This window comes from Rhinolophus ferrumequinum, chromosome 20 (genome assembly GCF_004115265.2).
Source record: "Rhinolophus ferrumequinum isolate MPI-CBG mRhiFer1 chromosome 20, mRhiFer1_v1.p, whole genome shotgun sequence".
Lineage (NCBI taxonomy): Eukaryota > Metazoa > Chordata > Mammalia > Chiroptera > Rhinolophidae > Rhinolophus > Rhinolophus ferrumequinum.
In genome coordinates, this window is record NC_046303.1 from 8,867,486 (window position 1) to 9,011,664 (window position 144,179).

The window sequence follows — 144,179 nt, forward strand, 5'->3', positions numbered from 1 at the left end:
ACTCTATTTTAATTTCAATTTTGTAGGTAACATTCATTTTACTCTGACTGCAAAAGTATTGAATCTGTTCAAAGAGATGGGAAATACTGCTGCTGAGAATAGAGATGTATTGGGAGCAAATGCAATATACTTATCACATCAGACTCCCTTGCGATTTTATTTGTTTGCTTTAATGTTAGGTTTTTTCCATATCAAATGCCTTTCTTGGGCATTTCCAGCTCATGAAACAAGGTGAAAAAGCATAGCCTGTCTACGTGACGCCGCTGTTGGACTCGGTAATTGCCTTTCTCCGCTGCATCCCTGAGTTTACGTACGGAGAAGCACGGGCTGTGGTAAGCAGGCATCTCAAAGTCCTATGGCAGACACTGAAGGCTAATTTACAGCTTCTGGCATGTCATGCTGTTGTATCCACAGGTAGTTTGTTTTCAAACACAGGACTGATGTGCATTTCCTTAAAAAACCAACAAACAGTTATGAGTAATGTGTAAGTAGCCACAGAGCTTAGGATAGGGATTTAATATTTACTAGTTGGCCTGTTGCAAGTGCTCCTTTTAATACAGGGGACTGCTGCTTAAAGCAGGAACAACAAAAGTCGATGCTACTTTACATGATGCTACTCCATACTCTGGTAAATTACTGGTCTACTGAAGTAAATCAGACCTGAATTTTCTTTTCAATGAGAATGAAAGCATCATTTCAATACTATTTTGATATTTTTCCCAATCGGTGTGTGTCAGAGTAGGGTTGTATATTTTGTTAAATATGGTTTTACACCAGTATCTCCTGACTTAATAACTTTGTTTTGTAATTAAGCAATCTAAGAATAAAATTAAGTAGAGTGCTTAGAGAAAAGAAAAGACTAAGATATGAAAACATGGTATTGGAAAAATCACACCCGAAATTCCAAATTGGATACATTTTTTAAGTATTTGGTTTTATTTGAACAAGAAAGAAAAAGCACAAGTGAAATGGAGCTCAGTCTGATCAGAGTCACTCTAGCCATGAGATCCAGGGGTAGAAATTTATCTAAACTGGGTCTTTATGAGCTATTCTGGTTGTTGATTCTTACTTAACGTCTTGGGCATCTAAGATTGAAAACTCTGAAGTCTATTTTTACCAAACGTAATAGCAAGAACTAGGTAATTAGGGGGAAAGCCAATTGAATAATAAAGAGCATGAGTTATAGTATATTTGGAATAAAAACAGGGTTTGCCCTCCAGGTATATTACACCGTCAAAAAGCATGGCTGCTGAAAAGAGGCCATGCCAGACCTTTACCTAACTGGAAGGAATTAATTCAAAACTTAGTGGGGTCTGCAGATGTCATTTGTTTTCAAATCACATTGTAACATTTATCAACAATGTAACATTTATCAACAATTCTGAGTAAGCTCAATTATTTCTTTTACTTAGTAAATCCTCCTTTCCTCTCCCCACCTTTAGCCGTATAGAGATAAACATACCCAGTATAGAGATAAACATACCCAGCTTTCATTGCTGGTCCTTTTGAGTTTACAACCATGGCATGCTGTCTGGAAGGTTTCCCACCATTCCTAGTAGGTGGGCACAGAGTAGGGACAATTAAGAAGCTTCCTGATGACGAGTCATCCTCTAGCAAAACCCCTGTGTGGGGCTCTGATAGAGAAGTCACACTGTTCTCTGGGGTATTCCAAGATCTCCCCCACGCTTACCCAAGTCTCTGTCTTTGCGCTTCTTCAGCCACAACATCCCACCCACCCAAAAAAGAAAAAGGAAACCTCTAAAAGCCCAAGAAATAAGTATTCTCATAGAGTTTCCTCATCCCATATCGCCTATAACTTTTTCAGCAAGATGTTGGAATAGTTACCCCAACTCTGAATTTCACGTTAACTTTTCAGGCTGTCCTGCTTATATTTAAGCTGAATTATATTGGGGAAAATAAGCCTCAAATAAAGTGGATAAAGTGACTTTACCAGTCCATTAAATATGCAGTCAAGCTTAGCCATGACTCAAGAACTGAAGTTCAAAAATTCAGATATGTAATGTACAGGGTCACATATTGTAAGAAAAACAATATTTTTACTCAATCTATAAATTGATTATGTAAGCAAAACTGTTTTCATTATTAAACATGTATGGACTTGATAATTATTACAAGTTAAACAATTATCCCCTAAATCTAGACTGCATAGACAGAAATAAAGCATTAGACAGAAAAGATTTTCAGCTGGCCCCTATAGAGAGCCGCACTTGGGTGGAGGATGTATTTTATACGTTTTTATATTTCAGAATGCAAGGATTTTATGCAAACAAGCAAAGGGAAGGTTACAAACTCTTAAAACGTTAGGAAACCCAACATCCTTTCTTCACTGCTATTCATTCCATGCCAATTATAAAATATTCCAATACTTATATTTCTTCAGCATGCTTAAATATGCAAAAGTTCACTTATAAATGTTTGACAGGCAAATAATCCATAACGATTTTCCTGGCCGTTCTTTCTCTGTCCATCCCTTAAATAATTCCAATCCCCTCCCTTGATAATAAGAAAAGAAAAACATTTTGATGAAATAATACATCTGGACAAAAAATACACTTTGTTGTATTTTACTTCTGGTACATTAAAATACTGCATTTAGTTGTTGTTTTTTCCTTAGTTTCAGAAACCTTAAAGAAGGTCTTGGATTTCCTAGGGGAAAAAATTGGATTAGCCTCTTTAGTAGACTCTATCACAGTTCTATTGTTTGCTGTGTTCATTTGCTTAATGAATTGTGTGAGAACAGTCACTGTAATGAGGTGTGTGTGTTGGGGGCTGGGGGCAGGGCATGGGAAATGTTTTATGAGAAAAGAAGTTATAAACCTAATACTATGAAGTAACATCTAACGAAGTTCTTTTTAAGTGCAATATATTTATTTCTGCTAGAAATGTATTATCAACATTATGTAATATTTGAAGCATTACATGTTATTTGTAAACAGCTTAAAATTATATATTACCCAAAATTGTACAGAAGTACAAATGTGTGGATATTCATTTCTTTCATTAAATATGGTGTGGTTTTGATATATATATATATATATATATATATATATATATATATATACCCACACACACACATGCACACACACACACATTTACACCTTTCATTGTCTGACACACTTTGCTTTGTGACTTTTGGTACCTATTTCCTCACCTGAAAAGAATAAAAGAGGATCAGGTAAGATCAGGGGTCCCAACTGGCCACCTTCAGGCCAGACACTGGCCACTGGATTACGACAGAGAGTTCTGGTTTCGTCTTTAATTACATTTGAAAGCCTGTGGAGAAGACATTGCTCTCAAGTCTGCATTAGTCCCCATTTTCCTACTCCCAGTCGCCTTCACTCATTTACTCTACCTGATGAACCCTTAGAATGGTGGGACTTCTCTGGACTGATACTAAAGTCTCCATAAAGCTGAAAACTCCTACCTCTCATTCTACTCATGAGCTCTTGGATGTGCTGTAACGACATTACACAGAGCAGGCTGACACAAAATAAGATTAGCCAAATTCAAAGTCTTAATCCTTCTTCCACATGACAGTCCTTCAGAATATGTGACCTTATCATACCTTCTGCTTTCAGAAGTCTGCTTTATTACCCTTAATTTTTTGTGCATGCCAAACGCCAACCTTTTAAAAATCTTTTATTTGGAATGATTCTCAGCTTACAGAAAAATTGCAAGAATAGTATAAAGAAACCTTGTATGCCCTTTATCCAGATTCCCCAATTGTTAACTTTTTGACCCATTTGATTTATCATTTGCATTCACACTGAGTAGTACATGCACACACGTTATACACATTGTTTTTCTGCACCATTTGAGAGTTAGTTTCACATATCATGCCGTATTACCCCTAAGTGATTCAAAGTATATTTCCTGAAACCAAGAAGATTCTCTGAAATAGTCACAGCAGAGTTAGCAACCTCAGGAAATTTAACAATGGTACAATACTGTGATCTACCATCTGTACTCCAATTTTGTCAAATGATTCAAGTGATGTCCTTTGTAGCATATTTTTTCCATCAGTACAGATCCCATTTCGGATAACATACTGCATTTAGTCGTAATGTTTCTTTAGTCCCCTTTAATGTGATACAGTCCCTCAGCCTTTCTTTGTCTTTCATGGTAAAAGAATTCCTATTTTTCATTGCTTTATAATTACTATCCTTAGTAATCGTGATGAGCAAATCATCCCAGATTTGGTCATTGGGAGTTCCTTCAGCTGGCTCCTGTGTTCTTTTGAGATGCCCCGATTTATTTTTTAGCAGTTCTTCAATTTCTGGCATAACACATTGTTCCAGGCTCCTCTTGCATCTTTCCTACCCCAGCCCTGGAACCAGCCATTTCTACAAGGGGCCCAGATTCCTTTTAGTTGGGAAACTATTAGAAACCAAGATCTGGGTGTCAGATATGTTGATTGGGATATGTTTGCTTCTAGGCCCTTTCAGCGGACAGGAATACGTGTATACAAGCACATGTATTCAAATACGTGTGTGTGTGTAAAATGTATTAGAAACTATGAGTGTATGCTGATAGCTCCAGTTCTAATGCCCCCCTAGGGTCCTTTATTCCTTGCTTTGCCGAATTCCATGTCTGTATCTGTCTCCTTCCTCAGTGAGAATCCTCGCTCCCAACATCACATTATTTACTCATTTCTACCATACACCCCAACTAATTTCATATGGCTTTGCTCATACAACTACAATAAACACACCCTCTACAAAGAGTTAAGGATTTGTTTGCAGTTGTCCACCCCCCACCACCAACTAAAGGTACATCGTTAAAGGACATGTTTTGCAGTTAGCTCCTTTTTGTTCTGCATGGTTATGTTATTCATTTGCAATACAGCTGGGCTCGTTTGTTCAGTTTGCACAGACTTTTAAAGTTCTTTTTTCCATTTCATTCTTTTTTTTTTTTTAAATAGAACATGCTTGCAACAGCAACAACAACAAAATACTCATATAAATCAGCAATGAATAATTGGAACTTGAAATTAAAAATATAACACCATTTATATCAGCACCAAAAAAAAAAAAAGGAAAAGAAATACTCAGGTATAAATAAAATATGTACAAGATCTCAATGAGGAAAACTATAAAACTCTGATGAAAGAAATTAAAGAAGCTCTAAATAAATGGAGAGGTATTCCATTTTTGTGGAAAGGTAAATTCAACATTGTCAAGATGTCAGTTCTTCTCCACCTGACCTAGAGATTCAACACAATCGCAGTCAAAATCCCAATGAGTTTTGTGGCTATTGACAAACTGATTCTAAAGTTTATGTGGAAAAACAAAAGACCCAGCATAGCCAACCACGCTCAAGAAGAACAAAGTTGGAGGACTTACCATAAAGCTACAGTAATGCAGACAGTATGATATTGGTGAAAGAATAGACAAATACATCAACAAAACAGAATAGAGAGCCCAGAAAATAAACCCACATGAATATAGCCAACTGATCTCTGATGAAGAAGCCAAAGATCTATCTGAACAGACACCTCACCAAAGAAGATAAACAGATGGCAAATAAACATGATGCTCAACATCATATTGATTTGGGAAATGCAAATTAAAACAATGAGACACCACTCACCACACACCTATTGGAATGTGGAAGTAGATAATGGTGATGGTTGCACAAGTTTGTGAATATACTAAAGTCACTGAATCCTATACGTAAAAGAATACATGTTATGACATGTGAATTATATCTCCCTGGAGCTGTTATTTTAAAATGTGAAAGGAAACAAAACAATCCAGCGAATCTTTCATTTCCATTCTTTAGGGCCCAACTTGTCAACTTTGAGGACTTCCAGGGGAAGGGGAGTAAATGTTGTGCACTTGTGAGTTAAAAGGGAGGACTCTAGAATCTTCTTCCTGCCTCATTTTTTTTTTATCTGCAAAAAGAAGATAATACTACTGCCTATTTGATGGCATTGTGCGGCTTTATGCTCTCAAGTTATATTAGTTTATTTTTATATTCCCTTTTTCCCCCCAGGAAGAACTGTAGCTGGTTCTTTGGACTCCCTGGGAAAGAAAAAGACAATATAAATAATCCTTCTCCATCTTGAGCCTTGACATAGTGATTATTGTTACCTTTCATAAAAAGTACTTTATATCCATTATTTTAGTTAATCTTTGTAACAACTCTACGAGGTAGGAGCTATTATTATTCCCATGTGAAGTATGAGAAAACTGAGTCTTGAGAGAGTAAGTGACCTACAGCAAGTGAGAAAACCAGGATTCAAATCCTGTCTGTACTCATAACTAAGACACTGCACTAACCCTTCAAACACATATTTCTAAATTCTCAGAATTAAAAACACAAAAGTCTATTTTGCCTTTTCTGAACCCAGGTATGTGGCTTTAATTAAGAAACATAAAAACTACATAATTTAACAATTTTTCACCCAATGGATTATAAATTGTCACTGGTAAGTGTCTCAAGAAGAGTTTCAACAGACTGTAGACAAGAATTGTAAAGCTCCACATTTATCTTTTGGGGATGGGTCAATATCCACGTGGAAGCAGGACACGGCTGCCTAAGCAAAAGTCTGGTGGTCTTAATGTAAACACAGATTACTTATTTAGGAAATTCTTCCCCTCCCCCTTAGACTTTAGTTGCCATTGGGGCGGCTAGAGGATAAAAGTAATTAGAAAATAGGAAAAATGAAGCCCACTGCACTTAGAGGCTGCACAACAAGTGGAGTCAAGGGGGAACCAGAGAAGAGCGTCCAGGGACCCAGGGAAGCCAGGTTGGGGCTGTGACATAAAACAGAGCACACAGATGCCTTAACGTATCATTGCTGTTTTTGTTATGTTTTGCACTTAATCTGCCCATATGTGTTCTGTAATTCATCCTTTAATATATTCTAAGACATCTGCTTATTAGTATTGAATGTAGTAATTCTTGTTAGCTACTTTAATGGTAAATAAAAATAATCTCAATATGTTGGAGTTTGTACATGGAACTATCATCATTGGGTTCATGGAAAAGTGGATTTTGGGGATGTGGTATATGTATATGTATCACACATGTGGTTTTGTATATATTGGTGAAGTCATTTAAGAATGATTACTGAGTACCCTTCTGCTGCAGCAGCAGTTTTATATAATATACACATGCAAAGACATTTCTTTTAGTGGAGGTAACTTGCTGAAGAGGAATTTGAAAGGATCTTTTAAGATATAAAAACAGACCAATTAGAAAATAAATAGCTACCAAGAAGTACATATCTGTGGTTATCCTATTTTTTTGGAGACAAAAATAGCGATATGTGAATAAACAAAAAGCTTTTTTTTCATCTGTGTGAATTTATAGGAAGTCTTGCAACAGTATAACAAATGAATCCCATTTGGTTTGTCTTTTTAAAATTTCTTAATTGAAATGAAAAAAAATTACTAAAAAAAATTCACTCTCAGATGACTCTCAGATGATCTCTTAAAATATTCAACAAAATACAGCTTAAAATAAACAAATCTATTAAAATCAGAGAGTTGAAGGATGAACAAATTCACTGGGCAAACACTAATTAAAATTGCTCTAAAAGAATATTGGATATGTGGTTCAATTTTAGTTAACAAAATTATAAGACTGAAAATTTTGTTACCAACTTTGGGATTAACTAATGACGACAGACTAGAGATAAACACTTTGATGGCAATTCCAACATCACAACAGGGCAAAAATGACTTTAATGTGTAAGAAACTATGAAACAACACAAATCAAAACCTCTTTTTCATGCAGGAGAGTATAAGTTAAAGTGAAATTAGTATTTTAAATTATCAAATTATAGGTGGGAAATTTTAAATTTTCAAAATGATATTCACTGAACTACCTCTGTCTTTCCCTGTCCATATAAGCAAGCTAGACATAGATGTCACAGAGCTATCCACTAAAATTTATATCTATGTATTTGTCCAAAGTTAAAACATTTAAATTTGATTAAAAAGTTATCTGAATCAATTAAAAAAAGTCATTACTGTATTAAATGGAAAACCAAACATTGGCCATAATGAATATCTTAATCATTTTGATATATGAAATATGCAATGTAATTATTTTTATGTCGGGTTACATTTGGAATTTCCTTAAATTTCATATTTAGTAAACTGCTTTATTATAAGAACAGTGATTTTTTTCTTTTTAAAAAGTGAATTTTGAAACTATCTAAAATTTTATATTCTGATTTACAAGTCATTATTGCCATCTGCTGGTTATATAGTTTCATTGCATTTTTTGCAAAAATTACCAGTTGCTTTACTAAAAGACAAAAAGAGAAAACAGGTGAGTTTTAGATACAGATGACTGCATTCAAAATCTCTGAGAAATAATTTGCTAAATCATGAGTCATCTTCATTTCAAAGAGTATAAGATACTGTGAGAATATATATTATTTCTAATTTTAACTGATATAACTGATAGTACAATGAACATTCTTATAAATTATTTTTTAAATGGTAAAAATGACCAGATTTGTACTTTCAAGGGTTAGACCAAAGGTAAGAATATACTTTAATTCTGTTAGGACATTTAGTGATCCAAAAAGCAATGGGAAACTCCAGGAAACAAACAAAGAAATTGACCAAAAAGGGAAACAGGAAATAAGCAAAACAGATGGAAGGAAAAATCAAAAATCAGAAAATTCAGTTCAGAGATGCACAAGAAAATGTCACTGAAAATTTCATCTGGCCAAGTAGCAGCCACTCCTTATATCCCACGAAAATACCCACCCCTTGTGAAAAACAAAGACATAAAACTTATAAAATTACTTAAATGAATAAACTATTAACAAGGACTCTCAGATGATCTCTTAAAATATTCAACAAAATACAGCTTAAAATAAACAAATCTATTAAAATCAGAGAGTTGAAGGATGAACAAATTCACTGGGCAAACACTAATTTAAAAAAAAAAAGCACAGATGGCCATATTAATTTCAGGTAACTTAGGGTGTATAATTCAACTGACTTAAAATATCTGTGGGAAAGTACGAATTTCCCAAATTGAGCGCAGAAGTAGACAATGTAAGTAGACCAGTAATAACTGAGGATATCGAAAGATTGAAGAAAAAAACACTTCCAAAACTAGATGTTTTATTTAATATAGACAAAAGGTGAAAATCCACCTGATTCATTTTGAGTCTTTTTAGTTTGAGTAAAGGTAAAGTTGATGGAGTCTCATACTGCGGACCTCACTCAGAATGAAAAAGCAGATTGGGGCAGATTATTGAAGACACTGATGAGCGAGCCAAGGAGTTTACATTTTATTTATGGGCTAAGGGAGCCATGAACATTTTTGAGACCAAAATGAGCCTTAGATTAGACGGAGAAGAGCATAAGGAACTTCAATCCGAACCATCCTTAAACAGATGGGAGGTGAAGTGTCGGCGGTCTGGCCTGTGCGGAAGGACATGGAAAACGTCAAGTGGCCCCTGTCCATCTCCGCCAGCCGCTGTAGCATCCAGTGTGGTGACTGAAGGGTAAGAGCTCCCCTCGCGGATGGTGAAGGCGCGCGATCTGAACACAACGCCTCGAGGGCTGCGGATTCCGAACAAGCTTGTTGGGATACAGTTTCCGGGGGTTAGGTTCACGCCAGTTTGCCACGTGTTGCCCGTGGCCTCGGCGATTCCCTCAGCGTAGAAGACGGACACTGAGGGCCCGTGCAACGTGTTCGTAGGTGAGGAAAGATGTTCCTCACGTCCCATGCGCACCACAGGCGCTCACATCCTTCCCTCGCTCTCTATGGTTATTTCTTTCAACCGAGATCTCCTTCCCCTTTAATAAAATAACAACTTGGTAAAAATAACAACTCGAAGAAAGGAATTAAATCTCAGATAGTTCTCCAGACTTGGCCACCAGCAGGGTTGTAACTCGAAGCGGTGCGGGGGACAGAGCACTTGGGAGGATGCGCGTGGGGCGGTGCTCAGGGGCTGCGCGCCGGAGGATGCGCGTAAGGGGGTGCTGCGCGCGGGAGGATGCGCGCGGCGTGGTGCTCAGGGGCTGCGCGCGGGAGGATGCGCGTGGGGCGGGGCTCAGGGGCTGCGCGCCGGAGGATGCGCGTAAGGGAGTGCTGCGCGCGGGAGGATGCGCGCGGCGTGGTGCTCAGGGGCTGCGCGCGGGAGGATGCGCGCGGCGTGGTGCTCAGGGGCTGCGCGCGGGAGGATGCGCGTGGGGCGGGGCTCAGGGGCTGCGCGCCGGAGGATGCGCGCCGGAGGATGCGCGTGGGTTGGTGCTCAGGCGCTGCCAGCGCGCGGGAGGATGCGCGCGGGGCGGTGCTCAGGGGCTGCGCGCGGGAGGATGCGCGTCGGCGGTGCACGGGCGGCGCACGCGGAGCTGCGCACTTCGCGCCCCCCTCCGGGTTTCGCAGTCGCCTTGACGACCGGGGGCCCGCAACGGCGGTGGGGATGAGTCGTTGAGGGTGCGAGCCCTTGCGGACCTCGCCCAACTCGGCTGGGCCCGCGCCGGAGAGAGAGAGCCAGCTCCATCCGAACAGAGACTATGAGAAAATGGTCGGGCCAACGAGGAATAAGCTCAAAGAAGCGGCTTCACAGCCGTTGCACTCTTCCGGCTCCGTGCAGTGTAGGCGGCGGCGCCGAATTACTGGAGCCGGGGAGCCGGAGATGGAGGAGGAGCCGCAGGGGGAAGTGGAAAAGTCGGAGCTGCCTTTGCCCATAGGCCGCAGGAACCTGCCCGGGGGCGCCCGACCCTACTCGCCGCGGAGGACCCGAAACCTGAAGGCTCAGAAATGCATGCAAATGGAAATGGTCACAAAGGCCCTTTTTCTCCGCCGCTTCCAATTCCTCAGCTGTTACCTGGAGCAGCTCCTCAACAAGGTGCATGTACTGCGGAGACGTCAGTTCTCGGGCAGGGCAACCATCTGCATAGGTGAGCAGAGCAGGCCGGAGAGAGGAGTTCCCACGACCCTCCGAGCCTTGGGTTTAAGGTGGTTTGGGTGCGTCTTGAGGATCAAGTTAACAAGCAAGCCAAGCGGTATAATGACAAGGTCCAAGCTCTGGAAAATCGCTGACAAGATTTCCCAGCCCCTTAGTACTTGTTTTAAAACATTTTCCAGGATTTTCGGGCGTAGTGATCACCTGTATACAACCAACAAAATGTCATTTTCATCAGGGCGTCCCTTTATCACGGGTTGTGAAAATGATAGGTTAGCTCTTGAGTGGGAGACGTTCTGTTCCCCTGCACCTTAAGTAAAGCAAAATGAAGTGTTGATTTTTATCATTAGTTAGATTTTTTAATAGTGGAAATAGGGTCCAATGAGACAACGCTTTGCCTCCTGTTACTGCCCATTTACTTTCATCAATCCAGGTGGTCTTAACTAGCTTAACAGCACAGTAGGAATGGAGAAGAGAGGACGAGGTTAGAGTTGAGAGAAACATGTTGAGAGGCCTGGGTAGGTGGTGAGGTAGAAGAAGAGAGAATGGAGAGAGGAAGGGAGAAAGAACAGAAAGTTCAGGAATGCGGATTGTAGATTTGGGAATTACCCACATTGAAGTGCATAACTTTGGGAGAGATTCCCAAGAGAGAAACATGGGCAAAGTAAAGGTACTTGGGAAAACTTTAGTTTTAAGAGACCAGAGGAAAAGGAAAAGCCAGGTAAGCGTATAAAAACAGAGTGGTCAGAAAAATAGAAGAACTGGGAGAGTTGGTGTGATGGTAGATAACAGAGGAAGAAATCCAAGAATCTGGTCAAATGTTACAGAGAGGTTGAAAAAAATTAGCCATTGATGTTGATAACCAGAAGGTTGTTGGTGTTTTAAAAGAATCATAGGAACTTAGAAGAAAGGATTTCGCTAAGAATCTTGTCAGCAAATTGGTGGAGGCCAGAGAATATTTCGTAGTTTGAAACGCTGTTAAATCAAGGGAAGTGTTTCAGGGTCTTGAAGAAATCAAGGCTGAAGGGAAGGATCAGTGGGAGAGGGTAAGATTGAGGTTCCAAGAGAGAGAATGGAACCAAGTCTTGAAATATTTGTGAAGGGTGGAATTAAAGACACTAATTTGAGAAGCTAACTGTGGAAAAGGAGAGAGAGTTCCTCTTCTGGTAGGGAGGAGAAAAGCAAGGATTATGGAGAAACATTGGAGTAGATGTAAGAGAAGTTTGGATCCTTGTGTCAAATGATCTTTGTTTCATTCAAATACAAGGCTTGGTCACTTTCAGAGATGAGGTTGATGAACAAGGGATACAGGAGTCCAGGAGACATGCTTTTGATCATGAGTTTGGAAGGGGGTGTGATAAACACCTCCTGCATTTAGGATATTGGCATTATGGCATCTTCTCATTTTATCAGGTGTGGAATGTGGGTTAAGGGGTGGGAGTGAGAGACGAGATTATTTTGAGGATTTTTGGAAAGCTAGGTGGATTGAGCAGGACATCTGATCTTTTCCTTAAATATCACTTGTAAGAACTTTTGCCCGTATATACTCATATATAATTGTCTGGAGAGTAAGAAAGAGGATAAAAATATAGTTGAATAGGACAGTCTGTGTGTATCTTAAAGTTAATGAAGTCTTACCAGAGGGTCATCAGTTTCAAGTTGAGAGAGAATGTCTAGGTTTAATTTCAAAGTGGTTCAGAGTATATTATTTATCAGAGTTAAATATGTAGTGAATATATATATATATATTTTCTGTAAAGAACAAGCTAGTAAATACTTTGAGTTTCACAAGCCACCAACAGTCTCCATTGCCTATTCTTTTTCCTTATTTTCACAACCTTTAGTTTCCTTATTTTTACAACCTAAAAATGTAACAACCATCTTTAGCTAGCGGACAGTACAAAACAGACTGTGGTTTGCTGATCATGGTGTAAAACAAGTAAAACAAGAAGTACTGAAGAGCGGTAAGAATGAACCCAGAACGGTCAGGAATATGGAAGAAGACCTGGTGAAGGATGGCTGGGAGTCTTCCACATTGCAGTGTTTTGTTGTTATTATTATTATTCATTGATTTGCACTTATTTTGTTAGCCAAGTTGAGTAATTTTTTGAATTTTTAAGAGGTTAATGGTGTGTAAAATGACTTGCCAAGTATATTTGTGACAACCATAAGAAATACTGTTGTAAAATCTTGGAGGGGAGGCAGGACATTAGGAATAGCTAAGTAAATTCGCTCTGGACAGTAACAGAAATATTTGGAAAATTATCAGAATTAACTTTTTCAAGTCTTTGGAAATTAACCAAAAGGTTTACATCAATCTAAAGAGCATTTGTTCAAGAAAAGCTACTGAAACTCTGTAAGAACGGTTTGTGGGGTTTTTTTTTTTAATTAGTTTCAGGCGTACAAAACAATGTCATAGACATTTATACCCCTCACAAAGTGAGAACTCCCCTCCCCCAATCTACTACCCCTCTGACATCGTATGTAGCTGTTTCCATTCCATTGACTATTCCCTACGCTGTACTCCACATCCCGTGACTATATGTATTAAATTATAGTTGACATTCATTATTATTCATAATAAATGTGGTGCTTTTTTAACTTGGCCTCCTCGTATCCTCTCTCCTCAGCTCCACTGTATCTTTGAAAATAAGCAGAGTCCCAGCCACCAGAGGGGGACAGATAGTGTTTGTAGCTCCTGGAAAAGCCCATCCCCACAGCTGTTTGACTTGTGTCAGCTCCCTAATAAAGCCTTATTCTTAGGAGGGTGACACAGGGACTCCAGATGAGTCTACCAGGACAGTTGTCTGGGAGCTCTGAAGTTTCCATAAAGGTCTGAATTGCCCAAAGGGGATTTCAGGTGTGCTGCTGAGGAAGCAACGTCCTGCATTAGGGAAAGTGGTCTAGAGAGGCGCCTGTTGGCCCCTGTTCTGAAAGGATTGAGCTGATCATCGTGTATGTGTATGCGCTTCTTTTTAAATTTTTACGTAAAGAAATAGAGGATACCAGGTAATAAGAGAGAATAATCTCTGACAAATCACAAAAAAGGTCAAAGTCATCAGTAAGCTCATCACTTGTTTGCAAATTTCGTAAATGAGACAGTCTCCCAAGTCTCTTCCTTGGCCCCTCAAATCCCCCCTGCAGAGGTCAGCCCTATTCACGATTTATGTCCTTATGGACTTTTCCCTGTGCTTATATAGGATTAACTAGCCTTCTTGCTTGTGTGTGCGTTCTTGACATATAAAGGAATGCATTTGAAATCGTTGTTTTAAAGGTATATTTTAATCATTATGATAAAACAGATTTTAATGACTTCTTTTCATTTTTTTTTTTCTTTTTTTCCAGCTGTCTTTTTCGGACTTTTGCACTGGTAAGATTAGTTTCAGTTTGAAATAAATAAAAATATTTGAAGTAAAAATTGCCATCACTGATCACATGCCATAAAACCATAACTGCTTGTTATGTGTATAGAACATCTGTAAGTGTATCTGTGTCAGTTTACACATATACTGTGGATTACTTTTTTAAAAACCTCCTACGTGAAGCTGCATTTACAAAATGGATGCATTAGGGGAATAGTAACTTACGCATTAAAATATTTTTGCTCTACCAAAGGATTCACCACTGTTTCTTACATATCTAGCTTTTCTAGGGTACTTTGCATGTTTATTTCATCTAAAAATCTCCTTTATTTTACAGCAATGATGGTTTGTTAGTGGCAGAGGCTTAGAGATAAAGTTTTAGTAACACCTGTCCATTGGAAATTAGGTAGAAATGAAGGTAAAGACTCTGCAGTGGTAATAAGGAGTTAAGTGAGCATTTAATGCACTTGCACCCAATTTTACACAAGTGATCTATTTGTAGAAACTGAATGTAAGATAATACTATTTTTCCTCTTTCATTTCTACCTGAGCTCAGGGATTTCTGTTCTTGGGAAGAATGGGGTCTGTCCCCCGTCCTGTCGGGACAGTGCTTTTCTGGCTATATAGTCTGCAGGGAGATTTTGATGTTAGAACGAAGGCTGTAATGGTAAGAAATATTTCCTACAGCTGTTGGTACCCTGGCATATGTCTTACATGTCAATGAAGGTGAGTGGAGGACAGGGTTGATAGATGGAATTTTGCTTTATTTTCTACTTCATTGGAAAGCATCTGTTGCATGAATTGAGAAAAGCAGAAGTGCTCACTAGAACTAATTTTGCTTATCACGCTTGCTCCTGTTTTCACTGCCTACAGCTGTTTTCCTGAGTTGCACTAATAGAATATCTTCAAGTACAGTCCTCTGTTCTTTTGCACTTGAAAACTGATCCCTTATAAGGAATTTTAGTTATTTACAAATTGCTTTAATATAAAGTAGTTTTATTTAAAATTCTATTCCAAATGCTTTTCAATAATTACAGAGGCATTTCCCAAACTTCGTACATTAGAAACTTAACAACCAAACCAAAAGTTACCTCTGTTCTGATTTAGAGGCCTGGAATTAAGGAATTTCAGCTGTGTGCCACACTAGATTATAAATGACTAAAAATATACAAGTTAGTAGGCAAATTATAAAGTTTTCTCAGTATTAGAAAAATTTATTCTTTTCACTCTTTGTGGTTTTCATACTTTGTTTATAGCTTTGTTATTTTAGTACTAAGTTTTGAAACATGTTCTTATTATAATATGGTGCTTCATTTCTTTTTCTAGGATACATTTAGTAACACTTTTTGAAAATGATCGTCATTTTTCTCACCTCTCATCTTTGGAACGGGAGATGACTTTTCGCACTGAAATGGTTAGGTTCTTTTTTTTTAATGAATTAATTTGTAGTTTAATAATAGTAAGGCTATAAAGTAGAAATTTATCAGGAACTGAAATGAATTTTTGGTGAACTGCACTGTTTCTCAAGCTGTAACCTAGGCTTGTTACTCAAATAGAGAGTGTTTTAAGATTCTTTTCTTTTCCTCATCTTATTATCTCTCCTCCTTTCGTAATACAGACGTCTTTTTAAGATAATAACGATCAATTATAATAGCTGAAGAAGAGGAGAACAAGAACATTTAAGAAGTAATGTAGGGGTATCAAATGTTACCAGAAATCGCTTTCTCTTAGGTTAGAGTTGGAAGACTCCATATTTTACCTGGCTCTTTTAATTTTTTTTTTTTTTTTTAGATCATTTGACTTCAAGGTGATCTCTTTTAAGAGGCAACTTTTGATGTGATTTCTTTAATAAATTTTCTACTGTTTTGCTACCTAATCTATAAAATGAAGATAATGCCATCTGCCATACATGTTTTACATAGTTACTATGAGGATTAACTGGGATAACAAAGGCCAGAATTGCAGAATTTTGTCATTAAGCGAGAGCAGGACCACACATCTGATCCATCAGTGAGGGGTCAAGTGGAGAACTGAAGCTGGCTCTCATGACTCTGTAGCCACGGCCTTTTTGTTTTGTTTTATTTTTAATTGTGGCTAAATTAAATTCTAAGAGCTAAATTTATATTTAAAAATCTAAAAATAGCAAAACTTACCAGTTCAATTATTTTTAACTGTACAGTTCTGTGGCATCAAATGCATCAATGCACTCACATTATTGTGCAATCGTCCCCACACCCGTCTCCAGAACTTTTCTATTATCCCAAACCGAAATTGTACCCTTTAAATACAACGCCTCCCTTTCCCTTCCCCCAGCCCCTCGTAACATCTAGTCTACTTTCTGTCTCTGTAAATTTTCCTATTCTCAGCCACTTTTTTTTTTTAAATCTCACCTTTATAGCCCCCTTAAAGCTTTGAAGAATTGGATATGTTAGCATTTGCATGGCATTCAGATTTTTAATACTTTTTAGGTATTATTTCCAAAGAGAGGATATACAATATTATTAAATAGTGTAGCTGTGACAGAGTCTGGGCTGTGATGATGGATCACTGGACTCAGGTAGGAGTCTGTGTGCACTTCCTCATGAGACGGCCGGTCAGTTACCCTCTGGTGCTCAGTAATCTCATCTGCTAACTAGAAATAACGCCAGCCTCACAGGGGTTCATTGAAAAGGAAGGAAGATAATGAACGATGTGTATAGCACAACACCTGGCACAAAAACAGTAGCTGCCATTAATAAAATCTTATTTGTACATTTTGTATTTCTGTAAATATTGACTTACGCATATTAGATGTCCTGTCATTGTAGCATTGCCTTGTTGCCCTCAGAGCAGAAGGGATAAATCCTTATGCGAACTCACGTTTTACCAATCCAAACTATGAGGAGATGCTCTGTCAGATGTTGGCTAAATCACATCTTCAGCGTAGTCGCCACTACTGTTGCTTCATCTAGCAAAAAATAAAGCTGTTGTATGAGGCAGAGATGAGTGTAGAGCTGGAGATTATTTTTAATGTTTTTTGGAGAGAGTGTATTACAAACAATGTAGCCCTTTATTTGTTTTCAGTTTTTAGGAAGGAAAGCAGGAAATTGATGAGGGAAATCATAGGAAACAACATGCTTTTGTTAATCGTTGAATTTTAACTGATAGAACTTTTCCTAGCCTTGTAAAGCCATTGTTTCCTATGCTGGAGTAATACACCAAGCTAATCCCCTTTTCAGGACACAGCTCTTGTGTCATGATCAGCAGTCGTCAGCTGTCGTTCGGTAAGCATTGACTTTATGTAGAACTGTAGGATGGAGCTAGGAAGTAAGGTGAAAATACGAAGTTCCATCCTGTAATGATTGTGATTATTATATGTTGTTTCTTAAAAAGCTGGAAAAAATAGAAGTAATTTTCTCTATGCGGAGTTGTACCAGGACGTGAAGGCATCTCTGTTTAGGCCAGAATTCATACAGAGTGGGGGTAAAATTAGGCTCGGTAGAATTAAAAATATATTGTATCTATATTTTAAGGTGTGGTTAGAAAAGTTCCTTAAAACATTTAACTACCACTCCAACTGTTTTGCAAACCTACAGAAAATATGAAAGAATGGTACAGCGATAACCTGAAATGTATGCCTTTTGAGTCCAAGAATGCAGTAGTAGCAAGAAGAACTTAGGAAGTCTTATGATGCATCTTTTCCTTTTTCTCAGAAGAAATTATTCTAAAAGGCATTATAAAAATAAATGTTTTTGCATTTTACTTACATGACCATTTGTGCCTTTTTAAAGGGACTTTATTATTCCTACTTCAAGACCATTATCGAAGCACCTTCATTTTTGGAAGGACTGTGGATGATAATGAATGACAGGCTCACTGAGTATCCCCTTGTGATAAATACAGTGAAACGCTTCCATCTTTATCCAGAGGTGAGGAAAATTTCGGGTAAATATTTGTAGAGTGATTCTTTTTTATCAGATAAAAATAGTAAATAAACACCATGATGTTATAAAAAGGAGGGAACCTGTAAGGTTTATTGATTATACTAGTATGTGTCCTTATAGAGAAGCCAAGTATCATGTGTTCTTCCAAATTTAAAGCCCTCTGAAACTATGCTCACATAAACTCAAAAAATAGAACTGGGTACGGAAGTAATGACTGGTGTAATAGACAAGCCAAACAAGAAGACCCTAGAAGGGTTCTAAATGAACACCATGTGGGTGGGCGTACTGACCCCACGAAGGGACAGTGAAAGTGATGAGCGGAACGGTGACCTTGCAGTTACTTTAATAAAGCAAGCTTGGTTTAGTCACATAGCCAAAAATCAATGAATATCTTCCATTCCTTAGCCTAAGAAAGTACGTATTTTATGGTAGTCTGCAAATTCTAGAAATTGAAAAAAACAACAAAAAGATTGGTAAATTCAATTTGTGAACTCTTAGGATAGATGCTAATTTGACATCATGGTAGGCACTACTTTTGAGTTATCTCAGAATCCAGCAGATTATTGATCAAATTATTGATTTTTTTTTAGTCTTTCTTCATATTGTATAGCTTTAAAAAATATTTTGATTTTGAAACGTGTAAAATCCCAGAAACTTAAAGAATAACATGTACATGTGTGTGATCAACCACTTAGAATAAATAAATGCTACTCTTTTGACATTTTTGCTTGAGATATTTAAAATAATTAAAGCATTATAAATGCAGTTAAGGTCATCTTTGTTCTGCTTCCCAGTCCACTTTGTTCTCCTTTCCCATTCCCACAAGTATCATTATCATTAATTTTATGTGTATCCTTCTAATCCTTGTTTTCAAGGATTGTTGTATGTGTTCTTGTAAATCTATATAAATGCTCTCATATTGAATATATCACTTTACAACTTTTTCTAAACATTATATTTTTGAATTTTTTGTATGTATATATATTTTTTCTTTAATTCACACAATTGATTTTTTTTTGTTTATTGATCTTGTGTCCTGTAATCATGCTAAACTCACTTATTCTAATAGGTTTTATTTTATTGGACATAGACAATCATAAAGGTACTGAATGTATTTTATAAAATACCTAATTATTTTGGGTTTTGGGTGGGAGCTACTATAAATGATATTTAAAACTTTTTCTGATTTCTGATTGTTAACATATAGAAATACTGTTAATTTTTCTGTGTTGACCCTGAATCTGTGACAATATTATTTATTTCTTAAATGTTTGCAAGAATTCACTAGTGAAGCTACCATGACCTGCCGGGAGTTTTCTTTGTGGGATGGAGTTTATTTACAAATTCCATCTCATTATTAGATATAGGGCTATTCATACTTTCTATTTCTTTTTTTGTCAGTTTTTATAATTTGTATTTTTCAAAGAATGTTATCTAAAAGTTGAATTTATTGACATGAAATTGTTCATCTAATATTCTTTTGTCTGTAAAAATGCTTGTTTTTCGTATGTAACATTGGTAGTTTGTGTATTTTCATTATTTTTCTTTATTAGTGTGGATAAAATTTTAATTCACTTTATTGCTATTTACAAAAAACTAGATTTTGATTTCATTGATCTTTCTCTGTTGTTTTTCCATTCTCTATAACATTGATTACTTCCCTCATATTTATTATTTTTTTCTTCTTCATTCTTTGGGTGTACTTTATTTCTTGCTAGTTTTTCAAGGTAGGTGATTACCTCCTTGATTTAAAATTTTCTTTCTAGAAGAAGCATTTTATCCTATAAATTCTTCTCTAAGCACTGCTATATCTGTATCCCATAAATTTAGATATGCTTGCTTGGTTTTCATTTTCATTTTAAAGTTTTGATTAAGTTTATCAGTTTTTCTCCTTATGGATCATGCTTTTGGTGCCAAGTCTAAGAATTCTTTGAGTAGCCCTAGATACTGAAGGTTTCCTATGTGCTTTTTTCCTAAAAATTTTTAAGAGTTCTATGTACTACATGTAAATCTGTGATTTATTTCATTTTGAGTTAATTTTTTTGTATAATGTGAGACATGAGACTTAAGTCAAGGTTTTTGTTTTTCACCTGTGGATGTCCAGTTGTTTTGTACCTTTGTGAAAATAAGTTGGCCATATATCTATGAGTCAATTTCTGTGTTCTCTGCTGTCTTCCATTGATTTATGTGTCTATCCCTCTGCCAATACCATATAGTCTTGATTAGTGAATTTATATAATACGTCTTAGATTAGGTAGACTGATTCCTCCTACTTCATTCTTTTTCAAAATTGGTTCAGTGAATTACTTTGCATTTTAATGTATGTGTGTGTGTGTGTGTGTGTGTGTGTATTTAACAATAATCTGTTCCATATCTACAAAATTTCATTGAGATTTTGATAAGAATTTTATTAAACATGTAATTAAATTTGAGGAGAATTGACTTCTTTACTATAGAGTCTTCTAATTCATGAACATGGTATGTCTCCTTCCCATTTATCTAGATCTTCTTTGGTTCCTTTCATTAGCATTGTGTAGTTTTCAGTATACAAGTCTTGTACATATTTTGTTAGATACACATCTAAGTATTTTATGATTTTTGAATGATGATGAAGGGGATTGTATTTTCAATATTGATGTCTACATGTTCATTGCTAGTAGATAGAAATACAATTGATTTTGTATGTATCTTTTTATCCTGCACTCTTATTAGTTCTAGGAGGGTTTTTGTTTGTTTCGTAGATTTGTTGGAATTATCTACATATATAGTCGTGTCATATGGAAAAGGGGACAGTTTTATTTCTTTTCAATCTGTATGTTTTTATTTCCCTTATTTATTGCACTGGCTAGAACTTTCAGCACTGTTTATTAAGACTGGTGAATGTGGCTATCCACGCCTTGTTCTTAGACTTAGGGAGAGTGGATTCAGTCTTTAATGATGAAGAATAATGTTACCTGTAAGTTTTTTATACATGACCTTTATGAAGTTGAAGAAGTTCTTCTCTTATTCCTGCTTTTTTCCTGAAAGTTGTGATCACAATAGGTATGGAATTGTTTCTAATGCTTTTTCTGTACCAATTGATATGGTTATAAGATTTTTTCTTTTTTATCCTGTTAATATGATGGGTTGCATTGATTCCTTTTTAATCTTGAAATAGCCTTATTTCCCTGGAATAAACCCCACTTAGTCATGGCATATAATTATTTTTACATATCACTGAAATACTTTCTAATATTTTTTTAGGGCTTTTTATGTCTCTCTGTCTTCATAAGAGATACTAATTTGTAGTTTAATTTTTTGGTACTTTCTTTTTTTCTGGCTTTAGTATCGGTAATACTAGCTTCAGGTAATGAGTGGGGAAGTGTTCTTTCTCCTGTTTTTTTCTGGAAGAGATTTTATAGAATCGATTTTAACTCTTTTTTTAAGCATTTGGTAAAATTCTCCAATGAAAACATTTGGGTATGGTCATGGAGATTGCTGTTTGGAGGATTTTTACATTTGAATTTGATTTTCTTTATAATTTGTGTGTGTGTGTGTGTGTGTGTGTGTGTGTGTGTGTGTGACAGCGAGAGAGAGGGAGAGAGCATGCGCTATTCAGATCTGTTTTATGTTGGGTGAAATGTGATAGCTTTTGTTTTTCAAGGTCCATTTTATCTAAATTGTCAAATTTAAGTGTGTAGAATTATTCATAGTATTCCTTGATCCTTTTGACATATGAAAATTCTGTAGTTATATTTCCTTTTATTCTTGATACAGGTAATTTGTGTCATTTCTGTTTTCCTTCTCAGTTATGCTTTAGGATTGTCAATTTTATTTTCAAAGAACCAGCTCTTCCTTTTTCATTGGCTTTCTCTATTGCTTTTATGTTTTCAATGTCACTTATTTCTGCTCCTCATTATTTTGTTCCTTATTATTTTCCCTGCCTTGGGTTTATTTTGCTCTTTTTCTAGGTTCCTACTTGGGAGCTTAGATTATTGATATTTACCCTCTTTTCTAATATATTAATTTTACTGCTATACATTTCCCTCTCAGCACTGCCTTATCTCTGGCCCACAAATTTTAATGTTTTACTTCATTTTTTATATATTTTATTTTTTGAGCAGGTTTAACTTCAGGAAAATTGAGTGGAAGGTACAGAGATTTCCTATATTTCCCCTACCCCCATTCATGTACAGCCTCCCTCACTATTAGCGTCCCCCACCAGTGGTATACTTGTTATAATTGATGATATACATTGACTCATCATTATCACCCAAATTCCATAGTTTGGATTAGGGTTGTGACTTGGTGGTGTATTCTATGGGTTTGGACAAATGTGTGATGGCATATGACTGTCATTACAGTATCATACATAATAGTTTCCTTAAAAATACTCTGTGCTCTGCCTGTTTATCCCTCCCTCCCTCCTAACTCCTGGCAATCATTGGTCTCCTTACTATCTCTATAGTTGAACCTTTTCTATAATGTCATATAGCTGAAATAATATAGCATGTAGCCTTTTCAGATTGCCTTCTTTCACTTAGTAAGGTGCATTTAAGGTTCCTTTATTTCTTTTCATGGCTTGAGAGCTCATTTCTTTTTAGTGCTGAGTAATATTCCATTGTCTGGATGGACCACAGTTTGTTTATCCATCACCTACAGAAGGACATCTTGGTTGCTTCCAAGTTTTGGCGATTATGAAAAAGCTGCTATAAACATCCATGTACAGCTTTTTGTCTGGACATAAGTTTTCATTTCACTTGGATAAATACAAAGGAGCATGATAGCTTGACTGTATGGTAACAACATGTCCAGTTTTGTAAGAAATAGCCAAAGTGTCTACCAAAGTTGTTAAACCATTTTGCATTCCCACCAGATGAATAAGAGTTCCTGATGCTCCACATCCTGGCTATCATTTGGTGCTGTCAGTGTTCTGGATTTTGTCATTCTTTTAGGTATGTAGTGATATTTCATTGTTGTTTTAGTTTACATTTCCCAGATGACGTGATATGGGGCATCTTTCCATATGTTTATTTGCCATCTGTTTATCTTTGGTGAGGTGTCTCTTCAGGTCTTTGGCCCATTTTTTTAAATCTAGTTGTTTGCTTTCTTATTGCTGAGTTTGAAACGTTCCTTGTATGTTTTAGATACAGTCCATTATTAGGTATGTCTTTCACAAATATTTTATTCTAATCTATGGCTTGTATTTCATTCTCTTGACATTATCTTTTGCAAATCAGAAATTTTAATTTTAATGAAGTGCATCTTATCTATTGGGTTTTTGTTTGTTTGTTTTTATGAATTGTACCTGTGGTGTTGTATCTAAAAAGTCATTGTCAAATCCATAGTCACCCAGATTTTCTTCTCTTATATTTGAGGGGTTTTATAGTTTTGTAATTTATGTTTAAGTCTGTGATCCATTTTGAGTTAATTAGCGTGAGGGCTGTAAGATCTGAGTCTAGGTTTATTTTTTACATGTGTATGTTTAGTTATTCAAGCACCATTTGTTGAAAACACTACCTTTGCTCCATTTATTGCCTTTGTTCCCTTGTCCAATCAGGTGATTACATTTAAATGGGTCTATTTCTGGCCTCTCTGTTCTGTTCCATTGATTTTTTTTTTTTTGGTCTGTTCTTTCACTGATACCACACTGTTTTGATTACTGTAGCTTTATTGAAAGTCTTAAAGTTGGGTAGCATAAGTCCTCCAACTGTGTTCTCCTTTAGTACTGTGTTGCCTATTTTGAGTCTTTCACCTCTCTGTATAAACTTTAGAATCACTTTTCCCATATCCACATATATGTTGGTGGGACTTTGAATGGGACTGTGTTGTGTTAAGTCTGTAGATCAAATTGAACTGACATTTTGTAAATACTGAATCTTCCTATCTATGAACATAGGATATTTCTCCATTTATTTAGTTCTATAATTTCTTTCATCAGAATTTTGTACTTTTCCTTATATAGTTCTTGAACATATTTTTTTTAGATTTATACCTAAGTATTTCATTTTTGAGGGTGCTAATGTAAATGGTGTTGTGTTTTTACTTTCAAATTCCAGTTCTGTGATTTACTTTTTTTGCAATATCTTTGTCTAGTCTGGCATTAGGGTAATGTTGTCCTTAACAAATGAATTCATAAGTATTCGCTTTGCTGTATCTTCTAGAAGAGATTCTAGAGGATCATATACTTTCTTCCTTAAATATGTGGTAGAATTCACCAGTAATCCCATCTGGGCCTGGTACTTTCTGATTTGGAAAGTTAATTATTAATTAAATTTGTTTACTAGACATAGTCCTATTCAGATTGTCTGTTTCTTCACAGAAGCATAAAAATTATAAATTTTAGCAGAATGTCAGTTTTATAAAATTAAGTTATAAAATAATAAATCTGTTCTTTTGAGATATAGAAGATGTTTATGATCTTGTTTAGTGATATATGGTACATTGATATTATGTAATATATAATATAATATTGAATAACTTTAGTTATGTGCTTTTATATGCCTAAGGAGAGACTAGAAGTATGCTCACCAACATATTAAAGCAGTTAGCTCTAGGTAGTTTTTACTTTTATGTTGAACTCTTTAATTTTTAACTTTTTTTCTCAATGATCTTGCATTATTTTCCCAAATATATAAAATTGTTTTTTAAATCTCTCAGGTATCAGCATTTTGTTTATAATTTTTCTGTTGTTGTTCTTTTCCCTTATCTTTAAACTATTTTTTAAGTGGACTGCAGATTGGGAAGAACTGGTTACGTTAAATCTGCTTGGTCAGAGTTTTAATGGGCACAGGAACTATTTCCCATATGCAATTGGTTTTTTATTTTTTAGACTTTGAAGAAAATAAATTCAAGGACCTAAATGAAATATTTCTGTAACTTTTTATATTTTGTTATTAATTATCATCATGTTTTAATATATATTTTTCTACTTGACAGCTACTCTTATTTATATTACAGAGTTGATTATAAGAGTATATTACAGAGATGTTGATCACAACCAAATTATTATAGATGTTCATTACTCAGTAATACACCACTTTAGTTGATAATGTGTATATGTATAATTTTAAAATGAATGTTTCCGAAGTGAAATGATTTAAATACATTTGCCAAAGTTTATAATGTAAAAGGCAACAATCATGAAATGGTACTTTGAAAAATGATTATTATGAAGGTAATGTATTTTCCTCCACTATCTCTTTTTGTTTTTATCTCTTGTAGGTGATTATAGCCTTCTGGTATCGTACATTTATGGGAATAATGAATTTATTTGGGATAGAAACTAAGACCTGCTGGAATGTCACCAGAGTAGAACCTCTAAATGCAATTCAAAGCTGTGAAGGCATGTTTTCTTCCTAAAATGCTGCTGTGTTGTCACTAATGTTTATATAAACATCTCATAATATTATGACTTAAGAATTATTATAAACTAGTGATTCATTTTTTTAAAATGCTCTATGACTAATTCACCCAAAAGAGTATTTACTTTTAAAGTAATTTTCTGAGAAGGCTATGCACTTACTAATATGAGTATTAATTTAAAGTTTGAGTATTAATATACCCAATGTACCCACATTGTGGCTACTTAGTATATTTTATAAATAATCTTTAGAGACTTGTTCACAGTAACCTTCAGTTCTCAGAATATATACTAAATCCATATTTCCATATTTCCCTTACATTTTTACTGATTCGCTCAGGTGATCTTTATAATATCTAAAATAGCATTGGTAGAGGATATTTGAAACATAATTAGACTTTTTTGTGCAAAATAAAGGAATGGAGAAAATGCCTCATGAAATGAGAGACTGTAATGACTCAGTCAACTTAGAAGGCATAAGCTTTTCTGAGAGGTGAAAAAGAAGCCCCTCATATATGTACATATATGACATTTATTAAGTTGCCACTAAGTGATGGTTAGTGTTGGCCCTTAGGACCCCAAGATGAACCAGGTAGATGTAGGGCCTTACCCTCCTGGAGTTTACATTGAAGAAAGATCTTAGTGGTTGTAACTGTGATGGAGATTACAAATAAGAAAGTAAGTTTGCTTAAGTTAGGAGTAGAAGTGTTTCAAGAACAGGGACCAACATATTCAAAATTCCTGAGGCAGGAAAGAACTGAAAGAAGGCCGGAGCAGAGAGACAAAGGAAAAATGGTGTGAAAGGGTGTTGGGAATGTAAGCTGGGGTCAGACGTTCCTGGTTAAGGATTTTGTGCCTTATTCACTGAAGCATTTTAACAGATTTGCATTTTAAAACATTATGTTCGCAGTTATATGGGAAAGATAGTAGTAAAGGACAAAAGTGGATTCAGTGAGGCCAGGTGGGAGACTGTTGTGCTCTCAGCAAGTGACTGCAGGAAAGACGACTGGGAAATGCTCGGATTTGAGCGACATTTTGAAAGCAGAATTGATAAGATTCAGTAATTGGTTGATGGGACAGGGGAAGGAGGGTGAAGACATTAACACTGGTTTCTGTCTTAAGTAATCCAGTTTCTTTGAATGGTAAACATTTTAAAGTAGCACGTTTGAATTGCTACGTTAGTTTCAGATACTTGAGAGAGCTCAAAATGGAGATGTCAAGTGACTACCTGCATGTGTACATATAAGAATAAGGAGAAAGTTTTGGGCTGAATATAGACTTGGAGTCATCTGTGTGTAGATGATAATTGGAGCCATGGAAGTGGAAGAATTTCCTTGAGAATACACAGATTGAGAAAAGAAGGGGGCATATAACAGAGCCTAAGGTGATCCCACATTGAAAGAATGTTGTAAAGGAAAAGAAGTTACTAGGACAGACTGGAAAGAAATGGTCAGAGAAGTCAAAAGATCAGAAAGGCCAGCCTTCAGTTCTTGACTCCACCAATAACTTTTATAACTAAAGAACTAAATAATTTGGGGCGGGTTACTTTAATTTTCTATGTTCTGTTTTCTCAACCATTAAAGAAATATTTTGACACCAACTAATTGCATAGATTTGTTCTGAGAATTATGTGAGATGAAGATTGTAAAGCATCTAGTAGAATATGTGTTAATATTATATATAAATATATAGTCTTGGGATTTATTTAGTATTAAGGTTCTGGCTATACATAATAGTGGACAAATAACTAATTATCTCATGTAGACTAAATCTGATCCTTGAGTTCAAGAGCCATGTTTTACTCATCCTAGAGTCGGTAAAAGAGAAAAATAATGTAATGGAGTTTTTCTTGTAATTTATCAAGTGACTCTAAAGACAGTTCTAGATACTGAACAACAGCATCCTCAATAAAACGAAGCACCAACTAATTATTACAGCATAATAATACTTAACTGGGGGAAGTATAAATGTAACCACAATAAAGTATAAAGTTTGAATGTAACTAATAATATCTCATATAAGGGAAAAGTACTAATGTCACTACTTAGCAGAGTAGCAATCTGAAAAGCAAATGCTTTCGGCAAATTCATGAGCTCTTGATTGCAAAGCACTGAGATAATTCTGTCCAATTGCTTCATAGTCATTTATTCATTAAATACTGAATAATCTGTCTCTTTAAAGGATTGGGAGACCCTGCTTGCTTTTATGTTGGTGTGATTTTTATTTTAAATGGAATAATGATGGGATTGTTCTTCGTATATGGTTCATATCTGAGGTAAGACCATTAAAAGATCTTTCGGTGGGTTTATAAAGACTGGCTGACAATTGTTGATTGTATGAAAAGGATAATTAATGGGATTAATTGATTAACAGTAGGAAAGTTTGTGGATTTGTTTTATATATTTCAGAAGCTTATTTAATATCGTACAACTGGAAATTAGAGCTGTCACTAAAATAGTATCATTGAGGTCTTCTTTTACCCTTGTGGGGATATTTTTTTAGCTAATTAAGTTTCCCTAACAAAGGCTTTAATGAAAATACGTCTAGGTCATTGTTATAAAATTATTGTAACAGAGCGGGTGTTTGGTTGCCATTAGTAGCAGATCATTTCTAATTTTAGTCTCTGTACATGTGACATTAAAAAATCAGTGAAAGAAAATGAGTATTACTTGTGGCAGACACTTAATGCATATTTAATAGCCTATCTTTCTTGATAATAGAACTACAGTTTTGTTTGAGATAGCAGTGTAGCCAATCTCAGTCATAGGTTGAAGTTAGCTATGACGATCGTGTACCCTTGAATGATGCAGGGGGTAGAGGCGCCAAGCCCCCACCCAGTTGAAAATCCACATACAACTTTTGTCTCCCCCAAATCTGAGCTAAGAGCTTACTGTTAACGGGAAGGCTTACCAATAACATAAACAGTTGCTCAATACACATTTTATATGTTATATACATTATATGCTATATTCTTACAACAAAGTACACTAGAGAAAATAAAATGTTATTTAAAAAAATCATAGGAAGAGAAAACACATTTACAGTATTTATTGAAAAAAAAATCCACCTGTCAGTGGACCCGTGGAGTTCAAACCTGTGTGGTTCAGAGGAACGTACTCATTGTAGTTTCTTAATATAGTTGTATACTATGCAGCAATGGGAATGAATGAGCTACAGCTACACACATCAACATGGACGAATCTTACAATGTTTGAATGAATGAAGGCAGGCACAAAATAAAAAGAAACACTGAATATTTCCATTGTATGAATTGAAAAACCAGATAAAAGTAAATGATAGCATGATATACATATCAATGTGGCTACCTTATTAATCCCAGAAATCAAGGGGAGGCAAATGAGGACTCAGGGTGCGATCAGTTTTCTATTTCAGTGAGTATGCTGGTTACAAGGAAGTTGTTCACTTTATAATTGTTCCATAAACTGTCTAGAAATTTTTATGTACTTTTCTATCTGTATGTCATATAGGAAAAATACATTTAAGCTCATCAGAATATTTGGAGGGAAAAGGATTACTTTAAGATGATGCTGAGAGGCTTTTACAATGTTCTGTTTTGAAAGTAGTTCGTATTTCTTATGCTTTTTTTAAATATGGAACAATGTTACACAAGACTAAAACTTTTTAAAATTAATGCGTTTCATTGGTAGAGCAACCCGAGTGATCGTCTTCTCTAAATTGGTTACATAGTTTTGGAATGTCAAATACCATCTGTAAGCCTCTGTCTGTAAGAGGGATAATGTAGATGTAACAAATGTTGGCTGTAAAAGTTCCCTCAAACTGCGAGGACATTGGATACCGCATATGAGAAACAAAAGAAATAGGAATTTGTGGGGATATTTTGTATTTCTTACCCTAGCCAACCTCCCCCACTGGCATTAACTGGGAAAGTAGATACTCGGTTTCTATTCTTTTGGTTGTTAACAATAAAATGTTAAAGAACAGTTTGCTTCACACAGCCCGGTGGGTCTTACACTTATTACCATAATCGGGCACTCACTCCTGTCCTTCCACTGCACTCAAGTCATAATTTTTCGTTTTCATTGTACTATTCATGTCGTCAAATCTTACTTTAATTTATCCACATGTTCCTAGTTTCTATATGCAGTATTTATTTGTTCTTGCTTCTCACACATTCTTTCTCTCAATTTCTTACTTTTCCAAGTGCATGCTTTGAATTTCCTTCAGTGAAAATTTTATAGTAAATCACTTCCCTTTAGCTTTCATCTGCTTGCTTTTCTTTTGAACTCATTCCTTCCTTCTCCAATCATTCAATCAATATTGATTGTCTTCCAAATGTGAAGCTGTGGATACAAGTGATGAACAACATACAAAGAAAAGGCAACTTTAAGAAATGGTTCTTAACCTCTGATGACTATCCTTCTTCTGATTTTGTATTCCACTTTGTTGTTGCTTTGGGACTCAAGAGAAGAATATTTGCAGTAATTTAGACGTTCAAAGTTACTGCTAAATGAAACTGTTAGACTCTTGTCTTCGTCTCTTAGTCACTGAAAGCCAAGTTCAAAAGACACAAATTTACTTCCATTCCAAATATTCAAAGACAGCAGTATAGACTCTGAAGTGCAGGCCTATTTGTTAAATATTATCTTATGTTCGCATCTTACATATTTTATTTAGAAAATATTTTAAATATAATAAATTACAAAATTCAGATTACTCATATGTAAAGTATAAAGCATACTTTGTATGCTTGTATATTTCAGATTAAAACATCAACTACATGAGTACTTTTGTAATTTTTACTGTTGCTTTGTATGGTTTAGTACTATGACATTTTATATATGATTTTACATTCTAAGATAATTTTGTGACAAATTATTTTGTATGAATTATGATTGTGTATTTTTTCTTTTTACAGTGGAACTCAACTTGGAGGTCTAATTACAGTATTATGCTACTTTTTCAACCATGGAGAGGTTTGTTTTCTAGAAAATAATTTTTAAGAAATAGAAAGGGCTGTATAGGAACAAAGAAATATATTCATCAAAGCCATATATAGTTGCATATTACTTAGTAGTTCTCAGTATTTTAAAGAACCTTGTGTTATATGAGTAAGTTGATATTTTAATCATGTTGATCCACATTTTACATAATAATTAGAATTTATTACACGAATATCTTGCCTGATTTTCTGTGTATGTATCCACAGACATGTGTGTATTTGGTGGGAACAAGGAAATGCTGTCCTTGTTGAGTTCAGGCACTCATCAGTACATTATCTCACGTACTCCTACCAAACTTTTGTGGGAGGTGGTTTTTCTCCTCACAGTAGAAGATATGATAAGAAATTTAGAGAGGTTAAGTTACTTACCCAAAACGACATTCACTGCACGATGAAGCGGGGTTTCCCACTCTACAGCCACCTGGCTCTAAAGTCTCATTTCTTTCTGTTACATCACACTGCCTTTGCAGGAACACAAGATGCTGAATCAAAATAGAAATTAACTTACTAAAAAGAGCTCATAGAAACTTATGAGTATCTAGAATAGGATAAATACACCCAACAAAATACGAAGTTTGTAACATGTGCCAGACTCTGTGTTAGTGCTACGATTATGGCAGTGGAAAGGGACAGAATCTGACTGCTGGTTTTTGGAAGCAAAATATGTAATATGTTATGGCGCAGCTTATAGAGTGGAATCTTTATTCATTACTCTTGTGAAAGGTAGATAGCTTAATTTTTAAAAAAATCAGTTATTCAAAGGAATCATAAAAATTATGCATGAATATCTTAAATATATTAACTTAAAGCAAATACATTCTCATTCACCAATGTGTTAATGTAAAAACAAGACCTTTTCTTTGAGTATGACAGAAGACTGGCGTTATGAGTTGACTTTCTCATATATACCATAATTCATCTTACAAGATTTGTAAGTTTGGTTTCTTGGAAGAGGAGCAATAACTTTTAAGACGCTTACAAGGTTATAAGAGCTTGGATTCTGTCTAGAATTTTCGAGTTCTTGATATAAAACTTTTATAATATTCTCACCCATATTTCACCCATAGAAATAGTTTTAAAGGCTATACAACAATTTAATTAATATTTTTATTATACGCATCACATTAGTGATTCCCAAATACTTCTAATTGTTTTTAGAAATTTATAGTTAACTCTCAAAGGTATTATTTCACAAATTCAGAGACAATCTTAATTACTTGTGATGTCTGTACTCTTTAAACTTGTCTTGTGTAACCTCTCTAGGTGTTTGTGAATGCCCTAGGTGACATTTGTTTAGAGAATTTTCTGGGGCATGTGTATGTCTCAAAGCTGTGGGATACCAAGGTCATCACTGCAGAGCTGGAATGTGGATCTAGTTTTTGAGTTCCTATAGCTACCATCCTGTTTGTCCTTCGTATTTCTTCATGCGTGGCCTGATGTCTTTCACTTGTTTCTGCACTTGTTAGTTAACGGTGCTCTACCTGATGTCTAGGTACCCATTAAGAGAGCTACAGAATCTGAGAGGCTATGCCGGCATTCACAAGTGAACGAGCCTAGTATTAAAATTATTAAAACCAGCCCAGTAATGATTTTTAGATGAGTAATGTTTACTGCAGTGGACCATAGAGTAAAGTAAGCATTTTATTGATTTCAGGCTACCCGTGTGATGTGGACACCACCTCTCCGGGAAAGTTTTTCATATCCATTTCTTGTACTTCAGATGTTCGTTTTAACTATGATTCTCAGGTAATTTTTATTTATGAAACAAATCAAATTAGGTAAAAGTTAAGTTTTTGACACTGTACTTCAACCCATTTAGTTATAATTTCCAAATTTAGGTGCTATTTTTAGTTAGTTTTAAAATTAATTGAATATCCAGTTAAGAAACTAATTAAAATACTATGTAAAATTTTTCTTCCACTTAAGAGTCTAAACTACATGTTTTAGATAATTACATTGTTTTAATAAATCAGAATATAAGTGTTTATATGTAACAAAGATTCAAAGGTTTTTAGGAAACTATTACTTTTTTTTCCCTCAAAACCTTTGTACTCTTACTCATTGTTTACTCTGACTCATGTGGTTTTGATAGAGCATTAATGTGTATTCCATGAGAAAAATTTCCTACGCACAACTGAATTTGGGAAATGGTAGGTTAGGAGTATATATATTCATATATTTATGAATTTTTCTGGATTACTGAAGTTTCTAGAAGTTTGACCAGAGTTTCACCTTAACTGCTTTTCTTGGACATATATTTTTTTTTTTTTTTTGCTGTTGGAATTAATTTTATAAGTCTTTCAGAAATTGAAGAGGTCTGTGAAACAGCAACAACAAAGACAGAAATAGCAGAATACTGTAAATAATTTTATCATAGAAGTAATTTTCATAAATGTTAGTGCGCGCTCTCCCTGACTGAAATGCTGATCACTGTCTCCTCCCAGGGAGCCTCACGCTTCACTAACTAGTGCCTATCAGATTCTGCCTGTATTAAAACCACTTGTGTACATATCTTCTTCTTTCCTAAAACTGTAAATTTGTTAATCATGCACACATACACAAATGTCTACATAGACATTCAATGTGTTAAAATACCACTGGAAACAGGGAGATGCCATATTTATCTCTGTAACCACAGAGCACTTAGCATACCACCATGCAGATATCTAAGGCTCTCGTGTGAGCTTAACGAAGGTGAATAGCAGAATACCAGGGTGGCTGTCAGCTTCGAGAAATGTACAGACTAACTCTTGATTTATTACCTACGTGACAAGTTTATTTTTGGATTTGGATTTGGGAATCTGCTCTCCATCCGGATTTCTGTATCTTTGCTCTGCGCATTACTTCTGTCAAATACGGTGGAGGAAGCTGACCATTTATCCCCACTTATTCCCACTCAAATTTCTAGAAAGATGGTTTATTTGCCTTTTTTTTTTAATTTCAATTTTTTGAAGTGGTTAAATTAGCCTGACCAGTCAGGGGTTTCATGGAATGAAATGTGATCATTAGTACGTTTAGGATTATACCCTTGAGTGCATGTGCTCTGTATATTCTGTACCTTTGCCAAAAGTAATTTGTGTTTGATAAATATCACTGATTATATAATTAATACGTTTTGTGATAATGTTGATAAACAATATGAACATTTAAAATCTTGCTTTTGAACATTTATTTACCGTAGTATAAAGATTTATCAAAATCCAATATAGCCTTTACAGAAAGAACAGTTACAGTTTTATTATTTACACAAAATGTTTGCATTTCTTTTTTCCTATTCTAAAAGATACTAAAGTCTTCTGTGGTAAAAGGTGTTAGTTGCTGATATATCTCATAATTGCAGAATGGGCATTTTAAATTTTATATGTAGTAGTTTGTATTCCATAATTATTCTTTTCAAGTCATTTTAAATATTTTTCTTTAAAACTTTCTTATAGTTATTAACTTATTGCTTCACCAGCACTTACATTTTTCCTCATTGCTTTTTAAAGCATAAAGTGGTGATTTGTAAAAGCTATTGCTGCTCCAGAGGGTAAACACCTTGAGGTGTGTAGATCAGTTCACATTCTATTTTCTGACCTTCTTGTTGAAGTAACAAATGTCATGCTTAGTTATTGGAAAATAAAATTTTATAAAGGAATCATTAGATTTGGTAATTTTGCAATTAGTCTTTCTGTTTAGTGATAGGCTGCTTTTATGGTAACGCTTATCGGTGTCACTTCTCTCCCTTAAGGACCTCGAACAGTAGTAGAAAGCATTTTGTTGCACTCTGTCTTTCCAATGTTGCTTTTATGCTTCCCTGGCAATTTGCTCAGTTTATACTTTTTACACAGGTAAGGTGATTTTAAACTAAGTAGAATGCAAGATGTATTTGGTTGTTTCTGTACAACTTTTAAAATGTGATTATATTGTGTCCTAATAGATTTTCAAAATATGGAATAATTATAAAGCTAACACGGGAGAAAATCTAGGTGAACTTGTTTGAGGATGAGTTTTTAGATACGTCATCAAAAGCATGATCCCTTAAAGAAAAAAGTTGATAAATTAGACTTCCTTAAAATTAAAAACCTCAGCTCTGAAAAGACTCTATTAAGAAAACTAAAAGAGAAGTCAGAGACTGTGAGAAAATCTTTGCAAAAACCCATACCTGATAAAGGTCTGGTATGCAAAATATACTAAGAACTAATTTTTTTAAATTTTTAATTAAGTTTATTGGGGTGACATTGGTCAGTAAAATTATATAAGTTTCAGGTGTACAATTCTAATATGTAGTCTGTTTCTTGCGTTGTGTGTTTACCACCCAGTCAGTTCTCCTTCCATTACCATATATTTGACTCCCGTACCTCTTATCAATTAGCCTATGGTAAAATTGTTTTCACTACGTGTCACTTAAAGTTGCAGAACCTATCAATGATGTTAAGTGAGGACTTATTATATACAATAGAGACTATATATGACCCCCCAAATGTAACATAATTACTGTTTGGCTTTTTACATAAAAAGTTTGCTGACCTCTGAACTAGATTCTTTATGGATCTGTTTGTTTTGTGTTTGTGGTCATGTCTTATCTCTTCCTATATCTAGTTAGTTTTGATGTGGTGTTGGACATTGTAAATGAACAATTGTATAGTTAATTTGAAACTAGGTTGGTATTAACATCTTCCAGTGAAGATTAAATTTGCTTCCAGCAGACAAGTAAAGGTACTAACAATCTTGAATCACTCTCATGCAATCAGAGAATGAGATAATTCAAAGGTAGGCTTTAGTCTTTCTGAATGAAGGCTGTTTGATTCCTGGTTCTAATTATAGTATATACCCCTTTGAAGCCCCAAACTGAAGCCTGAGGATTTAGCAGGAATCTTATTCTTGGTGTGACCTCACTGCTGAATCAGTGGAAATCTCTCAACTGCCACTCAACTGGCAGGCATCTGCTACTATTGGAATTGGCAGATTCCTTTGGGAGAAAAGTGGCCCATAATGTCATGCTCATCACTGCAGATTGCCATCTTTCCTCTGGTCTTAGCGACCTAATACTTTTTTAGTAATCTGTGGCTTTCATGCAGATGTTTTCCCTAGCTGTTCTAATTGTCAGTGAGAAGATTGGTTGAAATAACTTTAGCTATCATTATTAGAAACATTGCTCTCCCCTTATATTTACTTTGTTGATGAGTAGTGAAGTGTTTGTTGTCTACATTTTTTTCACTTTTGCTTTTTTGATATTTTTTAGATAGCCGCATTATTTCCTATGTATGTTGTGGGGTACATTGAGCCAAACAAATTTCAGAAGATCATTTATATGAACATGGTTGGTAACATTTTTCATATTTACAAATAAGTCAAATATTAAAATAAGATCTCAGGGTTTATAAAACAAGTGATTCTGTTTTATGGGGTACCTTCTCTCTGGAAGTATTTAATATATATGATTTTGATAATATTCAGAAGGTAAACATGAAATGTACATTATAGATACCATATTATAACATTATACTTTCAACTACAGTATAGATGTTTTTCACTCTCTGAAACTTTTTTTACTTTTATGTTTTATTTGTTATTATTATTACTATTTTTGAAACTGCCTTTTCTCCCTGAGACCTGAAATTTCTAACACTGTACATGAATATGACACTGTAAATTTTGCATTTTTGTTTTTATCTTAGTTTCCAAATACTTCTTCTTTAAGAACATAAAAATAAATATCTTCTGATAAGTACATAAAATAAAGCATCATTAGTGATAGAAATGCTCAAGTAGTCCAACAAAAATAAGATTAAAAAATTAATACTTATAACTAAGTATTTCTTATTATATCATTCCATTATTGAATTAATAGAAACAGTGCTTTTTGGTGTTGTTTTTTTTTCCGTTTTCTTTGGCCCAAGTAGCAGATAGAGAGAAAAAATTAAATTATGCTATACAAAATTTATGGTGTTGAAAATACTTAGAAACTATCAGGGTGTTGAAATCCTATTATCATTTGTCCAAGATCTATTTATTAATCTTATTTATGCAAATAAAGTTTGTATTAGAAATCGCTATATGCCTGTAGACAAAATATGCATTCTGATATACATTTAATAATGGTAAAATGTCTGTTTCTTTTCTTCAATTTTCAGATTTCAGTTCTCCTTTGTTTTGTGTTGATGTTTGGAAACCCAATGTATTTATCTTCTTATTATTCTTCATCTTTGTTAATGATATGGGTAAGTGTTTCTTAAGCTCATGAAGATTTTTTTAAACCTGTCAAATAGCAGGTTTAACCCACCTGATACAAGTTTAGGAGAATAAATAGGGCCCTTTCCTAATAATTACTCACATGAATAAGTTTTTCCCGAATAACGCCTATTCTCTATCTCATCCTTGAAAAACAACATGGTATAAAGTTTACCTTTTTAAGGCAATGCCCAAGTAAATATTTTAAAAAAACAGTCATAATGTAAGAAGACTTACTTTTAAAATATGCCATAATTTATGATAAAAATTAATTCTTTCTTTCTAAGTCACTTCAGTAGGCTAAATACTTATTGCAGTGATACTGCCCCTGCTCAAAACGTTTTGGAATGCCTCTGAATTGCCTTTACAAACTGGCACATTCTTTTCAATATCCTCAATGGAGGCAAATCTTTATCTTCCAAGGGTGGATTTGATTTTTGGAAACGACCAAAGTCTTGTGAGTAAGGCAGGAGATTGGGCTGGGTAATATAGATCTTGATCAAAATATGGTGTGACATTAAAGTAATAAGATCTACTTACTTGCACCTGTAACTAAATTATCTTTAAAAGTAGTTTAGGAAAAGGAGTTCCAAACTGCTCTAAGCAATGGCAACATAATTGGAATAAGTGTATAGTCTCCTCATGTGACTTATTTTCATTGAATAATACTCATTTGGATATACAGTTGGAACGGTGGTTCAGTAAATCAGTTTTATTGCTTTGTAGTCACACTTACGATATTCATAAGCCAAAACCTATAATGGAATGTTCCTGGGGTATTCTCTTTCCACGATGATTAGAAATGACACCAACCACAGTAATACCAAAATATAGCACTTTTTCAATGTGTGGTGCATTGATTGAATCTTTTGGGATTGCCCTTGTGTTTTAACATTTTTGCTCCCCACACCTTTTGTTTTTCTGCCTCACAATAAGTAATCACTTCTCTTTCTCTCCCCCATGACCTGGGGTTTTTTCTTTCCAATATTTTTTTCAAACTTTTTCAGTATTATAAGGTAGAGAACTTGTAATAGTGTGCTCACCCACCTCTTTTTAAGAAAACTGTTTGTTTTGAAATATGAACAGATATAGAAACCTGCATAAAAAAATATTTTACATACTGACAGTACTGACTAGTACTGATTAAGGGACTGTTATTTGACAAATATACTTAAACTACTATCAAGTCAAAATCAGAACTTTCCCAACCAGTCTGCCCTAATTATAACCCCTTGCACTGCTCTAAAACAGTGATGACCATCTTGACTATGGTAATCACTCCTAGCTTTCCTTTATAGTTTAATTACTTACCTTTCTATTTTCAGCTGTATGTTTCTTACATATCTGCCTATTTTCATTCCCTGGAAATACATTTGTTGAAGAGTCTAGGTAATCAAATATGTTGAGGGTTATATGGTCCAGATTTTGCTCTTTGAATCCTCATGGTGTAGTTTTAAATCTTTTTTCTTCTTCATTTATATTAATAATTGGATCTAAAACCTGGACAGGTTTAGGTTTGATCCCTTTATTATAGTATTGTTCTTTCATCAGGTGGCACATAATGTCTGGTGCTTCTCTTTTTATGATAGCAGCCATCAATTCTTAGTGCCCGATCCATAAATTCAATAGGGAGGCAAAATGGTGATATTCCAGTCACTCATTTAAAGTTCATAGAGGAAAAGTAAAGTACATATCAAATTAGGGGAGCTGGGAGGGGGTAGAAAAATATTTGAAAAAATAATGGCCAGAAATTTTTTTTAATTTGATAAAAATTATTAACTCCGAAATGAAGAATTTCAATGAATCTCAAATTAAGACAGGTATAGTAAGGCACTTATAACCAGATTACTCAAAATCAGTGATAAAGAGATGATCTTAAGAACAGCCAAAGAAATAAGACATGTTAAATATAGAAGAACAAAGGGTAAGGCTATCAGTAGATATTTTTCATAAGAAAAAAATGCAAGCAACAAGGCAGTTAAACAACATCTTTAAAAATCCTTTTAAAAAAAGTACTGTCAATCTATAATTCTGTACCTAGCAAACATATGTTTCAAAAATGAAGGCAAAATAAATACTTCATGACCAGATTTGCACTGAAAGAAATGTTAAAGGCAGTCCTTCAGATGGAAGGGATGTAATATTAGATGTCAGTAAGGCTCTACACAAATGAAGGGCACTGAAATGGTAGCTAGAGGTGCTGCTGTAACAAAGCTATCATAGACTGGTTGGCTTATTTCTCAAATTTCTAGAAGCTGGTAAGTCCAAGATCTAGGTGCCAGCCTATTTGATTCTTGGTAAAGGCTCTCTTCTTAGAAGATTTGTAGACGGATGCTTTTGTTGTATCCTCACATGGTGGAGAGAGCAATTCTCTCTCAGGTCTTTCCTTATAAGGGCAGTAATCCTATTCATTCGGGATCTAACTACCTCCTAAACTTTTCACCTCTAATATGTCACATTGCAGAGTAAGGTTTCAACACATGAATTTGGTAGGGGACATAAACATTCTGTTGATAGCACTGAGGGTATGGTTTTTGAGGACCTTGGTTTTATACATGAGACTCAGTTCCAATTTCTTACCTTTCATAATTCCAAGCCCTCTTCTGTTGCCCTCCATTTTCATACTAACACATAGTTGTAACCTCTTTCTACAGTCCTCCTTAAAGACTGCCATAGTTTCCCTCCTAGTTAATACTTTAGTTTTTTTTAAATCACCTTCTTTTCTCTGGCATCTGCAACGTTCCTTTTATTTCTTAAAGTTCAGTTAGGCCTTTTAAAAAACATTTTAAAATATTTTATTTGGGAGTTTAGAGAAGAAGGATTTTCGTGTTAATTTAGACCACTGATTTGGCTGGGTTACTTACATAAGCACTTACATGGATACACTACCCACACACCACGTGCCTCCTCAGAGGAGTTGCCCTGCATAAAAATCATCCCATGTAACTCAGTGAAGAATTAACTTGATTCTAGAGGCAACTTTTTAGCACACAAAGCATTTAACTCTCACCCCAAGGAAATTTTGCCATGTTCAAAATTTGAAAAATTAACGATTGAGAAGGAAAATGGCTGGCGATAGCCAAGATGGAAGGGGGTGGCTGTGCAATTTTTGAAAAATGTAATTCATATAACATATAAATATTAATTTTATTTGTTTTATTTTGTATCATATGCATTTTAGGTGATAATTCTAAAGAGAAATAAAATTCAAAGATTGGGAGTTTCTGAACTCAACTTTTGGGTAAGATTCAACATTGTTAGTGCAATTTCTTCAGACTATTTTTATAAACTGAGTAAGATGATATACTTCAAAATAGAATGATTTAGAGTTAAAGATTTTATAAATAGCTACTTGCTTAGGTGGGAAATAGTCTTTAGTAACATCTACAAGTCATTTTTAAGAAATTCAGTCATCTATTTCAGTACCACCTTCAGTCCTTTCTTTACTTTTCATTCTGCTATACCCCTAATACCTTGCTTTTAAAATTTCTTTCTATTTGCCTGGAGTTTCTCTCTTTAGGTTTACTAATCTTCTCTTCAAAATAACTGAGTTTGTAGTTCTGTCCCCACTTTCCCTTTTTCTTTTCTCTACATCTGTCCAATATCTACCTTCCCTTCTGCTTCCAACTTTAGGCTCTAGTATTTTTGTCCTTCTAACATTTTCCCTACAATCTCCTAGCCTCTTCTTGTTTCAACTTAAACACTACCTAATCTTTGTTTGACTTCTTCCCAAATATACAAATGGATGGCCCATGTTACCTCTATGTTTGTGTGTTTTGTTTCTAAGTAAAATAAGTATATTATTAGGTAGGTACTGCAATTACTAAGTATCATATTATCAGCAGATGACATTCCTTCTTTTTCTCTGGGTCTTTGATATAAATCTATTAAAAAATAAAACATGCCATATTGAATAACTATGTGATTACATATTATACATTGATAGGGTAAAATGGGAAAAATTTTGGTAAGTAGGTTTCTACTCAGAATGCTAGTGAAAAAAGGAATTAATTGCCAGTTTCTCATTGCTTGAAGTATTCTCCCATTCCTATGGTGAAAATGTAGAAATATCTGTACGTTAAGTTATTGGATGACATGACCCTTCATGTAAGTATGTATGTGTGTATGTATATATACATATATATATACACACACACACACATATATGTATACACACATCTAATACACACACACACACACACACACACACGTGTATTTTACTTCAGAAAAAATGATAATGGTTGTTTTCTTAAAGATTAAACCAAGAAATCAATGGAAAAGTCAAAGATTTTTCTTTAATAACTGAACTCAAAAGAAAGTCAAAATTTCAATTACAAACTATCGAAAAATGACAACAAATAGAACAGAGTCCATGGACATTTAGGAAATTCTGTCAACACTGTGCTCAAAGGAAAATTTACTGTGTTAACTATTTTCAGTTTTAGACTGGAAAAAATAAGAGTTAACCTAAGTTTTCAACTCAATTTCAAAGAAACAAAATTCTAAGGAGGGAAAAGTTGAGATACAATGACTGTTCAGATTATATTTGTATTTTGAAACTGATATAATTGATATAGTCAGTCTCTTGCAAAAAGAAGTGACAAATCATGGTAGTCATCTAAACAAACAACACAAAAGATATTCTGGCTTTTTATAGCTGCTTTTTTTTTTTTTTTTTTAAACACAAGACAGTCAAAAAGGAAAAGCAATGCTTTTTGTGAACTAATGTTTTTTTTTTCTTACAAAAAAAAACAAACAAAACACCTTTTATTTCACCAAGTAATTTTTTCATGGTAGTGGGATAAAGATTATATTGCATATCTTAGTCTGTCATAATTGGAAAATTTGAAAACAAGGAAGTGCTTTTTTATATTGAATGGCAGTAAAACAATACATAAAAATTGTCACTTATGATTGATCAAAGTCTGTTTTTAATATTCTTGACCATCATGTGGTAAGTTGGAAGAAAGATTCTTTTTTTTTTTTTCTTTTTTTGTCTTCCTAGGTATTAAATCATCTCTATTTTTAGCTTCCACATATCTTTAGCAAAGATATGTACAACATAAAACTTGAACAAGGTGCTTTTAACCTAAATGAAATTTACTTTATAGTTTTCTTCAATAGGAGCAAATTCAATATTTAATGAGAGATTTGAATTTTTAATTGCAAGGTAATTAATGAACTGAGCTAATGCTGAAATTTACTCAGACACACCAAAGGGAACTGTGTGTATCATGAGAGATGAGAATCCTTACTAGAAGGGAAACAGAACCTCATTGGTAACTTAAAGCTCAATACTAACATCAGGCAAGGACAGTGTGAGGAAGGCTATTCTTACTCACGAACATAGGTTTAAAATTCTACCTAGTTTAAAAACACTTTATGGATATAAAAATGTAAAAGAAAAAAGGAGCAACTCAGGAATAGCCACCACACACACACACACACACACACACACACACACACACACACACACACACTCTCTCTCTCTCTCTCTCTCTCTCTCTCTCTCTCTCATCAAATTGGATCCATTCCAGGAATGCAAAGATGTTTCTGGAAAATACATTAATATACATTATCACACTAACAGATTAAAGGAGAAAAATACTTTATGATAATCACATTAGATACAGAAAATGAATTTGATAAAACTCATCTCCCAGTTCTGACAAAAACTCCAAGTACAGTAGAAATAGCAGGGAGTTTTCTTAACCCAATAAAATTCTTCAGCATTCATTGGTCTTAACAGGTCAGGTATTTGAAGTGTTCCATTTAAAATAAATATCAAGATAAATATGTTTTTTTCACATTTTATTAAAGGTCCAAGCTATCACAATAAATCAAGAAAGTAAATAACAGAAATTAGGAAGGAAATGAATGGAAAGGAAGAATCAAAATTCACTAAAATACATTATTTACATAGAAAATAAAATAATTTTCGGGCAAATTAATAGAAATTATAAGAATTCAATAATATCACTAGATATAAGATTAATATTCAAAAGTCAGTTATATTTCTATTCTCTGGCAGCAAACAGAAAACATATATTTAAAAATTAGCCATGTATATTAGGAAGAAAAAATACATAGTATCTAAATAAATCTAAAAAAATACATACAATATTTGCTTGGGAAAATTATTTTTAAATTGTTGAGATGTAAATAATATCAAAATAAATGGAAAAATATGTTTATGCCTAGGAAGACTCTAATGTCAGTTCTCTCTAGTTGATGTTTAGATTCAAAGTAATCATAGCAAGATTATCTTGCAGGTCACTTTTCAATGAATGATGCTGGAATAAGTTGTTATATATATGGGAGAACTCACATCATACATAAATATCAGTTTTAGACTTGGCTATAGTGAATCTTTTCAAGCTAGATTTTTTTCCCGTTTGATCTGTCTTCATAATTATTTATGCACTTCCCTACATTACGGCCCAACAAGATGCTGCAGACTCATCTTTTATTTTCCTTGTCCCAGCTCTGGAATCAGCCTTTTCAGGGGATCCCTAGTTTCTTTTAGTTGTGGGTAATTACCCACAACTGGGTAATTCTTTTAGTGTAGAATGGTATTTAGAAAGCAAGATCTGAGTGCTGAGTGTTCTCATTGCTACCAGTCTGTCCTTTCTTTAGGACCCTTTCATTGTATGTATCTGTATGTGTACTCGTGTGTGTATGTATCTATATGTATGAAATCTGTATGTATGAGATAATTTCATAACTATACCTCCAATTCCAATACAGTGCTATAGGAAGATAGAACTATAGAAATTACCCAATTTAAATAACAGAGGAAAAATAGATTGGAAAAAAAATCATAGTGGCTCAGTGACTTGTGGGACAATAACAAAAGATCTAATATTTGTACCGTTGAAGTTCCACAAGGAGAAGAAAAAGAGAGTGGGACTGAAAGAGGATTTGAAGAAGTAATGGCTGAAAACTTCTTAAATTCGGTAAAAGACATAAATCTACAGACTCCAGAAACTGAGTGAATCCTAAGGAGGATAAACCCAACAAAATCCATGCCAAGACACCTCATAAGCTTCTGAAAACTAAAGAAAAAAGAATTTTGAAAGCAAGCAGAGAGAAATAAATGATGCATTACATACAGGGTAAAACTGAGTTACAGACAACTTCCCATTTGAAACTATGGGGGCCACACATGTGTTAACTGCATTCAATTTTCTGTAGGAACATCCTTTTTTAGACCTCATCACTAATACACCTCACATGATTAAAATTTTTCTATGCCATTTATTGATACAATTGAATATTTTAACTGGGTAATTTTTAGTACCTGACTTCTATTTATTTTATTTATTTTTTAGCTAATTCAAGGTTGTGGTTGGTTTTGTGGAACAATCATTTTGAAATTTCTGACATCTAAAATCTTAGGCGTTTCAGACCATGTAAGTACTTTCTAGTTAAAACTGTAAAATTTCTATAAATATGTACCTGAATGAAAACTTTGAAACCACCTATTTTTGCCTCTGAGGTTAATTCGCCTTCTTCAAGGTCCCCAACCTAGTTATTGGCAGAGTCAATACTACAATCTTGCAGTTCAATGACCTTTACAACTCACGAAGAAGCAATGTACCAGTGAGCACTGACTGAGCCTTCTAGGAAAAAATTAATAATATGTTAAGTAGGTATTTGTTTATATTTCAGTTAAAACACAAGTAATCATTTGTTTAAATAATGTTACTTATTTATTGCAAATGTTAACATATGAGCAGTCTACTCAGCTTTGAAATATAAAACTTCAAATCTCAATATAGTTTTATTTATTTATAATTATGGACTACAATTAAGGTGTGATTTGATATTAAAGATTTTTCTTGTAAAAAGAGAATGTTAAAAGTTCTCTATCTTTTTATTTTCTAGAAAATAATATGGACCACTTGTCCCTCACGTGTGGGGTCTTTTTGTTATAAGGCTAATGCCTTAAATAATGGTCTTTTTCAAACATAATTACCTACTTAATAAATTAGGGAATAGAAAACAATGTAGGAATTTTCTTCTGATTTTTAGCACTTTGTGTATGGATATGAGCATATATGAGTGTATTGTACAATAACACTCTGAAATTTACCTTATCTAGTACTATCCAATTGGGACTCTAATGCTGAAATTACTTTAGCTTTAACAAGGGATTATAGTACTTACTCTCTAAAAATTCACGTGCTATCACTATCCAATAGAGTTGACTTTGTATACATGTTCATATTAAATAAAACTTTAAAATATAAAAGATTAATTTGCTAATTATTGCTAGCTTTGCATAGTGGTTTATTATGTTTATTTGTTGCTGTTCTCTGGTATGTTTGATACATTTTCTTTTTCTTTCCCTTTTTAGGGAGTATATATTTTATGATCAACTTTATTTAGGCCTCCTAAGCTATTTATCTATCTACTAAGTTGGTCTATTATTTTCTTTCTTTTCTTGATTTATATTGTAAACCATCTCTTATGAATTTTAAGCACACACACACACACACACACACACACACACCTCCTTGGTACTTTTAAGTGACTTTCTCTATGTTACAGCTATGAGAAAGACTTGAAACTAAAGTGTTTTAAAATTATTATTAGTCACTAGGCCAACTCTGAATTAGAAAAATAAAGGAAACTCTAAATTATCCTTGGTACTGGTAGATAATGAGAACCATGACTAAAAGGAAAACCACAGATAATTATATAAGGATGATATAAAATAATTTCTATCCATGTAAAATTTTTTGAATTGAGGTTTTTATATACCAAATATTTTTCTTTTTTCTGGCCTTCTGAGAATGCAATGGAAAAATAATTGTCTCACCGACAGTAAGTAATAATCAGTAGAAAATACAAGTTCTACATTGGGTTTGTTTGGTAGTGTTTGTTTTAAAGGCACTGGAGATCAAGTAACTATATCAAAGTAGTATGTATAGTTGTAATTCTTATGAAGAGTAGCTCTCATATTTAATTGCTTGAATGCATGTCTGAAAAATTCAAGGCGCACCAAAAATTTAGTCACCGAATGAGGCTTTTTGAAAATGACAACGCATAGAAAATCTGTTCGTGATTTACAATGAACTGGTAAAAGGGCTTAACATGAATGTTTTTTCTTGACAAATGATCTGAGTATAAAACTCATGATTAACTGCGTGGTGGTGTCTGCCCAGCAAATGCTGATTTTAGCTCACCGTTAACATTACCACCACCTCTGTTTTATCTGACCGCTTTCAACTTTTCATTGCTCTTGATATTTCTCTTTGTTTTCATGTTTTTCTTTACTCAGCACATAGCATGTATTATTTATCTTTTTTTTCCTTTGAGGGGCATCCACGAAGCTTGGATTTATCTGTCTTGTGGACTTTATTACTGTTACATCAAATCAGTTGTTATTAACTAAAACTATTTGTATAATTTTAATTTGTTTTACTCTATTTTCTTTCAGATTCGCCTGAGTGACCTTATAGCAGCCAGGATTTTAAGGTTTACAGATTTTGATACCTTAATTTATACCTGTGCACCTGAATTTGACTTCATGGAAAATGCGGTATGTTTTTTGTTTTTTTCCTTCTCTACAGGTATGATGGGTTTTTTGCTCTTAAGTTTTCCTTTGAATCTGAAACTCAAAATTCACATTTAGAACCACGGGGATTGCCACGAAGATTGCCACGGGGATATGAAAAACAGTTTGGGGAATATAATCAATAATGTTGTAAAGATTTTGTAGGGTATCCGATGGAGATCACTTCAGGGATGGTGTAGATACCTCATCATTGCGCTGTACAGCTGAGGCTGAAGCTGAATAACAACGAATGTCAACTTTAATTTAACGTATATATAGTCACAGGATGTGGAGTACAGCATAGGGAACAGAGTCAATGGAATCGTAAGGGTAGTAGGTTAGGACAGGGGAGTTATCACTTTGTGAAAGGTGTAAATGTCTATTACATTGTTTGTACACTTGAAACTAATTTAAAAAAATGTATTATGTTTGCATAACAAAGCAACTGAAAGGTAAGGCTATGCTTTAAATTTGGGATAACAGATTTTAATTTTATTCATAATTTTCTGTATTTCCATCTTTTCTATAATAAGCATGTGATATTTTTATTTTCTTGTATTTTTTATAATAAAGCACTTTAAACTTACAAAGCAAAAAACAAACAAAAAAAGAGAGGTACCCAACTTTCTTACCCTATAATTTTTTTACTCTAATGTTTGCTAACCATATGGCCTTCCTTACCTCTTTTCTTATGTGTAAAATCAGTAAACAATGGCCCCTATCTTAAAGAGTTATTGATGATGGTTAAATGAGATAATCCAGAGAGAGTACTTAACATACTAACTACTAGTCATACATTAGTCTCTCATGTATCCAACCAGTTGTACATTCATTCAAAAACTGTCATCAGCCACTAATTACTGGTGAGGCAGTTTGTTATAGAACTACAGCGAGGAAAATAACTCAGTTCCTGCCTTCAGGAAATGTATAATGTAGTTACATGATGGTAAATCACTCCCTGTCACAATAATAGGTCATGAAAATTATTTAGCTGCCGATATTATTTCAATACTTATTCATACTTACAGTAAGTACTTAGGCTACCTTTCTTCCTTGTTAGTTGTAATTTCACAAATGAAAATAATGGAACTTTGCAGTCCAGTGATCAGTAAACACACGTTATACAACTTAATATTATGCAAATAAAGGAAAGATAAAACCAGAAAAGATTAAATTAGCTAATTTTTGGTTTAATAGTTTTGTCATTAAAACTTTTGATAAATTTCTGTAACTATTTTTATAATTTTGATTCTTGTATAAGAACATGAAGGTTGATATATATTCTGTTAATTACAAAGATATTTTTAAAGAAATTTTGTTATGACACTCAATTTGACATGGATTTTTACTCATTAATGTACAATTTAATAAAGTCAAATAAATTTTGAATAATTTGTTTTATTTCAGACTCCCTTAAGATATACAAAGACATTACTACTTCCAGTTGTTATGGTGATTACTTATTTTATCTTTAAAAAGGTATGGTTAAAAATTTTTATAACTTTTGGGTTCAAGATAAGGACTTACAATAGATTAATGCTGAAAGCTCATCATAATTCTGTCTTATTTTCAGGATGAACTCTTCCCCTCCCTAAAACATTTTGTTTATTCAGATCTTTCTTTAGTATTACATGATTTCTTTAAGAAAGCCACATTGGAAAATATAGTTATTTTTTCAAAAAAAAGTAAAAGTTGCTCACTATGTGGCCAGAACTAAGTGTATAGCAGGTGCAAACACACAGGTGCACGTGCATGTGTGCACACGCACACCCACGCACCCACCCCTGCAGCCACTAAAGCTTAAATTCTTTCTGCTTCCATATAAACCGCTCAGTCTTTATTTGTCCTGTTGTTGTTTATTTTTCATCTCAAGGACATTTCTGATGTTCATTTAAATTTTCACTTGTGTGAAATCACTTCTGGCAAGGAAAGGAGGGCATATATTGTATGATTTTCCTGTGACACTGTTGAACTTTAAACTATAAATGCACACATTCTATTAACTATACCCTCAATAGGGTTTTTATTGCCTAAATGTCTAGAATCTCATTCATGTCATCTGAATGAGAGCATCTTCCATGTAGGATGCTCTTAAATCAATGAGAAGAGTTAAAAATTCTAAACTTAGATTTCATTTGAAATTAGAGTCTAAATTTCACTATATATTTTTTCAACGTTTACCTGTGAGTATAAACCATACATCATGAGGAGTGCAAAATTTTAAGTTCCCTGTAACTTTTTCATCTTCCAGTTTAAGTTGCATCGGATTGCTGCTAGAGCCTCTCTGACCAACTTTAGCTTCCACTTTCCCCTTCACGCCTCCCTGTCTCCCACCCTCACCATCATCTGGTACATTTTGCTAAGTGCTCTTATGCCTTCTGTAGCAGCAGTCACTTCAGGCTGAGATAGATCAGGGAAGCAGATATGCCATAGTAATTCTATAGTAATCAGGAGTTTGAAGTGGGAATAGAGACTGTGTAGCTAGGTAGATAGAGATAGACATAGAGATAGAGATAGAGACAGACAGACAGACACACAGAAAGAGAGTGTATGTATTAGTTTCCTCATTCACTTGGGAGGTTAAGTCAGGTAAAATAGTCTCTGAAAATACATGGAGGGCACTGCCCCTTTGTGGAAACCAATCCCCAACCTTCAGTCCACCCTCCTCCTAGTAAAATATAAACTTAAACTCTAATAAGGAGTTATCCACATATGTGGATAGAATTTTAGAATTTTAGAGCTGAAATGGACCTTAAAGATTTACTTCAACACTTTTTTTTTTTTAATTGGAGGAAGTTATAACTTCAAGAAATTATTTGCCTGGGGCAGAGCTGGGACTACACTGTTCTTTTGGACTCACTTTAACAATGAAAATACTTCTTTTTACTGAGGGTGTTTATGTTAATGAGTCAGGGCATTTTAAGTGTCACATAATTTCTTAGAAAAGTTTCATTGATTTGATTCTATTCACAGACTTTCCGTGATATTTTATGTGTCTTATCTACAAACACTTATCTAAGGTAATTATATCATAGTTGTTATTAAATCATATTATATTCAATTATTGAATAACTTACTACAATATCAATTTTTCAAATGGACATTAAACTTCAGCATTATGATTAAGAAGGGAGACATGAACCGAAATTAGATGTTTTCTAAAAGAAAAAACTGAATGTATTATTCTTACAGATCTCTTTTATGTATTTGGACCTATTTTGGAGACATTTATACTTGTGAATTAATTCAAAATTTAAATTGGTTTAGTTTAATTTTAATATATGACTAGAATTTAAAGTCAATAAACAGACATAAGCTAAAGTTTTACTTTAGTGATTCTTTTTTTTAACTTTCAGAGAAAGCATAATCATTTGTTTTTCTGAATATTCATAAAATACTCATTTTTCTACATTTATTGTTACAACTATTTGTCATACCACATTTTTTGTGGTTTTAGTAAAGTCCCTAAGATTATGGCATAAACATACGCAAGAAAAATGCAACATAAATCACACACTGCTACAGGACATGAGAAGTAAATTGTAAAGAAAACTTTCTTCTGAGAAAATGTTAACTCAGAATACATTTTATATTTGTAGATATGTTATTAAATTTGTTGTGTTTAAGGAAATATATTTTTAGGACAGGTTTAGATTTACAGAAAAATTGTGAAGATAGTTCAGAGAGTTTCCATTAACCCCATACCCCGTGCTTATATTTTATGGATGATATTGTTGAAATGGTAGAATCTTATTTGTTGAAATAGTTTCCAAACCAAAGAGTTGATAGACCCACTCCACTTTGTTCTGTTCAGATGGAGCTCTTGACATTCTAAAAAGAGTTATAGAGCCCTGAATACTATAAGGAATGCATGAAGGGACCTGGGATATTTAAATGGGAAATAGAATCTTGAGTAGTACATGGAAGCTGTCCTCAGATATTTGAGAGGGTGTTATGTGGAAGAGGTCAATGAGTGGAAGATACTCAAATAAGGATATCTTTCTTAGTGATGAAATAATATCCAAAAGTGACAGCCCTGTGTGGGGGGGTGGGCTGGGGAGGCATCAGGGTGACCCTTTAAATCACAAAAATAGTACCTCATTATAATGTATTCAGACAAAATAGTAGATCAAGAAAAGAGAATGTTCCCCTCTCTTAGATGTACTCCTGTATTCATTGGTGTTGATTGTAAAGGCTTTCTATGTATCCTTCTACAAAACGCATACAAAAACACAGTATTTTTTTAAGTGGAATCATAGTATTATTATTCTGTAACTTCTTATTTTGGTTTAGCGGTGTGTCTTGGGCATCTGCCTAAATCTTTGTCAAACTTTGTAATGGTCTCCACATTTTAGGATTCATCATGAATGACTAGCGTGTACTTAGCCATTCATCCCACATCAGTAGACATTCAGATTATATTTATCTTTCTGTTGTAACATCCGTTGCTATGAATAATGAATATCTTCATACGTGTATCTTTGCATACTCTTTTAGTATTTAGAATATTTGGAATGGGTGGATCGTAAGGTATGAATATTGTATAATTTGATCAATACTGAGAACTTGCAGTGATGAGAGTGGAGAACGCCCATTTCCCTGAATCTCGTGAATGCCATTGTTGTCACATGTGCTTTTCATATCTGATAGGTTGAAGGAAAGTAACTCATCTTATAAGTCTTTACCAGGGAACTTTTATGACTTTCCATATGTCCTCTATTTATATTGCTTCTTGACCATTTGAAAATTGATATATTACAGATAATAATCTTTTGTTTATTATATGTACAGTGTAGTTTCTTCCAGGATATCAGTTTATAGTTTATCAATGATCTTTGCTTTACGGAAATTTAAAATCTTTATACAGTCGCAACTATATGTTTTCTGTGTTCATTTGTTGCTAAGAAACATTTCCCCACATCAAAAATCATTAAAATATTTCCCCATAATTTCTTTCATAATTTTCTTTGTCTAGAAATTCATAGACTTTCATTTCTATTGGGTCAGTTGCTGGAAAATTACTGCATTGCTTTGGTTGCGTATATTTTCTTGAGTTTTCATGTTTCTTTTAGTCTTAACTTGACAGAGCCATCACCTCTTCCTCTGGGTGTCTGCAGCAGCAATGACTGTTGGTTATCTCAGTGGAAAAAGCTGCCAGCCAGTGCCTTCTGCACAGCAGGCTGCTGGGATCGGTGCCAACGAACACTGTGGGCTCCTCTGCTGTGAAAGCTGCAGGGAGTCCATGGCTGTTGTGGGGGCCATTGAGGTCTCCACTGACAAAAGCTACTGGGGTCCTCACAGAGCAGGCCTCTGGGGACCCCGGTGGCTCAAACCCATGGCTGAAACCCATGGCTCTTGCCCCTCTTTGTTTCTAGCTGTCTCCAGTGTCAGCTGAGCTGATCTCCGTAGCGATTCTTTCAGTGCAGCTCTTCTCCATTTTTTGCTCCACTGTGTTGCTATAGGTTCATAATTTCACTCGTAAGCTCTTCTGAACAGTTCTCCTTTGTGGATGGCTGTCTAGTTGTTGTTTCTTTTTGAAGGGACCAAGGCTGCTCTCTCCTGCTCCACTGTCTTGCTGACATTCTCCATGATTTTCTATTTTGCATGTAGATCATTAATCAATCTTGCATTCATTTTGTAGTGTTGAAATATTGGGATCTACCTTTTCCCCCTCAAGAGAGGTATTGTCCCAACACAATTCTGGGTAATCTATCTTTTCTCCAGTCATTTGGAATATCAGTTTTAATCACATGCTAATAAATTCTCGTATGTACTTGATTCTGTTTTAAATTCTTCTTATATTGAACTATGTGCTTGTTTCTGAGTCAGAACAACACAATTTCTTCTTTATTGTTATTGTTTTTCACATTTTCTTTTCCAGGTAAACTTTGAAATAAATGTGTCTAGAATCCCCCAGGCACCCACCAGACACTATTGAAATAGCTTTAGATTAATTCAAAGAGAATTGAATCTTTCTATAATTGATTCTCCAATCCAGTAGTATGGTATATCTTTACTTATCAGTGTGGGCAAGTCATGTAATCCCTCTGTGCCCCAGTTTCCCTAAAATGGAAATAATGACCTTAACCTCACAGAGTTACTCTATGTATAGAAAAATTAATGCATGTAAAGTTCTTGGAACTTCTGACAGCTTGTAATAATTGTGTGGATGCAATAGCCTTTTAAACTACTCTGAAGATAGTAATTGGAATTTTCATTTAATTCTCTCTTATTTCTTGCAATAACTCTGTTTCTTGAGAGGTCAGTTCATTTGCTTATTCATCTTGTCTTTCTCTTTCATTCTATTTGTGCCTCATGATTCAGTTGTATATTCATATTTTAAATTAGCTACTAGATTTATTTGTATCAGTAGTTATTGTTAGGGTCCTTGGTGATTCATAATTATAATTATGGATAATTATAATTCATAGTTATAATATCATAATTACTTACCTACTGGGCCTCTCTCTTGCATGCAACAACTTCCTACAAGAATTCTGTTGTGACTGGCAGATTTCAGGACCAATGAGAACCCATCCACCCCTCCCCGCAACCTTGACTCTGTAAGTCAGGAAAGAACTGTGAAGGAGACAAAGTAATTTGGTGATTTCACTGCTAGCTGGAGAGGCCTTCCCCTGACTACCCTTGTTTTTGTTTTTGTTTTGTTTTTAAATCTAGATCTGTGTGTGTCCTTGAACTTCTTACTGTCTTACTTATCTTTCCAACCCCAAAATCGATGTTAGAAGGCCTCTGCATCCTGTAAAGCCTTTGTATAAAAAACTAAAGTATCTAGTTTTTTCAATGGGACATTAAAATAGGCAGTCTTATACTCTTATATGAACCTAATATAAACTCTGTGAGGAGAAAAACGGTATCAATAATGTTCACTCTGTGTTCACTGCAGAGTACCTAGAACACAGTAAATGTGCCATAAAAATGTAGTAAATTTGTTAGTTTTTCTGGAACTAAAATATTTGTGTGTTTTACCCAGTAACTTTTCTTCTAGAAATTTATCCTGAGGAAATACTCAGAGATGCTGACAGTTTTATGTATAAGGACGTTATTTATAATTGTGAAAAATGAAAACAACTCAAAAGTCCAGCAGTGCTTTTTAAAGTATTGTATATACTGTACATGGCTGAATAATAGATTTTTTTATTCATTTATTTTTTTCAGAGGTACAGTCTCCAGGAATCAGTGAAACCTATTGTATCTTAACCAAAACCAGTTTTTTTATACACCTTAAGTGGGATGACTATAAATGACTTTTAAATTGCTATAATTTTTAATGATGTCATCTAGTATTTTTATTTATGGTCCTGAGTAGTTTAGAGCCAATCAAAATTTTTAAATCTAAGAAGAAATAAAGTTTATTTTTATGTAATTGTATTATAATGGACATTTATTAAACAGGAATTATTTATTTATTTATTCCAGAAAACAGCTCCTTGAACATGGTGAGGTAAAGCTCTCATCTTAATCTCTGGGAGATTTGTACACTAACTTCTAATTTAAGGATAATTCACAAAGGTATAACCTGCTGCTGAGCCCCGTCGGCAGTGCTGGAGTGGGTCAGCCGTGGTGGTCAATTTCTGCTGAGCTTGTTCACAGTTTATTCTGCTCTGTTGTGAACAGTAGTAAGGATTTGACAGCCAGAAGGCTGATTTATTACCAGGGAGCATAATTAAATTAAATTACCTTCATTCATGTGCTCTTTCGTTCGTTCAACAATAACAGTCCATTTCTAGCCCACTAAGCTTGTCAGCCACAGCCCCTCAGGGCAGGTGCGTGGGGCCCCGTGACTGGTGGCCAGTCAGTTAACAAGCTTAGCTGTGTTACAGGACACAAAAGATGGTAAGCGGTGTTCCTGCCCTCAGGTACGCATAAATTGTCAATGGGGATATGAAGCAAGGAAGGCAGCCTTGTACATGGTGCTGAATTATTTGGGGGTGTATAAAGGAAAATAACAACGTGGCTGGAAATGTGGTGTCCTAAGTAATAGACCTCTACGTCTTAAGGTGTTACTCAAAAGAGAGGGCAACTAAATTTGAACTTAGTGGGAATAGCTTGTGATGATAACTAATATTTTCTGAATAGTTACTATGTGCCAGGTACTGTGCTGTTCAATTCTCATATCAATAGTATCCCCATTTGGCAAATAAGACAGTTACGTTAATTGGGTGATAGTACCTGTTACAGAGATAAGTAAACACTCACATTTCAATGACTTGACTTAGTAGAAGTTTAATTCTTTGCTCACATAAAGTTAAAAGCAGGACTCCCTGATTAGCAGGTGGCTCTCCAACAAGCCGCGAGGTGAGACCAAGACTCCCTGTACGTGGGCCCTGCCTCCTTCAGCATGTGGCTTCCACAGTTGGTGTGCTTGTCTGCGTCAGCCTCCCACAAAGGAGGGAGAACGTGAAGATGGTGCCCTGGAGGCTCTGCAAGGGCTGGGCCCAGGAAGGGTGCAGGTCCCTTCCTGCCCACGGCAGAACGCAGGCACAGGGCTATGTATGACTACAGGCAGGCTGGGAGACCGAATCTAGCTTGTGCCCAGGAAGAAGAGCAAAGGTGTCTCTGCCAAGAAGTAGACGCCTAGAGCACTTAAGTCCCTTCGTAACGTCTCACAGCTAATTTGTGGTAAAGCTTGCATTTGAACCCAAGCAGTCTATTTCCAAGGCTTTCAAAGTAAGCGTTGGCACTTACTGCTTCCTATTTACAGGGTATTTTTTGTAACCAATTTCTGTATATTCATCATTGCATTCTCACAACTACCCATTTAGGTCAATGCTATTATTATTTATATTTCACAGATGAAAAACCTTGTGGCTTAGAGAGGTTAAGTAACTTGCCTAAGGACACAAAGCGAAAGGGACCAGCTTCGTGGAGCCAAAGACTAGGAGTCCAGGCAGTGTGGCCGCAGAATCCATGCTGTGGGCCATTCACTCTACTGCCACCTAATGGGACCTGCTGTTATGTCAACAGGCCATGTCACATTACCCCGTTTTACTTACCGTTTTACTTACCGTGGCGTTAGTGCTCAGTCATACTTTCTATTTTATCACGCAGTATCTAAACCTCCCTCTTTTTAGAAACACAGTATTCCTTAATTCTCTGCCTGCCTTTCTCACATTGTGCTACTGTGTCTTCTTTCTCTTTCATTTCTCCATGTATCCTTATGTTGCCCACTTTTCTTTTCGCCACTAATTCTGTACATTTATTAGTTCAGTCTTTATTTTGTGCCTTCTGTACCCCGCGTCCCTGCTTTTATGGAATTTAACATACAGTGGAGGAAGACCAAAACTGTGAACAGATTATTATATGTGCAGTGACCAAAGTAGATACAATCATACAGAAGGGATTAGACCTGTGTGGAGGGGATGGGGTAGTTGAGGAAAGATTTTTTTTTAAAACGACTTTAGAGGAGTTTACCAAGGTCAAAGGATGTGCATGTGCAAAGATGGCGTAAGGCAATAAGTTATGTTCAGAGCTGAGGCAAATCACTATTACTGATGCATAAAACAGGCAGCAAGGAGCAGAACACGTGACAGGAAAAGCAGGCAAGCGTCAGACTGTGGTGGCCTTGGATGCAAAGAGGCTGGACTTCATTCTGGACTTCGTTAAACGGGAGATGGTCTGGTCAGATCTGAGTTTTAGATATTTTAGGCCCATTGGCAATAAAGACTATGTTTCTTTATTTTTGTTTTTATTTAAGTGTAGTTGGTATACGATATTAGTTACATTAGTTTCAAGTGTACAATATAGCGATTCAACAGGTTATGCCTTACAATGTGATCACCCCACTAATTGTAGTGCTCATCTGTCACCGTGCAAACTTACTACAATATTATTGACTATATTCCTTTTCACCTTTTCCATCCATCTTCCTCCTCCCCTTCCCTCTAACAAATATTCATTTGGTCTCTGTTTCTGTGAGTCTGTTTTTGTTTTGTTTTGTTTGTTCACTTGTTTTATTTCTTTAGATTCCACGTATAAGTGAAATTACATGGCATTTGTCTTTCTCCGTCAGACTTATTTCACTTAGCATAGTACTCTCTAGGCCCATCCATGTTGTCACAAATGGCAAGATTTCATTCTTTTTTATTACTGCGTAATATTCCATTATGTGTTCGTGTACCACACTTTCTTTATCCAATCATCTATGATGAACACGTAAGTTGCTTCCATATCTTGGCTATTGTAAGGACAAAATTATCTTGAGCTGGTTAAGGGTGTAAATAGTGCTGCAGTGAACATAGTGAACATACATCTTTTCAAATTAGTGTTTTTATTGTCTTCAGACAAATATCCAGAAAGGGAATTACTGGGTCCTATGGTAGATCTATTTTTAAGACGATGGTTTTTTAAAAGGCGATCAGAAGTCAAGCAGACTAAAAGGAGGCCAGTGATGGCAAATCTCTTCATCTTTTTGAACTAAAGAGAGTATGCTAAGCTCCTGATGTATAGGCAGATTAGAGATTTAAACTTCAGAAAAACAGTAGCTCTTATGGAAGGAAACGATCGATTTCTCTGCGGTTCCAATGTGAAGTCTTCTGTCGGGCTGGCTCCCCGTCCCATTCCAACTTGTACTCACACGTGAGAAGTTCCTGCTTTTGTGGTTTGGGAGACAGGGACTGTTTCCATTCTAGGGCTGAGAAGGCATGGACTTCAGAAGCTCTGGGAGTGGTACAGGGATGGACTCGCTCTGAGTGTGATGTGATAACAAGAGGTTATACATTCCAGCTTGTTTTGGCATTAGGGCAGGATTCTTTAGGATACTTTTGTCACCTGGGAGTGAGTTCTAAATTCCTTGCTTTGTGCCAGCCCTCCAGAGTCAGGGATAATCTGCATCCCTCAAACTCACTAATAAACCCCTACTGTCATGACATTGATTATTAAAGTTTGTTAGATTAAAGGATTCTGTTGTGATTTTTTTCCTCCTGATTTAATGTGTTTTATCCCATCAAATTAGTTTCTTTTAACCATTTTTTTCTATTTTGTGGGCTTAGAAATTAGTGAAGGGGAGTATCTAGTAATTGATGGGAAAGAAAAAGAAGGAGAAAAGAGTTAGGCACAATATTTATTGCCAGAATGTCACAGTACCTGTGAGGAACTAGTGTGAGGTAGGCTGTGGGGGAGAGAACACTGAGGGTGTTTGTACCACTGGTACCTCATTTCGTCCACGACAGTCCTGCATCCGCCTTCCCTTTTGTCCTAATCCCTGTAGTTTATTATATCATTGGATCAGTTTGTATTTGATCTTTTATATTTTAAGTCGGTTGAGTTTGTGTTTTCTATTAGAAATGGTAGTTTTTGGAGGTTCTTTTTTAAATTATTATTATTACTTACAATCAGAGGGTTTTCTGTGACACAGTGAAAGTACCAGAACCAATATGGAGGCATTCTATGGAAGGAGTGAAGCTATATAGAATTTGGGGACAGAGTTACTTCTTTTGAGAAACTGAGTGATTTCTGTTGGGGGTCTGTACACCTCTGTGTTCATAGACCAATAGAACCATGTTGTTGAATAGTTTATTGTTTGGAGAGGAAGCAAGCGCTAGTGGATAAAGGCAAGGACACGGGAGCTGGACTCAGCATCTCTTTCTGCCACTTCCTGTGTGATCCTGGCTAAGTTACTGCACATCTTCTAGGGACAACAAAAACAGCAACAGCGGTCATAGTAATAACAACAGTAATTATCTCATATGGTTGCTATGGGACTAAATGACTCATACGTAAAGTGCTTACAGGGATGCCGAGTATAAGGTAAGTACTGTGTGAAGAATGCCCACTTTTACAGGTAGTGTGCCTGCCTTCTGGAGGCTCCGACTGCTGTGCGGCCCCCGGTGGACTCTGCCTGCGAAGGTTGGCTCTTCAGCCCGTTCTCAAGGCATCCAAGGCACACGTCGTGGGAGGGGGGTGGTTTGGACAAGAGCAACCCGCCATTTGGGCTGGCCTTTGACACTTAGTCCTTGTTTTCTCTCTGCACGGTCGCCGCTCCCTCACACTTTACCCGGTGGGGCTCACGTAATCCCAAAGGACACCCTGAGTGGTGTCCTGAAGTCTGTTCCTTTTTTGCTTCCTATCGCTAAAAAATATTGTGGGGATTTTTCTAGTGATTTTTATGTGGAAAGGTACTAGCAAATTGACAATAGTGTACATGGTGGTGATTTTTGGAAAAGAAAGCCGTTTGATAGAATGGGAGATCAAATGACTGCGGCAAGAGAGCACCATGGCAAGTCAGGAGCCCGTGAGTGCAGGATGCTTAGGAGCATTTCCACGGGAATAGAAAACAAACACAAGTGGTGCCATTCGGAACAGCTCTTCTATGTCATCAGCTGCAAGAAAACATCGTGCAAGGAAGGGAAGGAAATGTTCCGGCTCTTTCCAGTGTCCACGTGAAAATAGAATCTTTTTTCAGCTTTTAAGTGATAGAGGAAATTCAAGGATTACTACTATGGTTTTAATATTGGTGTTGTGAGAAGTTCTCGCTGAGGTAGAGGTGACAGGAATAAGGAGAGAAAACGAGAATGTCATCTTGTGGCTCAAAATAACCAAAGGAAGGAATATTGGGAGAAGTCAGATAGGTACTTGTATTTATTAAACAATATCTATGATAGTCCATTTCTAGAAGCCACATTTTAGGAAAAGCATGAACAATCCGTTACCATGTCCAGAGTAAGGCAGTCAGAATTGTGACAACACAGAACTAAAATGACCGAAGTTTTCTAAATATTTAGCCTAAAAATAGAAAGTTTTCTAAGGGTGTAGGTGGGGATAGTGTAAAGTCATAATTGCAGTATTTAAAAAATACAGGCTGTCATGTGCAAATGCATTCACACTAATTTTGTGCAGTTCCACAGGTGTGGAAGTTACAAGTAACCATTGGTTCCGTTTCAGAAAAGCTTTGCTTATGTTTGCAGCTGTCTGTCATCACATTCGGCATCACCACGGTGTGTTCCTATGGAGGAGATAGTGTGTGTCCAGTCCTACGTAGATTTATAGATGAGGTCCCTGTTCTGGGGAGATGATGAAAGTAGGTGGCCTGTGTGATCGGCCCACCTGTGATTTCGCGGTCCTCAATTAAAGGGCCTATTTGAGTCTGAAGTGTGTTGGTGTCTTTTGGCCTCTCCATGTCATGCCCCTGATTTTGCCCAAAGATGAGATTTACTAAAGAAAAAAATGAAGGATTGATTTTGAAATAAATGCTCCACCTTCCAACTTTGGGTTCCAGAAATAGGAAAAATTAAGTAACAAATTCCATTTTTAATATCTTTACTTAACACAGGAAAAGAAACAGCTTTGGGTACAGTTTTGATATTGTTTCAAATAGAAATTATATATTTCTGCTTATAAAAATGACACGTTTACAATTTTTGGAAACTGCAGAAAAATAACCATTCAGAAATAACCTCTGTTAACTTCTTAGGTATATATTTTTACAGCCCCACCTGGTGCATATGAACGTGTGTGTGTGTGTGTGTGTGTGTGTGTGTGTGTGTGTGTAGTTTTCACAGAATTAATATTCTGTATGTACCGTGTCTTATACTCTGAACACTTTTCCACACAAATAATCTGCTGATAGGTAATCTTGTAATGGCTGTATACATAAGGAAAGGCAGTAATTTAGTTACTTATTCCTCCATATTGGTCACTTAGGTTGTTTCTATTTTTGCTGCTAAAAATTCACTTCAGTAATCATCTTTGTAGAAATTTAAGTCAAAGGGGTTGGCTCTTTTCTAGAGTAATTACAGAAATGTACCAGCCAGCTATTTCGGTGTGTGTTTCATGGCATCCTTTCTAAATTAATACTCACTATTAATTTAATATTTTTCAGCTTTATAGATGAAAATACCATATTATCTTTCACATTTAATTTGTTTGAATGTTAAAACATGATTATTTGGTTGCCACTTACTTTTTGTTGCAATAATTCTTTGTCCCTTGTTCTAGTGAGGAGTTGGTTGATATTTTAATGAATATGTCTGTAAGAAAAGTTTTGTTTGAAACCTTTGCCCAGTGGAACCCCGTCTTAATCAAAATGGGAAATCCTGCTAATTAGTACCAATATTTATATAATTTTACTACTTTTCAAATAATCTGGTTTATGTTTTGCTGTGATGTTTGTTGCTGATTGAATGACACACAAATTTGGGAAGCATGGCCCATCTTTAGGTCTCTGTGGCTCACGTCCTTACCCTGGGAGGGTTCTTGCTCAAACACCGTCTTCTCTGGGGCTCACCCTCACTTGTCACTCCTCCCACCTGTGGTCTCACATCACACCCTGCACCCCCAGTCTCCTTTCCCTGCTCCATTTTCTCTCCCACTGCACTTACCACTTTCTAATAGACTATGTAATGGATATGGTTTCCTTTATATATTCATTTTCTATCTGTCTTTAAGAGTTACACCAAAGTATAAGCTTCACAAGAGCAGAAATCACTCACTGTCGTTTTGTTCATTGATGAATCTGAAGCACCCAGAGCAGTACCTGGCATATAGTAGGCATTCAATAAAACTTTATTGAATAAGTGAATAAATACTAAGACGTATTACTAAGTTAAAAGATCCTTGTCCTAATGAGTAATAACAGTTTTAATATACTTTCATATATTAATTTAAAAGTATATAAAGTGAAAATGTCATTTTTGTTTTGTGTTTTTCCAGCTAATTTTCCACACCCTGCAGTTAGTGGCATTTGCTGCTCTTGCCATTTTAATTATGAGGCTGAAGCTGTTTTTGACACCTCACATGTGTGTGATGGCCTCCCTCATATGCTCCCGACGGGTAAGCTCTCATCCCTATAGAACCACACCCTAACGATGGTGGCAACTGCAGTGTAGTTACCATGATTTGGCTGAGAAATTCAGAACATAAAAATAACAAGTGTTTTTGTCTTAGATGCTTTAAACTGTAAGTTCATAGAGTAAGAAAAGCAACTTCAAGTAGCTTCAAAAATTAATCCTCGACGTTAACTGATGTCTCTGTGACAATGATGAAGCACGCTTTCTCCTCTCTTAGCATCTATCCACAGATGGCTTTTTTGGAGTGCAGGTCTATGCGAGTTTCTTGGCCCATCAAAACTTCCCTCAGGTGTTCTTTTAATTTTAATACTAGAGTAGGTGCAGTGTAATTGCTCTGGTATTGTCCTGTTTGGCTCGGAGAATCCCTAGGAAACATTGTCAATTCTGGGGTTCCGCTACTGTAGCTAATATGCAAAAGAACTAGACAAAGTAGCTAGAATTTTGGGACCACGGTCCTTCTAGAAACACTTTATCTCGTTTTAATTATGGGAGTCTTGTCTTAGAATATCATAACGCATATACATGTCCGTATTAGTAGGGTGTCCCTAGTTATTCAAAATGTCCATAAAAGGCAGCCAGATGTTATAGGATTTAGTTCTGGGATGTCTCAAAACTGTGATTTGCTCATCTTAATTCCTGGTAGTGAATCAGTACTAGAAGGATCAGGTGTTCCTTCCTTCTTTCTTTCAAGAGGAAAGAAAGCTTCATTTTTAACTGGACTCTGTAGTTCCAAAGTATTTGCTGTTTTTAAACAATAGAGGATAGTTCTTATGTTATTAGTATACTTGGTAGTATCAAATGGTAACCCACCTTGGTTTAAGTAGCAAGGTGAGAATTTATTATTGACCCAATAGCACTCTTCATATAAGAATTATAAATAAATGGTTTCTTTCATTGCAGCTCTTTGGATGGCTTTTTTGCAGAGTTCGTTTTGAGAATGTTATCTTCAGCCTGCTAACAGTAATGTCGCTACAAGGTTGTGCAAACCTCCATAATCAGTGGAGCATAATAGGAGAATTTAATAATATGCCTCAGGAAGAGCTGATACAGTGGATCCAGTACAACACCAGGCCAGGTAGGTAGCTGTTTAGTTCTGTGTGCAGCTGGTTTTGTATCACACGTTTAAAAATACACATACACGTAGTGTCATTTACACTCTCACAGATTCTGAGCCTTCTAAATGCATTTGTGCACCAAATCAAACCTTTTCAAATAACTGATTTTGTGCCCTCTTTAAATTCCTCCTTGGGGAACTGTCAAAAAGAATTTTCATTAACATTGGGAATTAATAATTGTTCAGTTATATGCTGTAACTGAGATTGTTATCGTATTTTAATCGTAAAAAATTACAAATCAAAGAAATACGTCTTTAATGACAAAATGTCACACCTTGTGACAGATATGTGACTTCAGTCAGTGCCTTCTGCTCCACCTCTGTAAAACCAGTCACTTGCAGAAGAGTTAGAATCTTGGATATCTTCTTCACTAACTCATTTCAAAGAGATGAGCATACACCCTCTTTTAAATACTCAAAAATGTTATTTTTACCTTACCTTTTTTCTTCCTATCTGTTTCCAAAACCACCTCAAGCAGATATTTATTTCATTTCTAAATGCCTTTCTAGAGAATATGTATGTTCTACAGTATTTTTTATAAGTAATCTGTAATCTTGTTCAAGACTATTTTTGATATTGATAATTTTCTCTGGTACAACTTCTTTAGTATGGTCTATTTAAATTTATCCTGTGACTCCTTTACTCAGTTTCCTCTTATCTCTTATTTGATAGTCACCGCTTTACTAATTAGCCATCATTGAGGTAAACTTTTATAAGCTTCAACTCAGATATTGGGTCTGTGGCTTTCAAAGGTGACAGTGCCTCATCACTTAGAAATTCCAGGCCTGTTTAATCAGATTTTTAAAATTAATCCTCTACTGAATTTTTCCCTGTAGGAGTACAAAGTAGGCACACCCTTTACTCTCTCTTCCCCTGCCCCAGTTATAATTATTTCTTCCCAAGCTTTGAAAGATACCTGCTTTTTAAATCTTTTGTCTTTGTTTGTTCCAGTGTTTGTCTTGGGTCCGCGGCAAAGAATGCCTGTTTGGCAACTTACTGCTTTCTAAGATAATGCTCACAAACTCCTACCTCATTTTTAGCCACCTCTTCTTTGATTTTCTTAGAGGACTTTTTCATCACTGTATTCTGAGTTCTCTCGTGGTTGCCACGTGTTTATTAGAAGCAACATGAAGCTTATTCTGTGGAATGGGTGTGGTGAGTGCTTACGTTCAGGTCCACCACGTAGGGTTGTATAGTTTGTGCACTGCACAAAGGTGCTCAGGTGAGAGGATAGTGGTAACTGAAATCCAGCCTATGGTCCACTCACCAAGCCATGTGTTAGTGAAGCTCTGTGAAGTCAGAAGAGGTACTTTTTTCTAATCCGTACAATAGGCTAAGTAGAGACTTCAGTATTTATAGGAAAATATTTTTTTCTGTCATGTTCATGTTTTCCTCACTGCCAAGAGGAAAGAAGAATGGGGAGAGTATTTCTATTTCTCCCCCTGTCTCTGCCTGTGATGGTTTCTCCTCAGTGGTTCCAGCTTTGTCTGGACAGGCCTCCATAGTTTCTTCCTGATGACCTGGTCCTGGGCTTTCGGTCCGTGCAGTCCAGGGTTTCTCAGCATTGTCACTGGTGACGTCAGGGGCTGTCCTGTGCATTGCAGAATAGTTAGCCGAATCTCTTCCTTCTACCCACCAGACGCCAGGAGCACCTCTCCTCCACCACAAATGTCTCCAGAAGGCGGCAATATCCCTAGGAAACAAAATCACCCCTGGTGAGAACCACAGCTCTAGCCTAAGAGCTTTTCATTATTAATTCCTGACTCTTGCAATAATAAATACACATTTCTACTTCAGTTGACTTACATATTTCCAAATTTAAGACATAAAGAGATTTTAATTCAAAGTTATCTTTAGGATGACTGGTTATATTTGAAAGTAAACATTGAATTGTTTATAGTAGATCTAAATAACGTGCTTGTTCTTATTGATGATTTTATTGTGCCGACTTAAAAGGATAACAACCTTCATAATTTTATCATCATTTATTATACAAAGGTGCCAGGAGCTAAGCATTTGGTCTTTTTATCTTCCAAAAGACAAAACTGCATCTGAAGCCAGACAGTAGATTTTGGTGAATCCCTAGTTACACAAAAGGCAATGCTTTTATACATGCCATTGCTACAAAAAATAATGAAATGCGTAAATCATACAAAATCAAACAGAAACTAAGAAGTCTTAATTATGAATATTTAAAGGTAAGCTGAGGGGAAGACAACAAAGCTTTCCTCTGGCTAGTCCCCAGGACCACAGTTTACGACTCACGAAAGTCATTCTAAACAGTGAACCTTGAGATTTGCCCTTTAGCCTAATAGTCTTTCGGTGTCTTTCCAGTAGTTTCTTCGCACAGAGCTGCCGTGGCAGGAAGCCGTAAAGTGCTAAGATGGAGGGCTTGAGTTTTCCTAGCTGGATAGTCGTGGGCAAGTCACTTAACTTTGCTGGGTCTGAGCTTCCTCACCTACAGAACAAGAATACCATAGAACCCACCTTACGAAGTTGTGCGCATTAAATTGTGTAATCCTACTAACAATGTTAGCACAGTTCCTGGCACCAAGATTACTTGTAACAAAAGTTGGCTCTTATTACAGTGGACAGTCAGTAAATACTGAGTGAAGAAAAATAATGATGCCCATGGTTATTATTTAACTGTACATTTGTCGTAATTTGGGTTCAAATATTACAGAAGAGAAACTTATGCTTTTCTTTAAAACATGTTATGAAGAAATACGATCTTTTTCAGACGCTGTTTTTGCGGGTGCCATGCCTATAATGGCGAGTGTCAAGCTATCTACCCTGCACCCGATTGTGAATCACCCACATTACGAGGATGCAGACTTGAGGTTGGCCGCTTAACAGACCTCTGAAACTGAAAACAAGCAAAAGCCAATTTTTCTCAGAGTGAAAAATGTGTCCCGTATTTATGACTAGCCTGTGTGCACGCGTGTGTGCATGCATGTGTGTGCGTACGTGCATGCGTGTGTGTGTGTTCCAGTAAAATGCCTCAGTAGTAATAGGAGGTGCAGTAGGTTTGGTCCCTGGTCATAGTTTGCCAGCCCCTGCTCCAGAGTTGAAAAGCCCCTCCACTTGTTTTAACAAAGCATTCTCCATCTTACTTTGCTGGCCACTGATTGCCTTTTTTGTAACAGAGAAAAAGGCGTGAAATTTGCTGTATTACATGCTTTTATAAAAGTTCAGGGTGTGCTTTTGCTACCTAGTTATAACATTAGTTTCCATTGAGGTCAGAAAGTTTTGTTTTCCATAAATGACTGACTTAAAAAATTATTTTAATCATTCTAGTAATTGTCAGGGTAATCTTTTTCTTTTAATGCATTTTTGGCCTATTGTTAGGGGTAAACTTTTAAATAATTTAAAGTTTTATGTCTGATTGTGGAGATTGGGCATTCCCTATGCTTGAAATCCTAAGAAATGTCAAATGCATACGTGGTTACTTGTTCAAGGTTTCATAAACACGTCCATTTAGGGCTAAATCATGTACCATATTTTGGTGAACATCCGTTTCTCAAGCTTTTATGAAAGTACTTTATCTGACTGCTACCCTTGGTGCCAGTGTCTGAGTGCTCAATTTGTTACAGTCAGCTTCAATTCATATGCTTTTCAGAGCTTCTATAGGTGAAATTATCTACTGAAATTTATGTTTTCTTTGTATTCAGCCTCTATCTGATGTGTTCCATCAGCACACTAATTATTTTATGAATTATGCAAAGCAAATTTCATATTTTGAATAATTATTCTGCTTCCAACTCTAGACTTTAAACTGGCTTATACAATAACAAGCATTACACGCAAAATTAACACTGCTATTAAGTTTTAGCATGTGCAAAATATAAGTAGGACTATGGAAACTGCTATCCCAAAATTCATTCATGCTGTTTGGGGTCATATATGTAAATGCACCATCCAGCGAGTGTTGAGATTTTAATTTGCTAGCAAAATTTCTTTAGTCCATTCTATTATCATATGGTAAAAAAATCTAACCTGTTTTTTAATTTAAAGGGCCCGGACAAAAATAGTTTATTCCGTATATAGTCGAAAATCTGCAAAAGAAGTAAGAGATAAATTATTGGAGTTACATGTGAATTATTACATTTTAGAAGAGGCGTGGTGTGTTGTAAGAACTAAGTAAGTATGAGCCCTATGCTATATTATATGTTGTATTTTTAAACTACAACTGTTTTACTTTATTACAGTAGCCCTTATTTAAGAATTTTTATTCTAAATATATTTCATTAAAATATTACCCTGGTATTTTATTTAAAATAATTTTATGTAGAAAAGTAAAATTATATCATTTAAGTAGACTCTAATTTCAAAAAATTATAGTGTGTTTGAGTTTCCTGATTTTTAAATTTTAATGTCTTAAATGCAGCCTTTTTCTTCATTTTTTTGAGTTTTTATGATAATTTTTATTAGATGTGTGAAACACAGGTTTGAATTTACAGCAGAGTGAGATATTAACATTCTGCTCCTACAGCTGATTTACATTGGATTTATAAGACTTATGAGAAAAGTTTCACGTAACTCAAAAGCACATGGTAAAAACATTTCTAATTACAATTGTAACATTTCTGAATTTTGAATCTCTAAAACTTGTAAAATTCTATAATATTTAATTGATATCTTGAGGCCTTTTTTGGACTCCTTGATTTAAAAGGTCCTTAGTTGTATTAATTTTAGCATTAACATTTTTCATTTCTTCTATGGATAATTAGGAATTAGTCTATAACACGTCGTTGAAAAGCTAAGTTCAGAAATTTTAGTAGCTAATTTTTATATGTAATTTTAATATCTAGTATATCGAGGAAGAAATGGCATCTTGCAAAAGGAGAAAACAGGAACCTTATAATGTTAATGTATGTGCACATTTATATTCATTTAAAATTTAATAAAACAAAGTAGACTTCAAAACAAGTCATACTACCACAGATACAGATATTTTATAATGACAAAAGGATTAATTTATCAAAAACTACATGACAATTCTAAATGTGTATGCATTTAAATAGAGCTCCTAAGGACACAAAGAACTAAAAGAAAAAACAAGCAAATCTTCAGTCATAGTTGGAAATGTAATTAACATTCCTTTCTCTACTGAGAAAAGTAGATAAAATGTCCGTGAAGCCATACAGGATATGAGCAACAAACAGCATCAAATGACCTGATGGAACTGGCATTTACAGAACACGACAGGGAAAGCGGGAGAGAGAATGCACAGTCATTTAAAGGGCACCTGGAATGCTCAGCAAGAGAGAACATTTTGGGCTGTAAAAATGGTCTCAAAATGTTTAAAAGGTTTGAAATCATACAGCATTAAATTAGAAATCAGTAATAAAAAGACATGTAGTAAATCCATACCTTTTTTGAAATTAGGCAATAAACTTATGGATAACTTATGGGTTAAAGAACAAAAAGCAAAAGAAACTTTAAAAATCATATTTTTACTTGAATGGAAAAGGGATCATTTCAACAATGTTGCTTGATGTAACTGTATATCTGAATAGAAGAAAAATTGAACCATGATCCATACAATGACATACACAAAAATTGACAGGGATTGCAGAACTAAATGTAAAAACTAAAATTATAAGGATTTCTCAAAACACAGAGCACTCACCATAAAAAAATAAGTAAATTATATGCATCAAAATTGAAATCTTTTCCTCAAAAGATGTTCAGAAAATGAAAAGGCAAACAACAGACTGGGAGACAATATTTGCAAAGTATGTATCTGATAAAGGACTTACACATATAGTTTGATAAAGAAATTTTACAGGTTAATAATAAAATGACAATACAATTGAAAACGGGCAACAGACTTGGACAGACATAATTCACCAAAGAAAATGTGTGAATGACTAGTAAATACATAAAAAGATTCTCAATATTGTCAGTGTTCAGGGACATGCAAATTAAAACCACAATTGGATACCATAACACATACTCTAGGACACATAAAATTTTTAAATCTAAAATACCACATGTTGGAGGATACAGATTAACTGGAAATCTCTTATGTTTCTAATGGGAATGAAAATGGTAGCAACCACTTTGGAGAACTATTTGGAGGCTTTTTATAAAATTTAAGCATGTACTCGTATCTACTCTTACTCAGCAATTCCACTCCTAGAAATCTAAACAAGAGATATTAACATCTGTCCACAAAGGATGTAATAGCGGCTTTACTCACAATAACTCAAGCTGGAAATAACCCAAATATCTATCAAGAGAAGAAGGGATAAACAAATTGCAGTATATTAATATAACAGAATACTACTCAGCAATAAAAAGGAACAAACTACTGATATAAGGGGGGGAAAAGGTGAATCTCAAAAACACACTGAGTGAAAGAAGCCTAACACAAATGTGTACATACCATATGATTCTATTTCTGTGAAGTTAAAAACATGCAAAACTGATCAATGGGAATAGGAATCAGAGCAGTGGTTGGTTGGCTGTGGTGGAGTGAGGGATGGGAGGGTACACTGGAACTGTTTTTTTCTCTTGTTTCTAGAATGATGGCAGTGCTCATTTTGATTGCCATGTTTGTTAGTGGGTACATACCTTTGTCCGGACTCATGCAACTGTACACTAAGATCTGTGCAGTTTTACTTACATAATGATATCCCAATCAAAAATTACTCTAAATACACAAAGGTTTATGCAAAGAAGAACTCTTTGCATAAAGTTCTGGGACTTAAATGTTTTGGAACTATTGCTAATAGCCTGAGAACACCAGGAATCAGGTCTAGAGAAGGGGTAGCAAATTTTCTCTCAAGGCACTGCTCATTGGTAGTAGTAGTGTGGGTCACGTCTGAAAACATATCTGGGCTCAGACTGAAAAATAGCTACTGATTAGTAATTCCTGTCATATGTTCAGTAGTAACAACCAGATAGGTGCATACAAGGTATTTGCCATCTCTTAGACAGAGAGCACTAAGTTACAGCTCATTTTTACAAAACTGGCTGCTTCTACTTTTCTTCACGCTCTATTAGATATTACATATTCCTTGCTGAAAGGCCCTCAGGCTGTGACCTATAAGGAAAATAATGTAAAGTGCTAACTGGATTTTATGGTTTGGACAAGCTGAACTAAGGACTTATTAGTGTGTCTGGCCCACAGAACTTGAACATAGGACCCATAAGAAACCAGTTTGGGAGGGATTTCAGTTAATATTGACAGGAAGAGGTTGGGTTACTCCTCCCAGGTGGAAAGGAGGGCAGGATGTCTGTCCTTGAGATTTGCAAATTTCCTGTGCATTTGACTAAATGCATTCCCCACTTGCACACACATTTAGAGGAAAATCCCAGAAGCAAGGGAAATAAAGAGAAGACGGGCCCCTGAATTTGAGTATTAATCCCACCCAAAGCCTATCTGATAAAAACACAAGGAAAATCCCAGGGCGAAAAGAGAAGTCACTGGAATCTGACAGCTTCTGCCCATGACTGGAGAGCCAGGCAAGTTAACTGACTATCAATCAGAAAAACAGCAAACTCATAATCACGAGAAGAACAAAACAGATTCCAGAGTCACTACAATTTATAGTCTTCAGTGTGCAGTTTGCAGCCCAGAGTTCTCAGACCTGCAAAACTATGGGACAGTGTGACCAAAACTCAGGAAGAAAATTAGTAGAAACTGAATGAAGTAGGCCCAGATGTTGGATTCAGCAGTGAAAATCTGTAAAGCTGCTATTATAAACATATTCCAAGAATTAGGGGAAATATTCTCTAAAGTGAAGTATTATCTCATTCATTCTACTCATAGAGCCACCCAAGTGAGCAAGGGTTGAGGAGAACACACTTCGCATAAGAGCTTTGCTTCCCTGGCACGGACTAGACATGCTCGTTTTCATGCTATTCCACATCAATTGAAGCTCAAAAATGTAAAATTCCTCTGGAATTGTATTACCTTTAATTTGTCTCATTCTACCACTAACGGGCCTTATATTTGGTTGGTGATATCACTTAGAAAATATATTGATTTACATTTCATTATGAAAATGAAGTTTTAAATGTGTATTTCCGAATACATACTGAACCTTTATTATTAGATTCAACAATATATTGGTTACTTGGTTAAGTGGCACATGAGACTGCAACATACTTAATTTCATTTTTACCTCGAAATATTGAACTTATGCTTTTTGAAATGCTTTAAAATCTTTAATTTATTGAATAAATTAGTCTCTCAAAACTAGGAGCTGCTCTATAATTAATACGTTTCCTCTGGCTAGAAATGCATTTTTAATACGGCTTACTGTGCCTTTGTTTCAGGCCTGGTTGCAGTATGCTTGAAATTTGGGATGTAGAAGACCCTTCCAACGCAGCTAACCCTCCTTTATGTAGCACCTTGCTCAAGAATGAGAGGCCTTACTTCTCCACGGTGTTTCAGAATAGTATGTACAGAGTATTAAAGGTTAACTGAGGCTAGGCCTCCCCATCACCCTGGGAAGCAAAGAAGTGCACAGAGAACCATCACTTTGGCTTATTTACATTAATCCAGATCACAGGCTTTAATAAGGGATCCTTAAAAAGAAGATAAAATGATTTAGGCTTTTCTCATTACTAAAAGGGAAATTATTTCACTGTTTTCCATTGAATGTCAGCCTCATGAAGCTTGTCATTTAAATAACTAAATCGTTTCATGTGCTGCACAAACAAATGTTCATCTTAAAATTCTAAAGAAAAATGTATGTAAAAGAGCAGTGAAATTTAATAAATCAGAGGTATGTTAGTCCTTTTGTACCCAGCTAGGTGGATTGCTTCAGATTTTCTCTAGTATCAGGAGGTACCAGCTCAAACTCCCCAAACCACTTAGAATCAACTAATGCCATTTGAGAAATGACATTTCCTTCAGATTCCAATACGGATCACAACTTCTTCTGTGAGGAGATTTGTTAGTAACTGTGTTCATTAGGGCTGCTTTTGCTTTACCGGCCTTCAGGAAAGATCTTTAATAGCTTTCAATAAGTTTTTATCATTTCAAGTTAAGTATTTTTAAAGACAGCTTGTTATTTTGCAATGTTTTGTACCTCTTGAATTTATTTACCCAACCAGTATTTTTTCCATTGATTAGTTCTCAGCCTAAATTCAAGAGGTTATTAATTTGTCTTTAAAATGCAGTGGTTTTTCTTGTAATATCCAGGTAAAATAAAAATGACTATTGCAGATGACCAAATGTGGGGGTTAAACATAATCAGAAAAGAAAATCTAGTTAAATTTATCAAAGGAGATTTAAAGATTCTAGATCTTGGATGAAACAAAGGCATTTCACCTCGGCCCTGGACTTCATTGGACATAGTCTTTCTTTCTGGCCACCATCTTTTGTGATAACATATTTTTAAGTCCTCAGTTATTTTTGATTTTGGATGAGGTAGGTGATGTTTTATAAATTCGTTCCCCAAATATAAAACCTACCCAAAATAATGCTTTGGGAAGTGGTAAATAGTTATCTTGAAGATATTGTTGCTGAATGCAAAGATAAACACTCTCTTTCTCTGCTTGGTAGACATCAAATATGCCACATCCATAGCATTTTAATGTACATCTACTTTAAGTTAACATCTTGGAGTTTTTATAATTCCCTTATGTTCTTGTTACATTTGATGTAACAAAATGACTTAATTCCATAGATCAGATCACTTACAGTAGGTAGGAGATTATATACAGGAAAACCAATAAAATTGTTTTTCATCTATAAGTTGTAAAATATTTACAGGATACAAAGCAGCTAAGAAAGCATACCACATTTTACTTATTTTGGCATTTTCAAGTAATTTGTTTTGGTATGTGAGGCAAGGAAGGAAAAGAGACATAACACCTAACACTCATAAAATTAATGTGACACATTGGATGGTGTTTTTATAGGAAACACGTTTTAAAGAACTTGGCAGAATTCAACAACAAAAATGGGACGTATTGTACTAAAAAAATGTTCCATACAAATATAATGTATTAATGTGGATTTATGTTATTTTCATGTACTGGGTATGTTTAAAAATTAAAAAAGCCCTTGAAGATCCTACGTGTGTTTTCTCTTTCCTCATCCTTTACCAAGCATACATTTTGAAATAGAAATCTTTCTGAAATAAAGTAGAAATCACGGCTTCCTGGATTTATTTACCACATTTTCATTGGTGGTATTTCATGGCCATTTTAAAACAATTCTGCATAGTCTCACGCAGGAGGCAGTGCCCTCTGATGGAAATAGCATGGGCTTTGAATCCAGCTGGATCTGAGGTGGAATCCTGGCACTTCCATTTACTAGGTGTATTGCCTACCATCCATTCAGAAGATATTTATTGAGCACTTACTGGACGCCAGACTCTGTGCTAAGCTTGGTCGTGTTTCTTGACTCTATGAGCTTCAGTTTCTTTCCCTGGAAAGCTGAATTCACAGTGTCCACTTGGCAGGGTCACTATGAGGAGTAGTAAGAATGTGTGAAAGTACTTGGCACATATAGGCCCTCAACTAATGTCAGTTCCACTTGCTCCCTCCCCTGCTCACTAAATAACCAGGTCAGGAATGTCAAGTCACGTGGTAGGTTATCTCATCTCAAAATCCCAAACAGTCCTGCCTGTAGTTTGTGTCAATAAATAGGAATATTGGACTACAGCTTACTTTTATACAAATAATGCCACTGGCTTCTGGCTTGCATATATTTTATTGTTTATTCTTTTGAAATGTGGAGACCACGCTTGAACACCATGGGCTGAGTGACGGGTAGCTTTTTCCTCAGTGCAGGGAAGAGTTTTCCTTAGTTTCCTATGATCATATTTCTGCACATTTATTTGAAACCATGGCGAGGAGTGAGTGGCACAGGAGCCACAGCCATTCCCTCCCACACCCAGCTGTCAGAGGTCGATGTGTGGCTTCAGTGAATAATACGGGTGTTCTCCTTTGCTTCTAACAGACGCCACATCAAAAACCATTGAGCACCTTCATGTTCATTTTAATAATAAAACTGTGTTTATATTTTATATGTTTGTATTACACAAGCAATACAAAAGTCATTATAGAAATTCAATTTTGAAAAAGACAGGAATCTTGAAAGAAGGGAAAAATTATTCAACAGACACTATTAACATCTCATGTTTTTCTTCCAACCTTACTTTTAGGCGTGCATTTTTTTGCTTGTTTTCTTTTAACATAGTTTAAACAGTTTTATGTTTTGTTCTTCATACAATAAAAATGGGAACGTTATATATATGGAGACTTTAATTTAATGGCTACATATTAGGTTGGTGCAAAAGAAATTGTGGTTTAAAAGGTTAAAAATTGCAAAAACTAATTATTTTTGCACCAACCTAATATCCTATTTTATGTGTGTGTAGATAGGTAGGTAGGTAGTAAGACAGACAGATAGATATCTGAGTATGTAAGCATACATCTTACCCATTGCTGAGCTATTTCCATTTTTGGTACTACATGTATGTATATGTAGAAACCTGAAATAAATATCTTAGTGCATTAAGATTTTTTTAATTTTCAAATTATTTCTTTAGGATAGATTTTATAAAGTTAAATTTCAGTCAAAGAATGTGATATCATCCTCTTAGAGGCTTCAATGCAGTTTGCCTCAAATTGCCTTTGCAAAGGATTGTCTACACCACCAAACATCAGTGACAAGGCTCATTTCACAACACTCATTAGCATTGGTTAGCCTTATTAAAGAGTATTTTTTGCTAATTGGTGACTCCCAAAATGCTTTTTGGTACTATTTTGCATTTCTTCCATGGTTTGTGAGATTGTGTACCTGTTCGCGTTTGTCAAATGCTTGCATTGCCTCTTTACAGTCGTCCCCATTCTTGTGTGCCCAGCCCTGAGACTGTGTGTGTCAGAGATACTCACGGTTAGTGAGTCTGTCTTTTCATTCAGTGTTCAGTAAAGTTGATGAAGATGCCATATATGTTTGTGTATCCTTACTGCTCCGTGGGCTGGAGATTATGCTTCCTGCTGTCCAAAATAGTTTATAATTTGTACTGTATTCAGTGCGTCACATTTAATAGTAAACATCAAGGGTGAAAATCTCAGCGCCTCAGCTGCTGAAAGAAGGACTCCGTGATCATAAGTTCATGGTTGGACACTATCAACTTTGTCAATTACTTTTATGAAATTTCTTGAAGTAGTAATCAAATCTGGACTGTGTTTTATAGGAACTAGAAAACAAAAGTATTAAATTTTCAAGTTTTTGGCTACGTGTGGACTAGTGGGTCTCTAGGTCCATCATTGTCCACTAAGAAGTCACTCTATTCTTAATCTTTAGCAAGTATAATACATTCTCTGGAGCTCACATCATATTCTCTGATAAATCCACTGAGTCTCCTCTAAAGAGATGGGGTTAAAGCTAAGGGAGAAGAAAATCTCTGGGAAAATTCTTTTTTACCATGAGAAATAAAAGGAAAATTTGAGAAGAACAGGTAGATATATAACTTCATGCACAAACATCAAATTTAGGTAAGTTAAGGACTTAAATGAGAAAGGCAGAACTTTATTTTTAGAAGAACAGAGAGAAATGGAAATTAAAACCACATGACAAAGTGTACAAGTCTGATAATGATTGATGAGAACAAGGAGCAATAAGAATACTCATGAAACTGCAGGAGTATAAATTGGTACAGCCACCAACTGGAAGATAGTTTTATATTACCTAATTTTAAAGTATGTAGTTCATGTAACTCTCACCCTGACGAAATGCTTGTACAAATATGCCAGGGAAAACAATTACAAGAATGTTCATGTGAGCATTATTTGTACGGCGGGGAGGGGAGGAGCTGAAAACAACCTAAAAAGCTACAAACAGAATGGATAAAATAAGTATTTCCATACAATGGAACGTTGTACAGGAGTATTAAAAGGATCTATTCATGCACCAACAGGACTGAATCTCAAATGTTAAGAATAAAAACTAAGTTGTCAAAGGTGGTGTGTGTGTATGTGAATATGCCATTTATATATAGCCTAAAAGCAAATAAAACACGTGTGGCAAAACAACGGAAGCAGAGGCATAATTAATGCAGAACCTAGGCTGGGGATCACGCCTAGGAGAACACAATCCAGGAGGGACTCTGCACTTCAGCGTTGCCATTCCAGTTCTTTAAGTACGTAAGTGTTCATGTGATCATTCCTTAAGACGTGCATATACTTTATAATGTTTAATATATTTTACACCCTTCAAATGAAGGCTTTGCTATCACATCAGTGGTTCTTAAACCTCAGATTCTCTTTCAAGGTGCTTAAACAAGCGTCGGCAATTGTTCTGAGGACGGAGGTCCAGCCAAACAAATTTACAAATTGTAGATTTTATGGAGCATTTTATTTTATTTACATTAGCGCCATTTATTATTTAGTTTTCTTCAAATGGGAGATGACATGCTGGTGCCTTTGTTGAACAACACAAACTGGATAGAAAGTGATTATTTTCTAATTTTGTTTAATCTTTAAATTTTTGTGTGAAAGTCATTCACGTTCATTAAGGGGAAGCTGGAACATACTGGATAGTAGTGAGAAGAAAATGAACGATCTTTCAGTAGTAGTTCAGCTTCTTAAAAATGACCACATCATGGTTCACAGGACTTTGAAGAAAGACGTCATTTGGAGAAATTGATTTACAATTCACTAATTATTTGATTCTTTTTGTTAATAAGTCAACATGTACAATATAACGTGGCTTCTTCCTGGCCTTAAAATAGCCTCCATATGATGAGAATTCTGTTTCTGCAACTCAACACATCAGTGTATTTGATGGTTTTTGTGTATCAAACACCCATGTTCTATAATATATAGGAAACATGCAAATTAAATTTGCTTTTATTTTTTTAAAAGGTCAACGTTTATTTACCCACCTTGTAGCAGGTATTGTCACGACTGTGTGCCTGAGACGCCCAGCCTTCCTCACAGTTCCAGACCCTTGTCAAATCTCAAGAGCTCCCAGAATGGAGAAAAGCCCTTTGAGAGCGGTACAGCCCAGGCACCCAAACCACGAAGGCATGGTATGTACACATTGTACACGTCTATGAAGAGTTAAACATTGAAATTGGGGCAGAAAATTACTCCAGCCAAGTCGTTCTTTTAAATGAACATGTAAAGACTCTCTTTACAAAGTTGTAAAAAGCAAAACTATCTTAATCTGAAAGACAGTTCTTGTTTATTCCCCATGTTTAATGAAATGATTTACTGCATTATAAAAACAATTACTTTTTTTAAAAACAAGTAGGAGGAAATGCCCACTAAAAATGTTCTAGTGCGCAAAATGATTATTTTATATAGTCTTAGCGCCATCTGCTGGCCATAATATATTATAACATTTGTCATCAAGCCGCAAAAAGATTAAGGAGCTAGTTTGCATATATTTTAATAGAAAATGGGAGAAACAAAGAGATCTCAAGGATATGGACTATGCTTCTCTTTAGTTGTGATTAGCTCCGCAGATAGTAATAGGACAGTAATTCCTGGCTGTTTTCTCCCTTACCAGATCTCTGCTGTTTCTTCTCCCTCCCTCCTCCAGTCCCTTAAGGAAGTTCTGGCCTCTTGGGTCCGTGCCTCCCCGTCCAGGATGATTGACACTGCCAACGTGACGTTTGGATTTCAGCAACAGTGAACTGATGGAAATCTCCAGCATCTCTTTTTCCTGCCTGTGCTCACACTGTCCCCTCAGACTGTTAAAGCCTTACCTGCTCTTTTCCCACTTCCTCTTCCTGCCGGTCCTTCACCTCTGTTCAGAAGTCCTTTCCTCCCGGAAGGCACTCCGACCCTCTCCTCCGTGGTCTGCTAGTGCCACTCCACTTGTCATGTTGTTTGACCATTTAAAAATGATCTGTTTACCTTTGGGAGTCTCTTACTGACCTATGAGCTACTTAAATATAGGATTTGTGTCCTGTTTATTTTCTGTGTTTCACTCAGCACAGTACTTGGCACATAGTAAGTGCTCAATAAATGTTACATGAGGAATAACATGGAAAGTAGTTGGTTAGAATATAGAAAAAAATTAAAGGTAGGTGGTTGGAGATCCCACTGGGTAATTTTTACTGTTTGCTTCCCTACTGTATGACTGAGTTATCCTTAAAATAGATCAACATATTCTTAATTATGGTTTAGGTCTCTAACACTGTTTTGGGTGTTCTGAGGATCAAATACAAAATATTAATATGTAGATTGAGACTGGGTTTGGATTCCTGCTCTTTACTAGCAGGGCAATTTATTTAGCACTTAAAATTTTTCTCATATGCAAAATGGAGACATTAAAGGTATATCCTTATGTTAAACAGAAAACCACAGGACCCAAATGGTGTCACCTGTGCTACAGCCCATGATACTAAGCTTAGATTTAATACCTGACCTATTGCTGTTCCAAACTCTCCCTGAAACATAATGTTAATCAACCTGTCTGGGATTTTCTGGTCAACACCAATGAAGTAATCTGTCCTGTGTGCCCTCTCCGTCCACAGAGAAAGAAGGGGCAATCTGCATGATAAAGACCCTTACCAGTTTTTCCCTTCCCCCAAAAAGAAGAGGTGCAGGTCTAAAATAATGCTTTCTTTGTTCATAGCTCCCTCCTCCCATTCTTTCCAACCCTTGGGAGCGCCCTTCTAGTCGCTAGAGGGGAGGCCGCCTGACTCATGAATCACTTAATAAAGCCCATTAGATCTTCACATTTACTCAGTTGGATTGTGTTCTTTAACACTTTAAAATGGTCTTTTGAAGGAAAACATAAGGTAATACATGTAACACATATAAAATAGAAGTGCCCAATAGGTAGCTTGTTCTTTCTTTTTGTTGTTGTTCTTGCTAAAGTCAAAGCATTGAACACTTCTGACTGGATGGGGTTTCTATTCTCCATTCAATAGTTTGTTTATTCCTTAGGGAACTGTCTGTCCCCTCTAGAGCCCTTTATAAATATTTTGCTATGACAATTTGGGAAGCTTTACTATTATGTTCTGTCTCTGATGTAGATGAAAAAGGGGCCACACACTAAACCTGACAAGCTCAGGAGAGGCCTTACGAACTCAGAGACTGAAAGTAACCACATAGGATGGCCTGCATATAAAAATTCCTAAATCAAAGAGGGTCATGGCGGGTAGTCACGATCTAGGCCTGTAGCTTCCTGGACAAAGGGCAGTCTTTGCCTTAAGGGAAACTGTCTATTATCTGTTTGCATCTAAGATGACATACCTTTGAAATGTCTCCTTTTCCAGACCCCTCAGGGCACAACCCACCTCACCAGAGCAGGAGACCACAGAACCCTTCATTGTTACTTTGTTCCCACATACCATCTCTATGTGCTATAAATGTTAATTATTAACCACACTGTATTCACCATAGTCCAAAAGAAATATGTGTCCCTCTGTTTTACTTTTTATCCAATCCCAGAGATTTCCCTGCTTTGCTTTCTCCTGCCACCAATGGATTTCATGTAACCCTCCCTATGTTTCCTCCTTTGATCTTAATGTATAAAATAAGCTGTAAAACTGCCATTCTCCAGAGTTTTTCCTCAATCCATTGAGATTTTGCTTCCCACCAATTGTCGCCAGTTTGGCTCAAATAAACTTTTTTAAAAATATTTTTTATTTTTTAATTACAGTTACATATTATATTAGTTTCAGGTGTATAACACAGTGGTTAGACATTTATGGTGGTTAGACCCGGTCTTATTATAATATAAGACTGGGTCATATAATATAATATAATTAATATAATTAATATAATATAATACACTGGGTCTTATATTAATTTTTGCTCCAAAAGACGCATTAGAGCTGATTGTCCGGCCAGGTCTTATTTTTGGGGAAACAGGGTAGCACCCACCGGGCACCATACATAGTTACTACAATATTATTGACTATATTCCCTACGCTGTACTTTACTTCCCCGTGACTATTTTGTAACTGCTAATCTGTACTTCTTAATCCCTTCCCCCCCCCTTTTTTTTACAGAACTCCGCACCCCTCTCCCATCTGGCAGCCATCACCATCTTCTCTATATTCATGAGTTTGTTTCTGTTTTGTTTGTTCATTTATTTTGTTTTTTAGATCCACATATAAGTGAAACATATGGTATTTGTCTTTCTCTGTCTGACTTATTTCATTTAGCACAATACCCTCTCGGTCCATCAATGTTGTTACAGATGGCAAGATTGCATTCTGTTTTATGGCTGAGTAATATTCCATTGTATATATGTACCACTTCTTTATCCACTCATCTATTGATGGGTATTTAGGTTGCTTCCATATCTTGGCTATTGTAAATAATACTGTGTTTGTTTGTATGTATTAGATAGCACTGTTATGTCTTCTGGTCTGAGTAGAGTGGCCTTATGTAGTAGGTGCCCTGTGAGGCCCACAGGCACATCTCCCCAGTCACCTGACCCAGGTGCTCCAGGTGTGTCCCATGTTTGGGTTCTGTGTGCCCTGCTATTGTAGTTGAGCCTTGGTTGCTGTTTGCACATCAGTGGGAGGGACAGATCCTCAGGATAATTAGTTGTGAGGACTGGCCGTGACTGCAGTGGAGGAGCTGCTGTGCAGGGGCTGACCCTACGGAGCAGGATTTGCTTTAGCGGGGCTCTGGTGCCTGCCCAGTCTGCCCATTGGGTGTATTGTCCATGGTGGCAGCTGGATAGTGCTCCAGTGGGGTCTAAAGCTGGCCTGGGTGTGCTGGCTCTGGGGTCGTCTGGACAGGGCCGCACCACAGGCCAAGTTCAGTCGCTGCCCGTTCTCTGCCCTTGGCCACCGGGCATGAGGTACAAAGTGATCTGCAGATGGTTGCCACCTGTGCTGGGCTTGGAGGTGCCTGGGAGAGGCCAAGCTGCAAACCCAAACCGCTGCTGGCATTGCTGGGCTTGGGGCTGCTTCGCTAGAGGTATGGGGCATGCTGAGGCCAGATGCTGCTTGTTTGGGGTTTGTGAATCTTTGAGAGATTTTAGGAATGTTCACAGCATGAGCCAAGAAAACCCATTTATATGGAAAAGCCACTGGAAGCAGCGTGGGTGGGTCCACAAGAGGGGTGGGGCGGGGTCGCAGGGAATCAGGGCAAATGAGTGGTGTTGGCCAGGTTTATGGAGACTCAGATATAGTGGCCACCTGTGTCTGCACGCTGAAGAGGGGAGGGCTCAACAAAGGAACAATGGCTTCGCCAGTTCTCCTGTCTAGGACAAAGCTGCCCTTCCAGCCCTCATTCTGAAGCCAAACATCTCAGTCCCTCCCTGTATGTCCCTGGCACCTTTCAAGCTGCTGCCCCAGTGCTGGCGTTCGGAGCCAGTGAGTCCATCAGCAAGTAAGTCCATGTGTGGGCCCTTAAGGAGAAACCCCTGGGACTCCAGTCGCCCTCTGTCTCGCTCAGCCACCATCTCTGCTGGTTTTTCACAACCAGAAGTTATGGGGACTTCACTTCTTGACACTGGAACACTGGGCTGGGTAGATTTGTGTGGGGCTGGGACCCCTCGCTCCTGGGATGGGGGACTTCCGCAGCTGAGATATCCTTCTGATGTTTAACTGCCACATGTGGGCGTGGGAGGAGCCTGTTCTGTGTCTCTGCTCCTCCTACCAGTCAGAGGTGGCTTGTTCTGCATGTCCTTAGTTGTAGGGCTTTGATTCAGCTGGACTTTAGGCGGTTCTCAACGATGGTTGTTCTGTATTTGAGTTATAATTTTGATGTGGTCAGGAGAGTAGGTGAGCACAGTATTTACCTACTCTGCCATCGTGACCAGTAACCTCAAATAAACTCTTATAAGCATTTTTCTTAGGCTGGATGTTCTTTTGTCCACACTGAGGAGGTCTAATTTATATATTTAATTTTAAGGAGACATTTGCTGGTAACAGAAAATGTACACAGCCTAAATATATGACTATAGCTTATTTTGCAAAATAGTGGGTTGCAATAGTGTGGTGGTATCATATGGTTTTAAGTTTTAAAATAACTTTGAATTTACTTGGGTGGTCTTTTCCTCTAGTCATAAAAATAAGAAAAGGCTATTTTGTGATCATGCAGATACAGTACAGGGTGTATTATTTAACAGTGATGCAAGAATTACAATTTATCAAACAGTACAATCAGCATGGGTATGTGTGTGTGGGGGTGGCGCTGCTTGCTCTGCAAGTGGTTACAGAGCCCCAAAGGGCAAAGATATGCTTTGTAAGTAGCTTCAGAGCTCAAGCTGCAAAAATCCAAATGTTGGGTGTGGGGCAGAGCCAGGGGTGCAGTTTCCAGGCTCTTAGCCTCATGTGGAAAGGTGTTGGTTCAGGTAGTAAATGGCCATCAACTGTGATTGGATGGCCATCAGCTGTGGCTAGTTGGCCGTCAGCTTTAACCAGTGAGCCATTGGCCACTAATATAACTGCTGTGGCTACGCTAGCAAAAAAATGGGGGCTAGCAAGAAGATGGTGGATGGCAAGTGCGGATTGCAGTTAGCATGATGGATTGCAGTTAGCAAGGGATTAGTTGGCAGGCAGAAAAGCGGACAGCAGGTCACATGTCGTGTGAATCCAGCCTCCAGTGAGACTATAGTGGTATGACTCCCCTATCTATGGCTCCATGGGTGTTCCTTTTTGACCTAGCCACATCCTGCGTTTTTATGTGGGGAGTGGGAGCTGAGACCCCGCATGACACCCTGCATGACATTGGGCCACAAGTTATGATATGAAAATTCTTATAAGTCTTCACAAAGTACCACAGACTCAGTAGTCTAAACAACAGAAATTTATTTTCTCACAGTTCTGGAGGCTAAATGTCTGAGATCAAGGTGTTGGCAGTGCAAGGGTTCAGAACAGGCCTCCCCAAAATGTGCCACTTTTTGGCATGTGGATTATTTTGAGCTGAAGGCAAACCCTGAGCGGGCAAGAGAAATTTCTGCCTCTCATCCCTTAACTACCCAGAAGATTCTAAATTAGGTGGCCTTGCTCATAATAAGAGTTATTACCAGAGATAAGTTTTTATGACCTTTCTATGTGGCAGGGCAAACTTCTCATCTGCTCTTCTCATCATCCTGTGAATTGTCCTCCTCCCCTCAGAAGTCTCAGGTGCCTGACCTAATTCCTTAGCTCAGGATGTCATCTATACCTGTAGTTAAAGAACTTGGCTTCCAAAGGTCAACCTCGTTTTACCTTTCTGTCTCTGATTCTCTCATGTATGGGGGGTTCTCATACATATGTATATAATTAAACTTGGTTTTATTCTCTTGTTAATCTGTCCCATATAGATTTAATTATTAGATCAGTTGAAAGAACCCAGGAGGATAGAGAAAAGTTTCTCCTCCTCTCCTCCGTCTCCCCACAGTAGGGTCAGTTTCCTCTGAGGCCTCGCTCCTTGACTTACAAATGGCTGTCCTCACAAGGTCTTGCCTCTGTGTGTTTCTGTATCCTGATCTTTTCTTACAAAAGGAGTCACATTGGATTAGGCCCCGCCCTAATGACCACATTTTACCTTAATTACCTCTTTAAAGACCCTATCCCCAAATACAGTCACATTTTAAGGTACTGAGGGTTAGGGCTCCTTACATATGAGTTGGGTGGGGGAACAAGTCAGCCTATAACACCTACTTAACAGCATGTGTGTTACAAAGAAGAAGTAGTAGAAGGAAGAGAAGGAGAGGTTGAGAAAAGAAAAAAGAAGGAAGGAAGGAAGGGAGGGAGGAAGGTAGGAAGGAAGGAAGGAAGGAAGGAAGGAAGGAAGGAAGGAAGGAAGGAAGGAAGGAAGGAAGGAAAAGGGCCTGTTAGCAATGCACATGATAGAAATTCTTTTCTTTAAAATTTAAAGTTTGATAATTTTGCAGTAATTAAAACTAGATTTCTTGACACACACAAAAATGCCACCTTCCTACCTTAGCTTGCATGGGACATGAATGACACAAAGCACACAGAGGAAAAGGAGATAAGCAATCTATACTTGAAAAGAGCCATCTTTTCCTTTAATGGGAGGAGAAATGAAAATCGAATGCCTGTACTGTTGCTCAAGTTAATGCTATAATGAACTTTATACACTTCTTTTTCTATGTGTGTACAACCATCCTTAACTATACCTTTATTATCTCCATAAAGTTGATTTAGAGAGCCTTTCTGGTATTATAGTTTGGTGACCGCATCCTACCACTGCAGTCATGATTCTAGGGCCCAGATAAAGAGTCTTGTTCTTCAGTGTCAGGTTCGTCGCTCTCTGATGTCTATCTGATGCTTCATGTGGCAATCCCATTAGTCTTTTCCATCTCAGAGAGTAACTGTGAACTAACGCAGATCCAAAGACAATAAAAACTTGACCATTGGTGACATCCACAAAACCACTGACCACAGTTTTCATAGTGTGACTATTTGTTCTGATATAAAGAGCTCATCAGTTAAGGAGAAAAAATAAAAAGAACAATCCATTTCTCAAGTATCTAAACCATTCATTCCACTGTTTTAGTGGATGAGATGCATAACAATCAACGTTCAGCCATTTACTGAATAATGGAAGGTGTAATTTACCTTCCAGTGAAGCGGAATTTATATTGTGCAATTTTCCCCTCACATGTGAATAAATTAGAGGCTCAGGAAATAAAAGGACATGCCAGGCAGAAAAAAGGTGGGAAAAACAATTCAGGTAGGACCAGTAATCCATGCATGATTACCAAGTTCAGAGGAAAGTAAAGAACAATTCTGAGTGTGGGAGCTGGGCCAAGGACTAACTCTTTAAGCCATGACTGAGGTGATGTGTGATCCCAGGTGAATCTAAAGAAGACTGGAAACCAGGCCAACAGTCCTGGAGGAAATGGACAGGCAGATACTACTAAAATGATCACGACGATGATAGAAAGCTATGATTTATAGTGTACTCTGTGCTAGATACTTTATTCATCGTACATTTATTCTTTAAGACAACTGAGTAATGTTTTACAGATGAGAAAGTTGAGTCTCAGAGATGTCAAGCGCCTTCCTATGATTCCCCAACAAGAAAGGGGCAAGGCCAGAAATTAGATTCGGATCAGTCTGAACCACCGATACAATCAAATGAAAACCGAACTGCCATAGGTAGAAGTCATTTATCTAAGGGGATAGAACTGGAGGTCTAGAAAGTAAGAGACCCAGAAGTTGTCATTTTCTGTGTAGGGCCATGTGGTGAAGGATGTGAAGGACAAAGAATAGCTGGCTGAGAATAGGCATTGGCACTTCGGTAAGGGAACAATGAGATAGATACCCTGTAGTTAGAGACCTTGGCTTCCAACGGTCATCACGAGAATTGTCTCAAACATTACTGACCCAGTAAATGACGCAGCTCTTCTCAACCCCAACCTTCTGAGGGTTGGTGTAGGCCTGGGAGTACAGGGCAGGCTGACCAGGGGCACAGTGGACGGGACAGGGATGTGGGCGAACAGGGCCTGTGTAAGCCCAGGAGCTCCCACCCACCTCAGGACCCTGTCCTTTCTATTCCCACAGTGAGCAGCTAGTTCGCAGGGAGCCGCAGAGAGGGACACTGAGAGTGACCGCTGACTACACTGCAGCGGGCTCACTGGCCAACTTGAGAGGCTTCTGCTTCCTCCTGGGGAACCTCAGGTTTCTGCTCTGCAGACGACCGAGATTGCCTGCCAGATGTGCTCATGCACAGGACTTGCATGAAGCAGAAGTCTAGGGCACAGGTCTTTGAAGCATTTCCTATTTACTTGTTTGCTAGCATCCATTTGCTGGAATTAAAAATTCCCTGGAGAAAATTGAATTGCCCTCTGAGGCAATTTTGTGACAGGGTGAGATGTGTGAGGGGGATTTAGTGTGACTCCCGAGGGTGTGGACTTGTTCCCAGCAAGAGGATGGATGTAGCATTCAGCCAGACAGTGTGGGCGCTCACTTTAGAACGTGTAGGTGAATGACCGAGATGACATCTTGCTGAAATCTCTCAATGCAAAGTTCCCCACATGTAAAAGCCTTGGAAGATAACATGAGATTGCCTTGAATGCACTCATACACCAGCAGATTGTAAGTGCTTTTCTTTCTTTTTTTTTTTTTAACTAAAAAACATTTTTCAGGCTTTTGCAGGAGCACAGTCATGTCATGAAGCATGACACACCGCTCATTTGATTGTTAATTCAGTCAGAGACACACAGGAAGTCAGAAAATCATCTCAAATGATGTCTTCCTGCAAAAGTAAAGATGGGTGACTGGTAAATGTCTATGGAGCTGTCTGCTGTGCCGCTGAGGGAAATGGAGACCAGAACAGCCACTGTGAGACTGGATTGACCCAGATGCCCCATTGCAATTTCTTCATGGTGGTTAATAACTTTAGGTTGAGTAGAAAGACATCTGGCCTCCCCAGGCTTTAGTGTATCTGTCTCTGAAGGAGAGAAGATAAAGGGGTGACCACTCCTGCCAGCTCCAGGAAGCTGATGTTTGTGAAGTGTTGACCTTCTCTCACGGACGAGAGAACTGGATGACAGGATAGTTCTCAGAGATGGAGGAGTCTTATTGATACCAAATGAGTTTAACAAGACAAGAAAATGCTATCACTCATGCCAAGAATCTGAAAGTCAATTTTAAGGCAAAGTCAGACAATGAAAAATAAAAATGATCACATTCCCGCTATGTGCCAGGAACTGGAAGGAGCTCAGGGGGCAGAGATAAATTCCCTACCTTCAAGGAGGAAACAGACGTATGAGCCGACAATTACACTAAGTATGACAGGGAATGGTGGTAGTAGTAGTGGGGTGTGTTTCCAGCATGTGAACATAAACATGGGACTGGATCATTCTAACTCGTGGGAGATTGAAGCTACCAATATGCAAAGGAGTCACACGTGGATGAACAGACAACACACCCCCAGCAGAGCTGTGGGCACCTCGCCCAGAGAAAGCACAGTTTGGGTTCCCACAACAGCTCCCCAATTCCCACAGATCCGGAATTCTTAACAGCCCCCCTGAAGACGGAAGGATAGGGAGATGCAAATCGTATACAGAGTTCAATGATCGTTAGCCGTTAAATATGACTGGGACTGCCATTGCTGAGCAAGAGGAAGTAAGATCTCACACGTGAATTACAGCTAAAAACCAACACAAAAACCCCCAACAACTTAAGGAATCTGAAAAGTAAACAACAGAAGGCAGATTGGAGTGGAAAGCGAAAAATTGAAGGGAAACCAGTAGGAGGGTGAATATTTTGGGTTCTTTTTCTGCTTTTAGCTCAAAACCTTGACCTGAAAGTGGTCCGCTATGGGGACTGTGCACCAGGCACAGATGTCAGAACTCTGAGAAAAACCTCCTTTTCAACCAGGGCAGGAAAGCCTCCCCACTCCCCCACAAGTTGAAAAGTGTGAGACACGGCCCAATTTTTTTCCTTTTTTTTCGCTTTTCCCCCTCCTACCTCTAACACAAGAGTGGCCACAGTCTAGAACTTGATGGTAGCAGCTGTAGCATGAGAAGTGAAAGCCCTGAGAAAAGAACAAAAACAGTCTCTCTGGTCAGAGGATCTGGCAAAAGGGTTCTCTGTGGTCCAAGAAGACAGAAAAAAAATCCCAAACTATTGTTTTTTCTCTTTTCTCTCACTACGTTGCTCTGAATGCAGTACCAGTCTCATGGAATCGCACAACAGAGGGGTCCGAACACATTCTAAGAGAAACCCATCTTTCTGGCCCAAGGAACTAGGTACAGATGCCCTTGGAAGGGAAGTCCTGGAGGGGTCAGACCTGGAAAAGGGAATGCTCTAATTCTGTGTCCAAACCAAGACACGTTCTGGGCTAGTGAGCACTCTGCACGTGCATGAAACAGACCCAAAGAACATAGCAGCCTGGCAGTGAGACCTGACCTGACAGGGGGCCCATTGTTCCATAGAACCTGTGATCTGTACCTCACCAGGTTAGGAAGCTTTTAAAACCAACCGACCAACCAAGCAACCAACCAACCAACCAAGCAACCAACCAACCAACAAAAAATCAACATTCTCCAGAGTTTTTTTCTGAAGAAAAAAAAAAAGTAACATTCTCCAGAGATTTTAACAGGATCCAGCGTCTCAGAACATAATATCAAACTGTTTAGAATACAATCTAAAATTTGTTAACAAATAAAGAACCAGGAAAATATGACTAGTTCTCAAGGGGAAAATCTATCAACAGATGTCAATTGACTCCAAAACAGCAAAATGCACATTCTTTTAACACTTTTGCTGCGACGGTCAGATATATCCAAAGGAATATATCTGAAATTTTTATACATAAAAATAATGTCATTTATATACAGAGCAGCTCAAATTGTTATTATTAAATGCACAACATAGTCAAAATATCAACTTTTTACTTTTTGTGGATTTCTGACACATTTTGAAAAAAAACACTTGAAATCAACACAGCAAAAGAGTTAAAGTGCCTATATAGACCATATTCTGGACCACTAAATAAACTTTAAAATTTTTAAATAATTGAAAGCATATCAAGTACCTATATATCAGCAATAATAAGTATGTATGACCACAAGATAATTAAAGAAAAAATAAAAAACGGGTATCTGAAAAATACCCAAATATTTGGAAATTAAACAACACAATTCTAAACAGCCTATCAGTCAAAGAAGTTTTGAGAGAAATAAGAAAATAATTTTAAATGAATAACAATGAAAATGCAACTCATTACAGTGGTAGGAAGTATTTAGAGAGAAAAGTATAGCATTAAATACTCATATTTTTAAAAAAAATCTCAAATCAATAATCTAGGCTTCTACATTAAGAAACAAGAAAAGAACAAACTAAACCCAAAGCAAGCAAAAGGGAGGAACTAAGAAAGATAAGAGCCAAAAAATTCAATGAAAGTGAAACCAGAACAAGAGACAAAGACAATGAAAATGTCAATGAGATGGATAAAGCTCTCACTAAACTAACAGAGAAAGAGAGCGAGAGAGGAGGAGAGAGAGAGAGAAAGATGAAGAGAGAGAGAGAGGAAGAGAGAGAGAGACTAGTGTCAGGAATGAGAGAGTGGATTGTGTCTAGGACCGTCACCAGGGGGTCCCGTGTCCTCAGGGAACCTGAGAGTTCACTGGAGAAGATTATCAGGTCCTTGGACCTCAGGATGGAGAGCCACACTCACGGAAGGGCCGTGGCCAGTTGCTGCAGACCCTGCAGACCCTGCAGACCCTGCAGACCCCAGAAAGGTGCCAGTGTAACGAATGGGTGGAGCCTGGGCCGAGGGCCAGCTTAGGACCTGTGAGGGGACCACAGTGTCCAGGATTACGTCGCACTGAGTCATGCTTAGCCCAGCTCCTGAGGGAGTTCTAATAACTCTCATGGCACCAGCAGGTGTGACCATTGCGAGCAAAGTTTCCCTCAGAGAACACAGAGACAGAGAGTCTCTGGGAAGCGTGGACTTCTGATTCAGCCAGAGCTAGGGTCGAGGCCTGGCTCCCATCCAGGGCCAAGTAAATCCCTGTCACCTGCACTATACAAGGGGAGTCCAGTGCAGCTAGGAGGGAAAGTGGCTACACATAATGCCCGGCACCCCCCTGAGAGGCCGGGCCACCCAAGGTCATTTGTCAGAATCGTCACGCTGGGGCAGAAAGACTGAGTTCCAGCAGGAGCCAGGCAGAACCTGTGGCAGCCATAGTGGCCAGTCCCTTGAGAAGGAGGGAGATGTAGGAGGGGTGCTCCATAGAACAGCCACAAAGTGGGGGGCGGGGGGCCTGGGCCTAAGAGAGCAGCCCAATGAGGGGTAGACCTACAGCAACCTGTTCGCACAGGCAGGAGAGCCTCCAGAGAAGGATGCAGGCCAGGCCCACTATTGGGCTGCTCTTTGCAGGGAGCTGAATAGACCCCAGGGAAGAAGACCTGCCAGGAGAAGGGACGTGGGCCTGATGACAAAGGCTTCACTGCTTAAGACAGTGGAGATTCTGAGTGGGTCTCAAGGCAGTGACTGATTCACCCCTGTCCCAGGCCCGTCCCTGGAATGCAGCTGCAGGTCTCTCTCCTAGGGAGAGGAAAGACAATACATGTTTTTAACTAGTAATTTTGTCTGTAAATTCTAACACAGGAGGTCACAAGCGGCCCTGCTCTCCATCCCTCCACCAGCTGGTCACACAGAGCTTGTCCTTCTCTCTCCACACTCAAGGTCACAGGCCACAGCTTTGTTCTCTGGACATCAGAGTGGGTGCTGGCAGAGTGGCTGTACTCTCATCAGGAGTAGCTTCCCAGGCTGTGACAGCTGACAGCAGGGCATTCCGGTGACAGGAGGGCACAAGGTGCCCTGCAGGGCATGGGCAGAGGCTAGTTCTCGCACACCTGTGAGACACCCTAGGTAAAGACCCAGGAATACTGGCACGGAACATAGAGTAGCAGGAGATGGCAGGTCCCACAGACGCTAGCCGGCCAACCAGTCAGTGAAATTTACATGGTTTTGTTCATTTGACCTCATTTGTATCCAGCTGGTGGAGAAGCCCTGCAAAGGTAAGGCGGGAATAGGAACGATCAGTACTTGCCATTTACTGAGCACCTGTCACGGGCCAGGCATGACGCTGACTATTCTTAACACGTTATTTACTCCTAACCCCTCTCTCCCCCTCCCCTCTTCTCCTCCTCGTCTTCCTCCTCCTCCTCCTCCTCCTCCTGCTTTATTGTAAGGAATACCTTGATTAAAGGAAACCTAGAAAGCAGAGATATGAATCTGGCCATGAATCTTTTTATTGGGCTTTGATTTTACAACGGACAAAACTAAGCTTGTTCTCATTTAAAGAAACATATTTAGTAAAACAAATACTTGGTAAATATTTGTTGATTTGATTCATAGAACATGTGGATGTTAAATAAAAGTATATTACATATACCCCAGAAATGAATAAGACTGCATATTTTTGTCTAGTGCACAATACTACCGGGGGCACCATTCCCATGGTTTTCTGTGGAAAAGTCCCCCTCGTGCCTCCGGACAACGGCAGGACACTGGCTGGGTGAGGGCTGGCCTCCCAGCAGCCCTGAGTTCTTTATAAATAAAAATGATTTTTATATATTTTATACCTTTTTACCGAACCACTTGGAAGAAGCGGATGAAATTTTACAATTTTAACGGACGATGTTTACCTTAGAATGGAAGCTAGATTACAAGATCAGCTGGGGCTCGGAACACACATATTTTTCCTGTAGATCTAGCCAAATGTGAGAGCAGGGACTGGACGTAATTCCCAGCCAGGGGACACTCTGCAGGCCGGTTGTACGGTGCCCACCTACCTTTGCAACATGACCTGCCTTCAGCTGCAAACACATCCAAGCAGCTTATTAGATAGAGAAGGACTGGAGGGGAAGCCAGGGCTGGCAGCAGGCTTGGTGCCTGTCAGTGCCAGAAGCCACCTGCACACAGCACGGTGCACACGACTAGCCAGAGTGCCCGGGAGCCAATTCCTTCTAGAAACCAGCAGTGCTGGGGCTCATCCACCCCGCCCACCTCCAGCAAGGAGGAGCTGCCTGGAGAATGGAGTGGAGGAGGTGGCCCCGATTACGGGGCTCGGGCAGCACTCTATTCTCTGGTCCCCAGGGCCTATAGCTGTCTGGTTAGTACTGCCTTGAATGGAGTGGACTGACTGGAGCCCAGTTAACCCTGGGAAGTTCCTGAGTGACCTTGGAAGGTTACTTCTCTTGGAGCCTGCTGCACAACAAACCATCCCAAACTTAGTGGCTTAAAAATAGAACAGTCATGTATTATCTTCCACTGTTTTGGGGTTGGCAGGGCCCAGCTAAACAGTTTCTGGTCATTCTGCAATGCTAGTCACACCGTGGCTATGCTAGAATTCTCTTAGAGGCCTTTCCATTCGTATGTCTGGCCAGGGGAATTTTAAATAGCTGGGGACTGGAATCAGACTCCTCAAGCACCTCTCCCTGTCATAGCATGCTGATGTCCCCTCCTGTGGACTCTCCAGCATGGTGGCTTTGGGGCAGCTGGACTTCTACAAAGAGGCTCAGGCTCCGAGGGTACTTATCCCCGGACAGAGGCGAGTGGAAGTCCATTGCCTTTTGTGACCAGCCTCACAGGTCACACAGTGTAACTTCCACCACATTGTTTTCATGGAGCCTGTCTCAAGTCCTGCCCATGTACCAGGGGAGGAGATATAGGTCCTTCTTCTTGATGTGAAGAGTGTCAAAGAATTTACAATTTTGAAACCTCCAAAGAGCCTGTTTCTCCATATGTTAAATGGGAATACTAATGCTTCTCAGGCTAGATCTTTGGGGGGGGGGGGCGGGAATGGGAGAATAAATGGGGCAAATACAGATGAAAGTCTCACACTTTCATGTGGTGAAAGTTAAGGTGCTGTCCAAACATAAGAGATGGACAATTAGGAAAAGCTGTCTCGTGATACTAATTCTCAAATTGGAACATGCTATAACGTTTCAGAGGCTGAAAAGCAAATGTAGTTTTTTCATTGACATTCTTCTCTTCTATAAAGAGATCACCTGAGATGTAAGCATATAATTCCCCCCATGGGATCAATAATAAAGCCATTTTGAATGAAAGAGAAATACAGCCTGTAAGCATTTATGGTTTTTTCCTGAATTTGCCCCTGATCAAAATCAGGTTGCCCACCGAAGCTATGCATCTTGTTACCCCCTCTGCCAAGGTCATTGTCTTGCAAATGTAACTGCATATAAATGTTTATAATGGAAAGAATTGAAAAACAAAAATGAGTTGTCGTTGGCCTATTTGTCATTAAATACAATTGTCGTTTTTATTCTATGTGTAGAAATAAGATAAGTAAAAATTTGTCCTGCACCACTTCAGCTGTTATACTAATAACAATTAATTGCACTAATTTATTAGTTAGAACTCTTGGTTGTAATCATTTAAAAAAAAATTGTTAGCAGGTTTCACAGCGAAGAGAACTGCAGGATGCCTCAGGCCCTGGAGTGTTGGAATATGGCCAGACCTCAGGGAGTGTCTGCAACCAACTGGTGGAAAGCAGGATCCTCCAGGATGCACCCATATGCCTCCGTCCACCCCACCCCACCCCACCCCTCCCTCCAGCCCACCCCTGCTTCTCCCTGTGTCTGCTGCATTCCCACTCTTTCTGCAGACTGATTTTTTTTCCCTACTTCTCAGCTGACATGACAAACAGAAGGTGGCTGTTCCGTCATTTCCTATCTTGAGCCTCAGTTAGCAGACTTGCCCAAATCAATTAGACCTCTTAGTTATAGGGTCATGTTCTTGGGGGAGATGACATGCTTGGCCCTGTGTGGGTCCACGTTCATTCATCTCGAGTGGAGGGGGTCAAGTCACATAGAAAAGCTGCAGGCCCCGGGGTGTAGGTGGGCAAAGGAGGAGCATGAGAGGTGGGGAGGGGCTCAGGGATTCCTCCTGAAAGGCAGGGACACTCCAGAGGGTGGCGACTACAACTGAATGTGCTCACAATGATTTACTCAACTGTGTCTCGTTTTACTAGACTTCAGGGCAGGACTATGTTTCATTCATTTGTTCCATCAATATCAAGTACAGTACCATACATAGTAAATATTCAATGCATGCTGGATTTATGAATGGCAGTTTTTGCTGTCATGTTTCCTAAATAACACAACCACCTAGAGCTTTGGTCATGGGTACAGACTTGGAGAACCTTGTGGTAATTAGCCCACTAAGTGGGGCTCTTTTAAGTCCATCTGGATCATTTGAAATGTAGCCAAAAGGCACATGTCGGTATTGGAAAACAAACTTCTCCAGTATGATTTCTTCTCTTTAATGAAATGTCACAAGATGCCTTTTCAGTGGGATTTTTACTGTTTGTAATGAATGGCAAAGAATGTGTAATGAGGACTTGGGGTAATCATCTAAGTAATGCTAATGTGGATGGAATACAACAATGTATGTTTTAGAGTCTGTGGACCAGAGACACACTAGAGCTTCAAAAAATCTATTCATTTGAAATGAAAAAGGAAAAGGGGGTGGATTATTGGGAGAAGATTGAAGGCAGGAGGAAAGCATGCAGTGAAAATCTAGCATTCAAGCTAGCCCTTCTCAAAGGGAACCAAAATTATGCACCAGCCTCATTTTAATGAAAGCATCAGTTCTTGTGGGGTTTTTTTTGAGCAAGAAGGGACTTAAGGAATCATGTATTTCATCCCCTCACAGTGTCATGAAGTGACTTGACCAGGCGCCTAGCTGATGGGGAGTGGCACGCAGATGTCCTGGGAGAAAAGGCTCTTTCCCCGCCAACGCCGGCCATTGCTGTTTCAAAGGGGAGTGTTCCCAGCCAGGAGTGACTGAATCTTATGCAATAAACGTTGTGGCTTCTGGGACTGTTGTCCAGCGGTCTGCAGGCAGCAGTGTGCCCTGAAGCTTAACCCTGTGACGGCTTCCCTCTTCCACCCACCACTCTCCTAACCAACCCCCTTTTCCAGAATAGCACTAAGCTGATGTCTAGTTCTATGCACCTTCCAGCTACCTTTTCCAACTCAGTCGCATACAAATCTTCCTGCTTCGGTCTATTTTCCAGGCTGGTAGTCATCGCAGTGATGGTGTCGCAACCCGCCGGAGTATTGCATTAGGCTGTGAGCGGTGGTACAAGTCATTTGTTCCTAATAATAGAGTTCCAAAGTCTGCAAATGACGACTTTTCAATACATAAATTAAAGAGAACCCAGGTTAATCTCCATGCCACACTCAGTTGCCCTAAACATGTTTTCTTGGGAAAGCCCATAATTGTTGCATGGGCTTTTATGAACTTTATTTTTAAGGAAGCAATTTTTAGCGCTTAAGGGAAGCCACCACTTATAGTGTCTATCTTTTATGACTGTTCCATCTCACGAGACACTAGAGTCAAGGTTGGGCGGAGTGGCCCCATCTGTGTTCATATCCCAGCATCCCCTCTAACTAGCTGTCTGACCTCGAGTGAGTTACTCAGCCTCTCTGTTTTTTGCTGTGTAAATTGGAAATAATAAAAGCATGCACCTTGTAGGTTGTTGTGAGGATTAAATAATGTGTACGGAACACAGAGAACAGTGCCTGGGACCCGGCAAAAGCTAGTTTTATAGTAGCTATTGTTATTTGTTATCGTGATGCTTTTCCTTTTCCAAGGGTTTTCCTTGATGTTTTAAGTCATTTTGTCTTCGGGCGTAAAGAACAAATGCATCTTTCCTACGTTGACTCACACCTGCCCGTAAATACGTAGGGCATCTCTACCTGGATCTCAAGATGCTTATAATTCCATGGGCCTCTTCCTTGGCTGACTCCAGAAGATTGGGTTGCTCCAGAAAAGTGGAATTTGGCACAAGGAGCTTTCTCCAAAGTATTTCATGACTCTTCTCTGGCTCCTCACTTGCACCTTAATTCATTCCTCTTTCCCTACATCCATCACTTTTGGGCTCATTCTGTTTCTGGCCAGTTCAGAGAGAAGTGGGAAGGGGAGATTCCTGCTCAGGTTTCCCAAGTTGTAGCAAAGCTGGCTCTGGGCCCAGGAGAGGAGCAGAAATCTAAGAGTAGGTAGCAAATCCTGGCACTCCAGGTTTAAGTTCCAAACTGTTTTCCAATCAATGCTGTGTACTGCTTTGCACCGGGGGTGAAATTAGCATTTGCGACCTGATCTGAGTGCTGGAGAGCCTACAAAGGAGGGACTCAAATAGAGACCACTGCCAAGGACAAAGGTCTGCCACTGAGGATTGAAAGCTGCTTCTGGTGTGATCAGACTGACGTCCGGCATTCCTCATCACCTCTTTGTTATTTTCTTTTACCATACAGACACAGCATAAAGATAAATGAATATATGTTTAAAATCTATCGTACGAGTATTACCAAGCAATAAGAATAGAGATGATTTCTTCTTTCCCTGAAGTTGTGGGTCTCAGGCTCACCATTTGGCAGAGTCACGTAGGGAGTTTCTAAAAGGTACAGATTTTCTGCCCTTCTGATGTCATTGGTCTGGTTGAGGTCCAGGCATCTGCGTTTCTAAGAGGCTTCCAGGTAATGTTAGTGTTGCTCAATCTCTAGGAGTGAGAACTGGCAGGCCTGTGGGTCTGCACAGAGCAGCCGTGGGTGTCTGCCCACTCCTCCTTCCCCCATTTCAGGTTCCAAAAAAAGGGCCAGGTGACACCAAAGACGCTTCCCACAGAACCCAAAATAATATATCTGTGTAACCTCTTAGCAGAGGTTTATAAATAGTACATGACCCATTGTTACCTACTTCATTTTCTTTGCAGTATGTTCAAGACTTGTTTCTCAAATCTGTCTTAAACTACTGAAGAAGAATTATTATGGGTATTCAATAGCTATTCATCCAAAATGTGATTACAAAAAGAAGGATAAAGGGTAAACTTAGTGAAAATGTTTGTGTATTGCTCCTTTCATTTTTTCTACAGGCAAACTTTGTTTGCTTCTCCTGAGTGTCTGCATCACAAATGTATAGATCATTCAATATTAATAATAGAGGAATTTGAGAAAATGTTTGTCTTCAAAATATGCAAAGTAGAAGCAAAGGAATCTTCTTTACTGGGAAGTGTGATCTCCAAACACTCAGAACTGATTCATTTGGAGTAAATGAGTCTTAAACCACCATCCAGGCCAAGTCTTGCAAGGTGTGGTGAGGAACCTTTTAGCTAGAAATGCAGGCTACCTGTGGCCTCACCCCAACTGCCCCACTCTTTAGGACAGGGACCAATCAGCTGCAAGCTTCCTAGGTATTTTGCTTGACTTTATTTTTTAACGCAGCAGTGCCATCTTCAAAAGAAAATTGTGCATGGAATCCCAGTACATTAACTGGTGAAGGTGGTTGAATGAAGTCGTGAGGAGGCAGGCTTGGGGTTCAGCAGGTGGCCTGTCATGGAGGTTCAGGAATTCCTGAGGTTCCACACCCAGGTGCTTGAAGGTCTCCAAACATCTGTGTCCTCTGCCTCTGCACTTCCGTTGAGTTCCCCATCCTCTAACTTGTCGCCTTGCTGCTGTCTGTCTGCCTGCTCGCCACCCCAAGGGCCGTCCTGGTGAAGGACCTCAGTCCTCTTCTCATTTCACCGTACTCTTTCTTTCTCAGCCATCTTATTCATGCAATAGCTTCAGAAACACATGCCTTTGTCCAACTCGTCATAAAAGAAAAGAAATGTAGGACACGTAAGGTTGCAATAAGGCAGACTAATTTTTTGTAATATTTGCAGGGAGCACATGATGAGGTTGGGTAGAGGGCACAGCTTGGGAGTGAGAGGATAAATCATGTGGTACACCCAGGAGCTTACCCTGGAGAATGGAGGATGGATGACTGACCACAGATGTCTACATGAATCAGTCCCCCAGCTTGTCTGTGTCTGGCTAGGTGTGAGCAAAGGCCTGCTGGATGCAAGCAAGTCCTGGCCCAGAATAGAAGCTGGAGGTGAAATTCATTGGTTCCCAATATCCCTAAGGCCACCGGGGTGTGAGAGGAGCCCAGCATCCTTCAGGGAAGACTCTGCTCAGGTCTAGCTTGGTTCATGGGGCTCTGAGAACCAGGAAGTTCTCAGCTTGTTGGGGCACTTGGGGCATTTTATGCTCCAGTTGTTACTCCATTCACTTACTCACTTTTAAATCCATTTGTTCATTCCTCAAACTTACATTTGTTGTTTCTCCCCTTCCTCATTCCAAAGTTTAAGATGCTCATACGAGCACCTACTACGTGCCAGGCACACAGGGTTTTGGAAATACACTGTTTCCTGTCTATAAATGCCTTTTCATGTTTCCTTCTGTTCAAACAAAATCTACCATTCTGACAAGGCCTGAGAAGTTTCATCTTCTCCCTGGAAAGTCCTCAGTTCTGTCAGCCATGGTCTTTTCGTTTTGGAGCTCTTTCAGTACTTACACTCTGAAGCACGTATTTTCCTATATAACTAGATTTTGTTCTACCTTACCCGGCCTCTCCAACAAAACTGTAAGACTTTTGAGGATGGGGACTTACTACGTCAATTTTTAGCTTCGCTACTATCTACTAAGGCACTAAGGACATAGTAAGACCTCAATAACTGGAATTGCATTTTAGAGAGACAAGGCCCTCTGCAAAGAAGTGGTTCTTGATGACGAACTCTAACTAGGACTGATAAAGAACTCTCAGTTTCTCAGGAACACTCACTGGAGTGTGAACAGTTTAAATTACAAGGCCAGCTATGAGAAAGGCAAGAGATAAAATGTGAAAAGCAATAAAGCAAAAATTTACATTTGTCCTCATCAGAGACTAAAGGAATATAACAGTGACAAGTTAATGTTGATCCGTTGAGAGGTGAGTGTTACACAGATATACTTGGTTGCACCCATTTTCGGGTTCTGTGAAGTTATGAAGGTTCCTCTCGTGATAGGAGCAACTGCCGAGGGACACAACTGCCAGAGTCTAGAACTTGACCCCAAGACACTTCTCCAATAAAGAGATCAAGGGACCTACTCCAAGGAAATGAGAATTGGATGCCACAGTCAAGATTCTCCTTTTGTTGTCCCTCTGTGGGTAGGAGAGTAAGTGGGAGGAAAAGGGAGAAATCTGGAAGTTTTACATGGGGCCTTTAAAATGCCAACGTAAAGAATAAGGAAATCGGTTCCCAGCAGTCTTTTCTTGACCAAATTTCACTTTTCTTTGCCCATTTAACAAAGTTCCTCCTGGTCCTTATACTTCAATATTGCTAAGACTTCTTTTGGGCATTTAATTGTTTTCCTCTATTATTTTATGCTCACCTTCTTTGTTTTATGCTCATTTCTTCCTTTTATTCTCCTCTCACCCCATCCTCAACGTTTTTAAAAGTAATTTTTTAAATTACAGTTTTTATTTCAAATGCCCAAAGTGGAGCTTGTAGTGAGAAAAGGATTGGGTTTGCAGCCTGGGGACCAGACCAGGGCTTCTTCACGAGTGGTTGCTCAGATGGGTCCCCGTCCTTGGAATCTGTCTGCCTGTAGTGGGTGCATCTGGAACTCCTGAAAAGCACATTAAAGGAGGTCAGTAAGTGTAATGCTTAATCTATGTATCTTTATACTCTTGAATCAATTAATTCATAGGCTCATCTGTGCGCAGTGCTCAACACAATTTTTCAAAGCAGCTTTCAGTTTCTTTTTGCTTTTCCTAGCATCCGCCACTGTGCGGCAGGCACTAGCCTACAGATACAGACATGAAGAAGCTGCATTTGCTGCTCTGGTGGATCTCATAGTTATAAAGAGAAAATGAAATCTGGCATGTAACCTTCTGTGAGTATTCTAGTTTCTGCTCCTCCCCCTCCCTGTGTGTGAAACATCCTTCTTTTGGGGGCAGAAGGAGGACAAGAGGAATTGCCTTCTGTTGTACCCAGGCTTTATGACCGGCCACATGGGCATTGCATGTAGGAAGCAGGGAACTTCAGGGGAAGAGCAACTGCTCAGACAGCTGAGAAGCTTGAAGCCCAGTGGGACTGGTCCAAAGATCACACAGCTGTCCTTGCTCTTTTACACTCCACTCCCCTGTGTCCTCCCACCTACCCTAGACTGTCAGCCTCAAGCTTTGGGAGACAGAGGACCTGCCATCCTCCTTATACAGCATCCACTGCTTTGAACACTTATTGAACAATTATTTAGAAGTAATTGTTAGATATTTGCCATACATTGTTTTATTTAACATCTACTAATCTGGAGGACAGATGTGTTTATTACTCTCATTTTTGGGATGAGAAAACCAAGACTCAAAAAGGTCTAGTAACTTGGCCAAGGTCACGGGGTGTCAGAGCAAAGACTGGAACCTGGGCCTAAAGTTACCATGTTTTTAACTCATACCTTACAATACCTCTCTTGGGGATTCTCTCCTTTGTGGCAGAGCAAAGAGGGGGACTCAGTCAGCACTGGTGGAATTGATAAAAACCCACTGGGTGTGTCTTCAACATCGCTGTTACTCTTTCAATTCAACAAGCTTCCATAGGTAGGCTCTGGGGGACACGATGAAATTGAGTAGAGAAGATTCTTTGTCCTCTAGAAATGCAAGACCATGGGAGAGGAGGGCTAGAAGCAAGTGACTTTCAAGTGCTCTACAGAACACAGCCTTGTGAATCATTTGATGATGTTATCTCTTGCATTCATTCGTGAAATCACTCATTTATTCATCCAGCAAGTGTTTTGTCTGGAAAAATAGTACCAGACAAAAGGCAATTCCTAAATCCACAGCTATCATGTACAGGAGGAGATGTACTAACAATCTGATACTTCAAATATTGAACCTTTTCCTATGTGTTTTCGTAATCATTTAAAAAATTAGTCAACAAATTATTTGTCTTATCTTTAACAGACATTGGTGTTTCTCTTTAAATCTAATGGGTAATAAATTCAAAATTAATCCAAGAGGGTAACACTGAATCCATTTGATACATTGTTTTAGAATCCAAGCATTCCGGTATCACTTTCATTTTTTTAAGTGTCTAAAAATAGTTGTACCCTGCTCCAATTAAGGTATCTGAAAACGCAAAGTCAGGAAATATAAAGTATAAGAGATTATTAATTAGCGCGGCAAAAAAATTTCCCTTTACAAATTAATTGTCCCTTAAAAAGAAATAATAGCCTTTTTAGGAATGCCGGTTATTATCCTCCTTAATGAAGAAATCTGTGGGCAGAGAAATTTAAGAGGATCCACAGGCCCGTGAAAAACCTGCAAGTACAGCGAAGGTAATCAGGACAATGTGGCTTAAGGACAACTTTTTGGAACAAGCCCACTGGACACCGCAAGGACGGGAACTTCGTCGTCGTCCTTATCCGGGAGGCGTTAGCTTTGCGCAGAGTGCTGGTCGGCGGGGAGGAGGGCTTTCCGAGGCTCTGTGAAAGCACAGACGTTTTCAACTCAAGTTTTCTATTTTATTAGTGAGTAACATTCTCCTACTTTCTTTTAAGCCACAAGGTTACACACTATGAAATGAACAGAACATAGTACTTGATAATCTTCCCCTCGGGCCGTTCAGTTCACTTTTATCACCTACAGCCTGGGCTCCCACCCTGGTTTTGTTTACGGTTTTAAGGTCAGCACACACTTGTGCCTCGACCCTTATCAGCTCCCCCTGACAACTCTGTCGTCACTGTAAGGCAGGTTGCACCGTTCGTCGCATCCATGAAGCAGGGAGCTGTACTCCGCAGCGTCCCAAATTGCGAGGCCACACGTCGTGGAGTGAACGTTGCACCGCGGCTCGACTTTTCTCCACTCGCCTGCCAGCGGCCGGGCCACCGAGGCTCCAGAGCGCACGCACAGCGCCCCCACGTGGTCGTTTCCGAGAGCCTCCTCCCGGTCTAACCGCCCCCGCGCCGCAGCGCCTGGGCCACGCGGGTTCCGCAGGGCTCCACGCGCAGACTTAATTGGGTCAAAACTTCGGCCGGCGGCTCCCGCCTCGAGATGGGCCCGGCCTTCGTTCCCGCCACTCCCCAAGAGCGGGGCCGCTGCTCCCGGAACGCGGCCTGTGCACTCGCCCCGGCCAACTTCCACGAGGGCCGGGCGCTGGCCGGGGGTCGCGGGGCAGCCAAAGGGCAGACTCCCGCCCGCGCCGGAAGTCAGCGCGTGCGCGCTGGTCGGCCGGGAGCGCGCGTCCGGCGCGGAGGGGCGGCGGGGGCGGGGCCGCGGCCGCTCGAAGGGTGTCCCCGCCCCCGCCCCCCGGCGTTCCGCGGTCGCCGTGACAACCTGAACGGCGGCAGGCGCGCGAGTCCGGCGCCGCCTCCCGGCCGCAGCGCCAGGCAGGCAGCCGCCGCCCGGCCTTGCAGCTCTCCCCGCCTCCCGGCCCCGCGGGGAGGGACCGGCCCGCCCTCCGCGGAGTGTGAGCGGCGCCCGGGCCGCCCAGCCAGCCCGCTGGTCCTCGGCCGCCGTCCGGGCGCGCGCAGCCGGCGGGCGCGACTATGCCAAAATGGTCCTACAGGCGCGGAACAAGCACCGGGAGGCGGCCCCCAAGCCGCCCCAGCCGTCCCGTGCCTCGCAGTCGCCGCTGAGGGGGGCGCCGGACGCCGGCGCCGGGGAGCCCGGGCCCGAGCGCGCGCTTCAGTCCCCCGGGCGCAAGGGCGCCGCGAGCAGGAAGGGGCCCCGCGCCGAGCCCGCCGCGCCGCCCTCCCGGGGCGGTCTCGGGGGGCGCCTGGCAGCCTGGCTGCGCGGGGCGCTGGGCCTGCGGCGCGCGGGGCGCGGCCGGACCTGGACCACGCTCCTGCTAGGTGAGCAGCCCCAGCGCGCGGGCGCCGCCGGCCACGGAACTTTAAGGCGCGGGCCCCCAGCCCTCCTCTCCCCTCCCGCCGGCGCGCCTCCAAGCTCCGCCGGCCGGTCCCAGCCAGTTTGCAGCCCTCTCTGACTTTTCCTGGGACGCCCTTACCTCCTCCTCTTCTCCCCTCCCCTCCGCGCAGCCCGCCCCGTTTCTTTCCGACCCGCTCTCTGCTTAAAAAAAAAAAAAAAAATGGCTCCGAGATCAACAGCTGCCCGGCCTGGCCGCGAACTGGCAGGTCTGCGCTAACGAGACTTGGGCGCTGCCGATTGGCGCGGACCGGCCGCCTTCCCGTTATTGCGGCCCCTGCCCCGGAGGGTACTTTGCTTTGGGATGGAAGCAGTTCCTAGAGCTCAAAGCAGAAGCGTGTTCCTTGTTCTAGAAAGTTGCTTAACTTATAATTAAATTTTAGCGTATGTTTTTTCTAATTCTAAGCTGCAAACATTGCCGGTGGCACTTTGTGATTCTCCTCGGCAAGTCACTTTCCAGGGTATTTTGGGTGCCCAAGCCTTAATCCTCCCTGCTGACCTGCGAACGTTTGGTGTGGCGGACTTCCCACACCCCCGCCCCTTTCCCCGCGGCTGCTATGCACCAAACGGTTGACGTGTAAGGAGGTGCTGCACAAAATAAAGTTGAAACATTCACAGGTTGTGGACCGACTTAAGGTTTCCTTTGTTTCCTGATAGGCATTACGATAAGACAAGTTATAGCAGTTTGCATAACAGGCCTAATTTTTCTAAGTTAGCCAGTGAAGTGCTATAGCATTGCCATTCCTACATAATGCCATTAATGAGCTTTGGCTACTGAATTATTTAACTATTGGTGATTTATCCCTTAGTAGTCTTTCAAATTCCTTTATTGACCCAAGAGAATTTGGAGTTCAATACAGGCCAAGAAATAGAACACAGCAAATTGACTTCCCCTGAGATCACAGCCACCACTAGAAGCCATGCAGTCATAAAAACCCAGCATCGTCACCCTGTGTGTGTGTGTGTGTGTGTGTGTGTGTGTGTGAATGGGCTCAGAAAGATTGATATTATTGGGATACATTGTTTTCCTGTTGTAGATTCAAGCCTAGGAAAATTCAGCATTTTCAATACTGCCCGTTCCTTTTTTTCAGTAGCAAGCTTGAAAAGCCTGCTGCTGTGCAGGTTAGGTAAGTTCACCTTGGGGAGGCAGCATGGTACAGTGGATGAGACAGTCTCCAGCTTCCATTGACACTGGTGAAGTTTGGTTTAAGTTTCTTTCAAGTTATTTCCTTTGTGAACCTTTCCTTCTCTCTGACATGGGATTATCACCTCTCTACTTCCTCCATGGGCACGTGCTGAGGAGCAGAACTACAGAGGATAAAATATGGGAAGGCACATTGTATCTAAAGCATTTCACAAGTGTTAGTTGCTGTTTTAAAAACACATGCATAATACAAATTTGAGATGTGGTGACAGAATGAAATTGCCTTTTTCTTGAATGGCTAGTATAAAAATTTTGTAGTGAAACATGAAATGTCATCACGTCTTCAGGGAGATTACAATAACAAATCAGAATAACATCTATTCCCATTTTCTTTTGTGCACGTTTTCTTGTAATTGCATTTTTATTGAATCTTTTTATATTGGATGGCTTATATTTGTGTTTAGTAATGTCCAAACCTAAATATAGGTTTGTTCTAATATAACAGGGTGGCATTTTATGTAACTCACCTCTTGGGCCATTGGAAGGAGGTACAATGAAGGAGCTGTCCCATATTCTTGGGTGTACTCTGGCCACTGGCCACCAGGTGTGGAGATCAGATGACCACACCAAGGTCTAGAGACTTTCTGTTTTTTGCTAACCATCACATAAGGCCACAGCGCAGCTTGATAGATGAGGGATGTTTGATTCTTTCTCTGGCCCTGTATCCTTGGATCATGCAAAGAGGAGCAGAGGGTAGACATTTTTGAAAGCCGCCTCGTTTCTTCCCTTCTTCCCCCTGCCAGAATGAGTGAGAGTTGAGCCTGGAAACATGTGGTGTGGTGGACTGTTTACAGTAGTTCTTTAGTATGTATGGAACTTTGCTATGACAAAAATTGCTTAATTTATGTTTAAGAAGAAATTTTAAGAGTTGAGGCTCCTCGATATAAGCACAAATTGTTAAGAGGTAGGAACTGACTAGGGGTCCCTAGTTCAGTTACTCTCATCCGTATGTGCTAAGCACTGACGAGGCGCTTGCTAGCTACCAAGGGGGGCCTCTCCACTGTTGGGCAGTGTTAACCATTGTTTAAAAATCCATTTTAGTGAACATCTTTTTCTTATTTTTGACGGTCATTTACTATTTATTTAATGGAAACAGTTGTGAAGAATCATTCTTGAAATGCTTATTTTTAGAGATCTCAACCCAGCAGCTCCCTGTATCCTCCAGGGAGGCAGTGGTGCAGTAAGAACCGTGACAGTGTTTCTCAAACTTTGTTGACCACAGTCCACAGAAAGTGGTACAATTTACACGAAAACTCCTCACACTTCTCAATATGCAACACTGTACATATATGCATGTGTGGTCTATTTATGGATGTCCGTGGCCTGACAGGAAATGATTTAATAAAAGGACTCTTTGCCCAAGTGTGAGCAGGTTTAAGGAATTCACAAAGGATTTTGAGGCACCCAGGGACTGTCAACAATGGGAAGGTGTGACCACCTCTGGGCCTGTAGGGAAAGGGGAGGTTTCGTCAGGGGCTGAACCCAGGGAGAGCTGTGCTGTGAAGGAAGCAGGCTCCCCCGAGAAGAGGGACCCCAAACACTCCTCCGCTCTGAGATCGGCTGGTGCCTCTCTCTGGCCGATCACCTGTGAACCCAGCATCACTGAGCTGACCTTCTGTCATGGCAAATCGTCTCCTCCCCCCTTTTAAAAGGGACACAGTGCGGTTTGCGAAAGTTTGTCCTAATCTCTATTGTTTTTTCAAAACTGGGGCTCTGAGTTGCCATTTATCATCTGATACAGCTGTTATTTTAGAGTTGAGAGAAGAGGGATATGCTTGCTGTACCCATGACCCTTAGCACAGAGGGAAGACACAGGATAGCTGCAGAGGGCTCTGTGTTTCCTTTGGGGAAGTAAAGGATGTCCATGTTAAAGCTGCAAACAGAGTGTGTGGTGAAAGACTATAGTGTAAGACGCCATTTACAAAGCAAACCATTAAAAAATGGACCTGAATATGGACAGGTTAGATGGTAGAAAGGACTGTTGTTTTCCCTTGCATCTGTCCTGCTTCACTCATTGTCATTACCTGCCTGGTTCCTGTGGTCCCTGGCAACTGCACCACTGCTCTCAGCTGGTTCTTTACCCATCGGGCTTCTCAGCCTCAGCACTCACATTTTGGGTCGAATAGTTCTTCCTCTGGGGGGCTGTCCTGTGCTTTGTGGGATGTGTAGGGCGTCGTTGGCCTCTGCTGTTAGATGCCCATAGTGCCTTCCTAGTGTGACAGCCAATGTGTCTGACTCTCAGTTGCCTCATCTTTAAAATAGGGATAATGAGTGCTTCACCTGGGTAAGCTAAAGAATAAATAAAACGACACAAATAAAATAACTGGAGCTTCATTTACATCCACCAGTTACTGAATGTCTGCTGTGCCAGGTGCTGTTTGTTGGGGATAAAATGGAGAACAAGATCGCTGTAGCGCCTGCTTCCCTGGAACTTCCATTCTAGAATGTGGGGGTTGTGGCTGCAAAGAAATAAAAATAATTGCGCGTTGCCGTCAGTGCAGTGGAGGAAAGAAACAAGAGGCTGACACAGAAAAAACAGGAACTACCCACTTGAACTGGGGTCAGGATAGGCCCTGGGAGGGAGAGAGCCTTGAAGCTGAGCTGCACAGGAAGAGATGAGGCACGTAGTAAGGGGAAGAGCATGGCCTGTGCGGCGAGCTGCTGTAGGGCAGAGCTTAGCCTGTTGAAAGAAGACAGGCTGGGGGAGCATCTCCCTAGGTGGGCACGGACCAGGACTGCCTGCCTCAGGAGCGTGGCTTTTGTGGGGAGCCACTGAGGGGGTCACTGGAGGAAAAGACCCAGAACGCCGTCTTATCTTGGGCATGTTGCCTTTGAGACATTTGTGGGAAGTCTGAGTAGAAGTGTCACGTAGGTGGTGGGACATAGGAGAAGAGGTCTTGAGAGGAGACTAACTCAGGAGTCATCAGCACGTGGGTGATACTAAATTCCTGGGGCTCGGTAGTAGCGTCTTCTCCTGATACGGGATTTACTCCGTGCCGGCAGAGTTCTGAGTGCTTTAGATAAATTCACTTACCTTAAACTCATTTAACTGTGAGCTCAGCCCTCCCTGTGACACTGTGACTGTCATACCCGTTTTACCAGATGGGGGATCTGAGGTGCGCAGTGTTAGGTAACTTGCCCCAGATCACCCGTCGAATGTGGAAGGACCAGGATTTGAACCCAGGTAACGTGGCTCCAGACTTCATGCTCTTCATGGCTGTGCTGTGTTTCGTCTATTGTATGGGGCGAGTGTAGCAAGAGAAGAAAGGAAGCCCCAGGATGCAGTTCTGAGAAACCCCAATATTTAGTACTCAGTAAGGGTTACCTTTTGCTGCTTGCTTCTTCAGGGAAAATAAGGAAAGAGGGACCATTCATAGAGATACGGGAATTAGAAGTGGAAAGAGAGCACATTAGGGGTGGCATAGGGACAAGGAAAGCTGAGGACGTGTGAGGCACGGGTCACTGGCCATCCGAGTGGGTTTGCTTTCAAACCCGTAGGCACTCAGCACCAGCTCTGTGGGTGCGTTCATAGGGAGATGTGGGCCCCATACCGTTCCCTGGAAAGTCAGTGAATAGGATGGGAATTTGGCATTTTTAGAGTTTTTCCAGGGTTTAAAACCGTTTTTTTTTTTTTTTTTTTTCCTTTCTAAAACAGACTTCTGGTTAACCCTAAAGAATGTTTATAATCACTTAAACATTATATTATTAAGAGATCCAAATAGATGGGTTCTGAAATTGTGATGTTTATGAGTGTGCAAATAACGTGATGGGTTTAGTTTGTGTAAATGTAAGGATATATTACCAATTGGTAATTGATTTTTGGTCCGTCATATGGCATCAATACTAAAAGCAGAAACAATTTTATATATATGTGTGTATTTGGATGTTGCTAAAATTTGAACTTTAGCTGTTTTATAAGTTTGACACATTTAGCAGCTAGGCTGTATTAATGTCTCAAAGTGTATGTTAGTGAGATACTTATAGGGACTGCAAGAGAGTGGGATAGTTATAAGTGAGTGGGATGGTTATAAATATAAATGAGATATTTATATTATCATAGGGACTGTTTCCAAGTGGGATAGTTTTCAGCTTTATTTCTTTGTTTAGATGTATAAGTGGTGGATTTTAAAAGTATTTCTAAGAATTTCCTCCCTCTCGTCAATGCATCCTTTTGGCTAAATGTACTTGTTAACATTTTCATCCTGAGCTTCCAGTCAGAAGGACAGTAGTGGCTGGAAGCATGGAACCCAGGCTGTGCTCCAGGCCATGTGCACCCAATCGTATGACCTCGGGCCTGATGGGAAAATAAGAGATGTATTTGTCTTCAGAGGACCCCTGGATCTTTTTGCTTAATGTGTGAAAGTACTCTGTAAACTGCACATGACAAACACGTTAGACAAACTCCCACTGTAACTGGGAGTTGCCTAATTTTTTCCTAGCTGTTGTAAGGTATGGTTTTATCAATGCTAAGTATATGGAGGAGATTCATATTAACTAAAGTCAACCTTACAATCATCATCACATAGACCACTGGGAATTTTAGGTTTTACTGGGAGCAGTGGTTTCTTGAAGCTGTGACTGAATTTTAAAGCAGTCCTGCTTCTCACTTTGAGACTCAATGTTTCTATTAATAGAATACATTCCTTTTTATCCCATTCAAAAAAGAAATGTTTACTCTTTTCAAAAAAGAAGACAAATTAAAAGGGCCAAAGCTACCGAGGCTTTTAGTTTGGTGATCGGGAAAACCAAAGTGAAAACAGAAAACAACCATGGAGGCACCTTGGAGAGGATGAAGTCTGAAGAATTAGTGCTAGGAACAGACGTGACCAAGTAAAAACCCTTCTTTCCATGTTGGGTGAAGATGAGACTCAGAGAGGCTAAGTCAGATGAAATCCAAGGACTATTTCTTTTGTAAGAATGACTTTCTTACCAGGGGAAATACAGAATTTGATTTTTAATTTTAATTCTTTTCCTTTCTTAATCATTGTTTTCAGCTATCAGGACTTTGACAATTTTCCCATCAAAGTATTTTTTGAATTTATATTTGCCTTTTCCTAATAGAAATGGTAAAAAATGTAGATTTCCAAGCCCCAAGTGAGATCTATTGAAGGAGGGTCTGTGAGCGTGGGGACCCAGGGATGCATCTTCACATGCACGTCCTAGATCGTTGTTCTCAAGCCCAGTGCACGGCCAAGCGGTGTGTAAAGCTCCAGGCCATTGCAGTGTGGAGACATTGCCCTTAGCAGTGTTTCTAAGCCGCCAGAAGGGTCTTGTGAAAATGTCAACTTGCAGTCAGGGGCCCCGATAGGACTTGAGAGTCTGCATTTCCGACAAGCTCTCAGGTGGTGCCATTACTGCTGGAGGACACCTGGCCCGCAGAGGAGTTAGTTCTCACATTAACGTTTGTGGACAACGACCTCCCTTTTGCTCCAGTCCTTTCTGTACCAGTGATCATTAATCTTGACTGTACATCAGAATCACGTGAATTAAAAAAAAAAAAAATCTCTGGAGTTGCAGAGTTAGGGGCCCTGGATTAATACTCAAGTATCTTTAGTTTCATTTCATGCCGCGATTCTAGTGCAACGCCAGGGTTTCGACCACTGTGGCTCTATTTGCTGCATTAGGATGTTCTCTCTGAAACTTGTTCTGTTTCTTTATTGACGAGCTCAGTGCTTCCCACCCTTTTTCACATCATGGCAGACACATAGAAAATGATAATATTTGTGTGTGTGTGTGGCGGGGGGGCGCGTATACAATGGTCTCTTCAAAGCCTAGAACTTACTGGCCCCAAGGACGCTGGCATTCCCATTCTTGGTACTCCAGGCCCCCTGGTTGGGAAGCTCTGCTAAGACCCTCCTGCTGTTCCTGACACACTGTGTATATAGTGAGTGAGCCTCAGTGAATATCATCTCGTCATTGTCATTACCACTTACATACTGTACCATCAGTATTAGTGGTGGGAAGTCTTTTGTCTCGTTAGCTCCACGTCCACAGCCAGCTTTATTACAACTGTCTTCTTTCTGGCTACCCACCATAAATCCACCTAAGTTGGAATCATAGCTTGAGGTCCCCCCTCCCATCCCACTTTAATAAACCCTGACCTGAGAGGGTCATTACTGATCTGCCTTCTCAGATTTCGTGCAGTTCATACACACTGTGCTATTTGCTCGCGTGCCTGATGTGTTCTCTCATTATTTTGTGTGCCTAAATCTTATCTCTCAGAGATTTTATTTTTAAGTGCACAGATGATGGCTAATATTTCTTTAATGTTCTTCTTGGCTTCTAGGAAAATGCATCGTGTATCTAGTAGGCATTTACATACTTGATGACTTGAAAGAACTTGTAACTCACAAAAATCTAGGTGCTGAGAAGAAGGAAGGAGCTGAGCTTGTGGCATTCCTGGCTGTTTCCTCTCTCCCTAACTGGTCTTAAAAAAATGTCTTGTGACTTCATAGTTACTACATAGAAATTGGGCGTTGTTTCATTCTAGGTCCTATAAACTAGAAATGTGATTTATTTCAATATATTAATTTTATTGTGTATAAATTATATATATATGTATTACATATAATACATAATATATATAACATATATATATATATATATATATATATACACACACACACACACATATATAATGAGAATCTTTGGGCACTTTGGCATGTTTAGGTGTTTAGGTTTTTATTTAATCGAGTACCTTCCATAATTTCTCTTACATGGTGATAGTCATTTAACGGTTCAGCCCAGTGAGGTGCCGGGCAGGATGCTTGGAGTTGTAGGTACTAAGATGAATTAAACACAAGCTTAGCCTCGAGGCTTTTGCATCCTAGCAGAGGAAACTGTGTCCCTGTGAGTAGCTGTTCGGGGGCTGTAAAAAAGCTGGGGTGACAGGACACGCTTCACAAGATGCCATATTGGAATTCCTTGGGCTTTGAAGGATGAATTCGGAATTTTTAGGCCCAGACAAAGGCACTTGGTATTTTAGGGGATTGTGGCCCAGTGCAGCCCGCTGAAGGCTGTGTAGTGGGGATAACCGGAAATAGGCCGGTTCATGCGTGGGCTCCGTGGTATGAGCTATGGGAAGTCCTGGGGATGAGATGCTAGGTCTGTCATGCAGACACTGACGTCATTCTCCAGGGTGAATGGAGATGTGGAACGCGGTGACTTCAGCTTCATTTAAACTCTGAATGGACCCTTGAGAACAGTAAGAAATTGTTAGTAGTATTAGCGAGGAGTTGAAAATAGAACTTGTCAAGGTTGACTTGAAAACCTTGTCCAGTAGATTTAAGGAGCATCCTCAACCTCTTTTGATGTTATTTTGTCACTTGAGGGTGAGGGAGGCTAAAACTCTTCAGAATGCTTTAAGTACGGATTAACCTCAATTTAGGAATAAACTATATTTTTAAAATTTGCAAGTCATTTTGGACTTAGAATGCATTTCCCTATATACAAATGCCCACAAATGGGAAAGAAGGCAGCCCTGTCACCATGGCAGAAAGAAACTGAGATTTGGAATTGGAACCCCTGGGTTCCCATGGTTCTTGCCATTTCCCAGCTGTGTGCCTTTGTAGGAAAAACCTCTTATATGCCAGCTTTTCATTTGTAGATAATGAGAGTAGAAAATGGGAGTAGATACTCGCCAAGGTTGTTGTGAGACTCCAATGAGAGAGCCTGTCAAGGTGCTCTGTGAATTTTAAGTCACATACCAGTTATGAAGCACACGTCAGGAAAAAATTGTCACAAGGACGGGAAAATGTGTTCGTGGCCAGGAATAGATGTCGCCGGCTGCAGTTGTGCAAGAGCCTCCAGCAGGTAACCAGAGGGGCAAACGGAGAAGTAGCCCCCCTTGGCTTCAATGTCTCGCTCTCATACTTTGAGGAGGAAGAGAGAAAGAAGGACTTCAGCGTGTAGAAGACCCATGTGAGGAATCTCAAAAATGCAGATCGCAGTGGTCCTGATGGAGGGGTGACGGAGGGCCTGGAGAAGGATCCAGGACTTCTGAGCCACCTGCTGGGGCGGGGAGCCTTGAAGGAGGGCAGAAGTCAGGGGGACGAGGTGAGAGCTGTGGGCGCTCCTGTGCTGGGCAGAGAGGGAATAGGGTTTAGGAGCTCTTGAGGGTTGATCAAAATGGTAGGGAAGAACCCTCTCCCATTTCTTTCTCGGTTCCTCCTGCCCTCCTTACTGCTGCTGCTGCTGGGGCCAGGCCTGGGAGCGGGGCAAGGGACGTCCCCTCCTCACTTTCCAAGGGCACTGGACGGGCCTGTGTGTGGTGATCCAGAGGGAAAGAACAAAGGCTGCAACTGGTCTTGGGGGCTGCGGCTGGAAGGAGAGGCAGAGGGAGCGCCTGCTGCCACAGGACCATGGGAATCTCGTGGAGGGGAGCACAGTCCTGCACCCCGCTCCTGGTACCCCAGCTCCGGGCTGCAAAGAACAGGCTGTGTAAGCAGCTGGCTGCTCGTAGACCAGGGATCTAATTTGTGCTCAGTCAGTGGGGACTCTATTTTTGGAAAAAACTCTTAGAAAGGAGAGAGAATGAGAATCCATCAAAGTATATTCCACTTTGGTTTATTATGTGGAGTTGATTTAGGAGTATTTCATTTTCCCCCTTAGTTATAGCAAGTTGTATGCATTAATTCAGCAAACATCTGAGTCTGGCTGTATGCTCACCTGCGTGCTCTAATAAAGTTCAGTAAAATGTTGTTTCTAACCTCAGGGAGTTACATTCTATTTTTTGTAAACAAGATTCTAATAACAGAAGAAGAAGACTTTTCAGTGAAGAGGCTGCTCAGATCCCCTAAGACTGAAAGTTGATGTAATATGACGTATAATCTGGCACAAATTTCTTGAATCAGAAAGTGGAAAGAGTGTTTAGTTTAGTTTTAGAGTTGGTCACTTATGTCCTTCCATCAAAATTCTCAGCCATAGGATTGCAATCTTTTGAATTAGACGACAAAGAAAACCTTTTCTTGAACACCTTTTTCTTACCAGAATATGTTTGGATTTTTTTAGAAATGTAGTTTTTTTATATTCTGGTTTTTAAAAATAACTTGCTCTACTTACCGCAGTATCTTAGAATGACAAAATATAGCATATGTGTTAGAATGGAAAAAAAAGAATTGTCAATTTTGTGACACTCCCAAAAGACTATAAACAGGTTGATAATCACTGGAATAAATTTAGAGAAAATCAATTTTAATCTCTGCTGTAGGCAAGAAGGTAAGAAAAGCTCTTTAGGGGTGCCCTCAGAAGTGTTTGTCATTTTACACGTTTGTGCTTGAATTACGTGCTCACAAGGCAGGATCTTCTTTACTTGGGCTTTCAAATGATATATACATATAATTTATTTCAACTTTGAATGGCTCTACATTTTTATATAAAAATAGCTTCTATGAAACATACTGCCTATATCAACAATGAATTGCAACTTCTTTTTCCTTTTAATCTTTAAAGTGAACAAAAGAGGGAGGTGGACTAAGGAGATACTTGAGGGTAAGGAGGTTTTGGCCTTTGCCCCCTTCCTCCACCCTCCTCCAGAGGACTTGCAGCGCGTGGCTCTCAGGGCAAGTTCCTGCCCGCAACTTCCTTTTCTCTGTGTACCGGCTTGGTTTCCTTGGGCAAGTGACTGAAGTTCTCTGGGCCTCTGTTTTTCATCTGTATACTGGGGAAATATTTGTACCTACCAGATGGGATAGTTGTAAGGATTTGTTGCGTTAGTTCAAGTAAAACACAAAGTGCCTGGCATGTAATGAGAATTCAAATGTTAACTTCTTTGTTATTATTACTAATAATTGAAATGAACAAAGGAATTCAAAACGTTGGGCATATTATGAATTGACTATGAAAGAGTGCCATTGAAATGCCAAGAACTCCCAGAATCTTTTAGTGCTGCAGGAGTTGAGTTACAGGCAGTAAAGTACCTTCCATCCTTCTCCTGAGAAATTGTGGTATCCTGAGGAAGTGGAGGGATGATGACCTTGAGAAATCCTCCTTATCCCTCCAGGATTGTGAGGGTCAAGGGCTCATTTAAAGGCCTCATGTGGCCTGCCTTGCTGTGACAGTCAGCAGAAGACAGGATGCCTTCTTTTAGAGAATTGTTCATGTTGTTCTAGAAGTTGATTATTGTCAAATGGGAAGAAGAAACTAAAGTAAAATTATAAAATGGGAGCAGCATTATTATTTTAAAATAATACTGCTGAAAATGGAGAATTGAGGATGATAAACCAAAAAATACTAGTAAATGAGCCCAAAATAAATACACTTCAAAAATAAATATGTGTACGTTAACAATGTCCAGTAAAGTATAATGGAAAAACTTTTTTATGGATATTAGCAGAAAAAAAAATGTTAAACTCCCAGGAAGACGTAATAAGAAATACGAATTGACTGTGTGTTAAATATGTGTTAACTCTACTAATAGGATTTTTGTCAAGGGCAATTGAAAAGCAAGATGAGTAATTGAAGGTATATATCATGTTTATGGATGTGAATATACGGATTTGTATCGTAAACATGGAGATTCTTCCCAAATTAATTTATAAATGAAATCCCAATTACAATCTCAAAGGGATTACCAAAGTATAAGTATGACAAACCTTCAGTATGATAATGGTGGCATTTACATTCGGTTGGGAAAGAATGGCTTCCTCAGAACATGATAGTTAGATCATTGAGAAAATAAAGCCCAGATTTTATTATGGTGGGGTGAAATCTTTAACCGAAAAGGAAGTAGATGGTAGATTTGTCAATAAGAAAAAAATCAAAATTTCTAAATGTCAGAGTGCCATATACAAACAAATGTCAAATGACAAACCTAGTTAAATATTTGCTGTTTCACAAGAGTGACTCTGTCTTTTATAAACATTAGTATCTCCTAGGCAAAATGCATTCTTTTTTTAAATATAAATACTTCTTTAAGAATAAGGCAAAAGATCTGAGCTATTTGGTTTTCATTTCTAAGAGTATTTTGATAGTTGAATTCCTTACTTAGTAGTTACTTAATCAGAAGCCTGCATAGAATAAGACGAATTTTGTGATGTAAGAAAATTGAATCGTATTTTATGGATTCATCTTAATATGTTCATTGTACTTGGACAGAAAGCAAACTATTGATTCTTTTAAGTAACAAGAATTCAACAGAGTAAATTTTAAAGATATAATTGGCTTTATTGAATGATTCATGAGTCGGGCAGCATCCCATCTAGGAAGTAGAAAGGAGCTCCACTGAGCTGTAGAAGAGGAAAGGTTTTTAAAGGCAGAAAGGGGGCAGAAGAAAGAAATTATTAGCAAAGCGTGCATTGTCTCAGGTAAAGCTGTCCTTACCTGGGGAAGGACAAGGGGAAGGGAAGAGGCCTATCTGTGGACACCTCAGTAGTGCTGCCCAGGTAGTTCCAGGTTGACTGGTTAAAGGGTACATTCCTGGAGAAGCTGAAGCTGCAATTAGGTTAGGTAGTAAGTCTTGGTTTGCTCACTTGGTTAGCACAAGTTACTCCATTTTGGGCCTGTTGTCTGTTTGTTTTTGTTTTGTTTTTAATAATTCTCATATGAGAATGATTTCATTATTAGCTTGTTTTCTCTCTGACATTTTCCTCCTTTTCCCTCTCCATCCATTTGTTCCTTCTCTACTTATTTCATAAAAAATAGTAAAATTTTTCATAAATTCAGATATTGCCGCAGTGTATAAAAAGTGATAATTCCCTGTTTTTATCCATCCCCAGTCCTGTTCCCTGAAGTCACCATATTTCTTTATTCTAAAGGACCTCTCCCCTAAGTTACCTCTCACCACTGGTTCTGCTCCTCTCACAGTTCTGCTGTGGAAGTTCTCATCAGACGGTACCTTGTACAGTCGTTGGCAAATTATAGGCCCTCGTGTATTTTGTTGAAGGAGAGAGTGAATGAAAATGGTAGACATGTGCCATTAGACATGTGTAAGGAATTATCTTTTACAGTCCAGCCTATTCGTTGGATTGTAAGCATAGCCCTGGGGCTTCTTTTGAAGAGTCAGTTAGTATTCCTCCCCGATCCCTTGAAAGTCCAACACTTACACATCCCAAACTTGACCCTACTTATATTTGTAACGCTTTTCTGTAAATTGAAAACATTTCTTTATGCTAACATAATTTCATTTTTTTTTCTTCCAGCTGCCTTTGCAGCCTTGTTGCACTGGTAAGATTGCTCTTCTCCTGTGGTATATTTTATGCACGTTTGTACTTTACCATAGCTACTTCCCATATGTAAAGGAATAATTTCATATGTAAAGGATGAGTACATATTATCATATGCTACACGCTAGTCTGGAAAAGTAGTTTAATTGCTAAATCAGGGTCAGAAAATACATATTTTCTAATAAAAAAGAGATTCATTATTAAAGAGGTTATATATGAAACTACTTTGCTTAACATTAGTATAGTGTTCATGTTGAGAGGAAGATTAATTTTTTTAATCTTCTGGATAGAGAGAAATATGAATTTCATTAATCAGACATTTCTGAAATGGAAACCCAATGACATTTATCGTTTGTATTTTTATTGTACTTAAAATATCATTATTTTGGTTCATTCTAATTTTAATATCTAATTTGAATGTTTTCTTATAGAGATAAATTTTAGTATAAATGTAGGACATACTGAGTGGAAAAACAAATATGGGTACCACTATTTGAGTTGTATTACAAAATTATCTGCAAATTTATAGATATTTTTAGTTTTGCTTTTAGAGTATTATTATTTTTTTTTTAAATAACACGTAGAGTAAGTTTCAATACTTGCTTTGTCACACTTTTGTTTTTGCAGGAGCCATATAACACACCTTTTTGAAAATGATCGGCATTTTTCTCACCTCTCAACATTGGAAAGAGAGATGGCTTTTCGCACTGAAATGGTTAGTTTTCACGTGGTATTTTATTGTTGCATTTTAGGAATCTAAAAATTTTAAGCCTTTTCGTATGGCAATTTTCAAAGATGTTCAGTAGAAAAAGTCGACACCTCCCATCTACCCATCCTAATCTTAAACACCTGAGGACACAGCCATTTTTTTCCATCTACACCTCTACACACCCATCTTTTTAATGAAAGCTTCAGATACTATATCATTTCATCTGTAAATACTTTCAAACATGGATCTCAAAAGAAAGGACTTTTTTGTTAACCACAGCACCATTGTCACAATTGAAAACAATGAACAGCTGTTGCTTAATTATCATCAAATATCAATCAGTATTTGAATGCTCAGTTGGCTTTTCTTTCTTTCCCTTTTTTTTTTTTTAACAGTTGGTGTGTTGGTATGTTTGAATCAGGATCCAAAACAGTGTTTATACATTGCATTTAGTTGATTCAGCTCTTTAAATCTTTAAATCTATAAATTTTTCTTCCCATTTTTGTTGTTTTGTTTACCTTGCTATTAATTTTTTGAAGAGTCCTGGCCATTGGTCCTGTAGAATTACACACAGTAATTCATGTTATCTATTATGTCCTACACTCCCAAGTTTCCTGAAAATTGATAGATAAGAGTCTTGGTAGCCGAAGGTTTGATTTTTGGGGGGAGGGCAGGAATACTTCATAAGTGGTGCTATGCATTTATTGTACCATATGAAGAGTCACACAATATCTGGTTGTTTCACTTTCTGTGATGTTTTGATTGATCAGTGGCTTTATGTGTTATCATGTTGATCCCTCCATGATAGCCTAGCCATCAGCCTAGAGCAGTTATTTCATTAGGATTTCCAAATGGTGGTTATCCTGTTATCTTTCTTCTACATTATTACCTGTAATTCCTATAAAGAAGAACTTTCCTAAAATACCTCTTTGGTTTTTCTGAGGTACATTCATACAGGTAAGACAAGTTACTGCTTTATTCTTTCTAGTTACCACTTTTCAGAAAAATGAGTTGGTTGCCTAGCATCTTCTCCTGGTGACTAACGGAGTTCCTTCTTTTAGAGCAGCATTATCATCTGATGGATTTGGACATGTTTTGTAAACTTACCTGTCCCTAGGTGGTGAGAATCCTGGAAGTTGGCTCTGTGTTCCTTGACATGACCTCACTAGTATTCTACAGCTTCCTTGCTTTCCGGTACTATAAGTCATTTGATCTCCTGACCCAGAATCCAGTTTTCCAAGAAGCCCCAATTCCTTTCAGTGGCAAATGGTATTTAGAGAGCACAGTGCTGCTATTTTATACCAGATTGGTCCTTTTAGTGAACAGAATTAGGAAACAATTTTTTTTAAAAGAAAGTAAATCATTAATATATATTCATATTTTTAAGTTCAAATTTAGGATTAGATTGTTTTTATTTATTTTATATTAAATTTGTATCTTTTCTGTCAGCCTGAGAATCTTGGTGTGAAAGTACTTACTTTTGAGGAATAATAGTACCAATCATTAGTACCAATAGTACCAATATCATTAAAATATGATTTCTGAGAACAATTTAAGACTTTCTCACATTTCTTTTTGACTTTAGGATATATTTCACTATATATACAATAAAATTACTATATCTTACAGTTATTAGAAATCCTCCTAACTTGATAGTTAATTGTTTTATTTTTTGTCTTTTCATATTTAGCGATTAAAAATGTTTTGTTTTACAATTAAATAAGATATTTACATGATTCCATATCAAACCTACAAAACAAGGTAGGTTGTAATAGGGATGTCATAACGAAGTGTAATAAGCTGGGTGGCTTAAAAGAGCAGAAATTTATTCTGTTACAATTCTGGAGGCCAGAAGTCTGAAATCAAGGTGTCGGTAGGGCTGGGTTCCCTCTGAAAGCTATAGGGGTGAATCCTTCCTGGCCTCTTCCTGGCTCCTTGTCATTTCTGGCCAACCTTAGTGCTCCCTGGTTTGCACTGGGCATGCAGTCGCTCGGTTTCTGCCTCTGTCATCCTGTGGTCTCTTGTCCTGTGTCTCTGTGTCTAAATCTCCCTCTTATTATAAGGATACCAATTATATTGGATTGTTAGTCTATCTTATTCCAGTACAACCTCCTCTTCACTTGTTTACATCTGCAAGGACTCTGTTTCCAAATTAGGTCACATTCACAGGTTCCAGTGGACATGAGATTTTGGGAGACATTATTCAACCCAGTACAGTAGGAAGTTAATTTTTAAAACAGTGACATGAGAACTAGAACCCTATAGTATCAAGAAGCATTTTTTCCTTTTTCAGTAAATACCTGGGTAGGCGGATCACTTTCGTATTCATGGTGCTTAAACCCGTGTTACAGTTTGGCAGCTCATGGTTCTGGCTACCGGGGTAGCTCTAGGCAAAATTGTACAGAAGACGGAGTTTCTTTCCTGTGTTTTATCAGTCTTGCTTTCATACTGCCATTTATACTCCCTCATAAGGCTTCTCGGTTTTTGTCCCATGTATTATTCCAACCTTGACCTTTCCTAATTAGCATGTCAAGCTAAAAACTTACCTATTTCCGTTAAAATGGGAGCACCACCACTGTCCCTCTGCCCCATACCCCCAGTCCCACCGGGTTTTGACCTTATGCTGAGCTGATAGGAAGGAAAATAGCCTTTGAAATTAGTTGGCATTAGAATGTAATACGTCGGTGTTTAGTCATCCTAATATATTTGCAGTTTTACATGTAAATCTGGAGGGAAGATGGCTGATAGTGCCATTTTGGGGATTCAAATAAGCAGTTAGGGGAAACATTTTTGGCTAGGGAAGAATCTTTGGTTCATGGTAAGTTTAAGTTCCATAGTGAACCGCTCATCACTACTCATTCATAAGACAGCCTTTTCTAACAGTTACATTCTTATGGGTTATAGGGTTTTCTTAAAGGAAGTATGCTGTCTGCGTTATACTATTTTTTAAATGTTGAAACTATTTTTGCAGCTATTTTGAGCTCGATTGCTTCAGTGAAGACAACGTTATTCTAAAACATGTAGGTTTTTTTGCAACCTAAGAATTTGTCAGTGGTTAGAAGTCTGGAATTGATTATAGTTATTATTTGCTTGCTTGCTGTTTCAAAAACGGTGTCTTTTAACTTTTTTTAAGCTAATAGGTATACTAATTATGTCATTTTTATTACAACTGTAACGTGCTTATTTCAGGGATTATATTATTCCTACTTCAAGACTATTGTGGAAGCACCCTCATTTTTGAATGGAGTATGGATGATTATGAATGATAAGCTGACTGAATACCCCCTTGTTATTAATACGTTAAAAAGGTTCAATCTTTACCCTGAGGTAAGTTACTTTTTCAATTGTAAACGTTTTTTTTTAACTTTTTAAATAAGTGTTATTTGTATTAAATGTTACTTCTAAATCTAAGGTATGATTCAATACATTAAATTTTATTTCATTTCTGAAAAGAAAACATATGTCTTTTCTTGGAAAGGACTCTCATTATTAATTTTGAAGGGCTTTAAAGTGATTCTGTGGGAACTATTTTGATTGTGTCATTTAGAAAACGTGAAAATCGTCCAGATTCAGTGTGCTTGTAGGGATTAGAGCAGGGGAACGCCATTACTTTCACACGTCATTTGCCAAACTGTTTCTTCCGTAGCTGAGATTCCTTTAACTGAATGTTCTTTCTCTGGGTGGGGGTGGGGGAAAGGTGGTCCCACCCAGGAGGTGAGGGAGGAAGGCAGTGATGTCAGTAACTTCTCTTGGCCTCTCCCTGACCGTCCCTGTCTTCATGTGACACCTCCCTAAGCCTTCTCCAGGGCTGAGCTGAGATGTGCCTTCCTCAAGGAAGCCCTCCTGGACTTGACAGGAAGTTCTCCAGTTAAGCACACTCCCCCCTTCTTAGCATGATGCTGCCCTAGCCAGCCCAGCCTGAGCCAGGGCCATGGCTACCTTGGTCTCTGCAGGGCACCCAGGCCCAGGCTCAGTGCCAGCACGTAGCAGGGCTCTGGGTCATCCCCCATGGAGTGTGAAGACTTGAACTACCAGATCATTGAGTTAGCCTGATTGATGAATGAGCTGGAGGAGATGGAGACCAATAAGTAACCTCCAAGGTTCAGTGTTTTCCCACTGATCTCCTTACTGCTTATGGAGTCTTTTCTGTAACCATGTGCACATTTACTTTCACAGAAATAGGATCACACAAAGAAATTGGCATCACATGGCATATGGTTTTGTAAAATAAGTTCCTTTTGTCTTTTAAGACTATTTATAGCCACCTTCCTCTGTCATTTTTTTCTTCCACAGCATCATTTTTAATGGCTATTTTTTTGCACAATATACCATTGTTTATTTAGTTCATCATTCATGAAAATTCTGCTTGTTTTTGACCTTTTAAAATATTCTAAAGCTGCGGGAAGCATCTTTAAAGCTGGTTTTACACATATCCTTATTTTTTTACACTATAAATGCGTTGATGTGGAACTATTTAATTCAACAGAATATGCATTTTGATGATTGTGGTACATGTTGCCAAAATGCTTTCCAGATAGGTTATACTAATTGAAATTCCCACCAGTGTTGTTTTTGAATATGCTTATTTACCTGAATCCTTGCTAATTTGTTTAATCGTTTGCTCTGTGCGTTTGTGTGTGTGTTTGTATCAGTCATTCAATGCTATTTATAAAAAATTCATTTTCACTTTTAAAAATAATGGGTTGTTCGTGTCCTTTGTCTATATTTTCATTGAAATTTTATAAGAGCTCATTTATTATATGGAAGATGTTAACACTATGTTGCACAGATAAAACATGTTCCCCAGCTTTTTGTTTGCCTTTTAGCTTTGTGTATGTGTATGTATTTTTTTCTGTAAAGAAATGTCATATGTATGAATCCTTTTAATTTATGGTTTTTCTTTTATTCTTATGTGTAAAACATCTTCATTCTTTTTAGTTGTTAGAGTTATGTTTTTGATATTTGCATTTTTAATTTACCTAGAATTTGTGTAGTGAAAGGTAGGAATGTAATCTTATGTTTTTTCACAATGGTCTTCTGTGAAACCTAACACTTTGATGAGTGGTGCATCTTCTTCCTATTAATTTGAAAAAGTGTTCATTGTTATATACAACGTTATTATACATATGTGTTCGCGTTTGTTTTTGGACTTTGTGTTTTAGTATCGCCTTAGGTTGAGGTCCCCAGAAGCAGACTTTGAGATGGAGGTCTCCATGCAGAAAGTGTATAGGGAGGAGCCCTTGGGGTCAGTGCCTGACGGGGAAGAGGAAGCAGAATAAGGCAGGAGGAGTTGGGCTGTGACCAGTCACAGCAGAGGACTCAGCCAGTCCCCTGGGAGCTCTGGAACTGGGGCAGCCCTGCAGGATTGTCCTACCTGAGGCAAGGGCCCTGGCTGGCCTTCACCCTCCCCCGTTGACTAGTCAGACAAAGGATGCTGTTTTCCTTGGGTAGCTGGTGTGACCTTTCGTGAATTTACTCTCCTTAGCAAAGGGTAGTTCCCAGAGAGGGACTTTGCTGAGAGCTGTCAGCTACCAACCCTCCCAGCTGCTGGGGGGCGGGAGAAGGAGCGCCTCAGCCCCAGAGGGGGCCTGGGCCACCACTGGCACAACCCCTACTGTGACCTGTCTGGCTGTTCTTGTGCCACTAGCACTGTTTTAATGGTAAGGAGTATATTTTAACATCCGTTCGGACCTTCTCTTTAGTTGTCTCCTTTTGGTATTCTCCTGGATAACAGTTCTAGGCAGACACGTCGGATTTGGGTTAGTATTGTTTTAAGAATGAATTAGAGGGAGAGCTCATATCTTGAAAAATTAGATCTGTTCGGGAAGACATAGTATCTTTCAGTTTGTTCAAATCTTTTATATTCCTTAGTAGAATTCTATAGTTTTTGAACATATAAATTTTGCATGTTCCTGCTTAGGTTTTATTCTTGCCTGTGGGTGAACAGTTGAGGCCTCACCAGTGCAGAGTGTGTGTAGGGGGGTGTGAGGCTCTTCTTACTAGATTTCAAAATCCCCCAGTGGTTGGTACCAGAAGGGAAAATTTGATAATTAGCAAGTATTTTAAAAATAGTTCAGTAATGGAACTGTTAAGGACAATATCTTTTCCCATAATGTCTCTATTTCTTTAAAATCAGGTAATCTTAGCCAGCTGGTACCGGATTTACACCAAAGTAATGGACTTGATTGGCATTCAAACCAAGATATGTTGGACGGTTACCAGAGGGGAAGGACTCAGTCCAATTGAAAGCTGTGAAGGCAAGTTTCTGTCTGTGATATCGTCTAGTTATCTGTTGCAGTAGAATAAAGTTACCCCAAACTTATGGTATAAATAGCAACCATTTTATTATGCTGATGAATTCTGCAGGTCAGGATTGTGGGAAGGGCGTAGTAAGTCTGGTTGTTCCCATGATGTCAGAGGCCTCTGCTAGACTCAAATGGCTGGGGAAATTGGAATTACCTGGGGGCTGCTACACTTACATTCTGGCTCTTGGGCTGGGGTGGCTGCAAGGGCTCAGCTGGGACTGTCAGCTGGAGCACCTGCATCTCCCGTTCCATTCATCTCGAGCTTTTCTATAGCATGGTACCCCAGGGTAGTCGGGCTTTCCTACAGTATCTCAGCGCTCAAGCTGGGCACTACGTGGCCTCGTATGACCTAGCCTCAGAAGTCTCGTACAATGGCTTCTGCCATACTCAAGCCCAACCAGACTCAAAGCTGAGGTGCAGACCCCATACTTCTGCAGGAGGAGTGTCTGAATCTGCAGCCCTCTTTTAAAACCACACAGGTACTACCCTCTTCCATCTATGTTTTGCAATAATGTCTTATATTCGTTTGGGAACCAAGGCAGTCAGTTGGTGCATAGTGTAACCATTTTTAAAATAAGCATGTTTTAATATAAATTGCTGGACACCTACAGTAACTTATAAAACATATGTTTTGTTTATTTTTAAAGGACTGGGAGATCCTGCTTGCTTTTATGTTGCTGTAATTTTTATTTTAAATGGACTAATGATGGCATTATTCTTCATATATGGCACATATTTAAGGTAAGACTATTAATTGAAAATATTTTAATATGCATTTATAATAATATATATTAGAATAATACAAATAGTGAGATTATCATTAACTTTTGGTTCAACTTTAGCAATGTCCTTTCTAATATCTACTTGTAGATACAAAATGACTTCCCATTTGGACGGTTTCACCATTGTCACGGCTAGCCAAACTGAAAATAATTTTAGAGGCTTAAATAGAAGAATAATTTTTAAATATTCATAGGCATCTGAGCATCAGCAATATATATTGTTTCCACAAACTATAAAGGGAAGGACCACCCATTGCAAATGGTGTTAATGGCTCTTTGCTAATGTTAAAATAGAAACACGTTTTATGCAGATATTTACTGTCTGACCTGACTTGCTTTGTAGTGGAGCAACATTCCTAAAGCTGAAGACTGACACATTTTCTAAGGGTTTTAATGTTTATTTCTCTCTTTTTTTGACTATGCCCCACCTTGTATACTTGTTGAACTGTTTTACCATGAGAGTATCTTTAGAATTCTTTCTTTTTACTGCTTACGGATCCTTTGTAGTACAGCACTAGGAGCATAGGCGTATGATTTTCAGTTGGAGTGAAGGAGCTTGAATCTGCTGTTCTCCCATTATCTTCTTTGCTTTGGAAGTGTGGCATTTTCATTTTAGTACCTCAAAGACCTGTTGAATTCTTAGCTCAGTGTTTGAGTATGCAGCGTTCCTTGACAAATGTTTATCAAATGAGCTAGTTATTAGATCAATTTAAAATACATTTGCATATAGATTTAAGGTACTTTGATGTTAACATTTCTGACTAAGCTCTAAGAAAGTTCTTTTAGTTATTTAATTGGGGGAGGCTGAAATGAAAGTGCACCATTAAAAGATGATGTGAAAATTTTTGGTTTTGAAACGACACAGAAATAACTTAACCTAAGTAGGTGGTAATCAGGAGAGGCGGCTGACTTAGGGAAAGTGAGGCCAGTGTGTATCATGATGAACCAAAAGAAGAGAAACTTGGGGCCATTTATTCATTTTGCTGCGTACTGCCCATCCGTCTTGTTGATAGCTTTATTATATTGGGGAGATTAGATGTTAACTAAGAGAAGTTAAAATGTGGAACATGGCATTGCCAATTTGCTAATATATAGTTATGCTACTTTTTTCATTGAAGGAAGAATCGCTATATATTTATTAAAGTCATCATTCAGTATCATTCTCTTAAAAATGCCTGTGACAACCATCATTTCAAAGACTGAAGGTACAATTTCTGTTGCAGAGAATTTCCCTGGGTGTCTGGCTATCCTGGGCTGTCATGATTAAGACTGGAGGACAAAAGAGCTTTATGGAAGCTCTAAATCATGGGCAGAACCTGTTAACATTGAGTTTTAATATAATTTGAATCAGTGACGTGGGAAGAACTTAGAATCACTGCCAGTTCTTTGGTTTGCCTTTAGATATAAAAGAACATATAATGTAACAGGTCTTTCAGGGTTGTGATGGGGTGGTGAAGTGTTTTATCAGGTTAACTGAAATGGAAGACAGACAGAGTTTTTAAGAAGTGATTGGGAAGGAAGAAGAAGACCTAAGTGAGTTAGGAGGCACTGTCTTCTATGTGAGAATAGAGTAAGGGAACATTTACAAGGCACTAGAAGAATGCCTGCCTTCATACAATATTTTTTAATTGAATGAAGTGAATAAACTATGGAAAAGAAAAACTTAGCTCTTGGTTGCCATATATGAAAAGCACAATAATAATATATGATTATCTATCACATATGCTTTACTGGCCTTTACCAGTTCAGGAATTCTTCTCCAATGGACCCTTGTGAAGCTTTCCCGCTATAGACTGTTCGTTTATTGAAGAAACACAGCTATAGCACTTTATGTACCAACTCTAGTCTAAGCTCTTTACAGTCATACTCTTTACGATCATACACTCATTTAACCCTGAGGATTAACCCTCTGAGATAGATTAACCATTTGATAGATGAGGAAACTGAGGCATGAGGACATTAAATATGTCTCCCAAGGTCATATAGCTAGTCAGTTGCAGAGTTGGGATTTGAACACAGGCTCCAGTGTGTGTGTTTTCAACTGCCGTGTTCTGCTATCTTTATGAATACATTTGAAATCTTCTTTCTAATAGTAACTCAGTTATTTGCAGCTTTAGTTAATATGTATTCAAAGACACCAAGTAATGAAGAAAAAGCTGTTCATTTCCAAAGAGAGTAGAATTTAAATTTCAAAAAAACGTTTTTATAAAAATATTTCAAAAGAACATGGCACTTAGAAAGATCTAGACTTAACACTATCTTTTCTGGAATAGTTCATTTCCTAGAGGTTCTGAGGTTGCCAGGATTTTGCTGTTCTTACACTAGTACTTCTGTAGGCATTGTTTATTTTCATTTGATATGTAGAAGTTTACTCTTTCTAGTGTTTCCACTTACTAGGATCCTATTTTGCTCCATTTTTAGTTCTCATACATGTGTGTGATTTTATAGTCATTCTAATAGTTTCTCCATCAATTAATTTTTCTTAGAATCATTTTTTTGCTGTTTTATAAATTTGAATGACAGGTAACATGTTGTGTGTGGCCTTTCTGTTCCCTTGAATGTCAGTTTTTGTGATCATACATCTCTCCCTGATTTGTCATCCTCCACATCGTATTGTGTTCCTAACACCAGAATTTTGAACGGTTCGACAGTTTCTGGTGGTTAAGTTTGTTTTTTGAAAGGTTCTCTTCTAATGGCTTGGTTTCCAAGCCAAAATTAGTAAAATGTACTGTTTTGTTTCCTTTCATGGTGAATACGAACATCTGTTTTAATGTTACCTGGAAATTTCTTATGATTTTTTTTTCCCTCATAGCTTTTTGTCTGACAAATATCAACAAGTATCCATATAAATTAATTGAACAATTTTCTTTCTGTTACTTTGTTCGACGGCTGGGTATGATATTACTAGTATGTTTTAAAAATTAGTTGTCATTATTTTGTGCACACATAAACGACTGTGGCATTGTTTGACTCTCTGTGATGAAACGAAGCAGCTGTCCCTTGCCCCATCTGTCTCTACGATCCACCATCCCTTTGTCCAGAAAAACCACTTTCAGGTCTCTGAAACCTCAGTGATTCTAGTGTGTAAACCAGTAGCCCATATTTACATTATTATGATGGTACACATATTGCTTGCTGCCGAGTCCAGAGTATAAATCATCGTTTACTTGGTAACATATTTTTTCCTGTAGTTTTCTATATGCCAGGTAACTCCAAATCTACAACTGAACTGTAAAACTTTTATACTTTGCCAAATGTGTAACATCCATCATTTCAACTCTCCCTCGCGCATCTCTGGTGCCTCCTTCCTGGACCCCTCCGTCTCCTGGTTTGACCCCAGACTGGTCCTTCTCTAGGCTTATCACACAGCTGTTGTCCTGGGACATGTGGTCACCACCATCCTGAGAATTCCCCCGTGTTCTCTCCTGTTCATTTACTGTTGCCTGAGTCCTATATTGTCTTCTTTCTTGATTATTCCTTCATTTTGGAGGATCCCATCCTCAAGCAATTCCCAAGAAAGAGTACATGGAGGTAATTTAAAAAATACCTTTTATGTTGGAATTTTGTTTTACTTCTATAGTTGTTTGCTGGTTTGGCTAGTTTTAGAATTTTATTTTTCCTTAGACTTTGTTCCACTGTCTTCTAAGATTCAGTATAGCTTTTCAAAAGTTGAGTGTTGTTCAACCTGCCATCACGTTCTTTGGAATGTGACTTATTTTTTCCTTCTGGCAGCTTTTAGGTTTTTTCTCTCTATAGTGTCCCAAAGATCATGATGTGGTAAATATTGTTTCATTCTTTTGATCTGGACACTTCCATTCTTCCATTCTGGGGAAAACTTTTACTAGTATTATTCCTTTGGTGACTTTATTTTCTCCACTGTCTCTGTTTTTCTCAGAATCCTGTTGTTTGGATATTGGAACTCTTGGATTGAAACCTAATTTTCTTAGGGTTTTTTTCTACGTTACTTTTTTATTGTACTTTCTGAGAGATTCCAACTTTCCTACTGAATTTTGAGTTTGCAGTTTTCTTCTGCCTCTTGCATTGTCTCTTTATACCTTCAGGTCCCCCTTGAATTTGTATTAGGCTCTGTTTTTCCGTAGAAAGCTTTCTCACAGTCTGCAGATCCTTACTCTGCCATTTATATTTAAAACTGAGGTGGCTTGTAAAAGGTAGTTAGAAGGTTGTAAGGTGGATGGGACTTACTGCGGAGTGGGTTTTCTTTCAGAACATTCAAACCATAAGCTGCTTTGGGGGTAGGGAGGAGACCTGGGCTCCTTTCATCTTGTAGCTCCTTTGTTTATCAGCAGATGGGTAAAGGGAGTCTAGGAGGCTCTTGATTCTTAACCTCCTCGTGCAGAAGTGACACTGGGTACCAGTGATTGTTCCCTGCTCCCTGCCTCTTGTATGTGGACACTTACCATGAGAAGGCCTGAGTACACTCACCGAGGCAGAGGCCAGTATTCGCGTCCCTCTTTTCCATTTCCTCTAATGTACTGAGATGGTTTTTTTAAGAAAACTTTGTAATGATCTCTTTTTATGAATTCCTATACATTTACTGTTTGCTGCTCAGGGTCACTGTGGCCACTCTGATCTTTTCCTCTTCTTTTGAATATTTACCTTTCTCGATCTGTCTTCACTCAGTTCTCCATTGCTTCTCAGCTTTTGTGAGAAAACCTGGCCATTCTTCTGCAGAAATAGCTAGTCATCCGAAAAATGCCTTTTTTTCTGCCCGAGGAACCAACCAGTCAGAGAGTACCCTGCATTCATCTTCTCATTTTCTGTTTTTCTCCCTTTTCTGTGGTCACTAGAAGTTCATAGTGGCTTCTTTGATTCCAGAAAGAATTCTGTTAGAACTATTTTATTTCTAGATGTGTTCTAGAAGCCCTGAGGGCCTGAAAGATTAGTCTCTATGTCAAACCTCCCTTTTAATTTTGCTCAATGGCCCCTTTCTATCCTGAAGTGAACAGTCGAGGTAATATACCCAGTTTTCCTATTCTCTCTTCTCCTTATTCAACCCAAGTTACCTGCGAAGTGACTTGGTATTCTTTTTAGGCTTTGGTTTAGCACAGACTGGCTTTTTATATCAATTCTTTACTCCTCCCCCGTAACCCACCTATTTTAAGAAAAAGTTGAATTTCATATTCTTTATGCCAGTTTTGCTTCCATTGTTTCATTTGACTTTTTTTTGGTTTTCATTTTAAAAATTCAAGCCTTTACTGTTTATGCAGGCTGCATTTTCTGCTGCAGGTGTGTCTTAAATAGGTTGTGGATTGTACCAGCTCCGTGGGTTTTTTTTTTTTTTTGGCATGTTCTAGTAGCTTGGCCTGCTAGCACATCTTTAATCATTTGGCCTAACAGTTGTATATGAATATTTAAAAGATAAGTATTTCTCTTCAGTATGCATAAATTGATGAGAGTTATTGGTTGAAAATATTGGCGTCTTTACTTGAAAACCTGCCCCTTTTCATGTCATTATATCACTTTCCCCTTGAGTTGTATCCTAAACCCAACTTGTCACAAAATCCTGTTGGTTTCTTCCTCCAGAACATCTCTGGCATCCTTGCACTTCTAGAGAGAGCAGGGTTTCACAAAGGGTCCAGGCGCTTGGTGTGGAAGTGGTTCTGGAAGTGGCGTTAGACGCGGCTCTTGGCGTCACCTCGGGCCTTGAGCGGTCCCGGAGTGTGCTAGAGCGATGCACGAGCGTTTTCTTGGAGGACAGTGATGTTTCCGGGTGGAAAGGGAAAGGGAAAGGGAAGCCCCTGGCTAGAGGCCGAGGGTGCAGGGGAAGGAAGTGTTCACCATGGGCTGGAAGTTCTGGAGGCCCCGTCAGCATCAGCGTGTGGATGGAGGGTCGGGGGCTGGGTCCCAGCAGAGGCTCCACGGAACACACGGCGCTGATGACCAGCAGGCGCCTACGTCTGCGCCGGGGACCCAGGGCCAAGGTAGTAATGACAGGAAGGCGAAGGACGTTTGACCTCAAGTTTCATAAAAAAGATACCAGCGATCTTGAGATGGAATAATTTTTATGTTTCCTTTTATGTTTTCATTGACTGCTCAGATACCTTTTGGGTCTCTGCCGTGGGCAAAGCTCAGTACTAGACACGAGGGCAGCTACAGTGAAGAATTGGGAACTTCACAAGCGAGTAAATAAAATATTCTGTTTCTTGGCCCTGGCAGACAAAGATTAAATTAAAGCCATTAATTAGTTGCTTGTAACAGATTGAGTGGGAGGACTAAGCCGAGAACGTTTCTCAGCCTTCCCGCTTCTCATTCTCTTCCTCACCTCTCTTCCCTCAGTGCTCCAGCATCCCCTCTGCAGGTTTGGGGAAGATGCTCAGCTCTCAGGCAGGCCTGCTGCGCATTTCCTCACCTGGCTAGTGCGCGCTGATGCCTTACATCTCAACCTGGAGGCTGGATTCTCTTAATTTAGTGATTTCCAAATGATTCTCTCATGTTCTCTCTCTCAAGCATTTACACAGCAAGAAAACTAACTGCCCGAGTTATTTAATGTCATTTTGAATTAGCTGTGATTCCTTTTCTTTTTCTGTTTGAATGTTGAACTTTGCATGTTTCATCATTCTTTGGTAAATACTAGAGGGAAAACCCTCAGTGATTAATGAAGCTTACCAAAATGTGACAATTGCTTTCAATCCACGTGTCACTTAAGAAGAAAATCATCAAATTATTAAATGTCAGAACTGAAAAGTATTTTTAAGGTCTTTTACGTTCTTACCCTCTCATTTTGTATCTGAGGAAATGGAGGTGCAAAGGTGAAGGAGACATGAGTAAATGTGGTAAATGTGTTTAGCACGCTTACAATGTTTTGCACCATACGAACTTACGTATTTTCTGACAGTTGGTGGTAATATTGCAGAAAAAAACTTTATTTTTTTTTAAACTGCTAGAGAATGCTGAAATATCAGCTGATCAACTATAATTGAAAAAAATTAATTTTAAGTATTCTGATTACTGCATCTTTTCTGTTTAGCAAAATGAAATGACCTCTGTGGTAGTCTCTAAGGATTGCAGGGGAGGGACGTAAATGCTAGGGAACTATTGTAGAATTATTGCAAGTCACATCATTTGATAGTGATTGTAACTCAGAGCATTCCTTGCAGATGAACAAAGCATGAAATGGTACCAGAAAATCTGCCTCCCTGGTTAGTTAAGCATAACATAATAGTAAAAAAATTGATATCCCTGATCTTTAAATAGGGATACAGACAATCCAACTGAAAAATGTACAAGAATGTGAACAGACAATTGACAGAAAAGAAAACTCACATTGTCAAAAAAACAAAAAACAAACCCACTAAACTGATGATCTGTACAATGAAGCAGGGCATACAAATCAAAATAACAGTGAGAAAACAGTTTCCACCTATCTGATGAGCAAAATGTGAAAGGGTCTGGGCCTATCAGGTGCTGTGTGAAAGAGAAGCAGACCCCTCCTGCACTGTGGGGTGGCGTTTGCAGGAGAGTTGGCAGTCTCACAGACCATCCTGTAGAAATAAAAGCACCAGTATTTACATGCAGAAGGATGTTTAACTTTTTTTATCATCATAGCAAGGAATTGAAAAATATCTGTATGTCCAATAACAGGGAAAGGGCTGAACAAATTGCAGTATATTTATACTATGTAATATGTGACATCTCTTAAAAAGAGTGCCTTGGGTTACGTGTATTCATGATAGATTAATTAGAAAAGGAACAAATTTCAGAGGGATGTTAATACTATGATCACATTAAAATATATGTTTGCATGGCTTAGAAAATGATTTGGAAGGATGGGCACACACACAAATGTTAATACTGATTCTCTCAGGTGAATACAGTGGGGGAGGGTGGCAAGGAGGAAACCGTTTTTAAAAAATACGTTAACCTCTGTACTTTTTCTCTTGGAATACATTCAGAATATTATGGTAATATAAATCAGCCTCTCTCTCTCTCTAAACCTAGACCTCATTCTTAACCTTTGCGTTGTCTCATCCCCGCAGTGAAGCCTGGCGTCTTTTGAAGGAGACGTGCTGCGTCTCTGAGGAGAGGCCCCTGACTGACTTCCGCTCCCTGGCCTATGCTGTTCTCACTACTTTCTAGCAACTTTATCTGTCCTCTTATTTCTGTGATCCATCACTTCAACTACTCTCTGGCCAATATGCTGTTTCTTTGTCCCTTTATGTTCCGTTTGTGCCAGTCCTGGTCGATAACCAGTGGGGGAAAATCACGTAATCCTACCATTAGTGTCTCTGTGAATTTGTGGCTTTGAACTTCAGTTGATCCTTTAAAGACAGCTCTGCGGCCCTTCTGTTTGCCCTCCTTTCCTCTTCTCTTGAGCAGCAAGTGGCTGTGACCCCAACTCTGTAGGGAAAGAGGCAACTCCACTGAACCTGCAGACGTCACCCCGTCTTGTGCCAAGGCTGACCGGCCACCTGTGCTGATTTGTGTTGTATTTCACAATTTTTTGAAAACAAATGAAAGATAAAAATTTAGCCGAAACCTAATGTTTCCCAAGCATGTTTTGTAGAAAAGTAGCTTGGGGATGGAGTGTGGTATTTTCCAACTTTATGACTACTAAGCCCTTTTCTGTACTCTCCCCCTCCCTTTTCCTGAATGTATAGCATGTGTCCCAAGGAAAATAGTGTGAGAAATGCTGAAGGACACCATAAATATGTGGTTCTAAAGGGTAAAGAAAAAGAAAAAGGAAGTTCAGGTTGCATGATGCTCAGTTACATGACTATTAAGAATTTCTGATTCCCTGTCAGTTTGTGTGTGCTGTACATTTGAAGATGGAAGTGATTTTAAAAAAATGAAACTTATTTTGACTAACGTACTTTAGAGGAAATAAGCTATTTTTGTAAATAAGCATAGTAGAGTTCTACTGTGGCTAACATGTTTGTAGTGATGGAAGGTTATCATGTTATATTATTTCAAGGTTTTATTAGGACTGACCTGGGTTTCTGTTATTTGCGTTACATTTTCATACTCTCTTTTCCAGCGGCAGCCGATTAGGAGGCCTGGTTACGGTGTTGTGCTTCTTTTTCAATCATGGAGAGGTAGGTAGTCAACAAGTATTTACTTCTAAAATCTTTACAGGTTTTCCTTCTAGAAATACAAGTTTCTTCTTTAGATAGTCAAATTTGTTTTTAAAATTTAGGAGAGTTTACTTACAGATTACGGGTTTCTTTTTAAAATTTAATTTCTTTAAAATCTACAGTAAGATTCTTTAAATGTTTGATCTTACTTTGATTCAAATTTTAAACACTAACATTTATTTTAAGTTAACTTTTCATGATCATAATATCTTTTATGTGATATATCTCTTAATAATTTGAAGAAATAGTGATTCTGTATCAATTCTTTATATAATTTAAAACTGAAAGTTCACGTTAGCTGTAATAGACATAAGCCAGCCATGGATATAGTTAACTTCCTTGTGTGGAAATAACTTTTTGGTGTGTAGCAGCTCTGTCGTGTTTCTATTTTAATGTATTTATATTAAACTTTGATTATTATTGTTAATTATTATTAAGTAATAATTATTAAATGGTGTTTTGTAACACACCATTTCAATTTATGGGGGGGAAAAACCTTCTCTTTGTACTTACGAGTAGCTTTAACTTGGTATATCTCACTTAGCAAATTTAGCACATAGACCATAACCATGAATTTTTCTCAGTGTACCCGTGTGATGTGGACACCACCGCTGCGAGAAAGCTTCTCATATCCATTCCTTGTACTTCAGATGTTGCTGGTGACTCATATTCTCAGGTAATTTGGACTGGTCCTTGGTCGTTGTTGTCAAGTTTGTTTTGCATTCAACAACTTATGCGAGAATTTGTAAGCTTCCATAATAAAAACAAGCAATACAATAAAATAATTAAGATGATGCTGATGCGAGATTGAATTCATAAAGGTATTTTAATAGTATAATTTCAAACTATTCAGTACCAATAACATTTTCCTAACGTGCCTTCTAGTCTTCTTCCTTTTTCTTGGTGGTCTGCAGATACTGCTTGAGGAACAGCAAATCTGTGTCTACTTCTGCCATCTCCACTTTCCCAGGTCATTTTCTGCTGCCACCACAGTCTCCCAAAAGTAGGCAGAAAGAAAGGGGAAAGCAGGTGGCAGTAGAGTGTACCTTATAAGAAAGACAAAGTCCTTCAAAGCAGAGAACAATTCGTAGAATAGCTGTGGTCAAACACATTAACACCTGTAATTATTCATCGTACGTTTGTTTAGGATCCCTGAGAATCAGATGTTAGGGATACAAAGAAACCACCTCAGTAGACCAACGATGTACTAGGAGAATTCCTGCTGAAAATTCAGGATTAGATTGGCTGTCCATGTGTGTCTAGCCTTCAGCAGAGACCCAGCAGAGATCCAGAAACACACAAGTGGGAAGAGAGGAGGACTGTGAACAGTTGTCTGTCTCCTCTTCTGCTGACAAATACTGAGTTTAGATGAGTGCAGCCTTCATTCAGAGGGTAAAAACAAAGCAAAATGGGCCTATGAAAAAGAATGAAGCATGACGAAAACATGAAGGTGACTCGGACTAAGCGATCCCGCCAGTGATCTGAAGAATTCAGGGGAACTGGGTTGAAGTCTGTTACGCCAAACACGGGGTGGGCCGATCCCCTCTGTGACGATCTCAGCATGAATAGAGCCATTGCTTGGCTTTGGCTATTATGCGTGTTTTTAGACAGGCCTTTCACAGAATGTGAGGTGGGTGGTGAATTCTATGTTAGCTGTCAAAGTCTCTGCAACTCCAGCCTGATTGTTGTCTCCTGAATTCCTCTTACTATGGGATTTAAAGCTTCTTCAGCATCTTCAAATAAAGATCAAGAGTTCTGTGAACTTATAAGCTTTAGCTCTGAGGCACCTGCATCGATGTTCCCTTCTCAGACACCCCAGGGAGAAGTGTGTGTACGAATGTCATCGAACTCCCCGCTGCCAGAATCTTAGCTCGTTTCTCCAATATGATACACACGGGAGACTGCCCGTCAGTCTCCAATTTCTGCTTTGCTTTGACCTCTGCTTCTGTCTTCAATCCAAAGGAGAGCCTTTGCTTCTCCTCACACTCCCTGGCTGATCTGCTCTGACCTGAGCAGCCGTGGGTGGTACTGCTGTACCTGCCAAGCACAGCTGCCTGTAATGCCCCCTGAGGGATGTACTGCAGGAGGTTCTGCTGGTTTCCTCTTGCTGCCTTAGCAAATCTCCACAAACAGGTTTCATCTTACCTCTGACAGTTCTGTAGGTCAGAAACCCTAAACTTGAGGTGTCAGCAGGGCTGATCTCCTGGAGGCTCAAGGGTCAGTTTGTTTACCTTTTCCAGCTTCTGGAGGCCACTGCATCCCGTGGCTTGTGGTCCTTTCTATCTTCAAAGCTAGCAGTGGTGCAGTGAGTCTTTCTCCTGTCAGTTTACTCCAACCTTGGTCTCTGACTTGTAAGGACCTCTGTGATTACATTTGGCCTGCCTGGATAATCCAGGAGAGTCTCCCTATCTGAAGGTCAGCTGATTTGTACCCTTAATTCCCCTTTGTCATGCAATGTGACATACAATTTTCGGGGAACACGGAGCTCTTTGGAGGCCATTATTCGGCTGGCCGTCGTGGGGCTGCCCTTCCTGTTAGAGTCTCCCGTCTTGTTCCCTAGGGCCTTTGGGGCAGCCTCTTGATGTCGTCTTTAGCCTCCTACTCATTGTCGTGTTAACCTCATCCGCCTGCTCATTCCTGTCTTTACTTTTGGTTTTTGCAGCAAAGTTTTAGGGGACTTTTCCTGGGTGTGGAAGTACGGCGGCTGCTTTCATTTTCCCTGGGGTGTCAGCTGCTTTCCTGGTGAATGGGGCCTTTTTGCTGGGGCAGACCACGTCCTCCTTTCCTGGAGTCATGGCAGACTTCTGGCCTTTCTTCCGAAGGATGACAGCCTTATCTCTGTCGCTCATCTCAATCTTCTCATAATTCGTCCTTCGCAGCGAATTCTGTCTCCTTTGGTGGCATCGCCATTTTGCTTATCTCTCGGTTTCCACCTGTAGTTGACATCTCATGGGTCAGGGTCACGCGGTGAATGGCTTAGGTGAGCATTGCTGCCGTAGGCCGCGGGTGCCGAGGTCCTGGCACAGAGCTAGAAAAGACTATTCCTAACGCCAGAACTGATTCACAAATAAGGTAAGAAAGGTGTTTTACGTTAAACTGGTTTTGAGTTCTAAATCTTTTTAGAAATTCGGTTTTATATACATCACCTAATACCAGCCACAGTATTACCTAGTTCTTCATTGTTCTGGCAGTACTTATGTTTATATTTCTGTTACCTTGGTTCAGTACTGATCATGCCGTCACCAGTTGGAATTTCCTTGCTCTCCCTTGATTCCTCTCTCCCCTCGGTGCATTGTGTACCCAGCAGCCAGATTAGTAGTAAATTCTGCTCAGAAGTCTTTGTCTCTCATTACCCATGAAATGAAAATCACATTCAGTATTCAAATGCAGTGGAGAAAGGCTTTATTTTAGACAATGGCTTTCCACCGTTTTGACTGTGATCTACAAGAAATAAAAAATACATTTTACGTTGTGACCCAATATTCCCATACACACGTGGACACAAATACCTGAAACAGAAGTTTCATGGACTAGAACCCCTGCTTCACACTCTTATTAAAAAGGCTGGTTCTTATCTAATAAATTAATTTTGTACCTCATTAATAGGTTACCTGGATTTTAAACTGCTTGATTTAGGGACATGATGGAAAGAGTTGGATTAGAATAGCGGAGGCGGTGCTCTTTGGAGAAGGGATACTTAAGGAAATACAGAAAGGCGTTCTATGGTGACACTCAGTGCCCCAGTCGGTTTATCCTAAGGAAAATGTCTTATTCAGTCCACGGTACCTACCTACCTTGTAACCTCCATTTGTCGGCATACACACTTCACTTAGTGGAGATCCTACATATGTTGGCGGCTTTGTATTGGCTCACTGATTTGGGAGAAAGTGGTTCTTCAAGCCAACATGAAAGATAAGATCACTTCACCCTCTTAAAAATCTCCTAAATGACACGTCAGAACCAAAGCGAGGCCTCTGCAGGGGGGTCCAGAATGCCCCATCTTCTCCTCTTCTCTTTTCTGTCCCTTACCTGTGCAGGACCCAGGTTTTATCCCACATCCTCCACAGACGCCCCGGCGCCCCCAGCTGCTTAGCCATGTTCTGAGTTCTTGCAGGATTTGTTTGCACAGTCCTTAGCACCTAGAATGTGCTGCTCTCTGTGATTTCTTTTTCATAGACGTCCTCTGTCTCTCCACGTGAATCTGTTGAATGAAGCGTTAAATATGGTTAATTATGAATTCACCAAAATATAGTTTGAAAAAACTCAATGGATATGCTGAACCAGATGCCCTCTCTCTCTTAGGCTGGCTTTGTTTGTTTCATAGAAAATTGTAATTGAGTGTCAGGAGGTGTACTTTCTGACCCACTGGTTCACTTTACGTCTGGTTTATGTTTTAACCAGATCGTGTTTAGAGATTCTCAGTTGCAGCGGTTTGGAGCCATGCATGAATATTTGGTGGTTAAACTTACTGGTCTTTATTTGTCTTCTCCAGGGCTACAAAACTTTATCGAGGAAGCCTGATTGCTCTCTGCATTTCCAATGTGTTTTTCATGCTTCCCTGGCAGTTTGCTCAGTTTGTACTTCTTACTCAGGTGAGATGCTTTGATATATTTCAACTTTATTAAGCTTAGTGTGTTTAATTATGTGAACTCATTTATACAAAATTATAGAACTGACATGTTATATGATTCTGAGTCCTAAAATGTTTTTTTAATTAATAAACAAAGTTTAGGGTATGGAAATACATAAAATTTATCTCCTAATGGGTATTAATTATTTATATACTAGTAGAATGCATTTATTGAACTCAAATTTGTAAGAGGGCTTTTATCTTTGTTATTCAATATTTGTTAGTGTGCTTGAAAGTGGACTGGGGCTACAACCTTAACTATTTCTCTTAAGTAAAAGGCATTCCTTTTATGAATAATACTGTAAATTCTTAATGCCTAGGAAAAATACACATAGGGTACCAGGATAAATACCTAAACAGTTCATACTGTATATAACTCCCCTACCAGTCTGTGATTTATGTGTCATCTTTTCATGTACTCACCTCTCCTTCTCTTCAAACAGAGGTCTGTAAAACAAGGTGAAGCTAGCTTGTGGAGAGAGGGAGCAGTGTGTTTATCTCTCCCTGTCCTCCCCACTACTTGTACTTCTTTATTATGTTGGCCATGTTCATATTCATATTCATATTCAGCAGTTTAAGAGTTGCTTTTTAATGTTCTTTGAGAAGTCTTGCTTGAGAAATGAAGTCAGACCTGGATTTGAGTCTTAATTCTATTTACTAGCTTCTTGACTTAGACAAACTGCTTACCTTTTCTTAGTTTCAGTTTCCTCATTTGTGAAATAGAGAAATTTAAGAACCTACTTTATTGGTGGTGTTTAGGATTAGATGAGATAATGTATATAAAACTCTTAACACATTACCTGCTACTTAGCAAGATGTCAGTTAGGGGAGCGGTGGTAAAAAGGTGAAAGGATTAAGAAGTACAAATAGGTAGTTACAACATAGTCATGGGGATGTAAAGTACAGCATAGAGAAGATAGTCAGTGTTGCAACAACTATGTACGAGGTGTGGTCAAAATATATGGTGAATGTTTAAAAAGAATTTATTGCAGTAAAAGGCACATTGCCATTAATTCCCCTCAAAATACTCCCCCTCCCTTTGAACACACTTATCCCATAGTTCCTGTCACTTTCTAAAGCAGTTCTGGAAGTCTTCTTTTGTGAGTGTCTTTAGTTGCGCTGTTGTGGCTGCCTCGATGTCCCAAATCGATTCAAAATGTTTTCCTTTCGTGGTCATTTTGACTTGGGAGAAGAGCCAGAAGTCGCATCCGGTGAATAAGGTGAATGAGGACACACCGTAATGCTTTTATTTGACAGAAATTGCCATACACCAGAAGTGTGACATGCAGTGTTGTCATGATTGAGGATGAAGTAAAGACACTCAGGAAAGAGGCCTTTCCAGAACTGCTTTAGAAAGTTCTGAGCAAGAATGATGGGATAAGTGTGTTTGAAACGAGGGGGAGTATTTTGAGGGGGATTAATGGCAATGTGTCTTTTACTGTAATACATTTTTATTTTATTTTAAACATTCACCGTATTGTTTGCTCACACCTCATATAGTGTCAGGTGGGTATGAGACTAATCGAGGGGATCACTGCACAAATTATATAAATGTCTAACCACTGTGCTGTACATTTGCAACTAATATAAAATAAGATTGAATGTCAACTGGAACTGAAAAAAAAGAAATAATTTGAAAAGTGAAAAATAAGTAAAAAGGAGGCTCTGCACTTAATTTTTTCTTTGATATCATCTCTTAGACTCTTTTGTCTTCTTTAGTGTGATGACATTTCAATTTTAAGGAGAGTCACTCCTTAAAATTCGACCCAGTAGGCTGCTGTGTATTGCTGAGACCCTGGGGTGCAAAGGGAGAGAGAGTTCCTGTTGCCTCCAGTTAGTGGAGGTGGCCTGCTTTTTGTGGGGTGGGGGTGGGGGTTTGCATGGAACTAGGGGCGGAGATAGTGTGCGTCTCTGTGGGGTTTATGTGGAATAACAACACACACTTGTCCACATTTACTCTCACATCTGTCACTCGTAAGCAGTGCAGTGTTCCGCGGGGATAAGCCTGGATAAAGGCAAACCTTGGTTTTCTTGGTAATGGGAACATTTGTAGTAGATTATTTGGAGATAAAACACTTGATGAAGGGAACTTAAGATATATGATTAAGTATTTAGCTGTTTATCAGTTAGCTTAAACCATGTTTGCATAGTAGGAGAAGCACAGAATTTAATTTGAATTGCTTTCTCCATGAATGAGGGTGGAGAAGTATTGTTTGGGATAGTATCTCTGTGTTTTACTAAGAGGTGCATTATCCTCATTTTAATCAATTCATCTAAATCATGCCAGCATTCTTAGAATTCTTGGTAAATATGTACACAGTTTTCTTCCAAACTGTAAAGAAAGTTAAAAATACCTTTGTTAAGTACTTCTAATTTTACATTTGATAAATTTGATTATAATGAACCCTTGAATATTTGAATAAAGGAAAGAGAACACTAACGGAGATACTTGTAAAGAGTGACTAACAAGCAGAACTTAATGTATTTTTACACACACATGCATTATTGCATAATAATTTTTTCAGTTTAATGTATCTTCTACAATTATGTTCTAATTGTCATATGTTCTAATTAAATTTTCATATTTTTTGATTTGGCAAAGCACTTTGTAATTTAGTTATACATATTGACAGTAGAGTCATCCTGACATTAAAATGAGTATTGCTTTGGGTAATCCACAAAGGAGATAATTTATATGGTTGAGAGAGCTGTGTATAGAAGTGAAAATATCAACCAGTATTTGCTATATTAATATATGAACCAATTAAATTATAAGTTGGCAGGAAAGATGATGGAAACTAAAGAATTCACTTTCAAAATAAATAAAATGAATTTGAAACAAAAATAAAGATAATCTTCATTCTTACAGTGACTCATTGTATGTATAGTTTTTATTTTTAACTTAACTTCTTTTTAAATTTCAGATTGCATCTTTATTCACAGTACATGTTGTGGGGTACATTGATATATGCAAACTACGGAAGATCATTTATATACACATGGTAATGGTTTTTAAATTTGTTTTTTTCCCCCATTGAATTTGACCTTAAAACAAATTCTTAATTAGTATTTGATTTGTTTTTGGTTGAAATTGGTCATAACATGATTCCATAATTAAAACAAATGTCAATCAAAAACTGTAATATAATTAACATAGGCCACCCAGAAAATTTTACTTTGGGCGCATTATCTGCTTGAGGTTGTGCCCTACGTACATGTTATCATTAAAAGAGAACATTCATGAAAGAGAAAATGGAATGGCATATTATCCAGGAGCCTTCTGTTAAAATGAAGTGGGATGTTCGTTTACTGAGCGCCAAATGTCTGGGCACATGGGACATACCAGTGAGTACAGTTACACATGTTGATTACAGTCTAGTAGAGGAAGGAGAGACGACAGAGGACAAATGATAAATACAGTAAGTGGGTAAATTGTCCAGTGTGTTTGAAGGCGATAGGACTATAGAAAAAAAGGAAAGATCAAGTCATGGTACCCCAGGAAGATCAGGAATGCCAGCGTCGGCGTGGGAGGTTGAGGTATCAAATGAGGCGGTCAGGGCAGGTCTTATTGAGAAGGGGGCAGTGGAGCAAAGACTGGAAGTTAGCCAAGTAGGTATCACAGAGAAGAATATTCTAGGTTGGTGGGACAGCTGGAGCAAAGGTCCTAAGGCTGGATGGTCAGTTTTGATGAGTGCTTATTCTTTAAAAACATTTTGTCTTCTCTTTGTCATTAGTTCTTACAATTTTGATGATTTTTCTCCCTATAATTTTAATGTTATTATAATATGCCATTATAATTATTCATTCTCTAATAATTGATACATATAAAAGGACATTTATAATATATAGGGAAGTTAGGAACAAAGTTATAAAATGAACACCATGAGCTTATCCTCCAGCTGAAACACAGGACAGTCGATACTTTGAACAAGCCCCGGGGTGCCCTGAACACATCCCCCGTACATCTCCTGGTGATAACCGCTATCCTGACTTTGAATTATAATTCACTTGCTTTTCTTTATGACTTTGCCATATGTGTTCCTAAATAGTGTATTTTTATTATTAAATATTAGTACTGTTTTTAAGGTTTGTAAAAATAGTGTCCTTTTATGAGACTTAACAGTTTTATTCAGGTTTCTGAGATTTGTATGTTACTAGAGTTTAGATGTTTTCTTTGCTTTATATTTTCCATTGTATAAATAAAGCACAATTTATTTATCTGTTTTCTTATTGAAGGGATTTAGATTTTTTTCTCTCTTTTTTTTAAATAATGCTGCACATTCTTATACATACCCGCGGGGCATATGCATCCAGTTTCTCTAGAACATTTACCTGGTAGTAGACTTTCTGGGTGGTAAATTACCCACATGTTCAGTTTCATCATTTAATACTGCATCGTTTTCCAAAAGTGATTGGACTGCTGCAAACAGTAATATCTAACAGTTCATGTTTTTCTATATCCTTTTATATTTTATCAGGCAGGTAAGTATAAAATGGTATCTTGTCTTAATTTGTATTTTCTCTTAGTAAAGCTGAATGTCTTTTGATAATTTTATGGATTCTATATTTCCTTTTGCTGTAACATTTCTATTCATATCTTTTACCAATTTTTCTCTTATGTCTAAGAGAAAATGGCATCTGTTTTATGCACTGCAGCATAATCCCCTTGTTTCATTATTTATTTTGATGCTTGAATTGGTCCCGATTTGGCCTACTTCTTTAAGCTGGCCTCTTTATCCTTTTAACATGTCCTCATCATGCTTTCAGCGCTTTGTAAAAGAAATTAATAAAGGCTAAACTTCATCAAATGCTTTTCTACATCTTTCTAGATGATCCTGTATATTTTTTACTCCTTAATATACTACAATGATCAATTCTATTAATTGGTTTTCTACATTAAGAAACCTCGCTTTTCTGGGGTAAACACAGTTTTTATACATTACTGGATTCACTTTGCTTGCATTTTGTTAGGACTTTTTGAAATTTTTTTTTAATGGGTTGACAATTGTTAGTAAAATTACATAGATTTCAGGTGTACAATTCTGTATTACATCATCTATAAATCCCATTGTGTGTTCACCACCCAAAGTCAGTTCTCCTTCCATCACCATATATTTGATCCCCCTTACCCTCATCTACCACCCTGTTAGGATTTTTAAATACCTGTTCATGAATGGGATTGGGCAGTAATTAATCTTTTTTTTTTTTGCACTTGGCTTAATTTTTTCCCAAATTGTTTCATATGGGTTTGTTTCTTTGTTTTACATTGCAGTAAAAATCAGAATAATTATTAAGCATTTAGATGGTCAATCGCACAGTGACACAGGCACATGTGGATGAGGACTTTGACTCAAAGTTATAGTTATAAAAGTACTAGCATTACACAGATTTACTTTGTAGTGGAACGTATTTTGGGTAAATGATATATGCTTTATGGTGTGACTAACTATGGAACTAGTTACTAACTATGGAATATCTTTTTTCATTATCATTTTACAAATTCCTATAGTTATAGAAAGGAAAAAAATACATAGAATTTGTCTCCAAACAGGTTTTCCCCCACTTTCTTATCGTGGTAAACTACATAACATAAAACTTACCATATTAATCTTTTTAAGTGCACAGGTCAGTGGTATTAAGTACATTCATATTGTTGTGTAACCACCATCTGGCTCCACAGCTCTTTGCATCTTGCGGAACTGAAACTCTCTACGCATTAAACAATAATTCCTTATTCTGCTTCCTCCCCCTGGAAAACTGCCCATTCTGCTTTCTATGTCTGTGACTTTAACTACTCTAGGTACCTCATATAAGTAAAATCACGCAGTATTTATCTTTTTCTGAATGGCTTTTTTTACTTAGCATAATATTCTCAGGATCCGTTTATGTTGATGCAAATGGCAGGACTTCCTTTTTTATGGCCGAATAATATTCACATATAAGACATTTTCAATATCCATGTGTATAAAATTATTTACAATGTTTGCTTGATAAGGAGCTATGTTCTAAAATATGTAAAGAGAGCTCTTAAGGAAAATAACCAAAAAAATGGGCAACAGGAGTAGGCAGTTCATACACACACACGTACATCGCAAAGACAATCAACAAATGGAAGAAAAGATGCTGCACCTCACCCTCCGGTAAACGAGGTTTTCCTCCGGTAAACGAATGGAAAGTGAAACAGTGCAGGCACGTTTTTCTCATATTAGATTGGCAGATATTTAAAAGAGTAATACATGGGTTTGGCAGGAATGTGTATCAGTAGGAACTCCCATATCCTGTTGGTCAGAAAGGAAATTGGTACAATATTTTATATGACAATTTGTTGATATTTTTTTCATATTTTAAAATGTGTCTACCCCTAATCCATCAATTCCACTTCCAGTAATTTATCCCATAGATGTGCTGAAATGCACATGAGATATACTCATAAGGGTGTTTATCATAGCTGAGTTTGAAATAGGAAAACCAAAATAACAATGAAACAAACCTGGAAGGCACTTAATGTTTAGCAGCGGTCAGAGGAGCATTTAATTAAATTACAAGTCTAGAGTAAAATACTTTTTTCAGTTATTCAACAAAAATAATTAGATTGGTTTGGGTTGTTATGGAAAGCTCTCTGAAACAACTGTAAGAGAAAGCAATAGTGTAGCTTACGGGTTAAGTTTCCATTTGTGGTTTTTAAAAAATAGAAACTAGAATTTGTACGTGTGAATGTCTGGAATGATACACAGGAAACTACTGATAGTGATCTTTCGGGTTTTGAAGTGTGGGATAGGACATGGGCTATTTTCATTATATATTCCCTTTTGAACAGTTTGAATTTTATTGTCGGCATGTGTAATGTTTTTTTGTTTTGTTTTGTTTTATGTGCATTAATTATATTTTTCTTGGATTTTTCCAGGTTTCTCTTGCACTTTGTTTTGTTTTGATGTTTGGAAACTCAATGTTATTAACTTCTTATTATGCTTCCTCTTTGGTGATTATTTGGGTAAGTGTTCTTTAAGTACATGGCTCATGCTTGTTTTTGAAACTAATGGTTCATTAGTTTCTTTATCACAGGCTGGGGATTGGTGATGGTTTTTCTATAAGAACCATCTCGGTGTTTTACGGAATGCATCTATACGTGATAGAGTACTCAAGTACTCACTTCCAGAACAGGAAAGAAACACAACAAAGGGGAAGCAGAGCACTTGGCCTCAGTCTAATTTGTTCTACCATTCTCCATCCTCATCTTTTCTGTCACCTAAGTTTTGGTCCCAGGGTTAGTTTCAGAAAGATTTCTTTTTTCTCTCTTTGTAGTTTTTATCCTGTTTCCGCTCCACTCTCCGGCCCCCCCTTTCCTTTCCCTGTGGCATCATCACAGCAATGTCTCCTCCTTGTACAGCTGTGATCAGAGGCATTGGTTTTGTAGGGTCCCTGCCCCCCCATGTTTGTTAGTATGAAATATTCAGATAGTTTAAACCAGGTGATGATTCAGTTACATTTTGCTAAATCACTACAGATATAGATTATCGGGAGCCTGTCTTACAGGATTAGAGCAAATGCTGGAAGGTCACCTAACTCCTCTGCCACTTTTGGTGGGATGACCTTCTAAATGTAAATCTCCCTGAATTTAAGGATTTCCAGAGATGTTTATGCCATTTTTGTCAATTTGGCTCACCATTCCAGTGTTTTGCAACCCTAAGAGGAAAGAATTTATTCCTTCTATTTAAAGTGCATGTGCTTTAGCATAGGCTTGTGTCCTGAAGACAAATGCATACTGCACTTAATTGAAATGTATTCTACTTCCTAAATAATCATTTAAGTTACTCAGATCATTTTGACTTTGTTGATTTCTAGATCTCATTAGCAAATCTGTTTCTTTCTCCCATTTTATAAATAATGTTTCTTTAAGGTCTCCTTTCCCAGTGATATACCTCTTCCTAATCTGGACCACCACCCTTTTCAGGTTGTGTGACTTGAGTGTA

At 38.3% G+C, this 144,179-nt stretch overlaps 2 protein-coding genes across 3 annotated transcripts in view; both read left to right on the top strand.

Annotated features, from left to right (window-relative positions):
- Positions 1–10,323: 10,323 nt before the first annotated feature.
- Positions 10,324–72,230, top strand: DPY19L2 (dpy-19 like 2). The gene is made up of 22 exons (XM_033088292.1): positions 10,324–10,905; positions 14,256–14,280; positions 15,599–15,686; positions 18,043–18,180; positions 25,399–25,519; positions 27,719–27,812; positions 30,435–30,492; positions 32,173–32,264; positions 34,249–34,348; positions 35,743–35,820; positions 36,635–36,721; positions 39,913–39,972; positions 44,063–44,143; positions 46,177–46,278; positions 47,701–47,772; positions 49,267–49,313; positions 53,731–53,755; positions 60,961–61,080; positions 61,998–62,172; positions 64,953–65,052; positions 66,227–66,352; positions 70,502–72,230. The coding sequence occupies exons 1-22, from the start codon at positions 10,527–10,529 to the stop codon at positions 70,650–70,652; spliced, it is 2,319 nt and encodes a 772-aa protein (XP_032944183.1). The 5' UTR covers positions 10,324–10,526; the 3' UTR covers positions 70,653–72,230.
- Positions 72,231–100,892: 28,662 nt separating this feature from the next.
- Positions 100,893–144,179, top strand: part of DPY19L1 (dpy-19 like C-mannosyltransferase 1) — a 72,638-nt gene continuing 29,351 nt past the window's right edge. For both annotated transcript variants that reach the window (XM_033088293.1, XM_033088294.1), the window contains exons 1-11: positions 100,893–101,253; positions 114,668–114,692; positions 115,319–115,406; positions 118,590–118,727; positions 121,537–121,657; positions 122,353–122,446; positions 131,483–131,540; positions 132,164–132,255; positions 136,072–136,171; positions 139,134–139,211; positions 143,114–143,200. In XM_033088293.1, coding sequence (XP_032944184.1) covers positions 100,956–101,253; positions 114,668–114,692; positions 115,319–115,406; positions 118,590–118,727; positions 121,537–121,657; positions 122,353–122,446; positions 131,483–131,540; positions 132,164–132,255; positions 136,072–136,171; positions 139,134–139,211; positions 143,114–143,200 — 1,179 coding nt within the window. In that variant the 5' untranslated portion in view covers positions 100,893–100,955. The remainder of the gene's footprint in view (positions 101,254–114,667; positions 114,693–115,318; positions 115,407–118,589; positions 118,728–121,536; positions 121,658–122,352; positions 122,447–131,482; positions 131,541–132,163; positions 132,256–136,071; positions 136,172–139,133; positions 139,212–143,113; positions 143,201–144,179) is intronic.

Excerpts from the sequence above, each read along its gene's own strand:
- DPY19L2 (XM_033088292.1), top strand. The coding sequence starts at position 10,527 with ATGGTCGGGCCAACGAGGAATAAGCTCAAAGAAGCGGCTTCACAGCCG. Across the intron at positions 36,722-39,912 it reads CATCTTTGTTAATGATATGG|GTGATAATTCTAAAGAGAAA; the intron begins GTAAGTGTTTCT and ends TATGCATTTTAG. Across the intron at positions 61,081-61,997 it reads CCCTCATATGCTCCCGACGG|CTCTTTGGATGGCTTTTTTG; the intron begins GTAAGCTCTCAT and ends CTTTCATTGCAG.